This window comes from Oryctolagus cuniculus, chromosome 19, assembly GCF_964237555.1.
Source record: "Oryctolagus cuniculus chromosome 19, mOryCun1.1, whole genome shotgun sequence".
NCBI classification, from domain to species: Eukaryota; Metazoa; Chordata; class Mammalia; order Lagomorpha; family Leporidae; genus Oryctolagus; species Oryctolagus cuniculus.
In genome coordinates this window covers 16,991,781-17,095,623 of record NC_091450.1, presented here as the reverse complement: position 1 = coordinate 17,095,623, position 103,843 = coordinate 16,991,781, and the positions used below count along the sequence as shown (strand labels likewise).

Sequence of the window (103,843 nt, the reverse complement as noted above, 5' to 3'; positions counted from 1 at the left end):
GTGAAAAAATTATGTGCCTTGGAAAGAACGATGACTGTCAGACACCAAGTTCTGCACAAATCTGCTATAAATCAGAATTATTGTGACCGTTTTACAGATGAGAAAACTGATATTAAAGTATCACACACACCACCACCACTACGTCTGTACCACGCCAGGATTGCAAAACTGAAACTTAACAGGAATGGACTGAAGGGCACCATAGAAGGGAAGCCTGTTAATTTGTGTCCACACAGTATGTCTCCCTGGCCAGGCACAGATGTGCAGACAGGATAGACAGCTTGATAGCAGGGCATTGCAGTAGCACACTTTCTTGCCCTGGGACCCACCGATGGCCCTTGGAGAGGCCAGGGTGTAAAAGCACCAGGTATCCCAGTTTGCCATGTCCCATTCATGCCTTGGCCACCCCCAGCCAAAGTGACCGAGTAGTGGTCTCCCCTGTAAGCCAAGTTCCTTTTCAGAGGGCCCCGGGCAGGGCGTGCAGTAGAAACTTTTCTCTGCCCAGGACCTTTTGGGTATTTCTGACAACATTCACAGACCATACAAAATTAATCAACTTTTAAAAATACCTGCTATGGCCGGCGCCACGGCTCACTAGGCTAATCCTCCGCCTTGCGGCGCTGGCACACCGGGTTCTAGTCCTGGTCGGGGCGCTGGATTCTGTCCCGGTTGCCCCTCTTCCAGGCCAGCTCTCTGCTGTGGCCTGGGAGTGCAGTGGAGGATGACCCAAGCGCTTGGGCCCTGCACCCCATGGTAGACCAGGATAGGCACCTGGCTCCTGCCTTTGGATCAGCGTGGTGCGCTGGCCGCAGCGTGCCGGCCGTGGCGGCCATTGGAGGGTGAACCAACGGCAAAGGAAGACCTTTCTCTCTGTCTCTCTCTCTCTCTCACTGTCCACTCTGCCTATCAAAAAAATAAAAATAAATACCTGCTATGCATTTATTGAATTTTGAGTCCCCCCTGCGGTTGCCTTGGCAGGGCCAGACCGAGTGATTCTATGAGCCTTATACAGCCCGCGGGTCAGACTTTCCCCACACCTGTGGGCTCCTTTGTCACAGGGAATAGAAATCAATGCAGGTTAACTTTAGCAAAGAAGGTTTTGTGTGTGTGTGTGTGTGTGTGTTTACTTTATTTTTGTTTTGGAAGTAGTTTCAGATGAAAGATAAAACTGGAACAAATCAGCCTTTGGAAAGTGTGGAGATGCAGGAAGCAGGAGGCAGCCTGGAAATCCCTCATGGCCCTGCAATTGAGCTAAATCATTCTTTGGTATCCAGAGTCAAGAGTTCCAGGATAAAGCATCTGATTGGCCTAATTTGACTCTTGTGCCCGCCCACTGAGCGATTTGATCAACAGGTCTTCTAAGGCCACAGGAAGGAGTATCCCACAAAGGGAAATCAGACTTGGGTCAGAATATGCTGGAATGCTTGCTAGGAAAGCAAAAAAAAAAAAAAACAAAAAAAAAAAAACCAACACCACCAGATTCCCATTCAGTGAGAGTATTTCCTTTGAGGAAGCAAAGAAGAGCCATGAATATTAGAGAAAATATTAAAGAAAACTTTTTCAGATGATTTTGTTGCCAACATGAATCAACATTTTATGTCAGTCCTGCTGCAGGTGTAAATCCACTAGGAATTTAATTCAAAAATGCATACCCAATAAGGAATTTTCAAAAATTCACTTTTTATTACAGCGTCACACACAATTAAATTTGCAGCCTGGTGACTTTTTACATACACCTGCATTGAGCAACCACCCATGGACAATGCAGACCACCCTGAGCCTCTTCCTGGCAATACAGCCCCCTCACACCCCACCAAGGGTAACTCCTCTTCTGATTTCTATCTCAGTAGAGACATTTTGCATGACAAGAAAATGACTAATCTTTGGTCAACAAGATAAAGAAAAGAACATTCTGTTAAAGGTCATTGCACTCTTGACTGACAAATGGCAGTCAATTGAATGGTGGGAAACTAGCTTCCCAGTACAAACCTCAAAGCCGTTACAGCCATAAGAAAAGCGCTATTCAGCATTTTATCAGGAGTGTTAATTTCTTTCTACAAGGAGGTTCAAGCAGGAGGATTGGGTTTCAGACCAGGTTTTGGCTAGTTTTCCTTTTAGGGGGACAAAAAACGGAGACCCAGGGCTAAGCCCCCACCTGCATTCCCACATCCCACAGCCTAGGGCTCACGCTGTGGCGATAGATGGCCTTCACCTGACAGCCGCCAGGAGGGGCGCCAGGCGAGCAGGCGCGGTCTGATCTGTGGTGCTTGCTCTTTCCTCCTCTCCCTGCCGCCATTGGCCAGGGCAGAGCAGTAGACACACCTGCCCTCACTGTGGATGCCAGGGTTCTGCTGCAACATCCGCTACTCACTCCTCCTCAAGGTCCCACATGTGATTGTCGTGAGACACGGGGTAACAGGGCTGCAGGACTGTAAGAAGCTCCCAGAATGGGGCTCTGGGCTCTGCCTTCCAGGGTCAGCCTGTATCCTCCTTGATGACGCCCTGTCAATTAGGCATCCTGCTCAGCATGAACAGGTGTCCTAAGGGTGTGTTGGGAAGGACCCACACGAGTGGCTGTACTACGTCCTGGAAGAAGTAATTTTTGTTTCATTGGAGTCCTTGCCATACAAGGAGCAGGATGTTGGTTGCTGTTCACAGCTATCCAGAGGCACCAGCTTTAGCAGAAAAGGGGAGTTCATCACAGTGATAAAGGGATGTGTCCAAGATTGGGGATCCCACTGGGCCTTGGGAAGGGTCTTGAGCTAGAAGTCAGAAAGCTGTCAATACTCTTCTGTGCCTCCGCCCTTCTCCTCACTGTCATTCTTCTCTGAAGTGGCTTTCTCCACCTCTCTGAGCCATCTCACTGTATATGGGCTGTCTTGTTTCAGCCCACCTCAGAGACCAATTCCAACACAGCATAGTCAGATTAAGAAACCTGTAACTCATGTCTCACTTCATATTCCCAAAACAGAATCTGATCGGTCCAACCTGAATCCTCCATCCACCAAGGAACCCACTAGCCATGGCTGTGGCGGGTAGGGACACACTGAGCTAGAGGGACAGCTCCTAGGGAGGTGAGACTGGGCGGAGATTCCAGCAATCATCCTACACTGTGGGGATACTTCCTTTTGGAAAACGCAGTACACAGCTCACACAGCCCCTCCCGGTACTAAAATACCTAGCTGAATGTTCCCACTGGTCTGAAGGGCATTCCTCATTTAGTTTTGAATCCCCCACAATCCCTGGTCTACAAAAACCCCACATCCTCCATAGATGGCAGCTTTTGTGATTTAAAAAAAAAAAATCCCTTAACAGCAACAGACCCTTCTAGAACAATGAAATCTTTGCCTAGCATTAGCTATATTAAATTAGGTGGATGGAAGACCAAAAGGGGGCTGAGGGGGGATTGGAGAGAAAGACAGGGAATGGTCCAATGTTAGGGGTGCGGACCAACTTGGATGTTAACCAGAAGCTTTGTGCGGTCAACACAGAGCCCGAATTCTAATGACAAAAGTGTGACTCACACAGCTTGTTGGGGATGTGTCAAAGCCACGCCCAGCGTCAGTGGAGCTGCTGCCTGTCTCAAGTTCACTGAATCAACGAGGAAAGGAAGGTACATGATGAAGAATGCCAAGGGGACAAGAGTGCAGATGTGAGGCAGATTTGAGATTTCCGACACCAATCCATGTGAAAAATCAAGTGAAGTGTTTTGTTTCCCACAAAACTTACCCAACTGATGCAGAAAACTGAGAAAAGTCATCGACTGCTATAGGTTTTGTCAATATTAAATAAAATGCAAAAGTATATGTATGACTCAGCAATTCCTTCTCCAGCATAGACCCTTGAGAAATATCACCCCACATGCACAACAAGCCTGGTACCGTGTTGTATGTAATGACAAAAATTCAGAGACAAATTTGTTCATAGCATGGAGTGAATTAAATCTATATGCATCATAATTGATCTAAAAAATGCAGCGTTGGAGTAAGAAAAACAAGTTTTAGAATGATACTGGTATAATGTGGTAGCACTTATAGAAATGAAAACTATACTACAGAAAACTATACTAGTATAGTATTCATCGATATTTACATGTAAAAAGTATAAGAAACTATTGGAAGTACACACATCAAACTCATGATAACCAGCTGGGGAAGATGTTTGGAAACGGGGTTGACTTTCATTTGTAATGGTTTAATTTGTAATGTTATAAAACAGATTTATAAAGACAACATATTCACATCATTACCTTGTAACTTTTAATACAAATCTAATACATAAGAATCAGAAGCAAAAATGCCACAATATTAACAGTAATTAATTTCCTTTCAGGTGGTGGGAAGATGGATGATTACTTTATAAGTTTTCTGTATTTTTAAATATTTATACATCAATACGGATGGATATTAAAAATATAGTCTGCTGAAAAAAGCCAATTGCAGACCTACACTAATAACTTTGTATTTAAGTTAAAAACCTACACACAATTAAAAAAAATTTCCTAAGGAGATGTGTATATATGTGTGTGTATCTGTGTATATCTATATATCTATATATTTATATATACAAATCCATGTATAGCCTTAAAATCCACAGACGGTCTGGACGTCCACGTAATAGCGGTGTGAGTAAAAATTGAAGCACACATTTTCCGGGCCATCTCTGCCGTGCCTGTCAGCGCCCTCCCGGCCTGCTGCGGGCTACTGTCCCTCCTCCCGGGGACAGCTAATCCGGGCGGTGCGGGTTAATCAGGGTGGGTCTCAAACTGCTTTTCACTCTACAGTTTTTGTAGAGCAAGCCCAAGTCTGAATATTGGAGAATACATAGCATAGTTCAAATAATTTTACCAGGGTTGGGTAAAGTGAAAAATCAATTGAAAAAAAAAAAACAAACTAAAAATAGTTTTGAGTCAGAGGCAAGCAGAGCTATTAAGTAGTTTCTAAGAAACACACCCTCCCATAACGGTAGCGTGGCCGAGCGGTCTAAGGCGCTGGATTAAGGCTCCAGTCTCTTCGGGGGCGTGGGTTCGAATCCCACCGCTGCCAGAATATATTTTTTTCGGCCTCTGCCGCGTTGGCGCAGCTCCGTTTAGCGAGAGCGGCAGCGCCCCCTACTGCCCGACCGGCTGTGGGCTTCCTAGAGCGGCGCGGCGTGGGGGCGGGCCCGCGCCGCCGGGGCGGAGCATTGTGGGAAAGAGGAAGCGCCAGGGCCGGCCCGCTCCCCCCACGTGTCGCCAGGAGTTTCTCCACCAGCAACATGGCCGCTCCCTGAGAAGAGAGCCCGGCCGCCGCCACCTCTGCTGCCCGCGGCTCCCTGGGCCGTTGCCGCCGAACGCGCGCGCGGCCCCCGCGGAGAGGTGAGTGCCGCGTCGCCTGCGCCCAGGCCCGGCGTGAGCCGAGCCGAACTCGCGAGGTGGGCTCCCGCGTTGGGCTCCCGAGTAGGCCGGGGAGGCCCGCGTCGCGCCGAGGGGCTGGGGGCCTCCAGGGATTCCGACCGGAGGGACGGACCGCTCGCCCCGCCGACCCCGGCTGCCCGCCAGCTCCCACCTCCTGGCCCGGCAGTCCGGGAGGCGGCGGCCGAAGCTGCCGGCGGTGACTCAGGGTCCAGCCGCCCTGCCCCGCCCGGGCTGCTCTCCTGCGCCGGGAACACCTGTCCGAGGGCAGCGGGTGCCGGGCCGGCGTGGCTGCTGCACGGGCGGGCTGGGTGGGCTTGAGGAGGGGGCCCTGACCACCCGCCAGGAGGCCTGGCCGCTGCTGGGGGCGGCTCGGGGCCCGCGGCCCTCCCCGAGGAGCAGGGGGAGGGTCCCGGAGACTCTCGGGGCGCCCTCCCGGCAGCTGAACCCGATCGGCCCCGGCCCGGCCCGGCCCGGCCCGGCCTTCCTCGATCCTTTAGTAACTGCTGGGCGGCCGTGCCGTTCGGGGCCAGGAGGGGTCGGACTAGGCACGGCCGTCGTGTTAGGGTTAGGATGCTTGGGCTTGGGGGCCGCGGATGGCTCGCCGGGAGGCCGAGGCCGTGACGCCCCTGCCCTCTCGCCTCGGAAGAAAACATGTTGCCACGTAATAACACACCTTCCCGTGGGTCACGTCTATTGCTGTTCTTAATCCTTACTGCAGTTCTGTCGGGGGCCCCTATTTCTTGTTTCTCCGGTTTTAAGGATGAAAATAGGAAAGGGTGCACACAACCCAGGGTGGGTTTCAGAGGCTGAGCGGCGGCGGTGGGGTTTGAACCTGCGGCGTCGTGCTCCGGAGTCCAGCCTGTTACCCACTGTACCATACTGCCTTTTCCCGGTGAGGTGTGCAGTGTTTCCTTAAGAGCCAGAGCCACTGTTGACATCAGCTGAACCCGGCTCTTGCCCTGATTTCCTGCAGCCGAATCGCACTGTGACCTTGGGCAGATTATTCTCCCAACCTCCGTCTCCTCATTTTTTCCAACCGGCGAGGATCAATCCTTGTCTACAGGGCTAAGGAGAAAATGAAATGTAGATTATTCTTTGGACTAGGCTGAGTGCTTCGTGCCGGGCGCTGTTGTAGCCTTATCAAGGCTGGTGATTTTTTATTTTTATTTTTTTTAAAAGAATCTAATGATTTCCATATCAACTTGAAGTAAGCCTAATGACCCCGTTTTGTGATTGAGCAAACTGAAGCACTGAGAGCCCTTCATGGAGCTTACACTCCCGGCAGAACCTGAGCAGTGAGGCCAGATAGTGCCAGGTCATGGTGAGAACCAGTAAGGAAACAACACAGCGCCAAGAGGGTGGTGGCCGGGCAAGGGTCAGAGGCGATTCTTTACCACAGGGGGATCAAGGAACCTGGAGGCCGTGCTCCAGGGGATAGTGAAAGGGAGGCGGCCTTGAAAAGTCCTGGAGGAAACCCGTGATGTGCCAAGGTCCTGAGGCAGGCTGGGGCTTGTTTTGTTGGAGGCCTAGCAAGGGTGGCCCAGGCCAGGGCATGGTGAGACGGTGAGGGGAGGGCGGCAGCAAGATCAGGTAGGGCCCCGGGCCCTGGAGGGGAGTTTGGGTTTTATTTCCCGTGGTGGGTAAAAGGGTTTTGAGCAAGGGAATGATAACTGATTTTTTTTTTTTTTTAAACAAACATTCTGGCGGTTTCTGGGATAACCTGAGGTAGAAAGAAGGAGACTAGTGAGATCAGTGGTTTTCAAATTTTAGGTCCAGATCCATCAGTGGGATGTAAAAATCAACTCTGGGGGATTGTCACCAGCACTTTTTGTTTGAATAAACAAGGGTTAGAAAACACTGGTGTATATTAGGGACAATTAGGGCTTAAGAAACCTTGTTTTGGTTATGGAACCATGTGCTCTGGGTCATTTACGTGGGATGAAATTGGGTCTTAAGCCGAACACCTTTGAGAGCCACCAGGTTGGATCATGTTGGCGAGGAGCCTGATGGGAGTTGGCAATCTTTAGTTAACCCAGGCCGATGCGGCGTCCAGAGAGGGCACCTCAGCTGCTGGCCTGGAGGGAGGACCGTGTCTGGAGCCTCCTGGGCCACGCTCAGGGTGTGTGTGGCTTGCTGCCCCGCTCATATGGAAGCCTCGAGTCTCAGTTGTTCTCAGAGCTGCTGCAGAGAAGCAGTGGTGTAGACCATGTCCATGGCAGGTGACTGCCAGTGTCAGTGGGATGGGTCTCGGGCTTTTGCCTTCACACTGCCTTCTCTGCATAGGAGCAGGCACCTAACAGTTGATTTTGGAGCTTGGCTGCCACCCGGTCCTCCATCTCTGGTACTGTTGGGAAGCGTGCTTCTTTGCAGTCTCTTTCTCCACCCCTCCACCAGATCTTCCTCAGCCCCAAATGCTGCCATGGCTCCATGTTAGGTAGCATTCCTGTGGTTCATTTATTTAGACAGCAGGCGGGTATTGCCTGCCTGCTGTGTGCTAGGCACTGGGGGCACAGCAAGGGGACAGATTGACCAAAGTCTGCCTGCATGCAGCTTCCAGCTTAGTGGCAGCGGGGTGGGGACAGACCCGGCGCTGTACACCGTCACATGGTGATAAGAGAGAACCTGAGCAGAGAAGGGGGTTTTCCACAGGGAAGATGGTCTGGGTGATGAGGTGAGGTTTGTGCAAATAGGTGAGAGCAGTGGGGCCTTGAGGCTTTCAGGGTTAGAGCAGTTACTCAGGTCCCTGGGGGAATGAGAGGCCAGTGGGAGGACTGAGAGGGGAGGGATGGGGTTGCTAACAACTTACTTGGCGTAGGGGGTGGGGTGGGGAGGCCGGCGCTGTCTAATAGAAATTTAAGCCTCTGCCTGCAGTGCTGGCATCCCATATTGGCACCGGTTTGAGTCCTGACTGCTCCGCTCTCAATCCAGCTCCCTGCTAGTTTGCCTGGGAAAGCAGTGGAAGATGGCCCAAGACCTTGGGCCCCTGCACCCATGTGGGAGACCCAGAAGAAGCTCCTGGCTTCAGCCTGGACCCACCTCAGCCATTGTAGCCATTTGGGGAATGAACCAGCAGACGGAAGATTGATCTCTCTCCCCCCCCCCACCCCCATCTCATTGTATTTCTGCCTTTCAAATAAATTAAAAAAAACATATTTGGGATTATAAAGACTTGGGCTTTTATTCTGAGTCAGATGGGGACTCTTTAAAGGTTTTTTGGTTGTTGCTGTTCATTTTTTCAATTTATTTGAGAGGCAGAGAGATGAAGGAAGAGAGAGAAAGCGAGAGCTTCCATCTGCTGGTTCATTCTCCAAAAAGCCTGCAACACCAGAGCTGGGCGAGGCTGAAGCCTGGAGCTGGGAATACAATCTAGGTCTCCCACCTGGGTGGCAGGGACTCAGACACTTGAGCTGTCATCTGCTGCCTCCCAGGGAGCATGTTAGTTTGAAGCTGGAATTGGGTGGAGCCTGGACTTGAACCTGGGCTCTGGGTGACTTGGCTGTCTTAACAGCTAGGCTACCTGCTAGCTGCTGAAGGTTTCTGTGCAGCCACACCATCTGACTTAGTTTCCAGAAGGTCACTGGCTATTACAGGGGGTGCAGTGGGAGGGGGAGATCATCCAGCAGGCCATCTCCGTGACCCTGGGAAGAGATGGAGGTGTCCTCAATGTGGAGTTGACAGGGTTTGCTGGTTTAGGGTGACAGGAAGAGAAGTGTCCAGGGTGCTGCCATTGTCTGGGCCTGAGTGGTCTCAGGTTCAGGATATGTGTCTGTAATCAGTGAGGGGACTTCAGGTGGTGTCTGGGGAGAGGAAGGGACTTATAGATGACATTAAATCCCATGATGAAGCCACCATGCCCTTCTAAATCTTTTTTCTTTTTAAGATTTACTTATTTGAAAGGCAGAGAGAGAGAGATTGTCTATCTGCTAGTTTGCTTCCCAAATGGCCACTATGGCTGGGGCTGGTCCAGGCTGAAGCCAGGAGCTTCTTCTGGGTCTCCCATGTGGGTGCTGGGGCCCAATCACTTGGGCTGTCTTCTGCTGCTTTCCCAGGACTCAAATTGGTGCTGGTATGGGATGCTGGTGCTGCAGGCTTAACCTGCTACACCACAGTGCTGGCCGCATCATGGCTCCCACCCTTTTTTAAGTGATTTACTTGTTTGAAGGGTAGAATTGGAGACAGAGAGGGAGGTCTTCCATCCACTGGTTCACTCCCCAAATGGCTGCAATGACCAGAGCTGGCCTGATCTGAAGCCAGGAGCCAGAGCTTCATCTGGGTCTCCCATGTAGGTACAGGGGACCATTTTGCACTGTTGCCAGGTGCCTTTGCAGGGAACTGGATTGGAAGTGGAGCACCCAGGACTTGAACCGGTGCTCATATGGGACACAGGCTGCTTTAACCCCTAAGCCATAGGGCAGTGTCCACTCCCTCCTCCCCTTGTCCCCTTCTAAATGTTACATAGTTGAAATGTTAAGTAGACAAACAAAAGCTGGGATGGACTTGCCCAGAAGCAGAGGTCTGGGGACTGCTGAAGTCTGTGGGTTTCTACCCATTCCATCTGAGAGTCACCTACCCTCAGCTGTCCTGCCTCAGGTACTTAGTAAGGTGCTTCTTCCTGTCACCTGGGATTGTTTTGCCCCTTTGCCGTGCATGGTTTGTCCGGATCTTTCTGTTGGGGCCTGGCCCATGCATCCTTTCTGCTGTCCTTAGAACTCTACTTGAAGTCACAGGGCCTGGAGCTGAAGTCTGTCAGTCTTGCTTGAGTAGAGCCGCGTCGGTGTCTCTGAGCGCCTCTCTTTTATACAGTGGGGGTCTCTTCCTTGAACATGTGAGTGCAGCATGTGAAGAGGGTCATTTTAGGCCCCAAACAAGGAAGTGTCCTCACTTGGGGTTTGAGTTAAAGTGAGCTTGAGAGTCAAATGTCAAAGTCCTGAGTCCCTGGAGAGTCTGGGCTGATCTCTCTCCCTGCTTCTATCTGGCTTTGAGCTTTGTCTCAGTCATGGCTGTGGACCAGCAGCCTCCATCCTCCTGCCTACTGGTCATTCTCTTCGGCGAGTGGCAAGAGGCCCTTCAAACAGTCATTTACTTTTCCCAGAGGCCTGGCTAATGTGTGTTGGCTTGTGCCCATTGCTTTGTTGGTTTTCTCTTTATTTTGTGTGATTGCTGTTGGGGTGTATAGCTGGCTGTCCATTTTTGTTTTTTAAGTCTTATTTATTGGGGCCAGCACTGTGGCATAGTGGGTAAAGCCGCCACCTGCAGTGCCAGCGTCCCATATGGGCTCTGGTTTGAGTCCCAGCTGCTCCACTTCCAATCCAGCTTTCTGTTATGGCCTGTGGAGGCAGTAGAAGATGGCCCAAGTCCTTGGGCCCCTGCACCCATGTGGGAGACCCAGAAGATGCTCCTGGCTCCTGGCTTTGGATTGGTGCAGCTACAGCCATTATGGCCAATTGGGGAGTGAACCAGCGGATGGATGACCTCTCTCTGCCTCTCTTTCTCTGTATAACTCTGACTTTCAAATAAATAAATAAATCTTTTAAAAAAAGGACCTCCTTTTTTTAAAAAAAAAGAATTATTTATTTATTTATTTTTTATGGGGAAAACCAAACAAGTAGTGGTTTTTGTTTTTTGGGTTTTTTTAAAGATTTATTTTTATTTGAAAGTCAGAGTTATACAGAGAGAGGAGAGGCAGAGAGAGAGAGGGAAGCCTTCCATCCGCTGGGTCACTCCCCAGATGGCCATAACGGCCAGAGCTGCGCTGATCCAAAGGCAAGAGCCAGGAGCTTCTTCCAGGTCTTCCACGTGGGTACAGGGGCCTAAGGACTTGGGCCATCTTCTACTGCTTTCCCAGGCCATAGCAGGGAGCTGGATCGGAAGTGGAGCAGCCGGGACTCGAACCGGCACCCATATGGGATGCCGGCACTGCAGGCTAGGGTGTTAACCCACTGCATCACAGCGCTGGGCCCCATTATTTATTTATTTGAAAGGCAGAGTTACATAGAGATTGTCTATGTGCTGGTTCTCTCTCCAAATGGCCACAACGGCTGGGGCTGACCCAGGTCAAAACCATGAGTCTGGATCTCCATCCAGGTCTTAGACATGGGTGACAGGGGCTCAAGCTCCTGGGCCATCCTCTGCTGCTTTCACAGACACATTAGGAGGGAGCTGGATCGAAAGTGGAGCAGTTGGGACTTGAACTGCTAGCCACATGGAACGCTGGTATCCCAGGTGATGGCCCAGCCCGCTGTGCCATGACACTGGCCCTGGCTGTCCATTGTTGACCGTGTGACAGGCAGGGGAAGAAGCTTAGTGTTTGTCTCAGGCTCCTTCCTCGTAGCACAGGGCTTGTTGCAGAATACGTGTCCCAGAAATGTTGGTTGAGTGACTGACTGATGGTCCCCATCTCTCCCTCTTTCTTGCAGATTGAGTCCGGGGACTGCGTGGCTGGCTGTCCCCTAGTATGGCCAATGAAGAGGATGACCCAGTTGTACAGGAGGTAACTGCTGTTCTCCACCCTCTTTCCAGGCCACCGGCAATGGAATTGGGACTGGGTTCTCAGGCTGGTCTGGATCTGCTGGCCTCGAGGGGACCCCTGTTCTTTGCTGTTCCCACTGCCTGGAACTCTGCCATCCTCCAGATGCCATCATGGCCCGCCCCTCCCTCCCTTCAGGTCTCTGATCCAGCGTCATCTCATGAGAGAGAGAGAGCTTCACTGCTTCCCTGACCTACCATCCACAGTGCTGTCTCCCTGCTCCCCCTCCCCCCACGTCTCCCTTGCACTCTTCCTTGGCCATGCCTTGTACTTGACCATAGCACTTGTCATCATTTGCTTGTTGTCTCTTTCTTTCCCTAGAAAATAAGCTTTGTGAGGGCAGGATCTGGTTGTGCCCACTGTGTGTCTGCAAAGCTGAGTAGGTGCCTGGCACTTCGTAGATAACTCAGTGAGCTGAGCGAGTGAGTGGATTGGATTGGACAGCTCCCCTTTCTTCCTGGGCTTATGCAGGTTCAGTCACTCAGCAGTTCACTGGAGCCACTGTGGGCTGGGGACTGTGACCCACAGTGAGCAGGACAACGGCCTTGTCCCCAGAAAACATGTGAGCTGAGGGTGAGGTTGGCAAGGAAATGGTCTCCAGATGCAAACTGAGAGGAGGCAGTTTCCAGAGTGGACATAAAAAGAGAAAGCTGTTCATGATGAGACGTACCCCTGAGAGTCAGCCGGGACCCACACCTTAGAAATGGAAACGCATTTCCTAGCGCGGCCTCCTGTGAGGGGCTTCAGAAGGCTTATGGAGCATGGAATTCAAAGGCTAGTTTATTTTGGTGCAGAAAATTTTTAAATCCTTGTATATGAGGGGTCATCAGAAGTTTTTGGAAAACATGCATTATGAAAAAACTGTGGATTTCAAAATTTTTGCACTGAAACAAACTTTTATTTAGCTTTTCTGCTCACTTTTTGAAGTCCCTTGTATGTGGAGCCTGGCCTCTGGTTTGAAGGGCAGGGGCAAGGAGAAGGTCCCTGGAGATGAATAGGGTGTTTCTTCCTTGGCAGGCTGGTGCCGACCAGCTACTGAATCTGAAGGACTGAAATGCCTGTAGGCTGTGGCAGCACTGCCGTTGCAGGAGACTCTGTGTGGGTTTGGTGATGGCGTAGGGGAGCCCAGGGGACCCTAAGGCCCTGGCTTCCTGCTCCAGGGGCGGCCCAGCTGAGTTCTTAGGGATGAATGAGCAGTAGAGGCTCAGGGGAGGCATGTGTGAAGGAAGTGCCAGGTTGGGAGAAGAGCGTGTGCAAAGATCTGGCAGTGGGTGAGACCATGGTTCATGTGAAGAGGTGAGAATCAGCAAGGTAAACTGCTGTACGGGTGGTGCAGGTGGTCAGTGTTGGGAAGAAACCAAGTGGGGCCAGCTGAGTCACAAAGGGCCTTGCAGATTAAGAGGGGATGGTAGACCAGTCCTGGGTAGCTGAGGCAGGAGGCGCAGAGAGGGAGCAAGCACAGGTGGTAGATAGGCCCTACCCTGCCTTTCTCAGCGAAGTCTGAACCTGGCTCTCTGGTGCATCGTGATCAGGGTGGCCCAGGGGTGATAGTGAGCTTGGAGAAGGGGCCAGGCAAACATGACCTGAGAGGGAGCCCCAGTTATTTCACTTGGGGGCTTGGTTCCTTTGTTTCTAGCATCAGCTGAGCGTCTTCCTACTCCGCTACTGCATCTCTGTGCTGACAGATCGGAGGAGCATGTGCATGCCTGGGGCGGGACGCTGGCCCTGTCCCCTGGTTAAGTCTTTTTCCCCTTGTTCCCAGATCGACGTGTACTTGGCCAAAAGCCTGGCAGAGAAGCTCTATTTGTTCCAGGTAATTATGGGACGTGGAGGTAAAGGGGACGAAAGCGAGTGTGGGAGGGCTGGTGGGGAAACGCACATTGCTCAGCACTCCTGGCCCTGCATGTATGTGGTGAGATTGTTCCCTTCACCGTCACGGGTGGGTTAATACGGTCCCCTCACTTTGAAGATGGAAAAACCAAGGCAGCATGGGACAGAAGTGTACCGTGATCAAAGCTTGGGCCCTGGGAACAGACTGTCTGCCCTGAGACTCAGTTCCCTCACCACCTGGCTCCCTGCCTTGAACAATCCCTTAACGGCTCTGTGCTTCCGTGTCCTCATTTGCAAAATCCAGATAGTAGTCACGCTTACTGCTTCGGTCCTGGAAGGGTATGGTGAATCCGCTCAAACAGGCTTGGGACCCTGCCCTAGGCAGCCATTAACCTGCTTTCCGTGCTAGTGGGCTTGCCTGCTCTGGATGTTTTCTGTGGCTGGAGTGGAGTGGTGCAGTGTGCGGCTGTGCACGCTGTTTTCAGCAGCTCGTTGTCCATGGGGCAGTGCTGCTGTTTCTCCCTTCCTCACGGGACAGGCCTTGGGGTGGTTTGTGCTTTTTGGCTGTCATGAATAATGCTCCTTTGAACATTGTTTGTTCAAAAGGCAGAGTGACAAGGAGAGAAAGACAGATCTTCCAACTGCTGGTTCATTCCCCAAGTGGCTGTACTGGTTGGGGCTATGGCAGGCTGAAGCCAGGAGCCAGGATCTCCATCCAGGTCTCCTACATGGGTGGCAGGAGCCAAGTACTTGGGCTGTTATCTGCTGCCTTCCCAGGTGCATTAGCAGGGACCTGGATCAGAAGTGGAACAGCCGGGACACGGACCAGCCATCTGATGTGGGATGCCAGTATCTCAGGTGGCAGCTTAATCTGCTGCACCACAACACTGGCCCCTTAGAGAAAGGAGAGAGCACAAGAGAGCATACCCATCTACTGACTTACTCCCCAAACGTCTGCGATAGTTGGAACTCGGCCAGGCCAAAGCCTGGAACTTAATCTCTTTTTCCCACGTGGGTGACAGGGACCCAAGTACTTGAGCCACTGCTTGCTGCCCACCAGGTATGCATTTTCAGGAAGTTGGAATGGGGAGCAGAGCTAGGACTGAAACCCAGACACTCCAATGTGGGATGTGGGCGTCCCAAGTGGCCTCTTAACCACTGCTCCAAACGCCTGCTCCTTCTGTATAACTTGTGTGGACAGTGTGTTTTCATTCCTCTGAGTGTGTTCATAGGAGTGGAATTGCTGGGTCACATGTTATTTAATTTTTAAGAAACTACCTGACTTTTCTGTACCATTTTTATATTCCCCAATAATAAAGTGATTGTTTTAGACACTTCTATGCCCACGTTGTGCCTTAGAAAATGGGGCTCGGGGAGGCCTCTACTGAAGGGTCCTGGGACGAGGTGGCAGTGGCAGTGCCCCAGGCCTGGGGTCCATTCCCTGAGATTTACCTTTACATCCCATAGGACGGGGAGCCTGTCCTTTGGGCCTTTGGAACCTACATCCTTAACTGATTGCACAGTGATGTTCCTAATGACCCTGTGTGTATCTGTGGTGTGCCAGCCCTCTTCTTCATCTGCTCTTAGGGCAGCCCTGGGCAGTGAGGTGAGGCTACTCAGGGAGGTGAAGAGCTTGCCTGAGTACACGCGTGGCAAAGTTAGGACTGGAACCCAGGGCTGCTTCCAGACCTATGCTCTCTACCACCCTCCCAGCCTGACGTCATGATCTCTGAGCTGCCCCAGGCGTTGGCAGACCAGTGTCTCCAGGCTGTCCCAGTCAAGCCACGCTTCAGTGCTTTGCTCAAAGAGGCTGTGTTCCAGGCTGTTCTCCCATCACAGCTCCACTAGCTCCAGCCTGGGAGGCAGAGGAGACCCGGTATTGCTGTTTCAGTGAGCTTTTAGGAAATGACCCTTTCTTTGGGTTCTAGTGCAGCTGATCTGTAGTGGAGCTGACTTTCCACAGTGCCTCGCCTCCAGCAGGCTCATCCTGTGGCTGTCATGGTCCTAGGCAGTGAAGGGCAGACTTTTGAGACTGGGTTCAAATCACAGCTCGCTGTGGCACACTGGGATGAAGACAGGGACGGTGCATCCATGAGGTGGACGTAGGTGTGCAGTCTGTGAAAGTGGGGACCAGTAGGTGTGCAGTCTGTGAAAGTGGGGACCATTTGTGTAAAGGTGACCTTACACAAAGCGGGCAGGAGGCTCAGCTCTGCCCTTTCTAGTGTTTTACTGTGGGAAGGTTGCTGCATAGGCTGAGGGTCATGAGTTCCCATATGTCAGCATCCTGCTGCAGCAGTGAAGGACACTGGCCAGCGGCTTTCCCCTCTGCTTCCCTGTGGCCTCATTTCTCGCTGGATGGTACATCAACTTATCGTTTGATCTTGGACCCTTACTCTCAACCCTCACAGCCATGCGCTGTGGGCATTAAAGCCCACATGGTGACTGTTTGGGTTCCTGATGCTTATGCCTGTCCCTTGTAAGTCAAAGACATCTTAAAATTGCCATTTGGAAGGAGGCTCAGAGGAGCAGATGGGAATGGGACTGCAAGCAGATCCCACAGGGGAGCCTCACTGTGGGGCTTGTTGGGCCCTGGGTCTTCCGGTCTTTGCTTCATGGGCCTAGGGGTGGCTGTTGATTCTCGGCTGGAGCCCCAGGAGCCCTGCTCTGGTTGGGCTGGACAGGGTTGCTGACAGCTTCCTTTCCTCCCCCAGTATCCTGTACGTCCAGCCTCGATGACCTACGATGACATTCCGCACCTCTCGGCCAAGATCAAGCCCAAGCAGCAGAAGGTGGGGCTGCCGTGTGCTGAGCTGAGGGCAGGGAGGGCTGGTGGGAGAGGCAGAGAAGGAGCAGTGGAGTTAGGAGAACCAGCAGCTTGCAAAGGCTTGGAGGCTGAGGACGGGAAGTTTCCAGAAAGAAAGAGGGTAGGCAGCTCTAGGAAGGAAGGAGGGTCAAGATGACTTAGGGAATAGTCTCAGTGTAAGCTTGGGTACCTGGGCAGGTCTGGGTCTCACATAGTGAGGCCAGTCTAGTGCCTAAAAAGAAGTGAGATGATAGACAAGGAGACCTAAAGACACGCCCCAGCCCCCTGTGGTCCGTTGGAAGTGGTGTTTCAAGATTGCTAGTTCTGGGGACTTTCAAGAAAAGCTGGAGATGGGAATTTTAGGAGAAATCTCTTGATATTTTAAATTGTTGGCATCTAATTTAGATCTTTAGGAGTGAAGTGGGGAGACTGTGCAAGCACTGCCTAACCCACCTCCCACCTCTGCCCCCTCCCCCCAAAAAACCCTACTCTTAACATTTCTGATGGAATTGAGTTTATGGACTGAAGCCATAGGGCCCTTGGGGCAGGGACAGGTGTCAGCTCCACTTCTGGGCAGTGACTGTTAGGAGGTGGCCATGGTGGGGCTGGGGGAGTCCCTTGGGGGATCCTCATGGTTGGTGGGGATGCTTGATGCCTGCAGGTAGAGCTTGAGATGGCCATCGACACCCTGAATCCCAACTATTGCCGCAGCAAGGGGGAGCAGATCGCACTGAACGTGGACGGCGCTTGTGCTGATGAGACCAGCACATACTCCTCGTGAGTGCCCAGCCCTCGGAGCCCCTCTGGTCAGATGCAAACCTTCAGAAGGCCTTGCAGAAGTGACCCCTCCTGCCGGGAGCCTCCAGGGTTCCAGGCTCTCCCCTCCTGTGCTGGCTCGTCCCAGTGGGTTCTTCCTGGGCTGGGTGGGAAGCTGGCCCCTGGAGCTCCTGGCACTGCTTGTTTCTTGGTGCACAAACAAGACGATGTGGGTTTTCTCATCCCCCAGCTCCCCTCCTGAGGCAGATGGAGGCTGCTCTGTGGCCTTGGTCCCTGACTGGTGTCTGGGGAGGAGTGGGCTGTGCCTGCCAGGCCCTGACTCTGGAACCTCCTTCCCCTTGACGTCGGTTCTCCCTGTGCTCCCAGGAAACTGATGGACAAGCAGACATTCTGCTCTTCCCAGACCACCACTAACACGTCTCGTTACGCGGCTGCGCTCTATAGGCAAGGTACCCGGGGCTTGGGGGTCCTGGGGAGGGGGACCTTACCCAGCCAAGGGTCCAGCTCTGCCTCCTCCAAACACCAGACATTCTTGGGGACCAGGCGGTGTGAAAATAACAAATGGCAGCCGGGGGACCCTGGAAAGAACCACCTCCGTAGATGTTGCTTGACCTGTTTGGCTGGGCTCTACGCCATTGTCCTTGTGGGACACAGACCCTCCCACAGCACAGCCTGACTCTGAGTGTAAGTGGCAGGTGTGTGTTTCTAAAGTCAAGGGACTTATGACCCGGTGATTCTGTTCCTAGTTAGCATTTCCTTGAGGCAAGAAGAAGTGTCCACACCAGGAGGTAGATTGGCAGGATGGAGAGGGTGTTAGTGGCTTCCAGGGGCTGGTAGTAGAGTGAAGTGGGACTTGGTGGCTTCTTTTTGTGTTGACGAAGATGACTGTGGTGCTGCCTGAATATTGAGTTGTATGCTGTATTTGTTTGAAAGTCAGAGTTAGGGGCTGGTGCTGTGTGGTGTAGCAGGTAAAGCCACCACCTGCAATGCTGGCATCCCACATGGACACTGGTTTGAGCCCTGGGTGCTCTGCTTCTGATCCAGCACTCTGCTATAGCTTGGGAAAGCAGTGGAAGATGGCCCAAACCCTTTTACCCCTGCACCCTCATGGGAGACCTGGAAGAAGCTCCTGGCTAGTTTACTCTCAAGATGGCCCAGCCGGTGCTGGGCCAGGCTGAAGCCAAGAATCAGGAGCTTCTTCTGGGTCTGCCATGTGGGTGCAGGGCCCAAACACCTGGGCCATCTTCTGTGTTTCCGAGACCCGTGAGCAGGGAGCTGGATTGGAAGTGAAGCAGCCAGGATATGAAACGGTGCCATATGGGATGCCGGCAGCACAGGTGGCGGCTTTACTCGCTGTGCTGCAGTGCTGGCCCTGGAGTGCTTTAAATGAGTGAATTCCATGGTATGTGAGGCACAGTCAGACTGGGACAAAGTGTGAGGGGCTTACTAAGTGTTTTGAGCCTGTGAAGCAATACGCAAAGCTCATTGGAACACTCAGGGAACAAAAGAGAAGTTTCAAAAGTAGTGTTAGGAACTCCTCCCCAGGGCATGCTGTGAAGGATGTGGTCATGTCTCTTGTGGCCGGGACCCTTCATTCATGGACACCCTGATCGAGCATTCTGTTCACGCTGGGGTCCAGGAGGCTGCGAGCCCCTAGCGTCCGAGTGCTGCTCTTTAATGCCTGCACTGACTGAGTGTTCGTCCTGGCCCTGCCTCCCAGGGCACAGGTCTTATTCATGCTGAAGTCGTCATGATCTTCAGCAGGGACCTTGGACACCCCTCCAGGGACACACTGGCTGCTTCTCCAGCCACCTTGGCACTTGCAGACTTCTTAACAAGAGTGGCTGGGATTTTGATGGAAGTGGGTGGGGGCGAGGGTGAAGAGAGATGTGGGTTTGGGCAGGCAGGGAGGGTGGTCTAGCCAAGGTCTGCAGTGGAAAGAGCTGGTGTATCTGGGGCGTGTGAATGGGGTATGTGAGTTGTTCAGTGCGGTTGGAGCCAGCCATTCAGAGAGGAGAAGCAGGGCCCAGGTGGGGAGAACCAGGTATGTGGGATGTAGCCCTGAAAGAAGTGACTTTAATTGGAAGAGTTCCGACTCATGACCTGGTCTGGGCCACGTGCTTGCTGTGTTCTGCTGGTCTAAGGTTCTAGGAGGGGTGGTACTGGGGGTTAGAGCAGTTTCAGTGTGGGCCTGTGCCTTCAGGGGACTTGGTGACACCCTTGAGCCAGGGTGGTAGGTCAGTCCCAGGTCCTAGAGGCGGGTCCGAGCCTTTCTTCCCTCAACAGGTGAGCTCCACCTGACGCCTTTACATGGCATCCTGCAGCTGCGGCCCAGCTTCTCCTACCTGGATAAGGCAGATGCTAAGCACCGGGAGAGGGAAGCAGCCAATGAGGGTGAGCCTGAATCCTCAGCCCTGCTGTTTGTCCAGCAAGATGGCTTGTGTGGGGAAAAAGGATCAAAGGGATTGTAATACAAGGTGCAGCCCTGCCTGGCCTCTACCCACTGGATGTCAGTAGCACATCCCGACTCGTGATGACCAAAAATGGTACCCCACACATGGCCAAATGTGCTCAGTGAGTAAAATTGCTCCCGGAACCACTGACTCCTCCCAGGAGTGCTGACAGGCAGCCTGCCTGAGGCCTCTCCGGGGGTGGGGTTGACCGCCAGAGTAGGTTGGAGCGGAGAGAGCTGCTCCACACAGGCTCTAGGCAGCAGCTTGTTTCTCTTGCAGCAGGGGACTCTTCACAGGACGAGGCAGAAGAGGATGTCAAGCAGATCACGGTGAGCTCTGGCCCAGGAGGGATGGAGGGGGCGGCACTTACAGACACTGAGAGAGAGGCAGAAAGAAAGGTCTCCCATCCACTGGTTCACTCCTCAATGGCCGTAATGGCTGGAGCTGGGCTGATCTGGACCCAGGAGCCAGGAGCCCAAGCACTTGGGCCATCTTCCACTGCTTTCCTAGCCATAGCAGAGAGCTGAATTAGAGCAGCCAGGATTCAAACCGTTGCCCATGTGGGATGCCAGAGCTGCAGGCAGAGGCTTAGCCCACCATGCCACAGTGCCGCCACCCCCCTCCCCCTTTTTTTTGAGGATTTTATTTTTTTATTTATTTGAAAGGCAGAGTTAGAGAGCATGAGCACGTGTCCATGCACTGGTTCACTCCCCAAATGGCTGTAACAGCCGGGGCTGGGCCAGGCTATATCCAGGAGCCGGGAGCTTCTGGTTTTCCCTACGGGTGCAGGGGCCCCAGGACTTGGACCGTCTCCCACTGCCTTCCCAGGTGCGTCAGAAGGGAGCTGGATCAGAAGCAGAGCAACTGAGACTCGAGCTGACACCCATATGGGATACTGTCGTTGGAAGTGGCTCCTTAGTTATGCCACAGTGCTGGCTCCAGAAAGAGCTTAAGGGCTTCTCCCTCTGTGGGGGATGCAGGCGTGGAGCATCTGTCCCCTCACCCTTCTTGCCAGGCTCCTGGGTTGTTACAACCATGAGCAGGACAGCCCTGCTTACATATGATAGCTGAGATCTTGGCGAGCCCGAGTCCCATGTTTATTAACTGTGAGATTCTGTCTTTCAGTGGGCATGATGAACAGGTTCCGTTTTAATAGTTAATTCTGAATTTTGAAGATAATTAGATGAATATTGACTTTCCATTTGTGGTGTATTATGTTTCTCCTATTTAAGCCTATTAAAGAGAAATGATGCACAGAGAGTGACATAGTTGGTTACACAAGTGAGGCTGTAGTGGTCAGTGTCTACAACCCCTCAGAGAGGGGCAGGGGCTGGCATCAGTGGCGTAGGGGGCAGTGCTCAGGCTGCTTGGGCTTGTCTTGTCCTCAGTAGCTTGGTGGGCACCCTTAACGAGCTCTATTATTGCCCCCGCCTTGTGACTCACAGCCCTCACTTAACAGGCAGCGTCAGGCCTGTCTGTGTGCTTTAAAGGCCTTCTGCCCTAGCACCCAGGCTTCTATGGTCCAGCAAAGCCTCTGGGCCACGGGAAGGCCGAAGTACGAGAGTTCTCCCTTCTCGTTGGCGGCTCGTGAGGAAGGATGTGTCAGAAGTGGTGAGGGAGCTGGGAGTGGGAATACCCGAAGTGGAGTTCCTGCTGTCTGAGCAGGGGTTGGGATGGCGGCCCAGGAGTGGTCACTGGCCCAAAGGCATGACCTCTTTCCTGTCCCACATGCAGGTGCGGTTCTCCCGGCCGGAGTCAGAGCAGGCCCGCCAGCGCCGAGTGCAGTCCTATGAGTTCCTGCAGAAGAAGCATGCGGAGGAACCCTGGGTGCACCTGCACTACTATGGCCTGAGGGTGAGCTGGGGCTGCCGGGCTGCCGATGCTGGCCCCAGGAGGAGGTCTTGGGAGAAAAGCCCTGGTGCAGGCCAGGCCTTTGGTGCAGTGGGTAAGATGCTGCCTAGGACACTTGGATCCCCTATCAGAGTGCCTGGGTTCGAGTCCCAGTTCCACATTTTTTTTTTTTTTTTAATAAAAGATTTATTTGTTTGAAAGATAGAGGGAGGCTGGCGCCGCGGCTCACTAGGCTAATCCTCCGCCTTGTGGCGCCGGCACACCGGGTTCTAGTCCCGGTTGGGGCGCCGGATTCTGTCCCGGTTGCCCCTCTTCCAGGCCAGCTCTCTGCTGTGGCCCGGGAGTGCAGTGGAGGATGGCCCAGGTGCTTGGGCCCTGCACCCCATGGGAGACCAGGAAAAGCACCTGGCTCTTGGCTCCTGCCACCGGATCAGCGCGGTGCGCCGGCCGCGGCGGCCATTGGAGGGTGAACCAACGGCAAAGGAAGACCTTTCTCTCTGTCTCTCTCTCTCACTGTCCACTCTGCCTGTCAAAAAAAAAAAAAAAAAAAAAAAAAAAAAAAAAGAAAGAGGGAGAGGGTGGAGGTTGGCAGGGGGAGGGTTGGGGGAGAGAGAGAAAGAAAGAGAGATTGACCAGTCCATCAGTCTTCCATCTACTGGTTTACTCCCCAGTTGGCTGCCAAGACCAGGTCTGGGCCAGACTAAAGCCAGGAGCTCCATCCCGGTCCCTCACTTGGGTTATCTGCTGCTGCATTCTCAGGCCCATTAACACTGAGCTGAGCAGAGCAACTGAGGCTCAATTGGCATGGGACTGCTGGATAGAGTTCCAGGTTCCTGGTTTCAGCCTGGCCCAGCCCAGACTGGGCATTTGGGATGGTTTACTCTCTTGCTCTCACCTTTTGTCTTTCAAATAAAAAGAAAAAATATCGGGGCTGGCGCTGTGGTGTAGTGGGTTCAGCTACTGCCTGCAGTGCTGGCATCCCATATGGGCGCCAGTTCAAGAACCGGCTGTTCCACTTCTGTCCAGCTCTCTGCTATGACCTGGAAAAGCAGTTGGCCCAAATCCTTGGCCTTGCACCCACGTGGGAGACCTGGAAGAAGCCCCTGGCTGCCCCAGTGCCTGGAAGTGTTACACCGTGGCCTTGCTGGCTCACCTTTAATTATTTCTAGTCTGTTGTAGCCACTCTGTGATAGCATGGAGAAATGATGAAGTCATTTGGGTAGCTTGTCTTTCATTCCTGTCACTCCTCTTAGTGTAGGTCCAAGGGGCCAGGAGATAAAGGTGTTGGTCTGCTGTCTCAGGCAGGGTTTCTTCAGGCTCCCCTGGAGTGTGAATGTCTTGCCAGGCTCAGGCAAGGCTGGTGTTTGGCTATGAATTTTTCTTTTTTTTCCCCCCAGAAACTTTTTATTTAAGGTATGCAAACGTCATGCATTTTATAACTACAACTTTAGGAGCATAGTGAGCTTCCTGTCTGCTCTCCCACTATTCTTTCTCCTCCATCTTCTATTCCCGTTTTTATTTTTAACTAAAATCTATTTCTAATTAACTTTATACACAGAAGATTAACTCTGTACTAAGTAAAGAGTTCAACAAATAGTATGAAAAAAAAAAAAGAATCCTGTTTTTTGATTTCTTCTATGACCCACAGTTCATTCAGGAGCATGTTATTCTGTCTCCATGTATTTGTATGTGTTCAAGAGGTTCTTGAGTTCTTTATTCCACTGTGGTCAGAGAAGATGCATGGTATGATTTTGATATTTTTTGAATTTGCTGAGACTTGCTTTATGGCCTTGCCTGTGGTCTATCCTAGAGAGAGTTCCATGTGTATTCTGCAACTGTAGGATAAAAAGTACTGAGATATCTGTTAGGTTCATTTGGTCTATAGTGTTGTTTCCTTGCTGATTATCTGTCTGGTTGATCTGTCCATTGCTGAAAATGGGGTATTGAAGTCCCCCATAACTATTGTATGAGAGTCCATGTCTCCCTTTAGATCCATTAACATGTCCTGTAATGGTGTGTATACCTGTAATGGTGTGTTGTTATAGTCATAGTTTCCTGTTGAATTGATCCCTTAATCATTGCAAATGCCCTTCTTTGTCTCTTTTAACAGTTGTTGTGTTAAAGTCGTCTATTTTGTCTGATATTAGGATGGCTACACCAGCTCTTTTTGGTTTCTGTTAGCATGGACTATCTTTTTCCATTTTTCCATCCTTTTACTTTCAGTCTGCATGTATCTTTGTTGGTGAGATGTGCTTCTTATGGGTTTTGTTTTTTAATCCATTCAGCCAGTCTCTATCTTGTAACTGGAGAGTTGAGGCCATTTACATTCAAGGTGACTGTTGATAAATACCAACTTGGCTCTGCCGTTTTTCCCTAAATATTCCTATTGTTTACTTTGGATTTCCTAGGTACATTTACTGGGTGATTTTTCTGCCTTTACCTTCTTTCATAGTGATCACCATGTTTCTGTGTTTCTGTGTGTAACACATCCTTAAGCATCTTTTGTAAGGCTAGACAAGTGGTGACAAATCCTTTCAATTTCTGTTTGTTATGGAAGATCTTTATTTCACTTTCATTCGTAAATGAGAGCTTTGCAGGGTATAGTATGCTGGGTTCAGTTTTTTTTTTCTCTTCAGACTTGGAATGTATCTTGCTATTCTCTCCTAGCCTGTAGGGTTTCTGATGAGAAGTCAGTGTGAGTCTAATTGGAGATCCTCTGAAAGTAATCTGGTATTTCTCTCTTGTACATTTTAGAATCTTTTCTTTGTGTTTTACTGTGGAGAGTTTGACTACAATGTGTCGTAGTGAGAATCTTTTTTGGTCATGTCTATTAGGAGTTCTATGTGCTTCCTATACTTGGATGTCCCTTTCTTCCTCCAAATTAGGGAAGTTTTCTGTAACTATTTCACTAAAAAGGCCTTCTACCTTATTCTTTTAACACCTTCAAAACTATTAGTAGTATCCCAAAGGTCTCCAACACTGTTTTTTAGCTTTCTGATTTCTTTTTTTTTTCTTTTTTTTTTTTTTTTGGATCTAAAATTTCCAGAGATTTATCTTCTAACTCAGATATTCTTTCTTCTGCCTCACCAAGAGTATTAAGGCTTTCCACTGCATTTTTAATTTGATCTATTGAATTCTTCATTTCCAATATTTTGATTTCTCTTTAAAAATCTCAATTTCATGGGAGAAATTTCCTTTCATGTCATCTATGAATTTTTTTTTAAGATTTATTTTATTTATTTGAAAGACAGAGTTCAGAGTTAGACAGAGAGGTCTAGTTAGACTGCAATGGCTGGAGCTGAGCCAATCCGAAGCCAGGAGCCAGGAGATTCTTCTGAGTCTCCCACATGGGTGCAGGGCCCAAGGACTTGGACCATCTTCTACTGCTTTCCCAGGCCATAAGCAGAGAGCTGGATCAGAAGTGGAGCAGCTGGGACTCGAACTAGCCCCATATGGGATGGCAGAGCTGCAGGTGTGGGCTTTAACCCACTGCACCACAGCACTGGCCCCTGAATTTCTTTAATTCGTGGATTTGCTTCTGATTACTTTTAGGTAATTCTATACTCAATTTTTTTTTTTAAATTTATTTATTTTACTTGAAAGTCAGAGTTACACAGAGAGAGAAGGAGAGGCAGAGAGAGAAGTCTTCCATCACTCCCCAACTGGCCGCAATGGCCAGAGCTGCACCTATCTGAAGCCAAGAACCAGGAGGGCCCCCCCGCCCCCCAGTCTCCCATGCGGGTGCAGGGGCCTAAGGGCTTGGGCCATCTTCTGCTGCCTTCCCAGGCCATAGCAGAGAGCTGGATTGGAAGTGGAGCAGCCAGGACTTATGCTGGCACTGCAGGTGGCCTCACCCACTACACCACAGTGCTGGGCCCTGGGCTTTTATCTTTGGATTGTACCCCTGTGGATTAGTAGAGTGTCTGCTCTTTCAGTGAATACCCAGAGGCATGTGCTGGGTGTGGCCAGGAAGCTCTGTTCAGTGCTCCAGGATGAGGGGACTGTCCAAGGTGACACCCAAATTGGGCGTGGTAAATTTTTTTTTAATCAGAGGGGAGGTTTAATCTGCTCTGGTATATATAGTCTCATGCTCATCTCCTTTCCAGGGAGACCAGTGCCTGGTCGCTAGCCCCAGTGGGTATAATACTCGTTCATGGTGCCACAGGAACCACACAAAGGATCCGTGCAACCCTCGGTGTGAGCACAGATCCCGCAGCAGTGACCCTCACCAGGGAATCAGGGAGCCCTGAGCATGTGGAGCTGCCCACAGTGACTGCCCAAAGACCCTGCCACACCCTGCACCTTCACACGCAGCCATAGTGTTTTCACGGTCCCAGCATACAAGGGTCCTGCAGTCACGAGCACCCAGACCCCTGTCAGTGCTCCCAGCCAGACTCGGGTGTCTCCTCTCAGCTGATTGCTAGGCATGGGACCCGAGCGGGGGCAGATGTTGTGTATGTCCAGAATGGCTCCTGGCCTTTCGGGTGGTTACAGGACAGCAGTGCTGGACGCCAGTGCTGGGTGGTCGGGGAGAGAGAGGAATGTGCCCTCCTTCTTTTTCCTCTAGGTTGGCAGGTACACTGTCCCCCACAGGGCTCCAAGGCAGACTCATGCCTGGCTCTTCCTGCAGTTTTATCGCCAGTGGCTTGGGCTGCTGCAGTCTGGTCTCACCTCATTCTCCAAAGCTGGTGCTGAGGTTCTCGGCTGCTGGGGTCCTGAGCTGTGCGCATCCACACCCTCCACGCAGATCCATTGTCCCTCTGATTTACATGGAGTTTCCTCTGCCATTTTCTCCCTAACCCTTCCCTGAGCTTGTACTCTCTCCACATTTTTTTTTTTTGAAGATTTATTTATTTACTTGAAAGTCAGAGTTACACAGTGAGAGAGGGAGAGGCAGAGAGAGAGAGTTCTTCCAACTGCTGGTTCACTCCCCAGATGGCTGCAATGGCTGGAGCTGCGCCGATCCGAATCAGGAGCCAGGAGCTTCTTCTGGGTCTTCCTTCTGGGTGCCAGGGCCCAAGGACCTGGGCCGCCATCTACTGCTTTCCCAGGCCACAGCAGAGAGCTGGATCAGAAGTGGAGCAGCTGGGACTCAAACCGGTGTCCATATGGGATGCCGGCACTGCAGACTGGGGCTTTAACCTATGCCAGAGTGCCGACTCCCCCACGTTTTTTAAACTGTCTTCCTTTAGACTAGAGCAGTAAGCTCCCTCCCTGTTCTTCCATTTTGATCTCTGTCATGAATTTTTCATGTAGCATGGGCCCTGAGCACAGGCCACACCCTTCACCTGGCCATGTGGTAGAACCTGCCATCTGTCCTATGCCCCAAAGTTCCTGGCTTGCCTCACAGAGGGGTTTACTATACTCAGTTTTCCTTTCCTGCCTTGACTTTAGAACCTAATCTTGACTCAGTATTGCATGAGGGAAGCAACTGAATATTAGCTTCCAAAGACAAGATGGCCTAGGGCTTCCCAACGTGGGGGAGAGGGCAACTCCTGATTCCTCTGGGAACTTCCTTCAAAGAGATTTGCATTGACAAGAGCATTAAACTGGAGGTCAGACTTTTCTAGACACTGCTGCTGCTTATTATGTGACTTCAAAAAGTCTGAGCCACGATTTTTTTATTTGTGAAGGGGGAAAAGCAATAATGTCATGGAGTTACTTTGCAGCCGTGTTGTTATTACCCAACCATCAGAACAGAGCTGGGCATGTCTTAGGTGCTTGGTGTATGTTAGTTGCTATCTGAATTGCTTCTGGTGTTGTTCTGCATTGCAGACTGGGTGCTTTGGCACTGGGGCTGGGTAGGCTGTGAAGCCAGGAGGGTTGGTGGAAGGTGCATCATAGAGGCCAAAGGGCCATGCTTAGGAGGCTGGGCATGGTCTGTGGCTGGCCTTGGAGTGGGACAGCAGGAGGCTGGAATGGAAGGTGATACAGGGGTGAGAACTGTGGATGGCGGGGTGGCCTGGAGAGATGCCAGGGTCTGGGTATTGGCTGAAACTCCCTCCCCTCCCCAATAGGACAGCCGCTCTGAGCACGAGCGCCAGTACCTGCTGTGTCAGGGCTCCAGCGGGGTAGAGAACACGGAGCTCATCAAGTCGCCCAGGTGGGATTGGCTGGCCAGTGGCCCGGGAGGGACCTGCCGTGTGGGCTCCCTGAACTGTGGCGCCTTTCTTGGCATGAGGGAGGATCCCACCCTGTCCTCTGGAGAGGGTCAGGAGGGAGGGCCTGGGAGGAGGTGATCCCTTTTCTGTGGGGGTGTTCATGTGAGCTGAGGGCTGCATGAAGCTGTCTGCACCCCTCCCAAACCCTGTCCTGGGGCTGCTGGTGAGGCTGCTCCAGCTCTGAGTCTTCCTTCTCTCCCTACAGTGAGTACCTCATGATGCTGATGCCGCCCAGCCAGGAGGAAGAGAAGTGAGTAGAGGCGGGCGGATGGCCCTTCGCCCCAGCTGGCTTCCGCTAAGCCCTCGCTGCCTTTCCCACAGAGAGAAGCCCGTGGCCCCCAGCAATGTCCTGTCCATGGCCCAGCTGCGCACCCTGCCCCTGGCCGACCAGATCAAGATCCTGATGAAGAATGGTGGGTGCCGCTCTGCCCTCCCGGAGACCTCAGCCCCGCTGGCACTAGGGCAAGTGGAGTCTGGGACAGCCTGACTGCGGGAGAGGGCTGGTGGATAGTGCTGCTGCAGACCCCTCAGCTGTTGTCGTCACCACTCTGCCTGTGTCAGCCGGGTTCTCGCTGCCTCTCTCAGTCTTGGCTGTTTATCTGTGAAGAGACTAATGCAAGTTGCTGGGTTGATGTGAGGACTGAGAAGGATGGGACTTCTAAAGGACTTAGAACAGCCTGCATGTGACAGGAACTAGGGTTGTTCTCATGGTAAACTGCTTTGACCTGCATGGTTCTATGGAGCCTTCGCTAGCATCTGTACCCTAAGAACTGGCTTTTTTTTCTCCATAGACTCAGGGCCAGATCCTCTAGGGGCCATTGCTGATAGGTAGCAGAGCTGACTGCTCAATTGAGCCACGTCCCAGGCCTGGGCTCCTCTGAGATGCCAGCGGGAGATCTGTGCCCCCTGAGTGGAGGACAGCTCCCTGTTGCACCTGCAGCTGCCAGGATTCTGGGCTGATGGCCTCTGCACCCTCCCCAGGCCCTGCCCATGCTCACTCGGGGTGGGCAGAACACAGTGCTGAAGGAGCCAGGTGGCCTGGGCTCCAGTCCTGGCCCTGCCGCTTACTGGCTCAAAAGCTATGGGGAGTAGTAGTAGAATGGTCCTCCCAAGATTCTCCTTGTCTCCCTCAGGGGCTCCTTTCTAGTGGAATCTTTAAGGGTTCCATGGTCTGCACAGTGCTGAGCAGCTCGGGACCGTCAGCCATTACTACTGCCAGTGTTGTCATCCACGTTTCGGGGATGAAGCTGTGTGGGCTGTAGGGGGCGGATGTGGATACAATAAGGGCCAGGCCTGCTTCCCTGTCTAATGTCTCCTGCTCCTCCTCCAGTGAAGGTCATGCCTTTTGCCAACTTGATGAGCCTCCTGGGCCCCTCTGTCGACTCTGTAGCTGTTCTGCGTGGCATCCAGAAGGTGGCGATGTTAGTCCAAGGAAACTGGGTGGTGAAGAGGTAGGTTGCTTTGTGGTCTGTTGGTGAGAGCGCCTGACCCTTTACATTTATATAATTTCTGATGTCTGTCTGTCCTGCCTGTGTTTGTTTGATATTCATTCTTCCCTTCTGCCAGCTGCCTTTTCGTGTCCCATGATTTTCCTGCAAATGTGGAACCTCTTTTCTCTTGATTCTTTTATTGGGCACTCCACAGTTTCCTCCATCACAGTTGAAATGATAGCTGCTCATTACTCTCTTCTAATTCAGTTCAGAGACCTTAGACTCTTATATTTGCCCTCCTCCAACTCATATGCCATTGTATTTGTAAAGGTGGCCCCTGACTCCTGATGATTTGGCTTGTAATTTTGTTGACTTTATGATGGTGTGAAAGTGATACACATTCAGCAGAAACCATACTTTAGGTTTGGAATTGAGATCCTTTCCTGGGCCAGAAATTTGTGATCCCATCTTCTCTCGTGCTGGCAGTGGCTTCAAACACAGCTCCCACCAGTCAGGTAATCACGAGGGGAAAACCGACGCTTTCCAGTGCCCTGTGTTGCTAAGCTAGGGTGGTTGGTAGGTTCGGTATATTCAGTGCATTTTAAAGGACATTTATTTGAAAGGCAGAGGAAGACAGAGACAGGCACAGAGGCAGTCTTATTCCCCACATTCCCACAGCAACTGGGCCATGGCCATGCTTTGAAGCCAGGAGCCTGGAACTCAATCCAGGTGTCCCATGGGGGTGGCAGCACTATTTGAGCCATTACTTCCGCTTCCTAGGGTGTGTGTTAGTAGGAAGCTGGAATTGGAAGCAGAGCCAGGACTGGAACCTACCTACTCCAGTATGGGATTTGGGCATCATAAGTGGCATCTTAACCATTGTACCAAACACCTGTTTCTAAAAACATTTTTGATTTACAGTAGTTTTAACTGGTGATCAATTTATTAGGTTGAGGAGCATCTGTGTACTTTAATTCTGTTTCACACCTCACAAGACATTACCAAATGTAGAAAGAATTCTCCACATTCTCTCATGTGTTGGCCTTTTTATTTTGCTCAGCATCCTTTCAGTGTCTAAGTTTGTCTCTGGGGTGATAGCCTTCTGCCTAAACAGTGCCATAATCTTTACTTCAGTGCAGGTCAGCAGGTGATGACTTCCTTGTTTATCTGGAAATGTCTATTTTTTACTTTTTTTTTTTTAAAGATTTACTTATTTATTTGAAAGTCAGAATTACACAGAGAAGAGGCAGAGAGAGAGAGAGAGAGAGAAGGAGGGAGGGAGGGAGAGAGGTCTTCCATCCAGTGGTTCATTCCCCAATTGGCCGCAACAGGAGCTTCTTCCGGGTCTCCCGCGTGGGTGCAGGGGCCCAAGGACTTAGGCCATCTTGCACTGCTTTCCCAGGGCATAGCAGAGAGCTGGATGGGAAGTGGAGCAGCCGGGTCTCAAACCGGCACTCATATGGGATGCCGGCACTTCAGGCCAGCATGTTAACCCGCTGCGCCACAGCACTGGCCCCTTACTTTTGTTCTTGAACGGTGTTTATACAGAGGACAGAAATTGAGGTTGGCAATTATTGCCCTTCCACGTGTTGCTGTAATTTTGTTTACTCTGACTTTGCCATTTCTGTTGACAAGTCCACTGTCTAATTCTTGGTTCTTTGAAGGAAATCGATGTGTTTGCCTCTGGCTGCTTTTAGGAATTTCTGTTTGTTTTGGCTTATGCTGTGTCCAAGTGTGGATTTTGTGTCTTGTTGGGGTGCTTAAGTCTTGAGTGGTGGCTTGACACATTCAGTAGTGAGCCCTCCACGAGCCCATCTGCGCCTCCATGAGACCACCAGTTTCAAGGGAGTGGAGACACACAGTATGCCCTTGGTACATGCGGGTGGCTATATTTTATGCACGTGCGAATTATATTACTTTCTGAATGGGATAATGTAAAGTGCATTAATAAAGACTCACTTTTTAATAGTGTGGTATAAGTGGACAATCTGACACGTTAGTTACTCCAAATTTAGAAAACAAGTGACTGCAAAAGGTCCATTGTTTCACAGTTGGTTGGCCAAATATGCATGTTGTGGCCACATGGTGGCACTGTTCTCTGGGAAACAGATGTTCGACATACTTTGTCAGTTCCTTGCGGCTGTTGTCCAGTGTTCCACCAGCGTTTCACTATGGAAGAGCTTTGCGAAGGCCTGTCACCTATTACATGGGACCATATGTGTGTGTTTAGGCCATGAATGCGTGAAAGGTAGGGGTGGCTGCCCCTGCACACAGCTGAGGACTTCTGCCCAGAGGAGCAAAGGAGTTTGCCCGGTGTCCTTCAGCAGGGCAGCCACAGAGCTGGGTTCGAACGTGAGCAGTGAGTGCCCCTCTTGGGATACCTGCATCCTATATCGGAGTGCTGGGTACAAGTCCCATCTCTGCTTTGTGCTAGTGTGTACCCTGAGAGGCAGCAGGTGACAGTTCAAGTACTTGGTCCTCTACACCCATGTGGGAGACAAGATGGAGCTCCTGGCTTCTGATTTCAGCATGGCCCAGCCCTGGCTGTCGAGGGCATTTGGAGAGTGAACCAGCAGATGGGAGATCTTTCTGTCTTCTTTCCATCTTCCAAAAAATATTTTTTTTTTTATTAAGGAGAGAAAAAGAAATCTTGAGCTTCATGACTCAGCTTGAGCTCTGTCCGGTGCTGTGTGCCCTGACAGTGCTGCCTTTGTGGCTTGGAACTCGCGTGTTCTGCCTACCCCAGTATTCCTGCAACCCTCCTCTGACACCGCCCATGTGGCTGTGCTGGAGCTCTGGGGAGCGCCCCTTCCGTGCCCTGTCCCTTTGCATCTGGGGGCAGAGTAGGCCAAATTGACAAGGTTGTTTAGTGATGTGTCTTGATGGTCCTGTGCGGTGTCCTTGTTCTCCTTCAGGTGCTGTCCCTGCTGTCCCCAGGCAGCTTGTGGGCCAGGGGTTGGTCTGGCATACACTTAGCGGGTCCCTTCCCTGGCAGAACAACCTAGGCCCCCACCCCATGTGCCCAGCCTCAGAGACTGCATAGTAGTTGGTTGCCAGGTAGGATTGAGCAGGGGTGAAGGGAGGGCCTCCTGTAGAGGGAACACAGGTCCCACAGGTGTGGGCTGGCTTGGGGTGGTAGGCTGTGCTCCAGGGCTGCAGGGTCCTGGCTGGACCCTGCTCAAAGACACCTTCACCCCAGGCCTGTACTCTGAAGTTCTCTGGGCTGGTTGTGTTCTCTCCAAAGTCTCATGTTCTACCCGTGTCCTGGGGCCTGCTCACACCCATCGCAGCATCAACTCTGTGGCTTCTGACCTCTGACCTCAGCTTACTCAGTCCTTTAGGTGCATTGCCTCATTACCAGTTTTCCCTGGTGTCACACACGCTTCATCTGTGGGACTGGTGTCCTCCAAAGAGTCCTGGGCTCCTTGAGGTTCCAGGCTTGTCCATCTCTGGGCCCCTAATCCTCCCTGAACATGCAGTGGGTGGGCCAGTGTAGGGAGAGGTAGGTGGAAAAGGGGAAGGACGAAGAAGTCTTGGGGGAAGCAGGAGGTGCTTTTCCATGTGTGTTCATGGATCTTACGAGGTGTGCTGTGGGCTCAAGCCTGCACCTGCCCTGCCTGGATTAGGAAGAGGCATGGACTGGGCTGGGGCTTAGACGGTGAGTGCAAAGCCTGGACTTCAGCTCTGGTGGAGAGTTGGGGAATGGATGAGGACAGGGACTGACCTGCCACCTCACCCTTGCTTGTGTTGACAGTGACATCCTGTACCCCAAGGACTCGTCCAGCCCTCACAGTGGTGTGCCTGCGGAGGTACTCTGCAGGGGTCGAGACTTCGTCGTAAGTACCGGGAGCTCTCTGGCTTCCCTCTGGGGTGAGGGAGGAAGATGTGGGCAGCCCAGGTCTTCCGAGGACCTTGGCCTCTGCTGTGGGTGGGGCGCTCCAGCCGAGAGGCGGGGCTGGCAGGTGCAGGAGCCCGCGCTGTTGGGGGCCCTGGCTGCAGCCTCTATGCCCCTTCCTCGTGGATCCTGGAGTCTCAGGCTTCTGAGTAGCTGTGAGCTCCTCTGTGCTAGGAGTTGCAAAGGGGCTGTGTTCTGGCCCAGGAGCGTTCCTCAATGGGCCTACGTGGTGTTTTTAAAATAGTGCCTTGGCGTCGATTTGTACAAATCGAAAGCTTGACATGAGGCAGAGTTGTAGCTGTCAGGGAAATCAGTCTGGCACCGCTGACCCGTGGCCACACGTGGCACTGATGAGGCTTACGGATTCCGATTCACCACTGTTCCAGAGCCTCTGCTTCCCTGCGCGAGCCCCCTGAGCCTGTGCTACCTTCACTGCTCAGCACTCCTTCCTGTCACCCACTGCACCTGTAGCTGGGGCTTAATCCCTCCCAAGACCCTGAACCCTGTGCTTTTGGGACCTGCACTGCCTCCCAGTGCTCAGCATTGTGCTGTAGCTTCAAGTGTCCTCGGAGCTGTCCCTGGTGCCGTGATGTGCTCACATACAGACCGAGGTATTGGAAGAGAGCGCCTTTCCTCTCGTCCTGATGCAGTCTCCCAGCTCCTTGGAAGGTTGGTGCCTGAGCAGTGTACATGCATCTGTAGCTGTCAGGGGGCAGCAGTGGCTCCCAGGCACAGGTGTGATCTGCCCCCAGCTGCCCTGCTTGCTTGCCCTTCACGGGTTGTGCAGTGCTGAAACGGGAGGGGGCCTAGGGATAGGACCCGAGTGGTCCCAGGTGAGACTCAGTCATCCTTTCCTGTGTGTCTCCCAAGCGTCCATCCCCATCTCTGTCCTTCTGGAAGCCATCCTGGGGCCTGAGAGCTCCTGAGGCAAGGTGGGGTATAGGGTGGCAGGGCCTCAGGAAGGGTGGTGAACCCCAGTGTCACCTTCCTAAATCCTTACAGCAGCCTTGACCGTTGGGGCTGCAGCCGTGACCCAGAGGAGCAGACCCTTTCCACCCCCTGCCCTGGGAACATTTTGCTCTGGGGGGCGTTCTGGTCCCACTGCGTCGGAACAGAGGAACTTGGGGGTCCTTTATACTGGGAAAGTGGAGGAGGCAGAGAGTTGAGCTGACTGCCCAAGGCCGCATGGTGAGGAAGGGCGAGGCCAGGAGCCACACCCAGGTCCTCAGGACATGTGGGCTTGGGGCACAGACTTAGGAGCAGTCCAGCTCTGCCCCCTGAACATGTGACTTTTTCTCCTCAGATGTGGAAGTTCACGCAGAGCCGGTGGGTGGTGAGGAAAGAGGTGGCAGCGGTGACCAAAGTAAGTGGAGCCCCCTGTTGGCAGCTGTTGCCTCAGCAGCCCAGGACCCCAGCGAAGTTTATTCAGCTGACGGTTTTGGAGGTTCAAGTCCAGAATGAGGCAGCTGCATTGGTTTGGGCTCTGCTGGGTGGCTGTGGAGCCTGTGGCACGGTCAGAGGGGCTGGGCCTGGCACAGGCTTCCGTGACAGCCGTCTCTCCAGAGCTGCTGAGACCTGTAGACCTCGGGCTTTCACTCCTGCCCTCCAGCACCCATGAGTTTGGGAGCCAAGTCCTGTTTAAACCCTGGTCCTCTGGTCCCGACCTGGGCAGCAGCAGCATGGGGGAAGCTGGGCCTCACTTTTCCCCTCCCTGCAGCTGTGCGCTGAGGACGTGAAAGACTTCCTGGAGCATATGGCAGTGGTGAGGATCAACAAAGGCTGGGAGTTCCTCCTGCCCTACGACGGGGAGTTCATCAGGAAGCACCCGGACGTGGTCCAGCGGCAGCACATGCTGTGGACCAGCATCCAGGCCAAGTGAGCTCGCTGGGTGGGCCCCCAGCTGGCCTCTGAGGAGCTGGGCAGGGAGGCCACTGTTCTTCCATGTGGTGCACAGGGTTGACCTGAGGCCTTCCAACACAGCATCGACACAGCCATCCCCACCACACACACACCACCCTCTGCAGGAACTGACACATTCTGGGGGATGGGGAGGAGGGCTGGGAATCCTTCTGGCCTTGGGGCACCAAGTGGACATGTGCCTGTGTGGGGCCAGGCAGGACTGGCCAAGCCCTAGTTACGTAGTATCTTCAGGGGCCAGAAGGTTCCAGGCTTGAAGAGGGGTTGTTTCCTTTGGGAGTCAGATGGCAGGGGGCGTGGTTTAAAGTTACAAGGGTTTACTCCTCTCTTCAGGTTAGAGAAAGTCTATAATCTTGTGAAGGAAACGATGCCAAAGAAGCTGGATGGACAATCAGGTGTGTGAGGGCTTTGCGCTGGCATTCTGATGGCAGGAGGGCTACTTTTTCTGAGCTGTGTGGCTCTCCCTGTCCACCCTCACCATGGCCTCTCTTCCTGGACTCTCCCTCCCACCCCTCCCCCCCCCCCACCTCCGCTGAATACTTGCCCAGAAGCAAAGCCTCAGGGCCCGAGGCCTTGTGCTGTGTGGGTTCCAGACCTGCGTGCCCTGCTGGGTCCGCAGAGGATGGGACTAGAGCCGCTGGCAGGGGCTGAGCGGTGACACTGCTCCCTGCCTCAGCCCAGCTGTCCCATCAGGCCTCTGTCTTCAGGTCCTTGTCTGCTCTGGTCCTGTGCCCTCGTGAGCAATGCTGCCTTCCTCCACAGGGCCTACTGGGCTTGTCTCTGGGGACCAGCGGGTCCAAGTAGCCAAAACCAAGGCCCAGCAGAACCACGCCTTCCTGGAACGGGAGCTGCAGCGGCGGAAGGAGCAGATCCGGGCCTCTGCAGTCCTGCCTGGTGTGCGGATCAAGGAGGAGCCCATGAGTGAGGAGGAAGAGGACGAGCAAGAAGGGGAGGAAGAGGAGGAGCCCATGGACACTTCACCCAGTGGCGGCCTCAACAACAGGCTGGCCAACGGGCTGCCTGCGGGGCGGGCAGTGGGTGGGGACAGCTTCAATGGGCACCCGCCCCCAGGCTGTGCCAATACCCCTGTGGCCCGGGAACTGAGGGCCTTCGTGGAGGCCACCTTTCAGAGACAGTTTGTGCTCACGCTGAGTGAACTCAAGCGCCTCTTCAACCTGCACTTGGCCAGCCTGCCCCCGGGTCACACGCTCTTCAGCGGCATCTCGGACCGCATGCTGCAGGATACGGTGCTGGCCGCCGGCTGCAAGCAGATACTGGTGCCTGTAAGTAGAGCCTAGGGGATGGTGGGCACAACAGGACCCCTTGACCCCTCAGGGCACCTGGGCAGCCAGGGTCTCCCCTGACAGGAAGGTTCAAGGGGAGAAGTCTGCCTGTTTTAGGAGTGGCCCCAGTGGGCCCTATCTGCCCTGGGAACCAGGTGTGGGGAGGGGCAGGCCTCCTTGGTGAACTGCAGCCAGGTGTGACCTTGGGCAGGTCAGCCTTAGGCACTGAGCTCATGTGAAGTGGGTGATGTTGGTTTTGGCCTGTAGGATGTCGGTAAGGTGTCTGGAGACCCTAACTTGCTGCCGGGCAGAGAGTAGTGCGTTGTACACACAGGTTCCCTTCCAGGTTTCCACCCCTGCTGCGCCAGCACCCCACATTTCTGCCAGCTTTGCCATGGTTGGCAGTGATTCACTTTGCAACCTGCAGACCAAGAAACAACTTCCAGGAAGTGAAATGGAATTGTTGCAGGTCCCATAGCCAGCAAACGATAGGGCTGAGATTTGAACCTCAGTGCAGTGGCTCTAGGTTTTGAGTCCTTTCTGCTTCAGCCAAGCTGAGCTGAGCGCTTCTGCAGTGCCTAGACAGGTATGGAGGGAGCCCCTGTACCCAGGCTTCTTTTCTGTCATTGGGAGGACCCTGTGGTGGAGGGGAGGAGCATGAGCTGGAGACCACTTCCCTTCTTTGAGATGAGAGTGCCAGTCTGGTTTCAGAGGGGGCCTTTGTGATTGGTCTTTCCCCCCAGGCTCTGCCCAGACCTGACAATAGGGTGAGGGGCGCTGTGGCTTTCTTTGACGTGTCCTGTGCCAAGGTCAGAAGCACCTGCAGCCTAGGGTGACATTCTGTGAATGGCAGACACTAGCACAAGAGGCCCTGTGGATCCCAGGTCGGTGGTCTCAGGATCTGGCCCTGCTTGGGGGGAGCTGCTTTGGTGGGAGGTACTGAGATTGTAGCCCCTGGCTATCCAGCAGTGGGTCCAGTTCTCTGCGAGCCGTGCCAGGAAGGTGCCTGCTTGAGGGTGGCAAGCTTGTCTGGTGATGCAGCCATTCTTGGATGCCCTGCTCTATCCCCAGGCCCTGCCCCGGCCATCCTCCTCCTTCTCTATTGGGCTAGTGTCTCCCCGTGATCCTGACGTGGGGACCATGTTGTAGGCGTCTCCAAGATGGAAGAGACCTCAGATCTCCTCTCTTCTATTTTCCACACAAGGGAGAACAAGTGGACTTGGACTTGAGTTTATTAACTCCTGTTGTGTGACGGTGGACAGCCTACTCCTCATGGGGAGAGGGCTAGGAGCACTCAGTGCCTCTCTGGTTTCAAGTGAGACTGCCTGTGTATAGCCCCTTGCTGGGTTTTGTGTGCCGATGACCGTTACCGGGGTTGTAGTGCTGAGCCTGGAGCCTGCCGCCTGGGGCTCCCTTTCTATCTCCCTTCTCAAGGGCCTAGAGCCCTGGGCCACCATTTCCCTGGTCCTCATTCAGACCCTGATGAACCCTGTGGTATGGATCGCGTGGGTATCAGGCAAGGCCTCTCAGTGTTGTGGGAATCCTCAGGCTGCCCCTAAGGAGTTATGAGGAAGGAAGAGGTGCATCTCAGGGTAGAAGGGCCCCAGATGTCAGGGCAGAGAGTTGAGCTAATGCCATGCTGACGGGAGGAACAAGAACCTGGCTTCCTTCCTGCTTTGCACATCCATGGGGTGTCATGCCAGCTCTGGTGCTGGGCAAGTCCCTAGGCTTGTGGGCCCTGCTGGAGTGTGGTGGCCTCTTCCCACAGTGAGGTGAGGAAGTGGACCCATGGCCAGCGAACGTGGGTCCAGGTGGGTGGTGTGGCTGTGCAGCCACAGGGTGTGGGCAGGCAAGCACCTCACACGCAGGCTGTGCCAGTTTCCCCCACAGACTGCTGCGTCCCCAGATGAGCAGAAGGTGTTTGCGCTCTGGGAGTCTGGAGACATGAGTGACCAGGTAAGGAGACTTCCTGCCATCTCCCCCAGGAGCAGGGGGGTTTCCTGGAAGGGGAGAATGCAGTCATATGCGAGAGGGCTTCATGCACTTTGAATTCTTTAAATCCATTTTACCATGAGCCCTGTGAAGCTTCCTTGTATGGTTTCAGGTTTCCCACCTACTCCTGATTTTGACTATTCCACACTGCTTGTCTGTGTGCCATTGGAAGAGGCTGTCTGTGCCCTTCATTTGGGCCTAAACCAGTGTGGGTACTGTCCTGGGGGTGCAGGTTTCCATAAAGCTGCATAGTGACTGCCACCGACTGGCCTCACCCACCTCCAGCACCGCTCCTCAGTGGTCTCTGGCCATGGGGGTCAAAGGATTCCTTATCCAGTCTTGGGTCCTGCACCTTCAGGTTGGAGAAGTGGTCATTTTGCCTCTGGTCTCACCCTGGCAGGGAGGATCACAGGCGCCCAGTGAGTAGGATGTGAATTAAACCGGCAGTGCTCCATAGTGCAGACTCATGTACCCCGAGGGCCAGAGTTTGCCTTAAACCATGAACCTGTCTAGAACTTAAAGATTACTAAAGCACCAGACGGTCTTTGCTTTTTTTTAAAGATTTATTTGCGAGAGAGGTCTTCCTTCTGGTGATTCACTCCCCAGATGGCTAGGCCAAAGCCAGGAGCTTCTTCTAGGTCTCCACGTGGGTACAAGGGCCCAAGCACATGGGCCATCTTCCACTGCTTTCCCAGGCCATCAGCAGGGAACTGGATTGGAAGTGGAGCAGCACAGACTTGGACTGGTACCCACATAGGATGCTGGCACTGCAGGCAGTGGCTTAACCTGCTACACCGGCCCCTCTGTAGTCATCTTACTGGGGTCCTGGGGGAAGCACATTGGCCAGACTTTGATTAGAGACTGCAGTAAGGGGTTAGATTTGTGGTTCTGGGGATATTTTTCTTCTAGATCATTATTCCCATAATAACATGTTTTTAATGCTAAAGCATCGACAGGTTTTGCTTGAAATCTTTTCTAAAAATTACCGGGTACGCCGGAACATGATCCAGTCTCGGTTGACCCAGGAGTGTGGAGAAGATCTCAGTAAACAGGAGGTGGATAAAGTGCTAAAGGTATGACTGTTTGATGCATAACCATATCCAGAGGCCTTGGGGCTTCTGCTGACCACTGCCTCCGAAACGAGGCTCCCCATGGCTGACTGCTCTATCTTGGACAGAGGAATGGACTGTGGCACCTTTCCTCCTTGAGTCAGCCTTCCCTGGGCCCCTGCTGCAACCAGAAGTAGTCAGTGTGTACAGGACTTATCTCTTCCAGCCTCTTCAGGGGCAGGGTCCAGATTCAAGTTCTGGTTCACTGGCTTTGACTCAAGCTGTTCATTCTCATGCCTGTTGCCGAAGTCACATACCTACATTAAACAAGTTTGAACAGAATTAATTTTTTTTCACTTCAGTTGGTTTAAAATACCATTTATCCAACAGATGTAGTATTTCATGTGCTGCCTATACTGCCTTTCTGAGCAGACTGAGACGTACAGCAAGCCGATGAAAGTGCTTATGGTTGACTTATTACTTAATAAACTCATTTTACTGTATTTTGGTACTGGTCAGCATTGGGGAGTTTCAAAAAGCTGGTGGGAAAATGGAATGAAAAGATAATTTTGATGCAAAAATCACTTGAAGTCCACACATAGTTTTCATAATGTACATTTCCCATGAACTTTTGGAACACCCTCTCATATTTGTATTCTGTTTATACAGCACATTCATTTTTATAGACCCTGCTAAAATAGTCCTAAGGAAAAATTACCCCAACAATGTGGCTTTTGTTTTTTTTTGTTTGTTTGTTTGTTTTTGTTTTTTAAGATTAGAGAGACAGAAAGTGAGTTCTTTGATCTGCTGGTTCACTCCCCAAATGGCCACAAGGGCTGGGGCTGGGCTGGACCAGGCCTGGAACTCCATCTGGGTGACAGGGAACCATATGAGTCATCTGCTGCCTTCCTGGGTGCGTCAGCAGAGAGCTGGATTGAAGTGGAGTAGCAGTGGGAGTTGAACTGGCACTGATACGGGATGCTGACATCACCGCTGTGCCACAGACACAGGCCCCGGTCAGGCAGCTCTTCATTTCCCATTTCTGTTCTGTCATAAATCACGTTTTGATGTTCTGGACAGTGTAGCAGCTGGCAAAATCTGCTCTTAAGCTGTTCTTTGTCTGATCCTAGGACTGCTGTGTGAGCCATGGTGGCATGTGGTACCTTAAAGGGACGGTACAGTCTTGACAATAGTAGCAAACCACAAGCCCCATGAATCCAAGCCCAAGGAAGGACAGCGGAGCCCGAGGTGGAGTCTTGACTTGCTTCAGGGGCCATGGAGCAAGAGGAACTACCCATCTCCCATACGGCCTGGGCCCCCACAGCCCAGTGGACAGAGGGGCTCACACTCAGCCCACGGAAGGTCAGCTTCAGTGAGATCGACCACTCTCTGCAGAGACCAGCTGCACCTTCTTTGCAGTAAAATTTGAAATTCTTGATGTATTTTGCTTATTATTTGGTTTCATTCTCATAATAAAGAGAGTGTATACTGACATGGGCAAGAGGATAAAAATCATGGTTTAATATTTTCCTTTTTAAACTTAATACCAACAAGGTCTAAGTTATGTTTACAAGATGAAGAAAACCTCAAGGTTTTTAATATTTAAAATGCCTAGAAGCCAGTATTTAGTCTTAGATCATCTATCTGCTAAGACTTCTGCCAAGTTCATTAAACAAACCAAACTGAATTGTTTCACTGTTGGGTTTCTGTGGCCACTTTACCTTTTACAGCAACCTACTTTATGTAGCAGTCTCAACTGTTTACATGAACCATAGCAAAAAATTAGAATCAAACTCATGTTTGCGTAACAATGCAGACAAAACCAGGTAAGTATGGAAGTATATAAGTGAGGCTGTCACACTTTGATGTAAAAAATCTATATTTTGTGTATTTCTAAAATAAATGCTAACAGTAAACTGGCATCATGGTCCTGCTGTCTTCAGATGGGAACTTCAGGGCGGTGGTGCTGTGCACGCAAAGCAGGAAGCACAGCAAAGAGGAGGCCCAGTAGACAGGCGCAGTCACCACAGTAAAATAAGTGAAAATCATGTTTTTAATACTTTTTGAGCTCAAAGTATCTAGAACATCAGCATATGGTAAGAAATGTTAGCATTTTCTATTTCTTTGACCTGAGTCTTCAAAATGTGGCATTTTACAGGCCGAGCATTTCTAGTTTGTACTTGCCATGTGTGTGGCTGGCAGTCCCCTTGGACAGCACAGCTCTAGAGGATGGTGAAGAAAGAGTAGGCTGGATGGGGTGAAATGTCAATTTTGTTAAATAATTGAAGTTTTTGCCACACTGTTTTATATGGTAGTCACTGTTATCAGAAGGTTTTAAGAGATGGTTTACCCATGCATCTGTAGGGGATTGATTAGGGAAGAACTTTGCAGATACATATTTGATTATACATTATGCTTTTGGCTCTGTTAACATATATTTAGCTGTTACACACTGACTTTCCTTCCTCCTTGTGAAAGGGGAAACCCCTGACGTGGAACGACCAACCCAGAATCTGCTGCATGTGGCAGAACTCACCTGGCTTGATGCTCAGTGGGGAAGTCACAGCCTGAAGCACTGCCGTGATAATCAGCAAGTTTGACTTCAAATAGCTAAAAAAGACAATTAAAGGATTATATTAAGAAATTACTGTTAAAGAACCAAAACTGTGAAGGAACTCAGTACGACAGCAAAGTGGTGGCTAAGGCTTTTCAACACCTGTATTCCTGCAGAAATAGCTGTTTTCATCCACACGTGGAAATACCTTTGCCACAGTGCTTATGGCAGCTGAGTGTAGCACAGAAGATGTGCCGAGGAGAGTGGGAAGGATGTATCTCTCACCCCTTTTCCAACCCCAGGCCTCACTGCCTGTGTGTCAGGAAGGAGGGGGAAATGCCAGACTTTGCCTTAGACATAGCCGGGCCCACCCCAGTGGCCCAATTCCAGGCTGCTACCATGGATTGTCTCTCCAGATCTGCCTGGTACCCCAGACCTGCCCAGGACTCCAAGCCACCCCCAATTTAGCCCCAGGTCAGTGTAAAACACCCAGGCTCCAAGATGGCCCTCATGGGCCCAGTCTTCAAGCCAAAGCACATGGCCTCAGGCTCTGTGCCTACCCTAGCACTAGACCCGCTGCAGTCTCCCATGGACTTAGGACTCCACACCCAAACATCTGGTCCACTCCAGTGGGTCCAGGACCAGCCAGTGCCAGACATCTATCTGCTGTCCCAGCCTACCCAGCAGAATCTCTTGAGCACAAAGAACAAAGTTGAAGGCATCATGTTACCTGACTCCAAATCTACCACAAAGCTAGTCATCAAAACAGCATGGTGCTGGCATGAAAACAAAACACATAGACCAATGGAACAGACTAGAGAGCCCAGAAATTCATGCATTTACAATTGATTTTTGACAAAGGTGCCAAGACTATACAATCAATAAGTGGTTCTGGGAAAACTAGGTTTCTACATGCTAAAAAAATTGAAATTGGACCCTTCACTTAGACCATATGTAAAAATCAAAATAAAGATTATGCAACTGGAAAAGTGGAAAAGCTGCCTGGCTTTGGTTGAGGAGTGCTTTGTTTGTTTGTTTTTGGTATATGAAACCCAAAAGCACAGCAGCAAGAGCAAAAATGACAAATGGGATTACTCCAAGCTTCACAGCAAAGGAAGCAGTGAGCAGAGTGAGGAGATGACTGTGGAATGAGAAAATCTGCAAACCACACATTTGATCAGGGGTCAATATCCCAGATACACAAGGAATTCAATTGCAAGAAAGCAAACTGACTTTAAAAGTGAGCAAAACACCTGACTAGACATTTCCCCAAGGACAGTGTACAAATGACCAAGTAGATGGAGTTGTCCGATGTCACTGATCATCAGGGGAAATGACAATGAAAGCCACCATGAGACACATGTCACACCCTTAGAATGATCATTACCAAAATGGTCAGAAATGCTGGTAAGGATGTGGAGAAAAGGGCACTGTGCACATGGATGGTACAATTAGGAATTAGTACAGCCATTATGAAAACAATATGCAGCTTCCTCAAGAAATAAAAAAACGGAACCACCATCCAGCAGTCCCACTACTGGGTATGTATCCAAAGAGAACAAAATGAGTACCTTGAAATATACCTCTATTCCCATGTTCATTTTAGCATTCACAATAGTAAGTATAAGGAAATCAACCTATATATGTCCATCAGCAGATGAAAGAAGGAAATCCAGTCGTTTGTTACAATGTGGATCAACATGGAGGACATTATATTAAGTGAGAAAAGCCAGGCACAAACAGAAGAATACAGCATGAGCTCACATGTGGAATTATAAAATGTACTCACAGAAGTAGAGCAGAATAGTGGTTGCCAGGGTGGCGTGGGGGTTTTGTATCCCAAGATACAGGTCAAGCAAGCAAACATAATTTTAGTTAGGTTGGAGGAATAAAGTCAAGGGTTGGTGTTCTCATCACTACTCGGCTGTAAAAAGATAAATACGGGAGGTAATGCATATGTTAGCTCAGTTGATTCCACAGCCTGTAAGCAGTTAACATTGTATTCTATGCAATGTGTGTAATTTTTGTCTTAAAAATTTTATAAAAGTAAAAAGATGGATCCAAAATAAAACAGAACTATTAAAGGAAAACAGGACAAGACAGAGTAGACACAATGGAAACAGTACAAAAGAATTGAATGGTTAAGGAAACTGAATTATTAAAACAGGCTGAAAAGAAAATGGTAACAAGATATTAGTGAAGAAAAGGCCCAGATATCATGGTTAAATTACATAAAACCTCTAATAATTAAAGACAAAAATATTAGGGTTAAACTAATCCATTTTAAATTAAAATATTCTGACTAGAGTTCTCATCTTTTAAAATGACTTAATTGGAATCATACCAGCAACAATCATGAAGTGTACATTAACTTAAGAAAAATAGTTAACACTTGTTGAGCAGGTAAAATGATGCAGTGAGTAATGCAACCACTCTGAGGTAAACACGATTTTTAAAAATTTTCTTAGATATTTATTTGAAAGAGCTACACAGAGGAGAGGAGAGGCAGAGAGAGAGGTCTTTTTTTTTTAATTTTTTTTTGTCCATAATTGAGATTTTATTGGTGTTGAGAATCAGCACACACATTTTAATTTGTACACAATTCTTAACATACGTACCAAAAATCTAAAAAGCCATGAATTGTCATCCTTTTTTTAAAAAGTTATTCCAGTGACTTTCCAGCTTCAAATTTGGAGGCAACTCTTCCTTAAGAGGCTATCAAGTACAAGTATCTTCAAATGTTGCTGTTACATAAATCCCACCCATTCACAATATAATAGCATATACACAACACTCAAATTTTCAATCTTTCACGGCACATTAACAAAATCATTAGGAAAACTGGACTACCACAACCGAAGATGTTACAGAGTGCACATGGTTCTGACAGAACAAGGAGTGGTTTTCTATAGAAAACAATTCTACAGAACACGGGAGAAGTAACTGAAAATATTCAAGACAGATTAAATGCACAATTGAGACTCCAAATCGCCATTTAGTATGCGCTGTACTGTAGGATATAAAAACCACCCCCACCTATGGAATGTTAAGCTGACACCCAAGACAGTCAAAGCCTCCCAGAATTCAATATGCCACTGTTTTCTGGTTGTACCAAAAAATAAACAACCAGCAAATGATTTCACCTCTTAAAAAAAATCATTTACACTTAAAAAATTGGATGAGGTGGGCTTCCCTCCTTCTTAAAAACGTTTCTAGAGCTACTAAAAAACTTGCATTTATAAAATAGTTGATAAAAATATTCCTCTGGATTGTACAAGAAGGGAGACAGGGAGCACTGATAACACATGGTGTATGGTATTAATCAGACTTGGCTTCTTTCTCTTCTGCTTCATCAGAGGCTGGACTCTCCTCGTTTTTCGTTTCTCCGTTTTCTGCAGGCAGGTCTTCTTTAGCTTCTTGGTTAGCCACCTCGGCCTGTTTTCCCTTTGCTCCTCTCTTCCCCTTTGCTTGCACTTTCTTGTCTGATGACTTATCCTTCCCGGCGGCCTTCTTGGGCTTCGCTTCCACCTTGGCGGGGGCCGGCTTCGCCGACAAGCGCGCCGACCTCCTCTTGGGCTCCTCCTTGGCCGCCCCCTTCCTCTTGGGCATCCTGGCGGCGCGGAGGGCGCGTGCCGGGTACCTGCGGGCCGCGGCGCGCCGAGAGCCTTCGCGGAGCTGGGCTGCCTGGCCGCGGCCGCTGCCGCTGCTCCCGCCGCCCGAGCTGCTGGGACCCGCCTTTTTTTTTTAAATTTTTTAAAATTTTTGACAGAGTGGACAGCGAGACAGAGAGAAAGGTCTTCCTTTGCAGTTGGTTCACCCTCCAATGGCCACGGCGGCCGGCGCATGTTGCTGATCCGAAGCCAGGAGCCAGGTGCTTCTCCTGGTCTCCCATGGGGTGCAGGGCCCAAGCACTTGGGCCATCCTCCACTGCACTCCCAGGCCACAGCAGAGAGCTGGCCTGGAAGAGGGGCAACCGGGACAGAATCCGGCGCCCCGACCGGGACTAGAACCCGGTGTGGTGTGCCGGCACCGCAAGGTGGAGGATTAGCCTAGTGAGCCGCGGTGCCGGCTGGTAAACACGATTTTTGTCATTCCCTCTATAGCTGGAGAAAGTAAGCAGAGATTAAGCAACCTACTCAGGTCAGGTAGGTGGGGAGTGGCAGAGGCAGGGCTTGAACCTGGATACTGCAGTTCCTGTGCCCGTGGTACAGATCTGCCCACTGCCAATACATTCCTAAGTGGAACTAGTTTTATTTACTTTTATTTTAAAGAAATGAGAGAGATCTTCCACCCAAATGCTCACCACAACCAAGGCTGGGCCAGGTCAAAGCCAGGAGCCTGGAACTCAAGCCAAGTCTCCCACGTTGGAGGCAAGGACCCAAGCATTGAGCCATCCCTTGTTGTCTCCCAGGGTTTGCAGGAGCAGGAAGCTGAAATTGGGAGCAGAGCTGGGATTCAAACTGAAATGTGAGATGAAGAGATCCCAAGTGACAGCTTAACTACTGTGCCAAGTACCCACCGCTGCTTACAGTTATGCTGTCTAGCTGGAGGACACCTCCCACACCCTCCTAGCTTATACCAGCCTTAAGATTGCCCACATATTGGTAGGGAGCCTTCCTGTTTATCACCTCTTTATTCTCACATTATCACACCAGTAAAACTGCAGTCACACCAGTAAAACTTTATTGCACAGGTTTAATAGTTTTGTCTTCTAGCAGATTCAGCTGTCTAAAGGCAGGGCCTGGTAAACTGTGTGTCTGAATCTCAGGATCCAGGTGTCAGATCTCAGATTCCCAATCTGATGCTCCTACAGCTCTAGACTACACTGTTGTATTGTCCTAAACTTCTGTTTTAAAGATTATTTTCTTGAAAGGCAGAGTGACAGAGAGAGGGGGCGGAGAGACAGAGATCTTCCTTCCAACGATTCTGTCCCAATTTGCCCACAACAGCCACTTCAGTTGTACCTTAAATCTAAAACAAAATACACACAAAAAACCGACTTATTTATTCCAAAGAGTAACAGAGAGGAAGGTCTTCTATCCATTGGTTTGCCCCCTAAATGCCCCCACTGGTGGCACTGGTTCAGGATGAACCCAGCTTGCAAGAACCAGAACTAGTCTGTTACCCATTATAGTGTGGAAAGCCAGCCCTCGGGGCTGGCACCATAGCACAGTAGGTTAATCCACCTGTGGTGGCGGGCATCCCATGAGGGCACCGGTTCTAGTCCTGGCTGCTCCACTTCCCATCCAGCTCTCTGCTGTGGCCTGGGAAAGCAGTAGAAGATGGCCCAAGTCCTTGGGCCCCTGCACCCATGTGGGAAACCTGGAAGAAGCTCCTGGTTGTGGATCAGTGCAGCTCCGACTGTTGCAGCCATCTGGGGAGTGAACCAATGGAAGGAAGACCTCTCTCTGTCTCTCTCACTGTAACTCTGCCTCTCAAATAAAATAAAATCTTAAAAGGCCTCAAATGCATCTGAATCTTACTTACTCATTAAATCTTAACTACATTTTGTTTTTAGGCTATGATAGAGATTTTTGACATTTCCATTTGTAAAAAAAAAAAAAAAAAAAAAGCCTTTCCTGTACTTGATGCAGAAGGAAAATTCTTCATCTTGGTAATTCAAAGTTCTCTACAAAGATTAGTAAGTAATACAATAAAATAGCCAACAGAAGAGAAGAGGGTTAGGAAGAAGTTCTTCAGAGCCAGTTCACTAAACTTTTACTGGATCCTAAAATCAGCAACCTGCAGGATAAAGAAAGGCAAAAATTATTTTCCTATTAAACTTTCTTCCATCAGTTAAAAAAAAGGAGTCTGGTATGGGTGTTCAGTGTAATTGTTAAGACACTGCTTGGGACACCCACATTCCATATCAGAGTTCCTGGTGTCTATCCCTGACTCCTACTACTGTTCAGTGTGGGAGACAGCAAATAATGGCTCAAGTACTTGGGTCCCTTCACCCAGGTAAGAAACCCAGATTAAAGTTTCCTTATTTTAGCCTGGCCAAACCTTAGCTGTTGTGGGTATCTGGAGAGTGAGCCAGTATATGGAAGATCCATCTCTGCCTCTCAAGTAAAATAAATAATTGTTTAAATAGTCAAAGATGGGCTGGTGTTGTTGCATAGCGGGTTAAGCATCCGCCTGCAGCACCAGCACCCCTATGTTGTCCCCTCAAAAACTGGCTCTTCCACTTCCATTCCAGCTTCCTGCTAATGCACCTGGGAAAACAGGAAAAGATGGCCCAAGTGCTTAGGCCCCTGCAACCATATGGAAGACCCAGAAGAAGCTCCAGGCTCCTGGCTTCAGCCTGGCACAGCCCTGGCTGTTATGGCCATTTAGGGAGTGAACCAGCGGATGCATCTCTCTCTGTCTCTCCCTCTCTCCTTGTAACTCTTTCAAGCAAATAAAAATAAATCTTTAAAAAACCCAAGGATGGCCCAGGTTTTTAGGCTTTGATACTCATTACCCCGTTGATAAGGGGTAATTTTTTCCCCCACGAGGTGTCAGTGATCGACACGCTGCACATTGAGTGGACCCAGGTTTTAGGGGTTCAACAACTCCAGGTAGCTGGTGACAGAATTGGATTAAATTGTAGGACACTTAGTTGCTGTCTGGAGGGTTGAGGAGTTGGTTTCTGGTACCAGGAAGATCCTCACACATTTGATGTCAGAAGTGCTCTGTAGGGGCTGGCACTGTGTGACATAGTGCATAAAGCCACCGCCTGCAGTGCTGGCATCCCATATGGGTGCCAGTTTGAGTCCTGGCTGTTGCACTTCTGATCCAGCTCTCTGCTATGGCCTGGGAGATGGCCCAAGTCCTTGGGCCCCTGCAACAGCGTGGGAGACCTGGAGGAGGCTCCTGGCTCCTGGTTTTGATCACCGCAGCTCAGGCAGTTGCGGCCAACTGGGGAGTGAACTAGAGGATGAAATACCTCAACTCTCTCTCTCTCTGCCTTTCCTTCTCTCTCTACGTAACTCTTTCAAATAAATAAATAAATAAAAATCTTAAAAAAAAAAAGTGTTCTGTAAGTAGAACCAACTCAGAGGGGTCATTTGCAAACAGTTAAAATTGCAATGTTAAGCATTCTTTTTTTTTTTTTTTTTTTTTTTTTGACAGGCAGAGTGGACAGTGAGAGAGAGAGACAGAGAGAAAGGTCTTCCTTTGCCGTTGGTTCACCCTCCAATGGCCGCCGTGGCCGGCGCACTGCGGCCAGCGCACCGCGCTGATCCGATGGCAGGAGCCAGGAGCCAGGTGCTTCTCCTGGTCTCCCATGGGGTGCAGGGCCCAAGCACCTGGGCCATCCTCCACTGCACTCCCTGGCCACAGCAGAGAGCTGGCCTGGAAGAGGGGCAACCAGGACAGAATCCGGCGCCCCAACTGGGACTAGAACCCGGTGTGCTGGCGCCGCTAGGCGGAGGATTAGCCTAGTGAGCCGCGGCGCTGGCCAGTGTTAAGCATTCTAAGCCCAGAGTTTGTTGTATAAATACTAACGCACAGGGGCCAGCAATGTGGCGTAGCAGGTGAAGCCACCCTTTATGACACCAGCATCCCATATCTGAGTGCCCACTGGAGTTCTGGCTGCTCCCCTTCTGATACAGCTCTCTACTAATGCACCCGGGAAAGCACCAGAAGACGGCCCAAATGCTTGGTCCCCGGCCAACCACTGGGAGACCTGGATGGAGTTCCTGGCTCCCAGCTTCATCCTGGACCAGTGCGACCAGGGGGGACATTTAGGGAGCAAAGCAATGGATGGAAGACCTCCCTCTCTCTGTTGCTCTACCTTTGAAATAAATAAGTAGTGTTTCTGTGTGTATTTTTTGTTTGTTTTAGATTTAAGGTACAACCAAAGTGCCTGTTAGGAAAAAAGATTCTGTTAAGCATGTTTGCTTTCTTATGAGCTGAAGACTTCACCTGCAAAACCAAAAAATACTGTATCTAGAATATATGAAAAAAATTATCTGAAGATCCCCTCCTACACATAACTATAAAACTATGGTCAAGGTATAAAAGACTTGATCACGAGGTTCTCAGATAGGAGCCTCTATATTGTGAAAATGACTTTTCCCTAAATTATACATTTAAAGTCACTCCAATCAAAATTCAGTTGGGAACTTGGGGGTTGGTGAAGAGTAAAGCTTAATTCTAAACATCAGCTGCCCACAGCTTTGCCATATGAGCCCTGAGGGGTCAGAACCTGTCTCAATGCTTGAAAACAGACTTCCCTGGGCTCTCTTGCCTTTCAAAGAAGGCTGAGGAAAGCTGTGATCAATCACTGTTGGGAACTGTAACTTCTATAAGAAGAAGGAGGGAGCACACATCATGGAGTAGCAGGTTAAGTCACTGCTTGGAAGGTCCCCATCCCATATCAGAGTGGGAATTCAAGCCCTGGTTACTCCTCTGGTCCAGCTTCCTGCTGATACATCTCGGGAGGCAGCAGATGATGGCCTGGACCCCTGCCACCCACATGGAAGACCCAGAAGGAGTTCCGGGCTCTGGACTCTGGCCTGGCCCAACCCCAGTTGCGGCCAATTGGGGAGTGAAACAACAGAAGGAAGACTTCTCTCTGTCTCTCCCTCTCACTGTCTGTAACTCTACCTCTCAAATAAAATAAATATTTTTTTAAAAAAAGGAATTTGCAGTACTAATAGGGAGTCATGAGACCTGAAATACTGTTAAGAATGCAGAAAGAAAAACACCTTCCTTACTTTTTGATTATAAAACAGATGTGGCCCATTATAAACATGTGTCATTGTAAATTAGGTTCACATCATAGCAATAGAAGAAGGATAAACTGACTTTATTGAAAGCGTTTTGTGTGTGTGTGTGAAAATCATCTTGGTGCAAACAGATTACACATTTTTATGTAAGTTTATTGGTGTGGAATATTAGGCAGTTTACGGAACATTATTAATAGAAAAAAAATCATAAAGCTCTCCAGTGAAAATACCTGACAATATGACTATAGGCCACGTACTTATTTGAAGGGTGATTCCTTGGTTACAACGGGAGAATGCAACTTTGAAAGTATGCCTCAGGCATGTAAAACTTCAGCAATGCACATGAATCTACTCTCTGAGTTTGAAAATGAGGAAACTGGAAATGTATAAATCACTGGATTAAGGGCAGGCATTTGGCTCAGTGAGTAAGTTGACACTTGGGACATGGGTGTCCCATATCCGAGACTCTGGGCTGTAGCAGCTGCTCCACTTCTGATCCAGTTTCCTACAAATGTGCATTCTGGGAGGCAACAGGTACTGGGTCAGGTAGCTGGGACCCTGCACCCCACGTGGGAGACCGAGGTTGAGTTCCAGGGTCCTAGCTTTGGCAGAGACTTAGAGCTGCAGATCTTCCATCCACGGATTGACCCCGACCCCGCCACCTCGTCAAATGCCTGCAACAGCCAAAGCTGGGTCAGACTGAGGCCAGGACTTCAGCCCAGAGCTACCATATGCATGGCAGGGATCCAACTCTTCCAACAGTCACCGCTGCCTCTCCCGGGCGCACGTTAGCAGGAAGCTGGAATTGGAAGCAGTCAGACTTGAACCCAGGCCCTCTGATAGGGAATGTGGTGTCCCCAGGGACATCGTAATTGCGCTGCCAAATGCCTGCCTCTAAATATTATATTTAAACGTAACATTGCGTTTTTAAAAGATTTTTTCTGTCTCTCCCTGTTTCTCTTTGTAACTCTGCCTTTCAAATAACTAAGTAAATCTTTAATAAAATTATTTACTTGTTATAATGCAGAGATGAGAGAGAATCTCCCACCGACTGGTTCACTCCCCCAAAAGGCTACAGCAGCAAAGGTGGGGCCAGACTGAAGCCAGGAGCCAAGAACTCGACCCAGGTCTCCCACGCGGCTGCAAGGGCCCCAGCACGTGGGCATCTCCCACTGCTCGCACAGGGCACAGCAGGCAGCTGGACCGGAAGAGGAGCAGCCAGGACTCCCACCGTCGCCACATGGGAAGCCGGCGCCGCAGGCAGAGGCTTAGCCCACAAGGCCACAGCGCTGGCCCCCACTCTTCCGTTTCTGACAGTTTTCTATTTTCCTATTCCGGGGGGAGTAAGGGGAAAGCAGTCCCGCTTTTTCAAGGACTAAGCATCTGGGCAAACAGGTCCACAGACTTCGCAACAGCAGACATCGGAGCGGTGGAAACCCCTCAGAGAATTTACCTCCGGGTCTGTGATAACCGAGCACGAGTCTGTTCCTGCGGTCCCCGCGGGCAAACAACAAAGGGAAAACAGGAGCGCTGAAGCCAGGGGCGCGCCCGGGCCCGACGTGCCGCCGGGCCGTGAGGGAACTCCGGGAAGGTCCGCGTCCTCGGCTCCTTCCTGGAGGGTCTCGCCCTCGCTCAGACCGGTGAGGGACGCGCAGAGGGGATGCGAACACTGCGGGGAAGGGACCGCGGCCCGAAGCCGGGCGCGCCATCGCAGACGTTAACGTCACGACACGAAGCCCCTGAAGGCCGCCAGGCCGCTGACTGGAGGCAAACCCGTCGGACGCCCAGAGAGGAAATGCCGCGCAGGCGCAAAAGACGACCGCGCGGGCGACGGGCCGCACTGCGCACGCGCGCCGCTCCGGGCCGAGGCCCTTCTCGTCTCAGGGAGGTGGAGCGCAGCCCAATTGCTCCTCCCTCTCGCCCCGCCTTCCGCGTTGCCATGGGGACCCAACGGCCCGAGCCGGCCCACCGCGGCGCCGCCCGGCCGGTTGCCGCTCGCGGATCTGCAAGACCACGGAGGTTACAGAAAGTCCACCGTCATGAGCAGGAAGCGGTCGGGTCTGGGCCGTTGCAGGCATTTCTTTTGGCTGGGCGTCGTCTTCGACACGGTGGGGGCGGTGATGCTGTTCGTCGGGATCTTCGCCGAGCTGATCTTCTACGACATGCTGCTCTACATGGGCGCCATCATCATCTTCCTCAGCCTGCTCTGGTGGGTCTCCTGGTACACCGGCAACATCGAACTGCTTCCCGAAGAGACCCTCGGGCTGACCTCCCAGCTGGCCTCCAGAAACATGGTGAGCGCCCTGCAGCAGAGCGTCAGCCACCGCTTCTCCTGGTCCATGGGGACCCTCTCCAACAGCTTTCTGCGGATCCGGCGACAGCGGCAGCGGCGGCGCTCCTGGAGGACCCTGCAGAGGACGGCTGCCCCGGGGATGACCGGTACCGGCCAGCTCGAGCAAGAAGCCGAAGGTGACAGGGACAGCGACCACTGCCAGGCCTTTTGCCAAGGGGCTCTGAGCAGCACGCCTGAAGACGAGGGAAGTTCAGAGTCCTTTGGACCCCCAAGCCCTGACTCAGGTCCGCCATGGTTTGATCGGCAACCCTTGCCTCATCTGGTCCCGCCCGTTCTCCCTCTGTCCACTCTGGACCAGCCTTTGCCTTCTACTGTTTCATTCCCTAAGAGTCTGCCTGTAGTTCCCTTGGTTTCTTCCACTCAGAATCCAGCCTTCTCTACGTGTAGGAGCCACCCTGTAATTTCTGAGGCCTCTCGGAGCCACGTCCTAGGCCCCATGGCCTCACAGAGCCACCTCCAGGTCCCTGTGGCCTCTGAAAGCCAACCTGTGTTGCTTGCAGCCTCTCGTAGTTTCCTCCACGTCCCTGGGGCCTCTCAGACCCACTGTCTGGCTCCTATGGACTCTCAGAGCCATCCTCTGACACCTGTGTACTCTCAGAGCCACACCTTGTTACCTGTGGCCTCACGTGTAGGACCCCAAAAGCGGTGTCCTCTTGTGACGACCCCAGAAACACAGACTCCAGACCAGACGATGCAATAGAGCAGGAGGTAATTTTTATTTCATTTGCGCAAATGGGCCCCCTGCTGCTGCAAGCAGCAAGCAAGCGAGAGGAGCCCCGAGCAGCTATCTCACACAGCTTTTAAGGGGCAAAACCACAAAATTAACATACCATAGGGTGGCGTAAGTTTATTGGGTAACTACAAGGGGAGGAGGTCGTCGAGGAGGAGGAGAGAACAGAAACCGGGGCTATGTGCCCTACGTGTCTAAGCTTGGACAAGGGGAGGGGGTCGTTGAAGAGCAGAAAGGGGTGGCTACGTGCCCTGCGTGTCTCGTGGTTTCTTTGTTAAGCTTGAACAAGCACAGGGGAGGGGGCTTATGTGCATACCAGGATGTTCTGTCGCCCTTATCTCTGGCTAGTAGCCCTTATCTCTGGCTAGTAGCTATCTGCTTTCTCTGTGAACTTAGTTTACTCCCCATTTCCCAGGACTGTTTTATTAAGGCCATTTTATGGCGGCTCTCGGCCGCTCCTTTCATTCCCCCATTTTCTCTTTGAACTAATTTTAATCCTAAAATTGTGTGCCATTAATGAGGGGTTTCAATACGGTCACTGGTGGCCAGGGCTTGATACTGTTGCGCGAGGACTAATGCCAATGATCAGCAAGCCAGGCCTTAGCATGTGGGCCCATGGCCAGCCATGGGTCCCCACATCTCCTCCTTTTTTTTATTAAATTGAGAATGGCCTCTGTCTTAGGTTGCCCTCAGTCATCTCTGTCCTTACCCGTCATCGGTAACTCTGGCAGCTTGGCCTAGAGCCCTGTCTTAGGTTGGTACAGGATGCTGAGCATCTTACCCGTCTTTGAGTACCATTCCAGCCCAACATTAGGTGAGAGATGAAACATACAGCCAAATATCAATTATTTTGATTACAAAGGAGGCTTGGTACGAAGTTTTAAATGATGAATCTCAGTCCATTCATACTGTAGCGAAGTCAGCATAAAATGCAGAACACACAGAATACATCCCATACAAAGTAGGAAAAGCAGTAGCAGTCCAGCCAACATTAATAACCAATGAATCCATTGAAACCCTTCAAATGAATAGTGGGTTAGTAATAAACATATGTTGCATTTTACTCTTAAGTTTATCAATAACAGACTCTATATATGGCACATTGTTAGTAATGTTAAAATAACATCCCCCAGGTACAGATTTACAACTTATATGATTTTTTTAACAGCAAGTAATTGTTAGCTGCATGGCTTAAAAGCACTCCTGAGTGAACTTGATCCAATTCTTTGGCTATATTGGATAGCACAGTAGCAGTAAGATTGATTGCTTTGGTCACCAAACATGTAAGCCTTCATAGTCCACGATTATTTCCAAAAGCCAGTCCAGGAACACTTACTACTGATGCAGCCATGGCAAGGGCAGTGTCCTCTCCTATTAGGATGATTGTTATTGTAGTCTTCAGGTAAAGCACACCACTGCTCTATCCGCTGCTGTAAATACAGATGTTAGCATCAGGGCCACATGGCCCAGGGAGCAATTGCAGAAAGGCATGTTGGTTACACGGAAAAACCCATCCCTTAGGAGCCCTTGTCCCATACCAGTACTGGATCAGGTCCATTCCATTGATTGGTGATAGGATCAGGATCCCTCCATTTTACCATTGCTCTTTTTACAGCTGTTTTTAAGCAGTTAGAATTTAACAGAGACATCAAGAGAACATAATAGATTACTTTAACTCATTGCTTTAACAGAGGATCAGATTTTGATTTTATGTCAAAGAAAATAACCAAAGATTTCTTCTTCCCATAACATTTTGCGACTTTCTCACACCTTCTGTAACTTGCTCAAACCTTTCTCTTCTCCCCCCCCTTTTATAAACAATTTTTACAAATCATATCCCTTTTTTATTTAAAAGTATCTCTTTCTTTTAACTTTCCTTATCAAGAACACGCTTTTATGTTTGTGACCTTTTACATCAAAATGATGGTATCTGGGACTGTAGCAGTCAATGGGAGAGTAACTTTGTTTAATTCCCTGTAATCCACAGTCATTTTTCAGGTTTCATCTGATTTCTTAACATGCCAAATTAGATAATTTCTTTTAGTGATTATGGGAATCATCACTCCAGCACTAAGATAATTTTTTACTGTTTTAGATTTTTTTTATGTCCACCTGGAATTTTGTATTGTTTACACTGAATAACCTTAGTTGGCCCTGGCAGCAGTACAGGAGCTTGATATAATTTTTTTCTACCACTATCTAGCAGTTTGACTCCAAAGGGCAGCATTTTCTTTTTCCCAATTTACATTTATCCTGTACTTATTTTTTTTAATTGCTTACACATGCATCAGTATGCAGATAACAAAATCCATTTTCACCTCCCCAAAGCCTATAGTTCATCCCCCTTTTCCACCGGCACTGATAGCAAAACCTCAATAACTTGTGGAGGCTGTGCACTCTGTAACTTGCCATCCCAATTCTCACTCGATTCTGAGCAGAGAGCCCATTCCTTCACCAAAGAGGCGAACTGAAGGTCTTTCCAGCCAGGAACATCACAGGTTACACATGCAACTTCAGTTTTTCTTTTAAAGAAAGGCATTGCTTTGCATACTTGCGGATCCTGCCAACTATGCCAATTTGTGACAGTAAATTACTTTTCAGCTGTCTGCTGTGCACAGACTTAGTTACTTTTAGTTTAATCCACAAGAAATACACTGCAAGCCTTGTAGTGCACACTAAAATTATTTACAGGAAAGATGGTAAAGAAGCATAGATTAACAGAATGTTGCAATAAACATGGCTCCATTGCTTTAATGATACTATAGCAAGATGGTCCACTGATCCCTGTAGGGAGGGCCTGAGGCTGGCCCCGCTTCCAGTTTCCTGAACTCTGTTTTTTAATGAATTACCTTCTTTATCAGTTTTGGAGTGACATTTATTGTCCCAATGCCTTCCCCTTTAGCACTGGAAGCAAATCCCAGGAAGAGCCTTATTTTGATTTTTGACTTTTGGACAATTTTTGTACATGTCCCTACTGCCCACATTTATAGCACCCTCATTTATCAGGCATAGCCCTCCTTGATGATTTTTGTAATGACATACCAAGCAGAGCGTCAGGTCCTGAATGTCCTGTTATTAATCCATTTTGTTAATTTCTCATTAAAGGGACTGTCACAGAACACCTCAATCACAGTAGCCAATTGATCATGTAATCATTACGGGCACATTTAATGTCCAGCTTGACTGCGTGTTCCCCCAGGATGAAACAGCAGCAACAGAGGCTTGCTCCGGCTCCCCCTTAAAGCCCCCAAGGACAAGGGTGGCTCATTGCCAAGATGTTAGGCAAGCAGTGCGTCCCATCTCGGGTCTTGGCCAGAGAGCCGAGACATGAAGCATGCCCACCTGTTTATCAGAAAACATTCCTTTATCCTCCTCCCCGGGAACTGGCCAGGCTCCCAAGGAGCAGGAGAAGGTCATTCGGCAGCAAAGTTTCTTGGTTACCAGAGCCAAATCTAGGTACAAGCCTCTCCATTCCAAAAATTTGTCCTTACATTTGGCCCTAGAGTTGCATTGAGAAGTAGACATAATTAACACATCATAAGAATACAATACACATTTTTCATACAAGTATACATCTAGCAATCAAACACAACAATAAAAACAGATGGGGGAGACAGTAAGAGATAAAGGACAACAAAAACAGCGACACACAGAACACAAATCACAAGCCACACGGCAACAGACCGAGACAAAACCGAAACTATCAGAAGGGAGCGGCCATCTGGCCAGGCTCTCCCCTGGAAGAAGGGAAATTCCCTCTTTCCCTCCTTCCCAGACCACCACTGGAGCGTCCTCCAGGGTTGAACCAGGGGTCTCAGGACACGTCTGTCTCCCCCACTGGTCCAGTCAATACTGAGCCTGTACAGGCGCCCCAGGACGGATTCCACGTCGCCCTGGCAGACAAAGACAAACAGTACAAACCGCCCCAGGACGGATTCCACGTCGCCCTGGCAGACAAAGACAAACAGTACAAACCACAATTACAATAATACACAAGTAAGCAAACTTACCTCCGTCAGGCCGATGGAGTGTGGGAGTCTGGGGTCCCCCAAATCCCGGACGAGCCCCCAAATGTAGGACCCCAAAAGCGGTGTCCTCTTGTGACGACCCCAGAAACACAGACTCCAGACCAGACGATGCAATAGAGCAGGAGGTAATTTTTATTTCATTTGCGCAAATGGGCCCCCTGCTGCTGCAAGCAGCAAGCAAGCGAGAGGAGCCCCGAGCAGCTATCTCACACAGCTTTTAAGGGGCAAAACCACAAAATTAACATACCATAGGGTGGCGTAAGTTTATTGGGTAACTACAAGGGGAGGAGGTCGTCGAGGAGGAGGAGAGAACAGAAACCGGGGCTATGTGCCCTACGTGTCTAAGCTTGGACAAGGGGAGGGGGTCGTTGAAGAGCAGAAAGGGGTGGCTACGTGCCCTACGTGTCTCGCGGTTTCTTTGTTAAGCTTGAACAAGCACAGGGGAGGGGGCTTATGTGCATACCAGGATGTTCTGTCGCCCTTATCTCTGGCTAGTAGCCCTTATCTCTGGCTAGTAGCTATCTGCTTTCTCTGTGAACTTAGTTTACTCCCCATTTCCCAGGACTGTTTTATTAAGGCCATTTTATGGCGGCTCTCGGCCGCTCCTTTCACACGGAGCCACCTCCAGGTCCCTGTGACCTCTGAAAGCCAACCTGTGTTGCTGGCAGCCTCTCAGAGCTGCCACCATGTCACTAGGGCCTCTCAGACCCACTGTCTGGCTCCTATGGACTCTCAGAGCCATCCTCTGGCATCTGTGAACTCTCAGAGCCACACCCTGTTACCTGTGGCCTCACGGAGCCACCTCCAGGTCCCTGTGACCTCTAAGATCCAGCCTCTACCTTCTGCGGCCTCTCAGTGCCATCTCCAGGTCCCTGTGACCTCTAAGAGCCAGCCTCTGCCTTCTGCGGCCTCTCAGTGCCATCTCCGGGTCCCTGTGTCCTCTCAGAGCCAACCTGTGGTGTCTGTGGCCTCACAGAGGCAGCACTGGAATTTTCCTCTGGTCTCCGGACCTCAGCCTCCACCTGTTCAGGCTTCTGGAACCCAGGCTGCGGGCACCCAGGTTCCTGTGCTGCAACGTCTGTCTGACCAGGCTTTCCAGACTGTAGGCCCAGCGGATTCAGAGACTGGGCGGGCCCTGCTTCCGCCTCCCCAGGCCACTGAGAGCACCTGTGCAGTGCAGGAGATTTCTCTACGTCAGGCTGCACCTGGCCTGGAGGCACCTACGGAGCCACTTGCGCAGGCTTCTGAGACCGCCCCACCTCCAGGACAGCGCCCCGACACCGCGTCACCTGCCTCTGAGGCTGCACCTCCAGCCACTCCGGTGCAACCATTCGTCCCCACTGAGACCACTCCAGCCTCAAAGCCCAAGAAGAAAAGTCATTCTGTCTAGCGAGGGCCAGACAGCAGCCATCTGAATGGCTGTGCTGACCTCTGCCAAGTAAGTGCCTTTGGAGGGACAATCAGCCACCTGAGGCTTCAACTGCTGCAGGGTCCTTCTGTCTGAAAAACAAAGTGAGTGGGAGCGAAGTGGCCTTCTCCTTCAGAGATGAACAATTTTGGAAGCTGGCAGGTTTTCTAAACCTAGTTCTCTGAATGGGCGCATGCCAAGGTTTGCCAGCTCCACCAGATCAGGAGCTCTGCTCCTTTCATTTGGGCTTCGTGGAGGCAGGGTGGGAATTAAGGTCTTTTGGGAGTCCTCAGGTCGGGGGGAGATGGGTGATTTGGACTCTGTAGCATTTCTGGAATGGGATGATTTCAGGTGAGGTGCAGGGACCCAACATTAAATGACATTGAGTCCTAGGGTGGGAAAATATTTCCTTTTTTATTTTTTAAAAGACATTTATTTATTTGAAAGGCAGACTTTACAGCGAGAGAGAGGGAGAGAAAGGGAGAGAGCTTCCATCCACTGGTTCACTCCCCAAATTGTGCAACTGAAGCTGAGCCAGACCGAAGCCAGGAGCTTCTTCTGGGTGTTCCACATGGATGCAGGGGCTGAAGGACTTGGGCCATCTTCTACTGCTTTCCCAGGCCATAACAGAGAGCTGGATTGGAAGTGGAGCAACTGGGATTCGAACCAGTGCCCATATGGGATGCCAGCACTGTAGGTGTCGGCTTTACCCACTACACCACAGCACTGACCCCAAACGATTGTTTTTAGTAAAAGCTGTAACAATGACGAAAAGTTAAAATATTAGATATGGTGTTAGGGGCCGGCACTGTGGTGGCGTGGGTGAAGCCGCTGCATTCAGTGCCGGCATCCCATGTGGGCACCGGTTTGAGTCCTGGTTACTCCACTTCCCATCCAGCTCTCTGCTATGGCCTGGAAAAGCAGTGGAAGATGGCCCAGGTCCTTGGGCCCTGCACCCACGTGGGAAACCCAGAGGAAACTCCTAGCTCCTGGCTTCAGATTGGCACAGCTCCAGACATGGTGGCAAATTGGGGAGTGAACCAGAGAATGGAAGACCCCTCTCTCTTTCTCCTTCTTTCTCTGTGTAACTCTGGATTTCAAGTAAATAAAATATCTTTAAAAATATGGATATGGTGTTTTTATATAGTAGGCACTAAAGAGATATTAGTTGGAAAAACTGATTCAAAAGATTAATTTAAAATTTTTAAGAGAACTTTTATTGTCAACCTGAGTCACTGCCAGTGAAAATTTATTTTAGAGAATTTCAAGAATCTTCAAAGTGTTGGAGAATTTCTTGGCTTACTTGCCTCTTCTGTGTTGACTGTTTTCTTTTAGAACCTGAGAAATTAGTTCATCACATTCTCCAGGATATGTACAAAACCAAGAAGAAGAAGACTCGAGTCATTTTGCGAATGTTACCCATCGCAGGCACATGCAAAGCTTTCTTGGAGGATATGAAAAAATATGCAGAAACATTCTTGGAACCCTGGTTTAAAGCTCCAAACAAAGGGACATTTCAAATTGTATACAAATCTCGAAATAATAGTCATGTAAACAGAGAAGAAGTTATAAAAGAATTGGCAGGTACATTTCTTGATTATTTTACAAAATTGTGCAAAACATTTTTAAGGTTTTTTCTTTTTCTCTTTTTTTTTAGATTTAAGACAACATTTTTGAATATAGAACAAGTAGATAAAATGACCTTAGATTAATACAAAGCCTAACATATCAATATGATGAATAGGAGATTTTCTGGTAGTTAGTCTTTTCCAAATCAACACTGAATTTTCTTAAGAAAAAGGTACTCTTTTTAAATGTCTCAGGATTTTATTTTTATTTGTTTATTGAAAGGATTCAAGGGATTTGATTGAAGTCCACATAGAACTGTGAACTAGTATTTGTTCTCTTTTAGCAGTTCTCAGACAGAAAGGGATAAAAGGTTTTTTTTTATTTTTTATTTATTCATTTTTATTCATCAGAGTTAATGGTATCCTTCTTGGGCTAAGTGTTTTTGTATTTTTGTTACAGGAATAGTGGGCAGCCTCAGTTCGGAAAATAAAGTAGATCTCACCAACCCACAGTACACAGTGGTGGTAGAAATCATCACAGCTGTTGCCTGAGTGTTGTGAAAGATTACATGTTATTCAGAAAGTACAACCTCCAGGAGGTGGGGAAGAGTCCTAAGGACCCATCACAACTTCACCCAAAGCAAGGAAATGGGAAAGAAGCAAAGTTGGAATCTGATGACAAATTAAGTCAGAGTGACCCAGCAGAAGGGAGAAATAACCAAAAGGGGGTACCAGACAGTAGTGACGAGAAAACAAAACCAGTGACAGAGACTCAGGTGGTACATGAGGGAGAAACTAAACCTGAACCTGCAAGTCAAGTCACAGATGGATCTGAGTCAGATGCACCTGATGTCTCATAGGAGGTAACTGGGTGTTACAGGTGGGTTTCTCAATTGGAGTTCCATGTAAAATTGTGGCTAAAAATGTTTTTGACCTTTGCGTGCCACATTATGCTCTTAAAAATATGACTTCTCATGCAGGCAGCCCTGTTAACATTTCTGTTAGAGATCTTTCAGTCTTATATGGCAGTGTGTTAGGGTCCAGATGGTACTGTAAGGAGGGTACTTGCTCATATTAGGAGGATGACTTGGCCTCTCCCTCATGATGACCTTCCCAGCCTCCCCTTTGGCACTGCCAGCTGACCCAGGGGAGTGCATACGCTCTCTGAAGTGAAAAGAATCTTTGGGAAATTTTCGTTGTAAAGAAGGAATTTTTAATGTCCCACAACTCAGCTATCTTCGACTACTGTGTTGTAAATGTTGCAGAAACATAGATTGTGTAGGTTAGGAGGGAATTATTTGGTAATGTTTTTGTATTTTGTATGAGTTTTTCTTGTTACTATGTCTATTTTTATATATTAGTGTTTGTTTGTAACAAACAAATCCAACAGTTCATTGCTGCAGTTTTTTTTTTGTTTTTGTTTTTTTTTTTTTTTTACAGGCAGAGTCGACAGTGAGAGAGAGAGAGACAGAGAGAAAGGTCTTCCTTTTGCCGTTGGTTCACCCTCCTATGGCCGCCGCGCTGATCTGAAGGCAGGATCCAGGTGCTGATCCTGGTCTCCCATGGGTTGCAGGGCCCAAGCACTTGGGCCATCCTCCACTGCACTCCCTGGCCACAGCAGAGAGCTGGCCTGGAAGAGGGGCAACCGGAACAGAATCCGGCGCCCCGACCGGGACTAGAACCCGGTGTGCTGGCGCCGCTAGGCAGAGGATTAGCCTATTGAGCCACGGTGCCGGCCCTTGCTGCAATTTTTGAAGGCAAGATGTGAGGTAGAAGAGGACCATACCAGGCATAAACCCACAACACTGCTGACTGACAAGGTTAGTGATTGAGAGTTAGTTTTTGAGTTACTTTAATATACTACAGAGGACACAACGAAATTCAGTCTTTACAATTGTGGGGAGCAACTGGGAGCAACTCGGACTAGACTAAGTTACTGGAATTAAGACTTATTCTATGCATCTGCTTTCCCACAATATGGCGCTGAGAAGGGAGTAGCAACTTCTGCGCAGCTGCCTCTCGCTAGCTTGGGTGATGACCTGCAGGAGCTGATCCTGCTCCTGATTGGAGGAGAGCAGCGTACTCGGCGTGTGGGTAGCAGAGTTGGGATTGGCGGAGGAGGACTATAAAGGAGGAGAGAGACAACATGCACCAGGAACATCTAAGGGGAACACCTGAGGAACACCTGTGCAGCCCCCGAGAGAGCCGGCCGGCGGTATGCCGCTCCCCCGCGGAAGTGGGGAAAGTGGCAGGGGGAACCGCCCTTCCACGGAGGTGGAAGGGTCGGTAGCCCACCCGGGAAGAACCAGCAGCAAACCCGGGGAGGGCCGAGCAGACAAAAGAACAGCGCAGGGTCCTGTGTCGTTCCTCCACGAAGACGGGGAGCGACATAATGGTGCCGTGACTCGGATGTGAAGCCTAGGCAGGGTTTAGTGTCGTTCCTCCATGAAGAGGGGGAGCGACAACAATGAAAGCTACTTCTCCAGGGTTTTGTATGGAATCATAACCCAAGCTTTCATATGCCGTCATGCTTTGTCTGTGGCACATAACTTAGAAATCTAGTAACTGTCCCATCAATTAAAAATCATAGTCATTTGACAAGTAAGGATGTTGGCTATTTTAATGCATTTTGGGATATCAAAAGTGTAAAACTTTTGTTCAAAAACTCTTAAAGGTTTAGGAAGTGAATTATTTAGTAATAGTACTTATTCCAAAGAAGAAAATTTACATGGGCGAAAATTTACATGGGCGGTGGGACTAGTAATACTAACCTGAAAACATCAAGATAAGACGCAGTACAAGAGATGGAAGACTTTGCTCTTCGTTTTTCGGGTTGACTTACTGATGATTTGTCACACGATGCTAAAGGTTTTGTGTCGATAACTAGAAAGCCACATCTTCTCTATGATCCCTCAACAAATTCAGTGAGTATTTGCTGTGCTGTAGCATTTGCAAGATTTGTAAATGATGAAATTTTAAAAAATTTAAGGGCTTTTTCTTCTGCTAGGAGTCATCCTAACAAAGGCCAGTTATACTTCATGGTGTAGCTCCTCTGAAAACCAAGGGTCTGTCATCTATCCTGGTGCCCCATCAATGACTGGCTTCATGGCAACTTTTGCCTTCATTTTAAAACAAGAAATCCTGACACAGACATTATAGCACACTGCTTTTTTTTTTTTTTTTAACAGAGACGCTGATATCAAAACTTGGAGATGAAATAAAGTTAGTTCTGAAAATGTTAGAGAAATGGTTAACTCCATTAAAGACCCACTTATGCAACAGTGTTTTAAGAAAACCCAAAACCCAAACATACATCTGCTCCATTGAGAAATCTAGTGATTTCCCAGAGGAGGGCTTCTTGCAGGGAGTTTGAGTTGAAAGCTAAACTGCAAGAGTACTTGAAAGAAAACAGTAAGACAGTAGGCTGAGCTTGCTCAGTGCTGTGAAAATAAGAATGGCTATGGAAACCAGCCGATTTATCAGACATTTTCACCGTGAATACATAAGCAAACTTGAGAGAAAGCTTTTTCTTAAAGTGACAAGAATTTTAGATCTGAAAGGAAACTGAGTCTCGAAAAGTCATGTCAGCAGTCGCCAAGGGGACTCTTGAAAGGTTTCTGCAGCAGCTTGGGCTTGAAAATGAAAAATACATTAAGCTTCAAACCCACCTGGGAAAACAACATAGCCGAATTAAATAGCATAGCCTCTCATTTCCCAACATGAGTGAATGAGGAACTCCTGCAAGTCTTCTGCTCAGCATGAGACTTTGTCTCTGAAGGAAGAGAAAGAACTAAGTCCTTTAAAAAGTTAGGCAGCAGGATACATGTTAAGGCTTCTTGCACAAGTGACTGTTAATTCAAAGGCTGGTGAACATGGCACTGTGTTTCTGTCCTAGCTAATGGTCCTGTTAGGTAAACCAGACTAGAAGAGTTTGGAGGAGCAGAGAGAACAGGTAACACCTTGCTAATGCAGATGGGGAAGGACCTTCCTTACTATCTCCAGGTATTTACAGTGTTAACTCTTGAAGAGGATGCAGTCCCCTTGAAATGCTAGTAAGAGTTACTCTATCATTTGCAAGAACAGGGAAGATAGGATTTTGGTGCCTTCGTCAGTGGCCTTGCTCCTGCCTCTGAGACACAGATACTTTTTATTTTGATAGTGCAAGACAAAAGGACTCTGGGAATAAAATTGGCCGTGTGCCTACACAACATACAGCTCTGTGGAACTTGGTTCCTTTGCTTTGTGAAGCTGCTAGTATACAGAATGATTTTCACGTTATTGTTTGTTTTAATTGCCTTTTGTATTTATTTATATTTGGTGAAACCTGAGTGTGACACAAGCTGTTCTTCCCCAGCAATAGAACGCTGCATTCTGTTGGAGTGTGAATTTATTCACTCAGAGATTGTTCTTGGCTTTGTCAGCTGTTTCTTTTCACTGACATCTCAGTGTATTACTTTGTAAATTACAAGATTCCAGGGTAGGAATTGAGTGCTTTTTTCTGGTTGTTGTTCAGTTTTTTATTTTAAAAGATGAAAAGTTAACAAAACAAAATGTTTTGGTTTAGTATACTTGTGTTGCTCTTTGTAGGAAACAGTGTTAAACTTGCTCTTTTAAACATGTTTTTCCAGGGCTAACCATGATTTTTACTTGTATTTTGCTTTTGGTATGGCCAAATATTCAGCTTGTTTTTCATAACTCCTGGTATTTTTAGAAAAATCAAAATAAATCTGTTCCTTAAAGACTGGTGTTCTGTACTTTTTCCTTATTTCTGTGTCTTAGTAAATCTCTTGTGTTTGTATATCATTATAAAAAGTGTTTGCTTGTGAGACTATCAAAGAAGTCATGTAAATGGTTCTAAAAAACAGATATGGAAAATGTATTATTTATTCTTGTATAATTAATACTCTGAAATGATCTAAGGTTCAGTGAATTTGCTTCAAAGCAAGTTATAGTAATTCAGTATTTAATTTCATTAAATTCACTTCCTGGTCTTTGAATTACCTGTACTCCTTAATTTAACATTAATATTTTAATCCAGCTTAAAGTTTTAGTCTCAAAGATGTTAAGCAGAAAAATTTCTGTCTTAAATATTTCTCTTAGAATAGTTATTCACTTTATTTTTAATTAATCAGCTATAAAACAAATGAAAGGTTCATGTACAGTGTCCTTTGCTAAGTAATAATTTGAGCCCCACTATTTTAAACATTACTGATCATTGGATTGGTCATCATTATAACAGTTTTATTCCCAAGTATTTTTAGAGTTTTTTTCCCTTTTTATATTTTGGCTAAGTACAGAACAAAAACTGGAATTTTCAACTAGGAGAAATCTTAAACATTTTAACAGAATAGTCGCTGAATTAAAAGAAAACAACCATGTTGCTACTTAATCCTTCCATTTTCTGATCAAGCTATCTTCTTCCCCATTCTTGATCTCTTAAAACGTTGCGTTTGATTTTCCCAGTGATTGTCTTTGGGAGTTCTTGAACGAATTCCACCTAATTCACAGAAAAACATTATGAGACTCTTGATTGCATTTTGCCTTAACTGTCAGCACAGTAGGAAAGAGCTTTTACGAACCTGAGGCTATTTTGAGAGTCTAGATTGTCCTAGCCTAAGCTCACTGAACTTTGTAGACATGAGAATCTTGTCCATTTATATATAAGGACGACAGTGAAACACCACCAAATGGATTTGCACTGCAAAGTCACTTATATGCTTTGTCAGAAGATAATCCTTTACCACAGTCCTTTCCCCTGGATCAAACTAGACCTAGTGCCTCTGTGGGCCTTTGAAAATGGAGGTTTTACTTAAAGGCAAAAAGAAGTTCTTGGCTTTTGAATTTAAGAGCTGGGTCTTGCAAGTTCTGAGGAGGAAATTTGTAGCATAATTTGGAATATATATGATGTTTCTCATGCTGTGCCTTGACCTTAAAATCCTCCTTGTTCCCCTGTGTAGGTAAAATGTGCTGTCTTTTAAAATGCCCTCAAACATTTCTGAAAACCAAAGGATCACTGACTCAAAGAATGGAGAAAGTGTTAAAATAGTTGAAACCAATAAATAGAAATGAACTTTTCAACCGTTAAAACCTCAGTTCAGGCCGGCGCCGCGGCTCAATAGGCTAATCCTCCGCCTTGCGGCGCCAGCACACCAGGTTCTAGTCCCGGTTGGGCGCCGGATTCTGTCCCAGTTGCCCCTCTTCCAGACCAGCTCTTTGCTGTGGCCAGGGAGTGCAGTGGAGGATGGCCCAGGTGCTTGGGCCCTGCACCCCATGGGAGACCAGGATCAGCACCTGGCTCCTGCCTTCAGATCAGTGCGGTGCGCTGGCCACGGCGGCCATTGGGGGGTGAACCAACAGCAAAAGGAAGACCTTTCTCTCTGTCTCTCTCCCTGTCCACTCTGCCTGTCAAAAACAAACAAACAAACAAAACAAAAAACCTAAGTTCATGGGGGCTAGTGCTGTGGTTTAGCAGGTAAAGCTGCCTCCTGCAGTGCCAGCATCCTATATAGGCACCAGTTCAAGTCCTGGCTGCTCCATTTCCAGGCCAGCTCTCTGCTATGGCCTGGGAAAGCAGAAGATGACCCCAAGTGCTTGGGCCCCTGCAGCTGCATGGAAGACCTGGAAGAAGCTCCTGGCTCCTGGCTTTGGATCTGCTCAGCCCCAGCTGTTGTAGCCATTTGGGGAGTGAACCAGTGGATGGAAGACCTCTCTCTGTCCCTCCCCTCCATATCTCTTCCTCTCAAATAAATAAATAAATTTTTAAACAACAACAAACCAGTTCGTAGTTGTATTACTCAGGTCTTAGGTGAAATTAACTACCTTTTCGATGAAATGACGCCAACTAGAGATCAACCAAAAGGATTTTGGCACTAGAAGGAAACAGCAGTGCCATCTCTGAGTCTTGTATAGAATTATTCTTAAACCTTATGATGGTTTCAGGAAAGATTCCACAATTCCTTTGGGTACTACCCTTTTCCTGCCTTGAGTGTGGTCACTTGAACTTTATTAAAGGCACATGCTTTGAGTTTCTAAGGGTATTATGGCCAGGAGTACTAAGATAATTCTTATGGAATGGGCCCAATTAGTCCTGCAGTGACTGAGTATTACAGAGTTGATTTAAGAATTCTATATTATCTATATTCTGTATTTATAGTGTCCTAGTACAAAACATTTCAAGACGAAAATTCTTAGGGCTAAACAAATTGAAAAGATGGCCTCTAACTATATAACATGCTACTATAAACTCAAAACCCAATAAAGTCTAATACAAGGGGTCTTCAAAGTGTTCATAGGAAATGAATGTAACCAAAGAGCTATACATGATTTTCATTTTTTTGGCACCAAAAAATGGGTACTAACTTGTTAAAACATTGCTGAACAGTATCTAGTTTGAGACATTAAGAAAGCTAAGAATTTATTTTGAAAAGGACTCATAACAGACCAACATGAGTTCAGCTACAACTGAGGCAAGAACAAGCATCAAATTGTTGGTGAAGCTTGGGTAGAAGAGTGGCAAAACCATTGATGGCTTACAGAAAGTTTGTGGTGACAATGCCCTAAGGAAATCAGTTTACAAATATAGGACTCATTTTAAAAATGAATGAAATGGGGGCCAGCGCTGCAACACAGTGGGTGAAGCCACCCCCTTGTGGTGCTGGCATCCATTTGGGCTCTGATCAAAGTCCCAGCTCCCTGCTAATGCACCTGGGAAACCAGCAGAGGATGGCCCAAGTGCTTGGGGCTCTGCACCCATGTGGGAGACCTAGATGAAGCTCCTGGCTCCTGGCTTTGGCCTGGCCCAGCCCTGGTCATTGCAGCCATTTGGGGAGTGAACCAGTGGATGGAAGATTCCCTCTCTCCTCTCCCTCTCTCTCCCTCTTTCCTTTCCTTTCCTCTCAAATAAATCTTTAAAAAAAAAGTGATGATGTTGAAGATAAAGCCTTTGGGGGCAGACCATCTACATCAATTTGAGAGGAAAAAAAATAATCTTGTTCCTGCCCTAATTGAATAGGGCAGACAGTTCACAAAAATAACAGCCAATAGCTCAATGGATATCAAAACTGTGCCCAGATCAGTGGCAGACAACAGAAGAGCTTTCAATGAAAGTTTTCAACAAGCAGGGTCATGATCCTGAAGCAGTTCTTTAAGAATTGTGACTGGAGGGACTGGCATTGTGGTGTAGTGGATAAAGCTGCCACCTGCGACACCAGCATCCCCTAAAGGCACCAGTTCATGTCCCAGCTCCTCCACATCTGATCCAGCTTCCTGCTAATGGCCTGGGAAAGCAGTGGAGGATGGCCTGAGTGTTTGGGAGACCCCAGTGAAGCTCCTGCCTCCTGATTTAGCCTAGCCCAGCTGTCTGTTGAGTGAACCAGTGGATGGAAGATCTCTCTGTGTGTCTCTTTCCCTCTCCCTCTCCCTTTCAAATTAAAAGCATTTAAAAAAAGAGTTGTGGCAGGAAATTAAACATTTACAGCATGATCCTGAAGACAAAGCACAATCCAAGTAATGGCTACCAAGAGGCAGAAGTGGTCCAGTCAAAGCAAATGTGTACTGGTCCAAAGCAAAAGTCATAGCAGTAGCTTTTGGGGATGTTCAGAAATTTTGTTGTCGTTTTGTAGAGCCAAAGGAAAAAAAATCTACCTATTAGGAGAGGATTTTAAAAAAGTTAGCCAAAGCTTTAGCAGAAAACTGCCTCAGGAATCTTCACCAGAAAGTCCTCAACCACACAATGCCCCTGCTCACTCCTCTCATCAAACAGAGGGCATCTTGTGAGAGTTAGAGGGGAATAATCAGGCAGCCACTTTAGAGTCCTGATTTAGCGCCTTCTGACTTCTTTTTGTTTCCTAATCTTAAAAACATCTTTAAAGGCACCCGTTTTTCTTCAGTTAGTAATGGAAAAAAAAAAAAAAAGACTGCACTGACAGATTACCAGGACCCTCAGTTCATTAGGGATGGACTAAATGGCTGGTATCATTGCTTACAAAAAATCTATCTTTATGGAACCTATGTTGAAAAATAGTTTACATTATTTTTAAAAATCTTTTAATTCCACTTCTCTGTGAACATTTGGAAGTCCCCTCATATTAGCATAATAGTTTAGTAACACAAACTTAACTTTTGGACCACTTACCTTTCTTGGATATTTGTAAGGTGCTGTTGATTTTTTAACATGATCCTGAAGCTCAAGGGTTAATTCCTCTAGATTGGAGGATTTAAAGGGTGCTGATAAGACAACAAAAGCTTTCACCACCTGCAACAGGAAAGTCAATTTATGTTACTGTCTTTGTTTTTCAGACACATGAAGGTTTTTTTTTTTTTTTTTTTTTTTTTTTTTTTTTTTTTTTTTTGACAGGCAGAGTGGACAGTGAGAGAGACAGACAGAGAGAAAGGTCTTCCTTTTGCCGTTGGTTCACCCTCCAATGGCCGCCGCGGCCAGTGCACTGTGGCCGGAGCACCACGCTGATCCGAAGGCAGGAGCCAGGTGCTGATCCTGGCCTCCCATGGGGTGCAGGGCCCAAGCACTTGGGCCATCCTCCACTGCACTCCCTGGCCACAGCAGAGAGCTGGACTGGAAGGGGAGCAACCGGGACAGAATCTGGCGCCCTGACGGGGACTAGAACCCGGTGTGCCGGCGCCACAAGGCGGAGGATTAGCCTAGTGAGCTGCGGCGCCGGCTCACGTGAAGGGTTTTGGAACCAATGTGGAACACAGGTACTAACTACTTTTTAATACCTTGAATGATGACTTGCAAATACCAGACATCACCTACGAATGAAACTCAGATATAATGATAAAGTGAGATTTTTGAGATCTAATAGAGATGAATGTTATGTGAGTGTAAGGAGTGCAGTTTGTACAGCTAACTGCCATGTTCTAGTTTCATGTCATGCATATATTTACCATTTCAGTCATACTGGTCCTATTTATTATACAGGAAAGGCAGTCCTGAATTTATAGTCCTGAATTTACTCTGTCAAATCCTCATTGCTGGAAGCGTACCGTAGTGGGATAAATGGAGGCTCTAGAGTATAGGATTTGAAGGGCATTTGGGGAGGCCTAATCTGGAAAGGATACTGTATCAGGAAAGACTGACTTATCTCTAAAAGGGCTTTCTTTTCTTGTATTTTTAAAAATAATTTTTGCATTTATATACAAGGACCACATTTCAGGTATTTCATATGTACACATTTAGGAGCATCGTGGCCTTGTAGTTTTTGTTTTTCTCTGTAATGCTGTTTAAAACTCAGCAGTTACCTAGTGTTTGAGATAACTAAGCTTACTATATATTATTATTCGTACATCAATTCCAGTTGGTGCTTACTTCAGCTGATCAGTTTCAATCAATTATATTAAGAGAATGAGAATATGGTAGCAAGAGGAAAATACTTTGGAGCATGGAATAGATCAAGAGTTGAGAGTATATAGGAGGTGATAGTATGGTATCCGTAGTGTCACTGCAGTGGCTTACCGGTCTGTGAGAGGGAGATACAGAAAGAAATGTGTGAAAGGAGGATTTTAGATGCGCTGTTTTGACATCTTTCCACTTGCTGAGTCTGTAGGAAACTTTCACGGGGAAAGGAAGTCTGGCCAGTGGGCATACCGTTCCTCGGATCATGTTGGCTGGAGATGTGATCTAAGATAGCCAAAGGGGATCCTAAGATTTGTGTGAAATGATTGGAAAGAAAGCTTGCTGTTTTCCTAGAGGGGCGGGGAAGGCTGCCGAGCTGTGTAAGTCTGGAATTGGTTGCTGTCAAGTAGAAAGAACAGGCTCAAATGGAGCCAACATAACAAATAGCAGAGCAAAACGAGGAGAAACTAACTCTTGCCAACTTCACATGAACCCTCGGATGTAGCTGTACCTGAATACCTCTTACTAATATGAACAAAAGCATTTTTTTCTTTTGAATTAAATGAGTTGGTGGTTGAGGTTTTGCCACTCACCACTGAAAAATCCTAATATACCCCTTAAGGGACAGAATTCATTTGCTAAGTTGATTGCATAGGATACATTTTTTTTTTTTTTGCCATATCTGTGCCTCATTAATGAGAATTAAATGATTAATCTTGATGTGATCTTGAACATGATTAAATGGGATAGAACTTAAAAATATGCAATTGCTACTTTAATCTGGCATTCACTCTACCTCTCCCCGGATTGGATCTGGACTACTGACAACAGCCGATTCAACCACTGCCGGGTGCTCGATGAGTGCACTCTCCACCTCAAATGGCCCGATACGGTACCTGAGCGGGAAAAGAAAGCTTTGAGCACTGTCCCCCCGAGGAGGAGATCTCCTTCTCTGACAACTTGGGCCTTTCTAAGAGTGGCAGATGTACAAACCCAGAGGATATGATGACATCATCTGCTCTGCCGACAAACCAGAAGTACCCATCAGTGTCCATTACTCCTCTGTCTCCAGTGACATAGAAGTGTCCTCTGATTGTGGCAGCAGTCTTCTCTGGATTGTCCTAGTCATCAGAGATGGTATTTGGGGATTAGTTTGGATACAACAGAGATAGGGGTATGATACCCATTAAGTGACTAGTGCTTTACACATTGTACTTCTAAAGGAAATTAAGTTTTTTTCAAAAAAGATAATTCCTCCTACAAAATACAAAAGGTCTAAAAGGGTATAATAAAAAGTAAACCTTTCTTCTGCCTCCAATGCCCCCAAATCCTCCCCAGGCCTCAGCCTTCCCAGTTTTCCTTGTGAAGACAAGCGCCGAACCTGTTTTCTTAGGCATGGACTACCATCTTTGCAGTACTCTCAGGTGGTACTCTCCCCATTTTACAGCCGAGGAAATAGACTTGGAATTTGTTACTTGCCCAGGGTTATATAGCAGGATATGGTGGAAATGAAATGTGAAACTCATGTCTGTATTAAAGTGTGATAGCACTATCCCCATGCTCATACCACGTATTCAGAGAAGAAACAGAAGGGCCGTGTGGACTTGACTCTGAGGGCAATTTCCCCCTCCTTGCCAGGTGGTAGGACACTGCCATTTTCATCTATAATCTAGAATGAAAGAAACAGTTCGGGTTATCAAAATGTTCTTTACACAAAATGGGAATGGGTTATGAATAGTTGTGTAGCAAGTAGCAGAAAACTGCAAAACCTTCTTTTGTGGGCCAGTGAGACATTTTCTCAACCCACCTGGACATCATAGGGCAGCACTCCTTTCCCCATTGAGCCTGGTTTAATTTCTTGTCCCTTCTGATTGGCACAAATTATTCCCTATTGAGAAGACATGTTTTATGTATATGTGTGTAAAAATTCATTTTCTGTAGATATTTATATTATGACAATGAGACTTAAGATTCAGATCTGGATCATTTTCCCAATGTGCAGCTCATCTTCTGAAATGTGGTTTTAGGCCACTAGTCTTTTTTTTTTATTTTTTTTATACATTTTAGGCTTTTATGCAGTGAGTTAAATCATAAGGGAGTGAGAGCTTTATCTAAGAGAGAGAGGTAAATCTGGGTTCATACCGAGCACCAGGAACCAGCCACGTGGAGGAGCATCTAGGCCAGGAAGCCTAGGGTGGGTGGCCCGAAGGCCACGTGCCCTGGAGGCGCAGGGCTACAGCCAGCCCTCTCCTGGCAAAAAGCCAGCGCCAAGAAGAGAAGGGTGGGACACACCATGTGCCAGGCTTTTAACCCACTTCCAAAGGGGAGTGGTTAATTAACCTGATTGGCCGGTGGGCACCCAGGTGTGGCCAGGTAGGGGCATGAGGTCACACAGGGGTGGCCACTAGTTCTTAACTTCGAATGTACATCACAATCACCGGGAGTTTCTGATTTAGTGGGAGTAGGATGGGGGTCTAGGAATTTGCGTATCTTTTAAAAAACATTTATTTCGCTATTTTTAAAGTCAGAGTTAGGAGGCACAGAGAGAGAAAGATTTTCTATCTGCTGGTTCATTCCCCAGAAGGCCACAATGGTCAGTGCTGGCTCAGGCCAAAGCCAGGAGCATCCTCCAGATCTCCCATGTAGGTGACAGGGGCCCAAACTCTTGGGCCATCTTCTGCTGCTTTTCTCAGGCCATTAGCAGGGAGCTGGATCAGAAATGGAGCAGCCGGTACTCAAAGCAGCACCCATATGGGATGCCAGTGTCATGGGCAGTGGCTTTCCTCACTATGCTACATTGCCAGCCCCAGGAATGTGCATTTCTACCAAAACCCCAGATGATGCTGATTCTGCTGGTGTGAGGACCACACTTTTGAAAACCACTTTAGACTCCATTAAGCACATCTTGGAATAGATTCCCCATGGAGGCACACGGGGGGTCCTTTCCAGCACAGTTATGAACTTCACCAACCCCTCGGACCCCTGAAATTTCTCCTTAATGGAGAGGGGGCAGAGAGACTGTGTGAAATAATCACAGCCTTCAGCCAAACCCAACTGAGCAATTCACAGGTTTTGCTAACAACTGACAAGGTAAAGTATTCTGGGAAACTAGAGCATGATTAGGGCACTTTAAGAGCTCAGTTGACAGTCACAGGGCTGAACAGCTCCCAGTGTGTCCAACGTTGCTCTTGAAATAATACCACTTCTGTCTGTCCGTAGCCCTCGTACAGCTCCAGCCCAGTTTGTGCCTTCCACTGTTCCAGCACCTCTGGATTGAGTGGCTCTCCTCCGGTCAAGCAGTGCCGTAACTTCTTGAATTTATATCTGGAGAGAGAGAGTTGCATTTGGTCTTTGGGGAAAAAAAACCCAAGTAGCATTAACTGCAAGATAATTAGAACATTCAAGCAAGAAGCCAAGGAACTAGGAGAGGCAAGTCTTAGGAAAGTTCATTCAGTGAATATTTGTTGGACCCTTAACTATATTGCCAGACATTGTTCTAGGCACATAGGCATATTAGTGATTGAAACAATGATTTCTGAAGGAGCTTAAATCTTAGCAGGTGGAGAATTTAGCTGTTAAGGAAAAAGGTGGAAAAAATACTAATGGAATTTTATGTATCATTGAGTATTTATTAGACAAATGATACAACCAATGATACAGCTGAGCAGGTGCTATGGTGAGACAGTTTCAGGAGAGCTCTTAGCATCCTCTCAACCTCTGTTTTACAGATAAGGAAACTGTAGCTCAGACAGGTTAAAGAACTTCCCCCAGACCCTCCAATTATAAAGGGGTGGTTTGGATATTCTGTGCTCTCCATTACTACTCATAGTCTGGTGTCACCATGCCTCTGAGGTGGTTCTTAATCTCCTCCTATGGGTGAAGTTGACTGAGGCTGAGCAAGGTCATCTTGAGTGTCTGAGGTCACACTTTTAGGAAAGAGCAGAGCCTTACATGATTGACTTTGAGCTTGGTCTTTTGTTTTTTTGTGTGTTTTTTTTTTTTTTACATTTTATTTATTATTTATTCGAAAGGCAGAGTTACAGAAAGAAGGATGGAGAGAGGGAGGTCTTCCATTCGCTGATTCACTCCCCAGATGGCCACAACAGCTAGGGTTAGGCCAGAGTGAAGCCAGGAGCCTGGAACTTCCTCCAGATCTCCCTGGGATCCAAATATCTGGGCCATCCTCTGCTGCTTTTCCCCAGCCATTAGAAGGGCACTGGATTGGAAGTAGAGTAGCTAGGACGTGAACTGGTACCCATAGAGGATGCCAGCATCTCAGGCGGCAGCCTTACCCCTGCACCACAACATCAACTCCCTGAGCGTGATCTTTTAACCATTGGCCTTACTGGACTCAGCTGAGAAAGCCTGAGACAGCCCAGTTCTCCTACGGTGAAGTTCCAGTGAGTGGAAGGTGTGGGTAAGACAGGAATCATGCATGTTCCAACTAATCCGTAAAGAGCTCCTGCAATTGCCCTTGAAATGTGAAGATCATATTTTGAGGGCTACAAGGGAGCTGACACTGACTAAGAGAAGAGATGACTCACACCTGATTTATTCTAACCACAGCACTTCCCTCCTGGGCATCCACACTTTGGTGGGGCAGAGGGTAGACAGGTCTGCACTACTCACATGGTTTCTCTCTTCCTTTCTCCTTTCCTCCATGTATACCATTTGAATTAGTTTAATAAATATACATTGCAGCTATTGGATGTTTGGGTAATTTGGATAAATTGAATATAACCTTCATTAGTTTTTATTCAAAGAAGTATAAATCTATTTATTTTATGTTTTTGTTTTGTTTGGGCTGTTTCTAAATTACCATATTTCTAAAAGGGTGGTAGTAGTGGACAAACTTCTTTGAATGAGACTGTAGGATTTAGGTTGTCCTAGAAAAATGTCCAGTTGCCCCCTGGAAGCTATCCCAGTGGTTCTTAAGCTGAAGGATAATTTTGTCCCACCTCCCAGAGACACTGGGCAATGTCGAAGGACATCTCTGATTGTCCCAAATCAGGGGAGACACACTGGCATCTAGGAGGTAAAGGCTAGAGATGCACTCACGTATCCTCTACTCAATGCACTGGAGAGCTCCACATGACACAGAATTATTCAATCCAAAGTGACAATTATGATGAGATTGGGAAGATCTGTCCTGTGCTGAAAGGGGGAGGGCTGTGATGCCGAATGATGGCTTTTGTGTGTGGTGCAAATGGAGATTTCTGCCCAAGTACCTCTTCAGGTCCTTCTGCACAAGCATCCGATACACAGTGGGAGCACTGCACAAAGTCGTGATGGGGTAAGTGGTAAGCGTCTGAATGGGAAAGAAAGACACAGATGTCAAAAGCAGTAAACTTGGGGCCACAACTAATGCATCTTCTCATTCTCTTTCATTAATTCATGCCCATCTCATGATCACTACTGAAACAAGAAAGCAAATATTTATCATTTATTACTATGTGACTGTGTGTTGGGAATTTCCAGTTGTTGGAAAGAAGTGTATGTTATAGAAACAGACATACACAAATTTAACAAGTAATTGATTCACTTTGGAGTTTCAGAACAACTCAAGGTATGAACTGGTGCTATGGTTTGAAAAAGATGTGGCTGCTGAATTCATACAGTTATTTAAACCCCAAAGTCATAAACTAATGATACTAAGAGGATGGAAACTAAATCCAATTATGGTGTTTAGGAGTGGGGCCTAGTGAGAGGACCTTAGGCCACTGGGGGCGAGCCCTCAGAAGGCTGTTCTTAGGAGAGGTTTAGTTATAAAAATCTGAGTCGGGCCCAGCTGCTTGTTCTGCTTCCTGGATCACTCTGTGATGGTTCCTCTGCACCTGCTTCCTCTTCGCCATACGTCAGCCTCATCAGATACCAAACCAGCAGGGCCTGCCTGATCTTGGACTGTGAACATCCAAAACCGTGATCCAAAATAAACTTCCTTAGTAAGCAGCATAAGTATTTTGAAAACTGACAATTTTTTATTTTACTTCAGGGCTACAAGTTACCTTCCATAGTGGAATTTTATAACCTCTGCCCGTACAGGAGTACTTTAAAAGTTCATAGAAAATGAAATGAAAAGATAGTTTATTATGGTACACATAAATTTTGAACTCCACATCTAATTTTTTTCATAATAAACATTTTCTGTGAACGTTTTAAAGACTCCTCATATACTCATATATTCACTTATAGCACTTACTCTGAATGTATAAAATAACCTACTGGGCCCTTCTTAGCATAATTCCTATAAAAGGATATGTCCTTTTGTGTGGATGGATAAAGGCAGACATATGCATTTTTCAAGGTCTTTTTTTTTAAAGATTTATTTTTACTTTATTTGAAAGGCAGAGTTAGAGAGAGAGGGTGAATGAGACAGAGAAAGGTCTTCCATCTGCTGGTTCACTCCCTAAATAGCCACATCAACCAGAGCTGGGCCAGGCTGTAGCCAGGAGTCAGGAGATTCTTCCAGGTCTCCCACATGGATACAAGGACCCAAGCATGTGGGCCATCTTCCACTGCTTTCCCAGGTGCATTCGTAGGGAGCTGGATTGGAAGAGGAGCAGCCGGTTCTAGAACCAGCACCCATATGGGATGCCAGCATCACATGCGGCAGCTTGACCAACTATACCACAACGTTGGCCTTTTCTTAATGGCTTAAATTTTTGGGAACTCAATTAAACCTCCAATTCCTTGAATCATCTAATGGTATAGGCATCTTAAATCTAGAGAAATACTAGTGTTTTAGAGGTCCTCTTTCTAGAGGAACAAGTTCCACCATGTCATTTAACATATTGACAATGTGTATGAAATGTAAGCATTTGAGAGATGACTCTCAAGATGTGTGTATAGGCTATCTTGATTGTCATAGAATAACTTTATCTATAAATGAGCACCTCTACTGTGTACACTTGGTTCCTAGATTCTAATTGCTTTTTTCTAAGTGTAATGTATTTATTTAAGAATAGAATAAATTTGGCCGGCGCCGCGGCTCACTAGGCTAATCCTCCGCCTAGCGGCGCCGGCACACCGGGTTCTAGTCCCGGTCGGGGCGCTGGATTCTGTCCCGGTTGCCCCTCTTCCAGGCCAGCTCTCTGCTGTGGCCAGGGAGTGCAGTGGAGGATGGCCCAGGTGCTTGGGCCCTGCACCCCATGGGAGACCAGGAAAAGCACCTGGCTCCTGGCTCCTGCCATCGGATCAGCGCGGTGCGCCGGCCGCAGCGCGCTGGCCACGGCGGCCATTGGAGGGTGAACCAACGGCAAAGGAAGACCTTTCTCTCTCTCTCTCTCTCTCTCTCACTGTCCACTCTGCCTGTCAAAAAAAAAAAAAAAAGAATAGAATAAATTTATGAAGGCTTTTATAGCATTTAAAATTAAATTTGATAGCACCTACAAATTTCTGCTTTGTAAAGCAAAAATGCTTATTTTAGAAATGTAATTTTTTGAAACTGTAGAGTTAACTTATCTTCTTCATTGCACTTTGCACACTTCAGGTAGAGGTCCCAATTCTTATGATATCCTACATTTCTGTTAAGACCCTCAAACTGCCTTCTCAAATCAGTTAGCAGAATAATTTGGTGAACAGCTTCTGTTCACACACAGGTGTGGTAGGTATTTAATAATACTTACATAATTAAACTGAATTGATTTTTCTTGGTTGAAAAACAGCTGTACTGATCACATTTTTCTATAGGCTAAAGCCATCTGATATCCTAGTCTAGTCATCTTTGGCCAAGAAGGCAAATGCCTGGTTTCCAAAAGAGTGTTGTGTTCTGAGAATTAAGAAAGTGAGAAACAGGGTGAGAGGATAATAGAAGTAGCTACTCTGGGAGAAAGGCCACCACACCCTTAATCTCCACTTAGGAATTCAGATTTACCAGCTATTATATTTGTTTCACTGAATCAGAAATGAAAGATTTGTTTAGACTGGAGAATTGTAATCTATTATTTAGAACCAGGCTACAGATTAGAGTGGTCGCAGCCACAGATTCAGTGACACTAGCAAATTCTCAGCAATTTGAAGCAGTAATCTGGATCTCATGCCTGTATTGTGGATGTTCCCCCAAGACTCTGTTAAATATTTTCAAAAGCCAGGTAGACTTTGCTTCTTTAAAAGAATGATTACAAGAAGCCTAGCCTGCTGAAGAGATTATGTCTCTGTGGCCTCTGGGGGATATGGAGGAGCTGTAAAGGCAAACGTAGCTGAAGGTCATGACTCACATCTAGGAAAGTGTCCATGTCAAACTGGGCCATCCGATGCACAAAAACACAGGCCCCCTGAAGCCAAGAAGAAAACACGCTGCCAATAGCGGCCTTGATCCAGCCAGTGTCTGACATGTTCCATATGATATCTGAGGACTTCAAATCCAGCCAGTACCTAAACAGACAAAAATAAATAAATACATTTGAAAGCATTTGGAAAGCAATAAACTTGCCCTAGAACCTTGTTGGTCTGAGAGTGAAATAGGAGGCTGGTTTAGCACAGTTTTCTGAGTTTGCCTATTGAGGTAATGACTATTTATTGACCAGATATTACGTGCCAGGCATTGCTCCACAATAGTGATCAAAGGAGAGCACAACTTTCATTTTATGGAAATGGACAATAATTATACAATAAAGTGAGTTAAGTATATAAATAAATATTGTCATTTCAGATAATGATAAATTCTATGCAGAAAATAAAACAGGGTATTATGAGAGTTTCACATTAGTCTTTCTTGCAGTAAGGCCTTTCTGGGTGGGTAGATTTGCCTGAAATGAGAAGGAGCCAGACATGGTATCATGGGATTGAATCAGTATTTATTACTAAATTCTTGCTTAATTGGTTGGTTAGATGGTGCCATATACTGAGCTAGGGGTGAGGCAGGGACAGCAAGAGTTCTGTTTTATAGATGTGATTTTGAAGATAGCTTATTGCCATTTAAGAAGAGGTGTCAGGCAGTTTGATATGCATGTTAGCAACTCAGACATAATTTACTGAAAGCAGAATCCTCTCCCTACCTTCCACAAAGGGTGTATCCAATGCCAAGACTGCTTTGAGAATGCTGTGCCATCTTGGGAGAGCCTGTGGTCCCACTGGTGAAATAAATGGCCATTGGTTCTTGACTTCCTGTCTCTACACAGCTATGCTCTTCAGAGGCAGACCTGCAAAACACAGACCCCAAGATGGTGGCAAAAATTGGAAGAGTAGTATCGATGCTGATATTTCTTTTCTCTACTACTTGGCCATCTTGTTAACCAGAAGAGAGTTAATGGAACTGAACCTGATCCAAAGCTTCCCTTGAGGAACTCCTCTATCTTGGAGGGACTTTGAAGATCAGTACAAAGATTTAACAACTCAAATATTCCTCTTCTTTTCTTAGCTTCATCTTCCTATAAGCCAATTAAATACTCAAAATAGCTTTCCATATAGGTAACCAATGAACCTGCATTTCCTTTATTTAAACATCATTTCCTAAGTGATTTTTTTAAAGATGTATTTATTTATTTGAAAGACAGAGTTAGGGGAGCGGGAATCTTCTACCCACTGGCTTATTTCCCAAATGACTACAATGGCTGGGGCTGGGCCCGACAAAAACCAGGAGTCTGGAACCCCATCTGGGTCTCTCATATGGATGGCAGGGGCCCATGTACTTGGGCTATCTTCTGCTGCTTTCCCAGGCTCATTAACAGGGAGCTGGATAGGAAGCAGGGCAGCAAGAACTTGAACTGGCACTCATATGGGATACTGGCATTGAACTGCACCACAATGCCAGACCATCTAAATGAAATTAAAAATTTTTTTTAGTTTAAAAAATCTATGCATTTTTAAAAATAAATATTGAATCTTTGTAAATTAATATTTCAGAATCTTTTATACTTAAAGGAAGATCCTTTGGCTTTTGAATCAAACTTTTACATAGCTTTTGTTCCGTATCTTCAGCATGTTTGGAACATGTCTGAAACCACCCTACCCATCATACTGAGAATGGCATGATGGAAAGATGAATGAATTGGGTCCATGTTAACTTCATCAAACACTGAATCAGTCAACCCTCCCTCAGTTCATCTTGCCTCTGTGCTTCTTATTTGTGAGATAATAGAATTCTTTGTATTGTTTCAGTCACTTCTTGGGTTGCTAAAACCAAAAGTATTCTAACTGGTAACAATCTCTATAAGATTGTGTGTAGATAGTACCAACAGTTCCTTTGATCTACTTCTGTATAAGTACATATGCCATCCCCTCATTTTGAAGGGTGGACCAGGTATCCTCTCCTTGCATCTGGGCTGGCCTTGTGACTTGCTTTGATGACTACAATATGGCCAAAATTCTGGGATTTCTCAGCCCAGGCCTCAAGAGACTTTATAACCTTCCCTTTCCCTGGGATAGATGTGGGACAACACAACAACCATAGTTCAAACTGCCCTGCTGGAAGAGGAGGCCATGTGTGGCACAACGGAGGAGCCTGAACTGACAGGCAGCAGATGAACTCTCCATGGGTACTCCAGCCCTAGTAAATACCAGCTGCCCTGCTGAGCCCTGTGTGCTTTTCTGACCTGAAGGACCATGAGCAAACAAAGTGATTGCTGCCTTGCATCACTAAGTTTGGGGATGGCTTGTTACTCAGTGATACATAACTGATTTAATATCTAAGAATTTTTGAGACTCTTGTATCATATTCTTAAATTCCCTGGTTGAAGGAAATAGGGACAAGGATGCCATTTTCATTAATCTTGATAATAAATTCGTAAGATTGCCATTGAAACTATAAGCCGAAGAGGATTACTATATACATATACTATATTGTCAAAAATAATTTCATGAAATATTAACATGGCTTTCTTGGTAGCCTAATTTCTTCCCCCAAAATAGAAAAATAATACTCAGTTGCACTGATTTTCAGTATAAATGTAGGATGAAGTCACAACGTTTGGCTAGAAACAGGAGGGTTTCCTCACAGTGTCTAACACACTGGTGATGGTGGGAAGGCAGTAAACTCAACACAAATGGAAAATGCTTGATATTGGGGTTTCTTTGTTTTTGTTTTTAACTAAAAAATAAAAAGATACAATCTGTGAGTGACAGGGAGATGTTCAAGCAGTGATTCTGTTGACTGACGTCATTTGCCCTGACATCTGAGTTCTGAGTTCTCTTTTCAGATTTTTGGAGTTGACTACATATCGATGACTTCCAGATTTGTATCTTTACCTCCATAAGTCTAAGGCTCATATACCCCCTGATAGAATTTGAATTTTCACACACCTTTCGAACTCAGTATGTCCAACTCTGAACTCATTGTCTTAACCTCCTGTGCTAGCTCTTCCTCCAGCTTATTAGTTAAGTCCCCATCTACCCAACTACCCATATGAAAAAGCAGGTCAGCCTTAATGAATTCTTCCTTCAACTTCCGTGTCCCATCAGTCTCTCCAAGTCCTGCTGGTTCTTTAGTTTGCCCCCTCTCCTCCATCGTAGTCACCAGAGCTCAGATTTAGATCTGCATAGTCTCTACCCTAGATTAGGCTGTACGATGGTGTCTAGGTCCAACCTGATCCTCCTCAAATTCATCCTTTATACAGTTGCCAGAGGAATCTGTTTAAAATCCAAAATCAACCTTGATCATTTGCTTATTAAAAGCCATCAATGGTTCACATATTTTTAATATTTAGCATGGCATTTGAAATATTTCACAGTCTGGCCTCTTCTTCTTCCAACCTTCACTCAGACTCATATTTAGTTATACAGCTACCCAGAAGGGCTTTAGTCCATTCCTTGCACACTTCAGTGTGTTTTGTTTTTGGGTGGGTTGGTTTTGTTCTCTTTTGTTTTTGCTCATGCTGTTCCTGTGCCTAGAACACTATATTGATTCCCTCAAGATCAGAACACAAGATTATTAGCTCATAGTACTAGGACAGAAAAAGAAAAGATTAATCCCGCCTATAATTTTGCACTTTCTCTATCCCATCGTGAATAGTCTAGGAAGTTGTTCATGGTCTCGTATCCTTGGGAGCAGAAGGGTGAGAGGCCATGTAATTAACTCCTTGAATGGAAAATTGACTCTAACTATGTAACATTAAGCCTCATTATTGCTTTCTGTGGTTTCCTGAAACACAATTATCCCTTCCTTAGCTTTTAGAGAAACAAGAAATCCATGGCCTTTTTGAAATTATACCACTCCAGAATTGTTTGTTTGAAGTGGAGGTTCCCTCCAACTTGAAAACCTCCCCGCAAAATGTACACGTTTCAATGTGAAATCCATGAGAGTTTGCAGTCCTTTTCAATCTGTTAATTTTAAGGCCTCTTGGAGACTCAGTAGAATGTTGCAGAGTTGTTCAGGACAAGAGTCTCTGAAGTGAGGCCAGGCTGTGGCATAGCAGGTGAAGCCGCCACCTGCAGTGCCGGTATCCTAAGTGGGTGCCAGTTTGAATCCAGGCTGCTCCACTTCTGATCCTGCTATTTGCTGTCGCCTAAGGGGGCAGTGGAGGATGCCCCAAGTACTTGAGCCCCTGTACCTGCGTGGGAGACCCGGAGGCAGCTACTGGCTCCTGGTTTCAGATCAGCCCAGTTCTGGCCATTGCAGCCATTTGGGGAGTGAACCAGTGGGTGGAGGACTTCTCTCTCTCTCTTTCTCTCTCTCTCTGCCTCTCTGAAACTCTGCCTTTCAAATAAAAATCTTTTTTTTAAAAAAAGGGGTCTCTGAAGTGGGGGTGCTTGTTGCTCAGGGAGTGTGCAGGGCAACACTTACAAGGAAGAAAATAAAGGAACTTCCTTTATCTGTATCTTTTTACTCATTTTCTAAAGCTTCCATTTCTGGTATTTGTATAATTCACAGAAGTACATGTACACCATTTATAAACACATACATACATACATACATACATAGATGTGTTAGGGAGTGTGTTAAAAATATTTTACTGGTGGAGATGCATATTTGATTAATCAGAATACCACTGCCTTAGGAATCACGACACTGTTGAATGACTTTGTTAAGTTGAATTTGGTAATAGCAGTGATAATTACTGTAATATTTATGGAGTAATTACTGTGTGCCAGACATTATGCTAAGCATTCTATATACTTTATTGCACTTGATTCTACAACCCCATGAAGTAGATACTATTTTTATCCCCATTTTATGGGTAGAATACAGAGTTTCAAAAATTTACTTGATTTTCCCAAGGTTACACAGCTTATAAAAGACACAAACAGGATTCACTAATGTGGCCCTTGGGAGAGAATTCGAAAATTGACCAATCGAATTTTGTTTACATTAATTAGTGGGCTAAAATTTCATCCTTATAATGGAAACTGCCCTATTATTCAAAGGATTTATATACCTTCCCTTTCTATAAACTTCTCTGGAAGGATTTTTTTTTTTAAAGATAGAAGTTATTTAACACCTCTTTGAAAAATAATGCCATTAATTAACATTTTTTTTTTTTTTTTTTTTTTTTTATTTTTTGACAGGCAGAGTGGACAGTGAGAGAGAGACAGAGAGAAAGGTCTTCCTTTTGCCGTTGGTTCACCCTCCAATGGCCGCCGCGGCCGGCGTGCTGCGGCCGGCGCACCGCGCTGATCCGATGGCAGGAGCCAGGAGCCAGGTGCTTTTCCTGGTCTCCCATGGGGTGCAGGGCCCAAGCACCTGGGCCATCCTCCACTGCACTCCCGGGCCACAGCAGAGGGCTGGCCTGGAAGAGGGGCAACCGGGACAGAATCCGGCGCCCCGACCGGGACTAGAACCCGGTGTGCCGGCGCCGCTAGGCGGAGGATTAGCCTAGTGAGCCGCGGCGCCGGCCATTAATTAACATTTTATTCACTTAACAGCTCAGGAAGCATTTTCTCATATTTTCTCATATTGGCTTATTTTACCCTCAAAACAACGCGAGATCCATATAGTATAAATACCTATGAAAACTGAATTAAATTATCTGTTTTGTTCATTCATTTATTCGGTAAATATTTATAAAGCACCAACTCTGAGTTAGGGACTGGGGATAAAGTGATCAAACAGACAAAGTCTCTACTTTCGTGGAGCTTATAATTTAGGACAGGCCTTGGTAAACTTTTTCTTTCTTTTTTCTTCTTTCTTTCTTTTTTTTTTTTTTTTTTTTTTTTGACAGGTAGAGTTACAGACAGTGAGAGAGAGAGACAAAGAGAAAGGTCTTCCTTCCGTTGGTTCACTCCCCAAGTGGCCAAAACGGCTGGCGCTGCGCCCATCCGAAGCCAGGAGCCAGGTGCTTCTTCCTGGTCTCCCTTGCGGATGCAGGGGCCCAAGCACTTGGGCCATCCTTCACTGCCCTCCCGGCCACAGCAGAGAGCTGGACTGGAATTAGAGCAACCGGGACTAGAACCTGGCACCCATATGGGATGCTGGCGCCACAGGTAAAGGATTAACCAAGTGAGCCACGGTGTCGGCCCCGGTAAGCTTTTTCTATAATGAGGCAGATAGCAAATATCTCAGGCTTTTTGTGCATGTGCCCCATGCACAAGGCAGGCTTTGTACAATGACTCAGCTCTGATGCAGTAACATGAAAGCCACCATAGCCAATGTGTAAACAAACGGGCCTGACTGAGTTCATATGAAGCTATTTACAAAAACTGGTGGTGGGCCGGATTTGGCCTATGGGCCCTCATTTGGTAACCAGTGCCCTGGAGGGGAAAACCAGACTCTAAATAAAGGAACAAATGAAGGGACATGATGACTCTGATAGTGATCAGTGCTATCCAGTGCTATCCAGTGATAGAGTGGCTTGAAGGTCTGCTGTAGATAGGATAGTCAGGGAAAGCCTCACTCAGGAGAACACGCTGAGCTCTAATCAGACAGCAAGGAGCCAGCTGTCAGGAGGACTGGGAAAGAGCATTCCAGGAAGAAGAAACAACAAGTGCAGAGACCCTGATGTCTCTACGTGCTTGAAGAATAAGAGAGAGTGTGGTGACAGATTGGTCAGGAGAAGTTAGGCCAGGGTCAAGCCTTGTAAAATATTCATCATGGCCATGGTAGGAAGCAGGAAAATGGAGGCCAATCCTCCATTTAAAGCCTTCTGCCCTTAAATTCTTTTATTGGATTATTTTCTGGGAAAGAGCCTGGGTCAACTCACAGTATTTCTGAGTCCTTGGAGACAAGGAGACTCCAGGATGTAGCTGTGATGTAGCTGTGATTTGTTGCTCGTGCTGCAGGTAAGCTGGGAAAAATACTCACTGAAACAGCTCCTGGAAGCTGAGCCACCCATTCCGGCTCTCTGGAGATACCAGGAGTTTGGTCTTCAGATGAGGACACTCTGACACGATGGACTCCACCGCTGGGGCCACTTCCTCACTGGCCACAATGCACTTGGCCTTGGACACGCGTAGCCGGTAGAGGATATCTTTTGCTGTCAGCTGGGTTGTTCCCGGCATAAAGACAAGCCCTGGGAAGGACAGAGAACCCTGAGCTGAATAGAACTGTTGCCCAATAGTTAAGACTCTGTGTCTGGGTGGGGAGAAGCTTCAGAGTCCAGCCATCAATTATTCCCTCTTTGGTCCCCAATGGTGTCCCACAGGACCCTGATCACTGGGTGATCCTTAGAGCACTGGCTTTGGTCTAATCTCCTGGCCTTACAACTTACTAGCCTGTGACCTTGATCACTCTGGGACTTCTTGTCCTTATTTGTAAAGTGGAGATAATAGTAATAAGTATTCGGCATTTAGTAGGTGTTATAATGGTGGGCCATTATGTAACATTGTAACGTACTATTTGATCATTATTTTGAAACACTTCAATAGCACTTTACAGCTCATAACACTTTATAAACACTCTCTTGTTCTATACTCTAAACCAATGATCTCCAAAGTGAATTTTGCAAGGCAACCCATTGGAAATGAGTAAAAAAAAATACTGGAGTTAAGTAAAATTAAAGAGTTACTAGAATTCTTTTTATGTTTTTATCTCATTTTTATATATATTACATAAGATGCATAGTATATTTGTGCACTAGAACAGTATAAATAACTCAGATAAGTCGATCTATGTCCTAAGTGTTTTTATTGATTATATAAGCAAAAACGCGTAGACTCTTTCCTAAGCAACCCTTGAAGGTCCATGCAGTTGTTGCCATTTGATGGAATCTGAGATTTGGCTGTTGAGCAGCCAAGCCAGCTGTCAGATTGTGGATCCCAGAGATCTGGCATCGTCCATGCTTGCACAGACTAAGTTGGCCATGTTTATTTTATCCCAACTTCTCACTCATCCTAAACATTAGCTTGAAATGGACTTTTCCTCATGAGAATAATATATGAGGGCTCTTCAAAAGGTTCATGGAAAATGTACATTTTCTTAAGTACCTTCAGAATGGCAGAATTAGATGAAAGACACAAAGCTGGTGATTTACGTTTTCTAAAGTGAATCAGTGGGGAAGAAATGGAATTTATATAAAGCAGAACAGACAGCCACAACCATTTATTGAGCACTTACTAGAAGCCTGTTATCTCACTTAAAATTAATCCTAGTGCATAGATGACAACTTGCCCAGTGGTTGTATTATCAGCAAATTACAGAGCCAATATTCACAATACATTGTCCAGACTGCTAAGACCTGTGTCAAATACTAGAGTACTTATTTCTTGGTGATTTCCCTGAAGTTAGTGAAATAGGGAGATGGAGAATTGAATTCCTAGGAAAGTTTATTTTATTGAGTATATTTTGAATGCTCTCAGATGTCATCCCATCCTGAAGAAAGAAAGAAATATGCGAGAATGAAGAATGGTTAAGAAAATACCTCAGAGCATCTCAGAATGTTACTCAATATAAAATATAATTTATTCTATAAACCACTAAATGACTCACAAATAGTTTGTACTCTTGATGGATTTGTGATGTGAAGATGCTCAATGGCTAGACCTTTGACTTGAGAACCTAGTGAAAGTTTTCTTCTAGTGGATTTCAGATAGCAAGTATTCATCAGAGAGCAAATATCTTGGACTTTAGTGATACACTTTACAGCAAAAGCAAAAAGTTTTATGATGTGGTATAGTAAAGGCAATCCCCACATTCACACAGAAGACCTAATGATTATGGGCTAGAAAACAATCTTTGCCGCCGGCGCCGCGGCTCACTAGGCTAATCCTCCACCTTGTGGCTCCGGCACACAGGGTTCTAGTCCCGGTCGGGGCGCCGGATTCTGTCCCAGTTGCCCCTCTTCCACGCCAGCTCTCTGCTATGGCCAGGGAGTGCAGTGGAGGATGGCCTAAGTGCTTGGGCCCTGCACCCCATGGGGGACCAGGATAAGTACCTGGCTCCTGCCATCGGATCAGCGCAGTATGCCGGCCGTAGCACGCTGGCCGTGGCGGCAATTGGAGGGTGAACCAACGGCAAAAGGAAGACCTTTCTCTCTGTCTCTCTCTCTCACTGTCTACTCTGCCTGTCCAAAAAATAAATAAATAAATAAATAAATAAGATAGCATTGCCACAGGGCAATAGCCTAAGACCAATATAATAATAATAAATATGTATTATAACAATAGAAGACAAATAGCCTAATCTCAGGACCAGATGGAGGATGTAACTGAGATTCTGAGGGTTGTGGAGCCAAGATGGGCTCAAATCAGCAAAGGAGAACACGGAGTCATGAGCCGTGTATTATGAAGCTTCTCCTAGGAAAAGTTCAACAATCAAAGATTATAAGAAGAGCATTTGTAAAAGAAAAATATAAATGGCTAATAAAAAAAATACGAAAAAAAAAAGAAAACAATCTTTAACTTCTTGCTTTACATTTAATTAATCAAATGTTTTAAAGCATTTTTTTGTGTTTGGGGTTATTTTTTGGCATATCATAAGTTGTGTATGTTATGTTAAGTAGTATTAAATACATTTTGTAACAAATAAAACCACCCTTAATCTCCCAACCCACAATTGGTTTCACATTTGCAATTTCCCCTTTAGAGTTAACACAAAAATTTTATATTTTGCTGGTTTTATTTAATATTGGCAGTAAGAGCACTTTCAACATTATTTTAAAATCTCTATTATGTTAATATTATATTATCCTTATTATAAATTATCTTTTCAGTGCTATCTCATCCAATTGAGGTACCATAATTTCAATAAGCATGACTCAAATGAACTTAGTTCTCAGCTAAGTTATAGTATATTTAGTCATTCTATTTGTTTCTAATCTTTTACTATATTAATGATATTGCAAAAAGCATCTTTATAGTCATCTATCTCTTGGTGTTTTATTTATTTTTAATTGATGTATAAACATTTATGTCATGTTTTAGAGCAGAGGGATTGGCCAAGCTTTCTAAGTAAAGATTCAGACAGGAAATATTTTAAGCTTTGCAGGTCACAGGATCTCTGCCTCAGTAGCAGTTCTGCTGCTGCAGAACAAAGGGAGCCGCAATATGTAAATGAGCAGGGCTGTATTCCATTGGAACTTCAGTTACAACATCCGATGGCCAACCTGGGGACCAGGGTGTGCTGACCCCTGTCCTAAAGGGGAAAAGAATCCTGTTGGAATGTTTATTGGAGGTACATTATAAATAACTACTTTGGGAGAAAATGTGTCATGAGATACATTCATCTTTTTCTCTGGAAAGAGGCAGAGATTTTCCAACCGAGGTTTGCAGCTATAGTCTAACATTGCTAGCATTCTCAGATGATGTTTATTCTTTTCGTATTTCCATGTCTGGAGAAGTAAATTCTCCAGCACTTTCAGAGAAGTAAATGCTGGGTCATTTTGATGAACATGTCATGATCCAGAACTACAAAGAAGCAGTTGGTACTCCCGTTTGCTTTTTTAGAGCTTTGTGCTTAAATCCTAATTGCATAGCTTTCCAGATATGTGACTTTGGCAAACTTCTTAACTTCTCTGAACTTTGGTTTCATCTGCAAAAAGACAAAGCAAAACGAATACCCACTTCTTAAGGTGGTTATTATTACATTGTAACTACTCTTAATTTCAACTCTGCTTCCCCTGTCCTCTCTCTCTGTGTGTGCTCTAAGTACAGGTTTACTCATAGCTGACATTTCAGAAAAAGACTCAGTCTCTCAGTTTTGGCAGGATTTAGAAATGTTCGATATTGGCACCGACCTGTCCGCATGCAAGCCACATTTACAAGCCACCACTCTGGGATTCGGGGCAGGATCACGGCCACTCGGTCTCCTCTCTGCAGGCCGCAGGGCTTGGTGAGTACGTTGGCAGCCTTTCGAGACAAGGTGCCCAGTTCTCTGAAGCTCCATTTCACCTCATCCCCTCTGCCATTCACCCACCAGAGGGCTGGATTGGCTGGTCTCTCCCCTGCCTGCCAGGGATGCGTGAGAAAGAGAGGCAAAGGCTTACATGACTGGTTACAAGATAGATACTAGGACATCTGCCCTCTCTCCCCTGTTTTTGTGCATTCTTGTAACATCACCCCTATTTGACTTTCAGGGAACATAGCCTTGATGAGACAACCCATCAGGGCGCTTGCTCCACTCTGACTAGTGGGTGGGCCTGTGGCCAAAGCTGGGCAAGTCAGAACCTTCCCTGGCCTTTGAATTTTCTGAGCAGGACCAAAGATAGAAAATGGCTGGTGCTTTTACATCCCCTGGGAGCTATCCTGTCTCTTGTCCTTGCCAAGACTGAATGTCCAGTTTCCAGCCCAGTTTTACAAGCTCTCTCACATTCTTCCAATGAATAAATGCCCTTTTTGCTTAAGTTACATTCTGTTCCAACCAAGTGACCTTGGTGAATGTACTGAGTTCAGTGAGGAACCTGACATCTGTTGGTAGCCAAGGGCTGAGGTGTGGATTTCCCAGGTCACAAAGAGCAGGGTAGAGGGGGCATGAACTTCTTGATTGATTTCCTTGATTGGTTTCCCCATGTTTCTACAAAGTGAGTCTTTGTGCTGCAAAACTTCTTTGTTTTATGTATTACCTAGTGGAAAAATATTACCCTTTCTTCTTTCTTCCTCCTATATGGAATGTTCCTTTAATGTTATTTAATGTTATTTACATTGCAGTTCACTTCTGAGCCTCTCTTCCCCACTGGCCCCCACCTCTCTGGGTTTCTTCAGTATTATGCTCCTACTCCAGGTGATCGCATTGTGTACACTGTATTATATTACAGATGTGTCCCCACCCTATGAATGCAAGCTCTGTAAGATCAGAGGTTGGGTTCTTGTTTTTTGGAGCTGTGTGACCTTGGTTAAGTAGCTTAACTTCTATGAGGTTAAGTTTCTTATCTGTAAACCTCTGAGGCTTGTGATGGGGATTTGATGAAATAAAATAGGTCAATATTTCACAATCTTTAGTCATTTGAGTATTTACTATTTCTGCCAGATCTGTCTACACCTGTGTTATTCTTTATTTTTGTATATTCTTTACATTGACTCACTTTTGCTTGTATGCCTTTACTTAAGAAAGAAAATAGGGGTGAGTGTTTGGTGCAGTGGTTAAGCCTCTGCTTGAGATGCCTGTGTCCCATATCAGAGTGCTTGGGTTAGATTGCTAGCTTGGCTTCCTATTCCAGCTGCTTGCTAATGTGCACCCTGGGAGGCAGCAGTGATTGCTCAAGTAATTGGATCCCTGCTACCCATGTGGGAGATCCAGATTATCTACTGGGTTCCTGGCTTATGCCTACCCTGGCCATGGCTCTTTCTCTCTCTTTATCCTCTCTACCTTTAAAAAAAAATGAAAATAAATAAAAATTTCAGAGCTTGGGGAAGATGGCAGAGTAGAGAGAGAGCTTGCTGCTCTAGTCTAGGAGAAGATAGTTTTTAAAAAAGTGGAAAGAATGGAGTCTCAGGGAGGAGTAAGGAAAAAAATAGCAGAGGAAACTCTGTGTCAATTGGAGGGACACTGTGGACCTCCAAGTGGAAGGCGAGGACATGCGCAACTCAGAACCCCAGCAGCTGAGAGCCTCTGCACCAGCTTTGGAGAGTGTGGTGAGACCAGACTGCAACAGCCCAAGTCACTGGCAAAAAAGATGCAGGAAGAGCCTAGAGGGAATCCAGCTTAGAGCCCTGTAGAGGACAGTGTACCTGCCAAACTAGAGGAGAAAAAACAAAGATGAGGGACACTTTCTCTTTCACCAGTCACCCTTCAACAGCATCCTGTAACAAGCTGATAGAAAGCAGGTGCCATTTTGGACATTCATAACAGCTATACCCAGCAACCAGCAAAGTGGAGACCCTTGAGTCTGGTGGAGAGAACAGATGAGGCTGGGTGCTCATGACGGTGGGAGGCCTGTGTGCCGGGACATTGAAAATGCTGAGGCTGTGTGGACTCAGAGTGTGGCTGTCACTGTGGGAGACGCCACATGATCAGGGCTCTCTGGTTACCTGGTGAGGGACATTGCTGGGGAATCTGAGCTTACACGGAGGACTGCACAGATCCTTTGTGTGGTCCTTGTGGCAGAGCAGATGAATAATATGCCTACTGGGGCAAACGCCCAGGCACTGGTCTCCTTTGAGGAGAGGAGCTCAGCTGAGTCTATGCCAACAGACAAGAACAAACCTCCCCTCTCACTTAAAAAAAAAAAAAAAAAAAGACATTCCATGCCAAACCTGGGTGTGTCACCTTAGACACACCCTTCACCCTTGAGCACTAAATGGAGCTCCTTGGCCACACCCACCACATGCCTCTAGGTATTCCCTGAAAGCAGACACTCCATTAATCCACTCAGACATAGTCCAAAGACAAAAGCCACCAAAGTGAAAAAACAAACCAATGAGTAACTCCACAAATGCCTAATAACTAATGCCCCAATTCAAGAAACAAGAATAAGGAAGACAACATGATGCCCCCAAAAGAACACTTAAATATTAAATTGTGAAGATGATGAGAATGAAGAAATGCCAGAAATGGAATTCAAAAAATTGACCATAGGATTACTCTGAAGTAATCAGACACAAATGCTTAAACTAATGAAATCCATACATGACATCAAGGACAATTTCTCCCATGAAATTGAGATCTTAAGGAGAAATCAAAATGAAATCTTGGAAATGAAGAATTCAACAGAACAAATAAAAAATGCAGTGGAAAGCTTAACAACAGAATTGGTGAAGCAGAAGAAAGACTATCTGACTTAGAAGACAAAGCACAGGAAATTATACAGTAAGACCAAACACAAGAAGAAGAAATTAGAAAACTGAAAAGCACTGTTGGTTATCTACAGGATACTATCAAATGACCCAAATATGGGTTCTAGGAGTTCCTGAAGATGTGGAAAGAGAGAAAGGATTAGAAGACCTTTTTAGAGAAATAATAACAGAAAATTTCCTTAATTTGGAGAAAGAAAGGGACATCCAGGTACAGGAAGACATGACCAGAAAAGATCTTCACCATGACACATTGAAATCAGACTCTCCACAGTAAAACATATAGAAAAGATTCTAAAATATGGAAGAGAGAAATGCCAGGTTACTTTCAGAAGATCTCCAATTAGACTCACAGAAGACTTCTCATCAGAAACCCTGTAGTCTAGGAGAGAATGGTGAGATATATTCCAAGTATTAAGAGAAAAAAACTGTCAACCCAGAATACTATACCCTGCAAAACTCTCATTTATAAACAAAGGTGAAATAAAGACCTTCCATGACAAAGAGAAATTGAAAGAATTTGTCACCACTTGTCCAGCCTTACAGAAGAAGCTTAAGGATGTGCTGTACACAGAAACACAGAAACATGGTAATCACTATGGAAGAAGGTAAAGGAAGGAAATCTCCCAGTGCAAGTACAAAGGAAATCCAAAGTAAAAAATAAGAAAATTATGGGAAAATGGCAGGGCAAACTTATTACTTATCAACAGTCACCTTGAATATAAATGTTCTCAACTCTCCAGTTAAAAGACACAGACTGGCTAAATGGGTTAAAAAATAAAACCTACAAGAAACACATTTCACCAACAAAGATGCATGTGGACTACAAGTGAAAGGATGGAAAAAGATATTCCATGCTAACAGAAACCAAAAAGAGCTGGTGTAGCCATCCTAATATCAGACAAATAGACTTTAACACAAAAACTGTTAAAAGAGACAAAGAATGGCAGTATGTAATGATTAAAGGATCAATTCAACAGAAAGATGTAAGTATTATAAACATATATGCACCTGGTTACAGGGCACCTGGCTATTTAAAAGAAATGTTAAGGGACCTAAAGGGAGACATAGACTGAAATATAATATTAATGGGGGATTTCAATATCCCACTTTCATCAATGGACAGTAACCAGACAGAAAATCAGCAAGGAAACAGCAGAGTTAATCGACACTATAGATCAAATGGACCTAAAAGATATCTACAGAACTTTTCATCCTATAGTTGCAGAATACACATTCTTCTCAGCAGTGCATGGAACTTTCTCTAGGATTGACCACATGCTAGGCCATAAAGCAAGTCTCAGCAAATTCAAAATAGTCAAATTCATACCATGCATCTTCTCAGACTACAATGGAATGAAGCTGGAAATCAGCAACTCAGGAATCTCTACAACATATTCAAACACATGGAGACTGAACAACTTACTCCTGAATGAACAGTGGGTCATAGAAGAAATCAAAAGAGAAATGAAAAAATTTCTGGAAACAAATGGAGATGACATATCAACATATCAAAACTTATGGGATACAGCAAAAGCAGTGTTAATAAGAAAGTTTATAGCAGTTGGTGCCTACATCAAGAAATTGGAAAAGGTCAGCGCCACGGCTCATTAGGCTAATCCTCTGCCTGCAGCACCAGCACATGGGGTTCTAGTCCTGGTTGGTGCACTGGTTCTGTCCCAGTTGCTGCTTTTCCAGTCCAGCTCTCTGCTGTGGCCCGGGAGGGCAGTGGAGGATGGCCCAAGTGCTTGGGCCCTGCACCTGCATGGGAGACCAGGAGGAAGCACCTGGCTCCTGGCTGTAGCAGCCATTTGGGGTGTGAACCAACAGAAGGAAGTCCTTTCTCTCTGTCTGTCTCTCTCTCACTGTCTAACCCTGCCTGTCAAAAAAAAAAAAAAAAAAAAAGAAAGAAAAAAATTGGAAAGGCACCAAATAAATGAGCTATCAATGCATCTCAAGGATCTAGAAAAACATCAGCAAACCAAACCCAAAACTAGTAGGAGAAAAGAAAAAATTAGAGAACTCAATGAAATTGAAACACCCCCCCCCCAAATACAAAAGATCAGCAAAATGAAGAGCTGGTTTTTTAAAAAAATAAACAAAATTGACACACTATTGGCCCAACTAACCAAAAAAAGAAGAGAGAAGACCAAAGTCAATAAAATTAGTATTTCCCCTAAATACTCCAACAATAACTAAAAAAACCAAAACTCAGATTACTACTTTTTGGATAAACCATTTTATCACCAACCTGAACCCGAAAGAAAGAGAAAAAAAGGGGGGAAAGGCCTAATTCTGAATAACCACAATGTGAGGGGCACCAAGGAGACCCCAAAGTAAGACAGTCAAATATAGTTGAGGTTCTAGGATCTGTGGCAAGAGAGGAGGGCAAGTGGAAAACAAAGGAAACCAAGAGAGATGAAAAGAAGAATTGGGCCGGCGCCGCGCGGCTCACTAGGCTAATCCTCCGCCTAGCGGCGCCGGCACACCGGGTTCTAGTCCCGGTCGGGGCGCCGGATTCTGTCCCGGTTGCCCCTCTTCCAGGCCAGCCCTCTGCTGTGGCCAGGGAGTGCAGTGGAGGATGGCCCAGGTGCTTGGGCCCTGCACCCCATGGGAGACCAGGAAAAGCACCTGGCTCCTGGCTCCTGCCATCGGATCAGTGCGGTGTGCCGGCAGCAGCGCGCCGGCCGCGGCAGCCATTGGAGGGTGAACCAACGGCAAAGGAAGACCTTTCTCTCTGTCTCTCTCTCTCACTGTCCACTCTGCCTGTCAAAAAAAAAAAAAAAAAAAAAAAAAAAAGAAGAATTGTATTGACATTGACAAGGAGACCACAGACCAATGAAGCGGAAGAATGAGTGATACGTAGACACCAGGCACCCAGTGGAAGCCCATCATCCTCTACCTTCTCCTTTTGGGACCACTGGTCCAGCACATCCCCAGCAAAGTTAAAGTTCTTAGGCAACGACCTGTCACAGCGATTTATGGCTTCAAAGTCAGCAAGTGTCAGAGATGCCCAACGCTGATGATCTCTGTGAAAGTGCCGGCTAGATGGCTTGGCAAGCCAGATGAATCTGAACTTCAACCAAGTCTTCATGATTCCTAGAGGACACTGGTTACCAGTATGGTGTGGAAGTACCACCACCTGTGGAGAGAGATGAAGGAAAGTGTCCTTCAGAGATTGGGGAGTAGACCTGTGGCTGCATGCCCCTGGCAAGTTGAAGAACACCCCCAAAATACCCCATCCTTTTTTTTGAGCTGTTGCTGTTAGCCACTAATTAATCTCTGCCACTGGACTCTGCCATTTGATTTTGGCTGTGATTGGATTAGTCTTTTTTTTTTTTTTTAATATTTATTTATTTGAAAGGCAGAGTTACAGAGAGAGAAGGAGAGACAGAGTGAGAGATCTTCCTTCCACTGGTTCACTCCCCAAATGGCCACAACAGCCAGAGCTGGGCCAATCCAAAGCCAGGAGCTTCTTCCCGGCTCCCACGTGAGTGCAGAGGCCCAAGGACTTGGGCTATCCTCTGCTGCTTTCCAGGCATATTAGCAGGGAGCTGGATCGGAAGTGGAACAGCTGGGACCTGAACTGGTGGCCATATGGGATGCTGGACTCCCAGGCAATGGCTTTACCTGCTATGCCACAGCACCGACTCCTGAATTAGTTTTTTAAAAACACTACAGCTGTAGAAATGTCAAGCTCCTGTCTCTTGTTCCCACCTTCCCCCCAACTGAACAATAGACAAATGGAATATTTGCTGCCTGGATTGGCGTTCAGGGCCTCCTGTCTGCTTCACACTCTGTTCCAAGTGTATCTGCCGAATCTTCTGTAGGAATTTCCTCTTGCAGTAACAGCAGCCCACTCACTGTTCATGAGCATCTACTTCCACCACTAAGATCAGGCCTGCCATTCCCCTTGCGTTTGGCTGCCCTTCTCTCCTTCCCCGTCAATCTTCCATAATTATCGCTTAGAAACCTTGATTTATGTCCTGGCAAAGAGACTTTCTGGCTGTAAGACCTTAGGTAAATTACTTATCTTCCTATTCCTCAATCATCTACAAAATGCAGAATATATGGTACCTCCCTCCTAGGGTTTTTGTGAGGATTTAATGAGATAAACCACGTACCCCATAAATATACACAGTAACTATATGTGAATTTTAAGATACATATTGAAAATAAAGACAAATAATACAATGAGTTTAAAATGCCTAATCTGTAAAAAAAAAAAATATGCCTTCAAAGTGTTCACTACAGCTATTGTTGAGATTATTTTTATTAGTACTTCTTCTGTGACATGGTTTCATGAAACAATACTACAGTATGAATTAGGAGACCTGGGTTTTACTCAGCTGTTTCAAAACTATCTTTGTGGCATTGGGAAAGCTACCTGCTATTTCTGGACTCCATTGTAATCTAATTTCTTTCTTTTAGTTCTGTGATTACTTCTTTTTTAAAAAACTTCCATGGGGCCAGCTCCATGGCTCACTTGGTTAATCCTGTGCCTGAGGCGCTGGTATCCCATATGGGTGCTGGGTTCTAGTCCGGGTTGCTCCTCTTCCAGTCCCACTCTCTGCTGTGGTCCGGGAGGGCAGTGGAGGATGGCCCAAGTGCTTGGGCGCCTGCACCCGCGTGGGAGACCAGGAAGGGGGACCTGGCTCCTGGCTTTGGATCGGCGTAGTTGAGCTGTGGCGGCCATTTGGGGGGTGAACCAATGGAAGGAAGACCTTTCTCTCTCTCTCTCTCTCTCTCTCTCTCTCTCTCTGTCTAACTCTATCTGTAAAAAAAAAATTCCATAACATCCATTTATACTACTCATGTAACACATGTCTGCCTGGTTTTATTAATTACCATTCTTTTCTGGATTTTAATTAATTAATTAATTTAAGGGGCATAGTAACACATAGATATTTCATCTGCTGAATAACTCCCTAAATGCCTGCAGTGGCCAGACTGGGCCAAGCCAAAGCTGAGAGCCAGAAACTCGATCAAGATCTTCCACATGGGTGACCCCAATTACCTGAGCTATTGTCGCTGCCTCCCAGGATCTACATTAGCGGGAAGCTGGAGTCAGGTGCTGGAGGCAGGTCTCAAACCTGGGCACTCCTGAATGAGATGCTGGTATCTTGAATGCTATGTCAAATACCTACCTCTATCATTTTTAATATATATGCCCTGTCTCCCTGGTTTATCTAGTAGTTGTGGTAGAGGCTGTGTATCACATCCTTCATACTAAACATGGCTCATAGAGAATAAAAGCTAGTGTTTATTATTTCTTAAGGTAAGCCAGGCACTTGGCACTCCTGATGTCTTTTATTATTCAAATGTGACAAGCTTGTGAGGCTGGTGCTACTATTATCTCCATTTTGCAGATGAAGACCCTGAGGCTCATGTAGACTTAAGAATTTGCCCAAGGTCATCCAGCTCATGGTGGCAGAGACAAGATTTGAACATTGACAGGCTGACTTCAGAGCTTGCCTACTCAGTCTTTCTGCTGTTCAGTTTCCTTCATACTGCCTGTACTTTCCTGTACATCAACAGGAAACCTTTCCTGTTGATGGTGAACACTCTCACCCTTTTGCCCTTTAGTCCTGTGTAGTTGATCTGCATGAAGTGAAAAAACCTGCAGGTGCAAAGTGTGCCTGGGTCTGCAGCGATAATAAATAAACAAAGAACAAAGGATGCAAGATGTCCCCTCCCTTCATTGTTGTTACCAAGCCCTCTTTACTACTCAGTGACATCAGACAAGTGAGAGGTACATTTGGTGCCAACACAATTTACTGTAGCCCAGAAAGAATTATTTCTGGCAATACTGTTGGTATTTAAACTCTCTGTTATGTCAAGGTAGAAAAGAGAGGAAAACTGGAGAAAGGAGCAGCAGAATGAGGCCATGCTCATTTTTCTGCCAAAAGTGAGACCTCTTCTAAAACACACACTTGCAAACACACATACTCACATTTACACACGCATATACTTGCACCCACACTTGTTTCTCTGGATGACCTTCCCCAAGTTGCTTGACTTCTCCGAATCTCATTTCCATCTACTCAGTGGAATGATAATAACTTCTTCACTGGCTAGTTGTGCGGTTTGAGTGAATTCTTGACACAATCACTTATAAAATGCAGCTAGGACTCAATAAATGCTGTATATTAAAATTAAACCTCAAAACTGTTGACAGTAGGTTTTAGCTGCTTGACATACCAAAAAACTAGGATTTTTAAATACTATATTTATATTAATATTGATTATAATAGAAATAAATGTTACATTCATATTAAATATGGATTGGAGCCACTTATATTTTTCTCATTTCTGCCTCTTTCAAAGCCTGGCCACTCTGCTCCCTGCTCTTGGAGCTGGCTTCAGCATCCAGCATTCTGAAGCATTGCAGCCCTCACTTCCACCATTTTGAATGTTTTTGGTTTTAGATTAACAGTGATCTGGAAAGAATTCCAAGACATGGGGTGCCAGGGCCATTCTTGCTTCCTAATGAGGTTAGGTCAGAGAATTTAGTGGATACTTTTTAATGCAGATCTCTTCCTCCAACCTGAAAAACAATTTGTCATAAATTGTTCTTATTTCCTGTACTTCCATGGATAAACTTTTAAAATCTGAAAAAATCTTCAAATGAACATACCAACAAATCTAAAACTGCATATTGCAAACAGAACTGATCTGAAAATGCATTTTAGCATTTTTTGTTTGTGGGCACAGAGTAAAATAGATCTAATATATCTTGCATATGCAAACCTGATCAATTAGCAATAAAGTACAAATCAAGATATCAAGTAGGATTTTACAGTTAAACTTAAAAAAAAAAGTTTTTCCCAGTAGCACTCCTTCTTTTCTGTCCCTTTAGCCTGCCTTTGATTTTCAGAATGCATTTGGTGCAGGTAAACCTTCTAGGAGAGCGCAGGACTTTGAAGGGCCACCATTTTGCTTTGAACAGAGCCATTCCCTGATTTGGGTTCCTCTGGGAGGTTTATATGACTCCATGATTAAATCTAAGGGTCACTGATTATTTTAGCTCAAAACATTATCTTTGTAGAAATTTGTGTATAAATATGTTTAACAGGCTATCTCTATAAAATATCTGTAAAAGTCAGCGAGTTGAACTAAGTGATTTTTAAAGTCTAAATGGTTTCCAGAGCGTTAAGGGAAACCTTCACAGCGAAAAAATTTATCGAGCAATTGGTATACGCTCATGTTAAGTATTTCTGTGTAATATCTTGTTTAATTCTCTATCAGTCCTAAGAGTCAGGTATTTTATTTTACATATACATGATTTATTATTTTACATATAAAGGAACTCTTGCTCTGATAGGTAATTTGCCAAAGACCGTTCATCTAGCAAGCAGCGGAAATTCCAGGCCTCTCTTTGTTGTCTCTACGGCCAATGCAAGAAAATTCTGTCCCAGATTTTTGCTATATTTCTGCCAACCTTCATAAATTTAAAAGAACAGTCTTTTTCAGTCAAAGCAACAGTTATCTGGGATTGGGACTACAGTTACCCAATTATGGCAAGACAATGTGCCTCTTTTCTTACTGCCATGCTACAGATTTACATACACTTTCTTAACTTTTCATCCCCCACATCACCACATGCATTTAGCTTACCAAAAAAAAGGTATTTTGGATCCAGAAAGGCCTTCAGCTCCTTACAAAGACTTGACCACATCTACCAAAAGATCAATTCCTTCCTTCTCTCCTTTTGGTGGTATCTATGCTGTTGCAGCCCTGAGTCTCTGGTGTGCAGTTGGAAGGATCATAATCTCCTGGGAGGAGAGTTTTCGTTTCCGTGGACAACCTGTGGTTAAAGGGACAGCAGTTTATAAGACACAGCTGGGAGGGGAGAAAGGAAATGCAGGAGCAACCTCCTCTCATTGGTTCAGTGCCAAACAACAGGTAAGCCCCAGCACATTAGCAGATTATTCTCGTTCAGAGAGCTGATGATATGGAGATCCATACTGCTCAGAGTCTCCTATCAGAGACTCTTGACATGATTATTGAGTAGTCCAGGACATTGGCACGCTTGATGCTTGATTATTGTGGCATAACTAGATCTGGCCTGCAAACCTGCCAACGTAGTGTAGCCAAAGGAATGATATTTGAATCCCTAACTGATTGATTAGAGAAGATTATGAGAAATTCTCCAAACTTCTGATTTTATTGAATACTTATTAAGTTCTGGCCACTACTAGAAAGCTGTCCTGATAGTAGGTCAATTTGGAGATCATCTTGAAAACAGTGTTGCTAGCTGGTTTATGAATGACTTTCATTTTACTTCCTGTATTTTCCAAAAGTATAGATATTTCCTACCTTAAACATGTATTGCTTTATTTTAATAAGCAGAAAAACTTAAAAATTATTTCTAGTGAGCATGAAATATACAGTTACATACTCAAGTAAATGAAAAATATAATTTCATTTCTCTGTAACAATACTGTTACTTTCACTCTTGAATCTGTTTTGCTTAAGAACAGACACTTGATGTTGCCATTACTGGGGAGACTCCATCACTTTAGTAATTAAATTTGGCCAGTTCAAAGTTTAAACTCATTCATCTCTCTGACTCTGCCCCTTTATCTTACTGTCTTTCTGGGGCTGGAGTATATTTCAGAGGGCTGATGTACTGTCCTGGAATCAGGAAACAAAATCTGGTGTACGGTCATTGATGCTATCCATAGTGGCTTCTGCTGAGATGAGCAACCCTTGCTGATCTTTAATCCATGTACCCTCCTACTGCATCCGCAGTGAAGTGTAGTAAAGTCTCATTGGACACCCATACTATTTCAGGCCAATAACTAGGAATTGGGATATAGATGAATAAGACGTGGAAGACATTCTGAATAGAGAGAGAGAGGTAAAGAAACTAGTGCACGGAAGTGTTACATGTGTTGTGAACACATGAACAAATTTATGGAAAGAGTAGTTGATTAGACAGACACTGGTCGTGGGAGGGAAGAAGATATGGGAACCAAGAAATAGTTTATAAAAAAAGGTTGTTTTAGGATGATTGCTTTGGCAATGATGTGGAGACTGTGAAGGAAAATGATGATTACAGAGTCCAACAAGTTAAGAGGTATTCCAGAGGCAAATAGAAAGGTTTATTGTCTGTCCTACATGAAACTGGGAGGGACAATATTGTATTAACCAAGACCCACTTGGTTGTGACAGAATCCCAAACTAAGTATCTTGCCAATTCAAGAATGTATTGATCATTCAAACCATAGGAACATTAAGGTGCAGCTTGACCTTAGGAAAGTCAGGGGCTCAAACACCATCAAGAGTCATTTTATGTCTCTGTTTCTATATACGGGTTTTCTTTCCCTGAAAACTGGTTTTCTCTACATGGTGAAAAACATAGCCCTTTGTCATTTCTTAGATTTTTTCATCTTAAGACTTTTTTATGTATTTATTTGAAAGTCAGAGTTACAGAGACAGAGGAAGAAGCAGAGAGAGAAAAAGATCTTCTACCTGCTGGTTCACTCCCCAGATGACTGCAATGGTCAGGGTTGGGTCAAGCTAAAGCCAGGGCCCAGGAGCTTCTTCCAGGTCTACCACATGAGTAGCAGGGGTCCAGGAACCTGGACCATCTTCCACTGCTCTCCCTAGGCCATTAGCAGGGAGCTGGAACAGAAATGGAGCAGCCAGGACACAAACAGGTGCCGTATGAGATGCCAGGTTGCAGGTGGTAGCTTTCCTGCTATGCCACAATGCTGATTGCTCTTAAGACCTTTGAAAAGAGTTGTTATTTATTTATAGTTTGAAAAATTCTAGAGAAGAGCTTCGGTTTGGGCTAAGTGCCAACCACAACAATCCATAGAAGCTAAGATGGGGATAGGATCAAGAAATAGTATGGGAGCTGTCATGATAGTCATATAGTCAAGAGGACGGACTTCCAAGAAGTTTATTAATGGGCAGACACTTCTAGACTGCTGACTCACTCTGTTTCTTTTTTAAAGAGTTATTCATTCATTTGAAAGTCAGAGTTACACAGAGAGAGAGAGAGAGAGAGGCAGAAAAAGAGAGGTCTTCCATCTGCTGGTTCATTCCCCAGTTGACCACAAAGCAAGGAGCTGTGCTGATGCAGAGCTAGGAGCCAAGAGCTTCCTCCAAGTCTCCTACGTGGGTGTGGGGGCCCAAGGACTTGGGCCATCTTCTAGTGCTTTCCCAGGCCATAGCAGAGAGCTGGATGGGAAGTGGAGCAGCCAGGACTTGAACTGGCACCCACATGGGGTGCTGGCACTGCAGGTGGCGGCTTTACCTGCTACACCACAGCACCAGCCCTCTGCTAGTTACACACTATGTTCAGGTCCAGAAGTTAGGGATGTGAAATCTCTCTTAGGGTTGTTATGGGAAAACAAAATTACTAATTCCTGGACAACTTGTTCCGGATATTCTGCACCCTCAGTACTTTCATCCAGTATTTGAGACCAAAGTCATCAAACGATAGTCACTTGGGATCCTTTGGTTCTTTGAGCATCTCTTAGGTCTTTGATTCTTCATATGGATTGCAAGTGTTACATTCCCTACAAGGACAGTATGTATTCTGTGCTTCCTTACTTGATTATTCAGGGATCCTATGGGAGCCTCTTGCTTAAACTCAGAAGGCTAGATAACAAGTCACCATTGGCTTGGCATCATCCCTCTAATGGTTCATTGAGAAGGTCCAAGATTTCTTCTAGAGATAATAAGCTCCAGGGACCTTGTTATGCAGGAGACCCCAGGGAGACTATGGAC

At 47.0% G+C, this 103,843-nt stretch overlaps 5 protein-coding genes and 1 non-coding gene across 11 annotated transcripts; 4 read left to right on the top strand and 2 right to left on the bottom strand.

The window, feature by feature from the left end:
• Positions 1-4,963: 4,963 nt before the first annotated feature.
• Positions 4,964-5,045, top strand: TRNAL-AAG (transfer RNA leucine (anticodon AAG)). The gene has a single exon. It is a non-coding gene; the product is annotated as a tRNA-Leu (tRNA).
• A 144-nt stretch (positions 5,046-5,189) lies between these two features.
• POLR3E (RNA polymerase III subunit E) lies at positions 5,190-41,282 on the top strand. Of its 6 annotated transcripts, none has more exons than XM_008257867.4 (21): positions 5,191-5,356; positions 11,812-11,885; positions 13,684-13,734; positions 16,463-16,540; positions 17,216-17,331; positions 17,698-17,780; positions 19,618-19,725; positions 20,067-20,113; positions 21,519-21,638; positions 27,653-27,738; positions 28,002-28,046; positions 28,118-28,209; positions 29,127-29,247; positions 32,981-33,062; positions 34,425-34,484; positions 34,839-34,996; positions 35,372-35,433; positions 35,801-36,321; positions 38,200-38,277; positions 39,261-39,386; positions 40,493-41,282. In XM_008257867.4, the coding sequence occupies exons 2-21, from the start codon at positions 11,850-11,852 to the stop codon at positions 40,547-40,549; spliced, it is 2,127 nt and encodes a 708-aa protein (XP_008256089.1). In that variant the 5' UTR covers positions 5,191-5,356; positions 11,812-11,849; the 3' UTR covers positions 40,550-41,282. The 6 variants fall into 6 exon arrangements, with proteins under 6 accessions (XP_017198006.1, XP_008256089.1, XP_008256087.1 ...); XM_008257865.4 differs by having other exon boundaries at positions 5,191-5,412; positions 20,064-20,113; XM_008257864.4 differs by having other exon boundaries at positions 5,192-5,356; positions 20,064-20,113.
• A 3,183-nt stretch (positions 41,283-44,465) lies between these two features.
• Positions 44,466-45,540, bottom strand: LOC127491448 (non-histone chromosomal protein HMG-14). Its single transcript, XM_070064603.1, has one exon. The coding sequence runs from the start codon at positions 45,523-45,525 to the stop codon at positions 45,235-45,237; it is 291 nt and encodes a 96-aa protein (XP_069920704.1). The 5' UTR covers positions 45,526-45,540; the 3' UTR covers positions 44,466-45,234.
• A 6,848-nt stretch (positions 45,541-52,388) lies between these two features.
• On the top strand, positions 52,389-60,588 carry LOC138847041 (uncharacterized). Its single transcript, XM_070064602.1, has 2 exons — positions 52,389-59,179; positions 60,485-60,588. Exon 1 carries the CDS (start codon positions 52,670-52,672, stop codon positions 53,681-53,683), a length of 1,014 nt encoding a protein of 337 aa, XP_069920703.1. The 5' UTR covers positions 52,389-52,669; the 3' UTR covers positions 53,684-59,179; positions 60,485-60,588.
• On the top strand, positions 58,466-62,146 carry LOC103348584 (protein PRRC2C). Its single transcript, XM_070064774.1, is given in 4 exon segments — positions 58,466-59,117; positions 60,485-60,733; positions 61,178-61,255; positions 61,258-62,146. Coding segments are annotated over 4 exon segments (1,299 nt in total). The 3' UTR covers positions 61,578-62,146.
• Positions 62,147-65,713: 3,567 nt separating this feature from the next.
• LOC100354024 (acyl-coenzyme A synthetase ACSM4, mitochondrial) lies at positions 65,714-90,880 on the bottom strand. The gene is made up of 11 exons (XM_070064773.1): positions 90,755-90,880; positions 90,109-90,319; positions 86,241-86,448; positions 76,297-76,416; positions 74,269-74,392; positions 72,876-72,956; positions 72,636-72,737; positions 72,062-72,189; positions 71,865-71,964; positions 69,851-69,970; positions 65,714-66,214 (listed from the first exon to the last, which is right to left on the bottom strand). The coding sequence occupies exons 1-11, from the start codon at positions 90,878-90,880 to the stop codon at positions 66,128-66,130; spliced, it is 1,407 nt and encodes a 468-aa protein (XP_069920874.1). The 3' UTR covers positions 65,714-66,127.
• Positions 90,881-103,843: the final 12,963 nt, after the last annotated feature.

What these genes read in the sequence shown, in the direction of transcription:
- LOC127491448 (XM_070064603.1), bottom strand. Translation starts at nt 45,525, where the DNA reads ATGCCCAAGAGGAAGGGGGCGGCCAAGGAGGAGCCCAAGAGGAGGTCG.
- LOC138847041 (XM_070064602.1), top strand. Translation starts at nt 52,670, where the DNA reads ATGAGCAGGAAGCGGTCGGGTCTGGGCCGTTGCAGGCATTTCTTTTGG.
- LOC100354024 (XM_070064773.1), bottom strand. Translation starts at nt 90,880, where the DNA reads ATGGGGAAACCAATCAAGGAAATCAATCAAGAAGTTCATGCCCCCTCT. An exon ending in TGCTGCCCTATGATGTCCAG is followed by an intron (nt 72,738 to 72,875) that starts GTGGGTTGAGAA and finishes CTTTCATTCTAG; the next exon opens with ATTATAGATGAAAATGGCAG. An exon ending in GATGTCATCATATCCTCTGG is followed by an intron (nt 71,965 to 72,061) that starts GTTTGTACATCT and finishes TTTCCCGCTCAG; the next exon opens with GTACCGTATCGGGCCATTTG.
- POLR3E (XM_008257865.4), top strand. Translation starts at nt 11,850, where the DNA reads ATGGCCAATGAAGAGGATGACCCAGTTGTACAGGAG. An exon ending in GAGCTCATCAAGTCGCCCAG is followed by an intron (nt 27,739 to 28,001) that starts GTGGGATTGGCT and finishes CTCTCCCTACAG; the next exon opens with TGAGTACCTCATGATGCTGA. An exon ending in GCAAGCAGATACTGGTGCCT is followed by an intron (nt 36,322 to 38,199) that starts GTAAGTAGAGCC and finishes AGGCTGTGCCAG; the next exon opens with TTTCCCCCACAGACTGCTGC.